At 43.4% G+C, this 123,447-nt stretch overlaps 5 protein-coding genes across 5 annotated transcripts; 3 read left to right on the top strand and 2 right to left on the bottom strand.

The window, feature by feature from the left end:
- Positions 1 to 52,893: 52,893 nt before the first annotated feature.
- On the top strand, positions 52,894 to 57,860 carry LOC118771746 (up-regulator of cell proliferation-like). The gene is made up of 2 exons (XM_036519752.1): positions 52,894 to 52,900; positions 53,164 to 57,860. The coding sequence occupies exons 1-2, from the start codon at positions 52,894 to 52,896 to the stop codon at positions 57,858 to 57,860; spliced, it is 4,704 nt and encodes a 1,567-aa protein (XP_036375645.1).
- A 6,919-nt stretch (positions 57,861 to 64,779) lies between these two features.
- On the top strand, positions 64,780 to 65,843 carry LOC118771745 (histone H2A-beta, sperm-like). Its single transcript, XM_036519751.1, has 2 exons — positions 64,780 to 65,038; positions 65,737 to 65,843. The coding sequence occupies exons 1-2, from the start codon at positions 64,780 to 64,782 to the stop codon at positions 65,841 to 65,843; spliced, it is 366 nt and encodes a 121-aa protein (XP_036375644.1).
- Positions 65,844 to 85,371: 19,528 nt separating this feature from the next.
- LOC118772174 (protein mono-ADP-ribosyltransferase PARP12-like) lies at positions 85,372 to 93,662 on the bottom strand. Its single transcript, XM_036520469.1, has 8 exons — positions 93,303 to 93,662; positions 92,311 to 92,446; positions 90,735 to 90,993; positions 89,964 to 90,059; positions 87,677 to 87,803; positions 86,945 to 87,113; positions 86,443 to 86,563; positions 85,372 to 86,333 (listed from the first exon to the last, which is right to left on the bottom strand). The coding sequence occupies exons 1-8, from the start codon at positions 93,632 to 93,634 to the stop codon at positions 86,233 to 86,235; spliced, it is 1,341 nt and encodes a 446-aa protein (XP_036376362.1). The 5' UTR covers positions 93,635 to 93,662; the 3' UTR covers positions 85,372 to 86,232.
- A 1,516-nt stretch (positions 93,663 to 95,178) lies between these two features.
- Positions 95,179 to 104,483, bottom strand: LOC118772083 (protein mono-ADP-ribosyltransferase PARP12-like). The gene is made up of 12 exons (XM_036520335.1): positions 104,107 to 104,483; positions 102,276 to 102,411; positions 101,560 to 101,818; positions 100,866 to 100,997; positions 100,599 to 100,731; positions 100,280 to 100,448; positions 99,641 to 99,761; positions 99,399 to 99,495; positions 97,545 to 97,629; positions 96,118 to 96,248; positions 95,880 to 96,031; positions 95,179 to 95,432 (listed from the first exon to the last, which is right to left on the bottom strand). Exons 1-12 carry the CDS (start codon positions 104,421 to 104,423, stop codon positions 95,179 to 95,181), a joined length of 1,986 nt encoding a protein of 661 aa, XP_036376228.1. The 5' UTR covers positions 104,424 to 104,483.
- Positions 104,484 to 112,170: 7,687 nt separating this feature from the next.
- On the top strand, positions 112,171 to 119,633 carry LOC118771744 (forkhead box protein O3B-like). The gene is made up of 4 exons (XM_036519750.1): positions 112,171 to 112,239; positions 118,387 to 118,921; positions 119,098 to 119,237; positions 119,472 to 119,633. The coding sequence occupies exons 1-4, from the start codon at positions 112,171 to 112,173 to the stop codon at positions 119,631 to 119,633; spliced, it is 906 nt and encodes a 301-aa protein (XP_036375643.1).
- The last annotated feature ends 3,814 nt before the right edge of the window (positions 119,634 to 123,447 follow it).

The raw sequence follows: 123,447 nt of genomic DNA, 5'->3' as shown, positions 1-123,447 counted from the left end.
CAGTCGGGATCCACCGGCCCGGACACATCCCGAGACGACGGCGCCGACCGTGTGTTGGAGGTGGAGCAGGCTGAGGAGGAGGAGGACGTGAGTGCACGGTTTTCACACAGTTTGTTGTGACGGTCAGCTGTGGGTTTGCTGCGTGGCTTCACGAGCTGTCTCTCTTGTGTTGGGCCAGATGGTCACGGCAGCTACCATCGCGTCGTGACCCTGGCCCTCGCGCGGCTGCGCCACCACGCCTTCGTTACCCAGCGACAGGCCAAAGAGATCATTTCTCTCTGGCAGAAAATGTCGGACCGGGACAAGGCGCCGGTGAACTTCCCCCCACGCCACCAGGACCGGCTCGTCCAGGGTCGGTTCAAGACGAGCCACCGGCGCGCTCACACGCCGGGAGTGGACAGCGTGAAGCGGTAAATCTCATCAAGCATATCTGTCTCTTTTCAAGACACTTTACACTTAATATAAGACACAGTCACCAAACAAGCAAAATTTCCTTGAGCTACAAGGACTTGTTTTTAGAAGGTGCATCTTCAATATCTTGTTTGGTGAAACTGTCTTGAAAGCATCTTACTTTGAGTGGTATATCAAATTAAGCAAGCCTTTTTCAACAAGTCCAAAGGTTTTTAAACTGCATGACACAAAAACACTTCCTAATACCAGTTAAAAATAGATCACAATTAGTTTTTTTCCACCTAATTTTAAGATCCCTTTCAAGAAATCTTAACAAGTGTATTTCCACTAGTTCCATTGGCAGATTTTTTCACTTATTACTGGCAAAAAAACACCTTGTATTAATTATTTTATTTCTTGTTTTTGAAGGGCTATTTTTTGCAGTGTGGGTTCTTGTTTTGTCAGTCACCCACCCTCACTAACACTCTCTCTCTCTCTCTCTCTTCTCTGCAGCGTCGTCCTGGGCCAGGGGGCGGGTGCGGCACAGTCTCCGAAGATCAGCAGGCTTGTGGAAGCCATTATGCTGGAGCTGTGTCGTGTGCATAGCCGCGAGACAACTATGATCGCGGGGGTCCGCATCCATCGCTGGGGTGCTGTCATGAGGGACTACCGGCAGATTCAGGACAACTTCATGTGCGAGCACACGCATCCAGCTGTATAATGTGATTCAGCGGACCCTTGCGCAATGGTAAGACCTGATCCTTTTTGTGCCGTGATGTGTCTGTGTGTGTGTGTGCATGTGTGTTCCTGATTACTAATGTCCACTTTTTTGTGTCTGCTTTTCTCAGGCACAACCAGAGGAGCAAGGCAATGATGAGGGAGACCATCGTGATGGCGGTTCCGGGGCCCAGCGCACCCCAGACGGCAGCAGAGCCCTTGCCTGCCCCGAGGACTCTGCCGCAGCAGCCCGAGCAGCCAGACCGGCCTCTCCAGCACCACCTGCCCAAGGACGCCTCTGATCTGGCTGCCACCATCAGAGGACCGCTGGCCCCGGAACTGTATGACCTCATCATCGCCACTGCCAGGCTATCCTCCACCTCCTCAGCCTCAGCCACCGCGGCCACCCCGTCCACCAGCGCCACCCCTTCCACCAGCGCGGGCGCAGGCGCCGGTGCCCCGTCCACAGCTGCCACTGCTCCAGCCGCAGCCGCCATCCCCTCTCCTGCTAGGACGGTTTCACGGACCACGGCGTGGAGGCACAGGCTACAGCAGGAGAGGGAACGTCGTGCCCAGGAGGAAGGACGGCACCTGAAGCCGCCCCGGAAGGTCCGGCATTTCCTCTGCAGCCTCTGTGGCCAGCCGAAGACAAAAGAATATGGCCACAGTCGCTACAGAGGGAAGAGCTTCTGTTCGCGGGGACGACGGGAGAACTCCATCATGGCGAGCACACGCATCCAGCTGTATAATGTGATTCAGCGGATCCTTGCACAATGGTAAGACCTGATCCTTTTTGTGCCATGATGTGTCTGTGTGTGTGTGTGCGCGTGTGTTCCTAATTACTAATGTCCACTTTTTTGTGTCTGCTTTCCTCTGGCACAACCAGAGGAGCAAGGCAATGATGAGGGAGACCATCGTGATGGCAGTTCCGGGGCCCAGCGCACCCCAGACGGCAGCAGAGCCCTTGCCTGCCCCGAGGACTCTGCCGCAGCAGCCCGAGCAGCCAGACCGGCCTCTCCAGCACCTATTCCGCGGACCACCGCATGGAGGCACATGCTCCATCAGGAGAAGGTACGTCCTGCCCAGGAGGAAGGATGGCACTTGAAGCTGTCTCGGAAGGTCTCCCACTTCACATGCAGGCTCTGTGGCCAACCAAAGACTAAGGAATATGGCCACAGCCGCTACAAGGGGAAGACCTTCTGCTCCCGGTCCGACGGCAGAACTGTGGAGTAGTGGCTGCCAGACACTAAGTTTTAAATACTGTATATAGTTAATAATATATACTAGTTATAGTATATATTATTCTTCTCTTTGTTTTCATTTAGTTCATTTGTGTGTGTGCTCGGACACTGGACGATGGGCACGCCTACTTCAAGGGCCAGTTCTTTTGCAGTGCCGAAGTGACCCCTGGAGGACGGACAGTTCGCCAAACACTGGAGGAACAGCATGGCCCGGAGGACGTGGGCAAGATCCCCAGGACTTTGGCATGGAACATAAAAAAGAGGTGGGAGAAAGAGGAGAGAAAGAGACAGTAGCACGTCAGCCCAAAAAAAGAAAAGGAAGCACCACAAACTAAGAAGGGCTACGGCCACAGCCAGTACTGTGGGGAGCACGTCTGTGCTCTCTACGTGTGCAAGTCTGTGGAGCAGTGGCTGGCCAAAAAGAGGACCGAGGGGAACTGAAAAGGCCATGTACATATTTGTAAATAGTTCATCCGTGTGTGAGTGTTTTTAAATTTATTTTACTCTGTTGTATTTTTATAATTCTTCAAGATTTCATACTTTATAATAAACATTTAAACGCGTAAAACCTTGTCTTGTTCAAATACTGACTCAGATCACCTTACAAAATAATTTTAAAAACACCACGCATGTTTCCTACAAATTCTCAGTCTTTAATTCAATCCGGACGCATTCATCAGGCCAAAACCATAAATACAAATGTACTTTTATGTGCCTTCAAAAAATTAGCTCTTGTCTCTTTAAACCCTTTTGTTGAAATGGTGTTGGCTGGTTGGCTGGTGTTGCCATCGCCCCCTCCACGGCCGCCACTGCTCCAGCCGTCTCCTGCTAGAGCAATTCCACGGACCATCGCATGGAGGCAGTCTCCAGCAGGAGAAGGAATGTCCTGCCCAGGAAGGACTGCACTTGAAGCCATTTTGGAAGGTCTCCCACTTCACGTGCAGGCTCTGTGGCAAACCCAAGACCAAAGAATATGGCCACAGCCGCTACAAGAGGGAGACCTTCTGCTCCTGGGCCGACGGCAGAACTGTGGAGCAGTGGCTAGTGTTACGGGCAGGCACGAGAGGTAAGCCAGGAGGCAAACTGTGCTAAAAGCATTGTTAGTCTACGGGGAAACCTCCCATGCCACACCCTAACATTCCTTGCACGCCTCCTTCAACTGCACTACAGTTGAATTATCCTGGGCTTGAAATGACAGCCAACAAAGATAAAGGTGCTTACCGGGTTGAGGCACCTCACTGCCCCCACAACGCGATCTCTCGTGCATCCCCGGCCAGCTCCAGCGTGCAATCCTCAACTTGGCCTGGGCCAGCTCAGTCCACGTTTCTTTTGTTCGCTCAGTGGTTGTGTTTTCTGAAAGCCAGCTGCAGTCCTCTCCTTTAGGGGCATGCACCATCAGCCCCTTTCATCGTTGGTCTCCAGGTTTTGGGGCTTTTCATGTCTCCTGTGGCACAGTGCGGCGCACAAGCAGCGCTGCCAACTCTCCCCCCCAGGCGGCCATGACCAAACATCTTCATGCCTCCCGGCATTCAGTGACTCTGCCCACTTCCCATGAGACCCCACCGAACATTTAAAGGGACAGGTGCACCTTTACAATGACTTTATCTCAAGCCCCAGGATAATTACTGTTATGAGGATCTCTTTCTGCAGTTGACCACTAAATGAATAAAGATCAATAAATATTTATTTTTATTTTAAACAAACTTACTCCTAGGCTTAAGGATGTCACCCTTAATATGCACACAGGATCCCGGTGACGACTGTGGCTGTAACCCAAGCCAAAATGACAAAAACTACAGATCCCATACACCAAATCACACACATCATTCATGCATTTTTTTGTATTTTTGGCCAGGAAGCCATCACGCACTTTCTACTGCTTCCTTTTTTTTTTAAACCATTTCTTTCTTTTAGGAAAGAAATCCCTAAAAGCACTAAGCACTACCCCAACACCTGCAAACAGGATTCCTCAGCATCCACAACGAGACAAAGCATCCGCAATCACATTGTCTTTCCCTGCGATGTGTTTAACCACTAGCCCATAAGGCTGAAGTATTAGGCTCCACCGGAAAACACAAGCGTTTGTCCTTTGATAATTTGCCAAGGAAGAGAGAGGATTGTGGTCAGAATATACCACAACATCCCCCGTGACACTTGACACATAAACCTCAAAATGCTAGACCGCCAGCACCAGAGCCAAGGCCTCCTTCTCGATATAAGCCTTCTGGTGCTGGTTCAATTTCTTGGAATAGTAGGCAACAGGCATCTCAACCTCATCTGTCCCAAACTGGAGGAGGACCACCCCCACACTAACATCACAGGCGTCCACCGCCAGGCAGAAAGGCTGTTGAAAATCAGGCACAGCCAACGCCAGCTAATAGCTTTGACACGATCCAGGGCAACCTGACATGCCTCACTCCAAACCCACTTAGTGCCTTTCTTCAGCAGGTCAGAGGTGCCGTAACACTAGCAAAGTTTGGAACAAATTTGCGATAAAACCCGCACATTCCGAGAATACGCATTAACTGCCGGTGATTCCGAGGCTCCGGGAAATCCAAGATGGCCTGCACCTTAGCAGTCCGAGGAAGCACCTGGCCTCGGCCCACTTGATGGCCCAGATACGTCACCTAGCCTTTCCCAAATTCACACTTGGGAAGATTCACCACCAGGCTAGTGTCAGCAAGGCGCTGAAACAAGGACTCAATTGCCCGCACATGGTCCGACCACGTACCGCTGTAAACCACAACGTCATCGATATGTGTGACAACATCAGGCAGGCCAGCTGTCACTAAATTCATTAGACGCTGGAATGTTGCAGGTGCATTTTTCATACCAAATGGCAAAACCCGACAACGGTGGAGAGCACCCTGAGTGGTAAAAGCTGAAACCTCCCTGGCATGAGGACCTAAAAGAACGTGCCAGTACCCTTTTAAAAGATCAAACTTGGACACAAACTGAGCCCCTCCTATCTGATCGATACAATCCTCAATGCGAGGTATAAGGTATGCATTGGTCTTAGTCACCGCATTTATCTTACTGTAATCAATACAAAGGCGATGAGCTCCACCCTCCTTGACTACTAATACCACCGGAGAGCTCCACTCACTTACCCCCTGCTCAATTGCCCCAATCTCCACCATGTATTCGAGCTCCTGCTGTACGCCGCCCGCTTCTATGGATTCAAACAGTAAGGATGCTGTTTAATGGGAGCAGGCGTCCCTGTGTCAATCTCATGGACCACCAGGTCTGTTGGCCCAGGGGTATCCTTAAATATCTGTGGGTAAGACTCCATCAGTCTCACCACGTCATCGGCCTGGGACCGTTCCAAATAATTCAACCTCTCCCGCAGCACTCTCCGAGCCAGAGTATTTTGGAGCTTTGCACTCACTGGCCCAGGAAGCGAGGACCCAAGCCCCTCACCCTCCCCATCAGGATCAGGTGGGGCCACAACACACACAGGAGTCATTGAAGCACAACCCTCATACTGCTTCAATAAGTTTACATGGCATAAACGTGACTTCACTCGCCGTCCAGGGGTACTAACCACATAGTTGCAGGGTCCCACCCGTTTCAGAATATGGTAAGGTCTTTCAAAACGTACACCCAGTTTCTCATCGCCCATCGGCAACAATACCAGCACTCGGTCTCAATAACTGTATTTGCCCGTATATTGTGCAAGGGCACAGCCTCAGGGAAACGAGTGCTTACATCCAAAATGGTTAGAAGGTACTCATTCCCCTTCTTTGTTTTAGGTAAGGGCCCTACACAATCCACCATCACACGGCAGAATGGTTCAGAAATAACATGTGGCAGCTGCAGGGGAAGCGGCGGAGGGTCATGGCGGTGTTTCCCTACCCGCTGACACACATCACACAACTGACAGAATCTCACCACATCTCCCCAAGCCACCAAAAATGGCGCCCAATCTTGGTCAGGGTTCGGCTGACACCACCATGGCCCGCCACCGGCGCCTCATGCGCCATCTGGGGCACACTCTCTCGATACGCCACTGGTAGCACCACCTGGTCCACTATATTCCAGTCCTCTGCAGGTTGCTGGGGAGGCCTCAACCGCCTCATCAGGACTCCGTCCTGCAAATGGTAACCTCCAATTGCCACTGCCTCTACAGCCTGAGCTTCTGCCAAGGTGAACGCTTCCTTCAAGCCAGGGTCTGCCCGCTGGGCTCCCACTAATGCTTCTCGACTTAGTTGAGGATTTTCCTGTACCTCCCCGAGTGTGGTAATGAAAGTTTCTGACAATCCTGTTAGCGGCTCAACCACATCCCGTGGAGGCAGCACCTGGTCGGCTTTAGCTTGAGCCCGAGTCACCACACAAGTCGTAAAAACTTCGGGGAACCTCTGCTCCACCTCTTTCGTGTCCGCCTCTTCACACGGGACACTTGACACAACTGGATTCGCCCCCACCTGGGCACCGGCAAGGTCATTACCCAACAATAAGGCAACGCCCTCAACAGGGAAGGATGGCACTACACCGACTAACTGAGCTGACAACCAAGTCAGACCGCAAGTACACATCACGCAAGGGGACCTTCCCAAATTCTCCTCCGAGGCCCGCCAGAAGGATTCCCGTACTAGGAGAAGTAGGGACAGGCAGATCAACAGTCCCCGCCAAAAGCAGCGACTGAGCCGCACCCTTGTCCCTCAGAATCCTAATTGGCACCTCCTTGCCACCTTCAGTCACTGACACACTACCTTGGGAAATAAAAGCATCAAACATTAGGAGAGGTTTTAGCAAGCACGACTTGCTCCTCCGACTCACACCCACGCAAGGGCGCAGTCGCTGGCGACACCAGTGCCGCTCCAGCAGATTCCCTGTCCCTAGGACTCCCCAGGCACTGAGACCTAATGTGCCCTGACCTCTTACGCCCATGGCAAATGATCTCCCTACTACCATAAGAGCTACTTCGGCCCCTGGTTGCAGGGTAGTTACAAGGCCTCTGGCCGGGCCGTTCTACCCAGGACCCAGCAAAAACTGACCGCCCGGCAGCAGGACCCCCCCCAACGGCCCCGTAGGATCACCCTGAGGCCTCCCGAGGTATAACCTCTCTGAGCTGCTCCAGTAAGACCAGCTCATGGAGGCCCACATAGTCATCCACCTTACAAGTCTCAGCCAGCGGGCAAAAAGAATTTCCTGCCGATGGCAGGCATCAAGATAGGATTCACCGGGCTTGCGTTTATAAGAACGAAATCCTTTCCTATAGGTTTCAGGCACACCACCATACGCAGCCAGCACAGCCTTCTTTAAAGCCCGATAGTCCAGCCCAACACGGCTATCTAGAGCAGCAAAAGCATGTTGTGCCTTTCCCACCAACACACTGCACCAGCAATGGCCATTTCCCAACTGGCTAATCTAGCTCTTTAGCCACCTTTTTGAAGGCCTCAAAAAAAAAAAAAGTCTACTTCCTCCTCATCGAATCTAGGCATAAACTTCACAGCCGACCCAATGTTGATTGATAGCTCAGGGTCCACACCTCTTTCCCCGAGACCCCCCTCTCATTAGCCAGCCTCAATTTCTCAAATTCAAACTGATGCTCTAAATGGAGCTTCTCTAGCTCATGACAACAGTCACGCTGCTCCTTCTCCAGCTGCATCTGGTGCTCAAATCTTGCCTCCTGCTCAGCCCACAGCTCCTCCAAATTTAATGCCTCCCTCAATCGGTCAGCTAACTCCTTCTTAGTTATGCCATCTGCAGAGGTGTAAAGAGTACTAAATTATTTTACTCAAGTAAACGTACTGTTACTATGGTCAAATTGTACTGAAGTTACTTGTGTAAAAATCCACTCAAATAAAAGTAAAAAGTAACTTATTTAAAATTTAGTTTGAGTAAAAGTTAGTTACTTTTTTTTAAACTGTGTGGTTGGCGAGGTGCAGATAGATAGTCCTCTAGGACCTTTCCCAGGCAATGCAGACAGGGCAAGAGCATGTATATAACATGTTATTTTTAATTTCATTCACCTTTATAAAATAAAGTGCATTAACAAATTAAATTAAAACATAAAATAAAACATTGCATAAATATTTGCATAATATTTTTAAATGGAATAAAAAAAATTATATAAAGTGCATTAATAAAAAATTAAATGAAATAAATAAACATCAAATAAATACAATTAAAACTGAAATAAAAAATAAACATGATATACAATAAAGTACACTAACAAATTAAAATCAATTGCCTCCTCAAGGACATTAATTTTTGTCATTGGATTTAAAACATGTGTGGCGACAGACTTAATGAGACCAGTCATTGAAGTGTCTAAAAGCCTGAGCGGGTCTCCTTGCTCAGCTTCAAAAGCCTTCAAAGCTGCTTGGACCTCTGATAGAACTGACCTTAAAAATGTTAGGTATAGTACATTCTGAGGGTCACTGTACATTATATAGAGTCTCCGCCACATAGCAATGCTCAGAAGACTTTGTAAGGCCAAAGTGCAGCTTCAACTCATCCCACTGGTTCAGGATGCGGTCAACTGTGGGCTCAATGGAGAGCCACCGTTTTGCACACACCTGAGTGATTTGCAGGGGCTTTTCTCCAACATTTATTGTCTCATAGAAGACACAGAAATTATATTATACGTCTCCCTCAAAGGTGCTCTACACTTCTTGGTATGGTGTCATGTGATGCATGACTGACAGCTAGCTGGAGAGAATGGCACACACATCTAATGAGCACAAGACTGGACAGACTGTACTCATCCCGAAGGACTTTGTAAACACCATTATTTATGCTAGTCATTACAGAGGCACGGTCTGTCCCAATGCCTATCAGATGTTCCTTTTTTAAACCACATTTGACCAGAAAATACATTAGTGCAGTTGCAATAGCCCTAGCATCACCACCCGTTAGCGCAACCAAACCAAGATATGTGGAGTTGACCTGATTTTTATTCTCAATTAAGTCACTAAATGCTGCTTTGCAGGTTTCCCCCAAATGATCTATGGTTAGCAACGAGCAGGGGCACCTGCAGGATTTCTTCTTAGGGTACGCAGAGAAACCTGACCATACACGTGCACATACACACACATTGAGAGAGAGAGCTGGGAGAGAGAATGAGAGATGAATGTTCATAAGGGCAAGTCCAGTGAGTAGCGGTGACAACAGACCAGACATTGATCACATAGCCTAATCACATGGCCTAACTGAAGAGCGTTTAGCCGGAGGAGAATATATGAAGTGGACTTGCACATGATATGTGAATATCAGTAAACACTCAGGGGTGGTCACTATGTCATGCCCAGTACTTCATAAAGTCAGTGTATCACAGTTTGATGTTTGTTTTATAGCTACTTTCCTCAGTGTGCCGAGAGCTAGCTGCAGGTGACTAGCAAGCTTTTAGCTTGCAAGCTAGCTTGCTAATTGATACACCTAGTTAGCAAGCTAATTTCTGCTTCGATAGAAATTGAAAAAAGCACAATTGCCAAATGTTAAGAAATGCTCATGCTATTACGATCATACAATCCAAAAATGGTCTATACTTTAATTCTGTCACACACAATTGTATCGTCCTTTACATGCAATATTTAGCATAAAAGCTGGCGCAAAACTGCGCTGACCTCCATCAGAGACATTTATAGGATGTTAGTTTGTCTTGGCGTAGGAGACCACGACATTTCCTGGCGGGTAGTTCATGGAGACTTTTCTTTTTTTTGACTTTGTAACGGAAGCAATTTAAACTGTAGCAAAGTAAAATACCTCAACATAAACATACTTAAGTAAAAGTAAAATTCCAGTTTTTAAAAAACGCTCAAAAAAGTACACAAAAAAATCTACTTTGTTCCAGTAACGAGAGTAATTGTAATTCGTTACTTCCACCCCTGGCCATCTGGTACTGCCAAATCCTCACACTCAGCCAACTGCTGCAGCTGGGGTTTCGTCATATATCGGAACTGTCTACGAGAAGGCAGTTCTGGCTGCTCTTCCACAACAGCCGACGCCAGACTCATTGTAGTCACCGAAGAGACAATCCGTCCACCACACTGCTCACAAACACAAGGGAGGTCGCTACCCCGTGTTTCAGGAGTGCTGCTTAGATAACCACACCACTAATACGTCTAGGCCTATGCCCCCCAGGACACAGACCGACCTGAGCTGGCCAGCACGATCACAGGTTGCATCCCAAATGCAGGAAACAAACCACGACACACAATACAAGTTACGCTACAATCACAGTTTCTGGTGTGTACTGCAGAAACTTGACACCCTTCACCGGGCGCAACACTCGAAGCGCAACTGCACCACAAAATAGCAGCACCAGTCGGCAACACAAATTCCCGCCAACAAGACGTTCCCAAACGCCACCACAAGTGCGCTACGCACCAGCCAAGTTAGCATTAAATCTACATAGAATTATTAAGGTATACCTAGCCTACCATACACTATGGCTGTCTATCATGAGACCCCTAAACTCTAACAAGCTGCAGCTATGCTCAACTGACTCCAGCTAGCTAGCTAACGAGGCGAAGCAGCCGCTCCCCTCAAACCAAGCAAACGTTCCTTTGACCGCAGGTGCATGTACGGCTCGGCTACTCCGAGTCCTGGGCCAGCACACCCGAAGTAACCTACCTAACCTAGCGATGTGCCCCCTTTAGCAGGCCAATAAGCCCCAGTACTGCTATCCCTACGCAGAGGAACCGTTTGCAAACTAAATGCTAGGTCTAACTCCTAACGCTATTTTTAAATACTAACAGAAAAGGAAGGGAAAGGGCTAACAATCACAGACTTTGAATGCTTAATTGTACACAAGTGTATCTAGGGATCAGAAGTTTCAATGCTTGTAATTAATTATGGAACAAACCAGCAATGGGATGTTATAGTAAATTTAGCTAGTATAATACTGCAAGCTACTACCCAGCTAATGCTCACTTTAATGCTAGCAGTGAGCAACAGTGCTAACTAGCGATTAGCAACAATGCTGACTAGCGAAATATGAAATGCACTCATAAAGCTGGTTTGATCCAGGACGAGCCCAATTGTTACGGGTGGGCTCGAGAGGTAAGCCAGGAGGCAAACTGTGCTAAAAGCATTCGTGGTCTAGGGGGAAACCTCCCATGCTGCACGCCTCCTTCAACTGTACCACAGTTGAATTATCCTGGGCTTGAAATGACAGCCAACAAAGATAAAGGTGCTTACCGGGTTGAGGCACCTCACTGCCCCCACAACGCGATCTCTCTTGCGTCCCCGGCCAGCTCAGTCCGCGTTTCTTTTGTTCGCTCAGTGGTTGTGTTGTTTTCTGAAAGCCAGCTGCAGTCCACTCCTTTAGGGGCATGCACCATCAGCCCCCTTCATCGTTGGTCTCCTGTGGCACAGTGCGGCGCACAAGCAGCGTTTCCAACTCTCCCCCAGGCGGCCATGACTTAAGGATGTGACCCTGAATATGCACACGGGATCCCGGCGATGACTGTGGCCGTAACACTAGCGGACATTAAGTTGTAAATATTGTATAGTTAAATTGTTCTTGTCTTTATTTTAATTATTTAAAAAAAAAAAAAAAAAACTTAATTTTTTTTTTCATCATTTTTTAAAATTTACTTGTGTGTGCGTGTTCTTAATAAACTCTTTTTCTTTCTTTTTTTTTTTAAAAAGAACACTTTCTCCTCCTTATTTATATTTTGTAAGCAACCAAACAGTGAATGATTTATTACATTTATTCCATATTACATTCAACCATTAGATAAAGTTTATTCTCCCTTAAAAATGAAATAATTGTAGAAAAATCATGGTGGTAATGGTAATTTTGTTGAAATATGCTAAGTATCCATGTGCTTGAGATGATGCCTTGAACAACACAGTTTGATTGACAGTGATCTTCGAAATTCTGTTTGAGAGGTCTATCATTCCTATTTCGACCACAAAAAATCAGTAAAAATAGCCCAAAGTCGTTTTGGGAGCTGAAATTTCACATGTCTAGCTCGGCTAAATGTACTGTGCTGACTGCCAGGTGGCAGAGGGCGACCGTCCCTGTCTGCGGCCTGCCGCCACAGGTGGCTCTACCTTGCAGAACCTTCAGCTTCCTCTCGCAGACCTGTTTCCTATGAGGGGTGGAAGTGACAAAAACTAACTTGAAAGTAAATTGGGAAGTAAAATTCATGTAATTTAAAACTATCAATAATAATTTAATGCAATTTCATTTGAAGTTACATTTAAATTAAAAGTAAATTAGAAAATAAAATTCCTAAATTTAAAACTATCAGTGATAATTAACTGCAATTTCATTTGAAGTTATATTTAAATTAAAAGTAAATTAGAAAATAAAATTCATACAATTTAAAACTATCAATGATAATTAAATGCAATTTCATTTGAAGCAAGATTTAATTTGAAACTGAAATTATATTTCATTTTGTTGGATGCGCTTCATTTCAGGTTCATGCAGTTCCATGCGCCACCATTTACTTCAAGTGCGTTTCATTTACTTTTGCAAAGAGTTTGAGCAGTTAGAGTTTAGTTTGCCGTTCAGCTGTCAATCACATGCCCAGCCCATCCACCGTGATCTGGATTGATTACCCATGACTTGTTCTTCAGAGTTTCGAGCACCATCCTGTATTTGGGATTTCTGAAATGCGATAAGTAGTCTACTAACGTCAAAGTCGTTGCATATTGTATTGTCCACCTTAACAATATTGATGTGGGCATTTTTTCTACGTTTGGTCTTTTCATGTGGATGAGTCGTGATAGCTAATGCTGGCTAACTAGGTTAGCATGTACAAGGCAACCAATATAACAGACATCCCAGGTCTCCCAGGAGCTCATTTATAGGTCATTATAGCACATTTATAGCAGCTCCCTGATGCCCGTGAATAGGCTATAATCTCCCGCAAATCGCGCAATCACGCAAATTTCTTATGCAAGTGTGAGAACAAAGCCCCTTTCACACATGTACTGGACGCCGGAATGTATCCGGCCCTTAGCCGGAGGAGCTGTTATGTGAGAAGGCAAATGTCCAAATCAGTCAGACCGGACATGTGACGGACTTCGTTCTGCCAGCTCCCTAGTACAAAGTCCGCCTCATGTCGGAGTGAGCCCATGTATGAATAGAGCAGGCAACATTCTGGAGAATCCACCGCGAGCCAGTGGGCGTGTTGATGACGTTTCTATTATGTGACTGGCGCGAAACCGGAAGAATACAAACATCTGCCTCGTACTCTTTTCCGCATGCCTGTACATAGCTTTCCACTGTGTCGTTGACATTGTGGATACGTCCAAATGCATGCTATTTTGAGTCCAATGATCATTAAAGAGATAGTTAGCTATGGCTATACTGCCAAAACATGTCTCTTATGATGATTAATAACGTTGGTTAGTACTTTATTATTTGGTTAGTAGCTAACTAAGCTGTAGCTAAGTAATAGTGATAGGTATAGTGAGATAGGTGAACTGGTGACCTAACATTACATAGTGAACAACAAAAACTTACCTTCCTGTTATAATAAATGTATAATTAATAATAAATTATGTGTACCGGTAGCACCACTTGGATGGCTATGTGTGATTTTTTTATAGGCTACCCAAAAGTACAATAGCAATTTTCGCCTTCTCCTCCTCTGTGCCACATTATGTACCCGTACCAATTCAATTCAATTGAATTCATTTTTATTTGTAGAGCACTTTTTACAACACAAGTTGTCACAAAGCAGCTTTACATTGTTCCCAGGCCTGAGATCCCCTGAGAGCAAGCCTAAGGCAACAGTGGCAAGGAAAAACCCCCTATCAGAAAGAAACCTTGAGCAGAACCAGGCTCAGAGGGGGGGCCGCATCTGCTTCTGACCGGCACTGGGTAGATAGAGTTAAAGACAAGTTATACAATGTACTTCAAGACATTTACGATTGATAGACAATAGTAGTTAACAGCAAAGCAATTATAAAAATGTCTCCTAGGATGTCCGGTTCTTGGAACGCAGTTGGCTTTGATGGGCAGGGCAGCGAGGTAGCAGGACTGGAAAACGGGATGAGATGCTTGGGCTACAGCTCTGGACTAGAGCCCGGAGCAGGGATAGGAAGCAAACAGAAAACAGTGGTTAGTGGATGATGAGAATGGCAGGGATGTAGAACAGAGAGGCAGGAGAGGAGGGGCAGTGAAAAAGGTGCCAGTGTTCAACAAGGAAAAAACCCCGGCAGGCTAACATTTTGGCAGCATACCTAGGGGACGGGAGGCAAGGGACCGGCAGAGTCATGAGGGCGACCCTAAGACAGTCAACACCAGATCTTGGCACAGAGTCCATGAAAGCAATGACCACTTAGTCCACCAGAGACTCTATGATCCACGCCAGCACCAGGCCATGTCCCTCAGCTGAAGAATTTACTATATAGATATGTTTTGAGCCTAGACTTAAAGGTGGAGAGAGTCTGTTCGTCGAATCGGGTAAGCTGTTCCACAGGAGGGGGGCTTGATAGGAAAAGGCTCTACCGCCTACAGTAGCTTTGCCCACTCTTGGAATGATGAGTATACCATATCTTACTCTGGAACGAGCGGAGGATTCGTTGTTAATGGAGACAAACTGATATCGTTGTGATAGATAAGACCTAAACCAAGATAGGGCCTGTCCACTTATGCCAACCAGGTTTTCGAGGCGGTCGAGGAGGATACGATGATTGATGGTATCAAAGGCTGCACTTAGGTCTAGTAGCACAAGAAGAGAGATACAGCCATTGTCACAGGAGAGTAGGAGGTCCTTGAGCGCTTTCAGGAGAGCGGTTTCCGTACTGTGGTGAGGCCTATATCCAGACTGAAAAACTTCCAAAATGTTGTTAGAGTGTAAAAAGTCACAGAGTTGCTTTGATACTGCTTTTTCCAGAATTTTTGAGAGGAATGGAAGTTTCGAGATGGGCCTATAGTTTAACAGGTCATTGGGATCAAGATTGGGCTTTTTCAGAATAGGCTTGATAACTGCTACTTTGAAGGGCTGAGAGATTTAATAGTGGTGTGCCAATTGCAGGCTGTTTTAGGAAGCCAGTTGGTATGGGGCCAAGTTGGCTGGTAGAGTTATTAGATGAATTGATAAAAGAAGAAAAGTCACTAAATTCAATGGGTATAAAAGAGTCAAAGCGTGAGGCGGGCCTAATAGACATACCTACATAATCTCGAATGGGACTGGCCAGGCAGGAGGCAGAAGTCGATGAGAATTTTTGTACTGTGTCTCTTATCTTTAGGATTTTACTATCAAAGAAGTTCATGAAATCATTGCTACTATAAATTGCTGGTATGGTAGGGTTAACTGATGCAGGACACTTGGTTAATCTGGCGATAGTGCTAAACAGGTACCTAGGATTGTCCTTATTTCTCTCAATAAGGGTAGAGAAATATTTGGATCTGGCAGCTGTGAGGGCATGCTTGTAGGTTAGGAGACTTTCCTTCCACGGCAGGAGAAAAACCTGTAATTTGGTGGAGCACCATTTTCTTTCGAGTTTTCGCGTAGCTTGTTTGAGAGCACGAGTATGGTCGTTATACCAAGGTGCTAGCTTCTTGTCTGTGATTTTCTTCCTTTTGAGGGGAGCAACAGCATCCAGAGTTTTATGCAAAGTAGAGTCAATACTGTCTGTGAGTAGGTTAATTTCAGTTGAGCTAGGGTAGGAACATAAACTAGAGGAGATTTCGTTGTGTAGGTAGTATGATGTAGGGAGCTCGTCGCTAAAGGCATTGGCTGTAAGAGAGCAAAACGTGCGCCTAGAAGAAGATCTAGGCTCCAAGTATGTGAAGCACGTTAGGATTGTGTGGTATAATTTCTACCTGGTTAATATCTGTTCCATGTGTGAGCACCAAATCTAGAGTATGGTTGCGGTAATGTGTGGGTTTATCCACAGCTTGATAGAGTCCAATGGGTTCTATGATGGACAAAAATGCTGTTCTGAGCTGGTCATGTTCATTATGCATTTGCACATTAAAGTCACCTACTACCACAGCCTTTTCTGTATTGACAACCAGGTCAGATAAAAAGTTGGCAAATTCCGATAAGAAATATAAGGTTTGTCAAACTTAATATTTATCAAATTATCAGCACAAATGCCCCTACCGGATGTTTTTAAGAAGTTTGGGACAGAGGGTCGTGGAACAGACACTGTCTCTATGGATTGACGTTAAGTAGTGGTTCCAGGGAAAAAGCAGACATCTGTGTAGGACAGAAAGTCTGCTGCCTGGCCTTGGCCCTGATAAGTCAAGGTTTAGAGGAATTCAGACTATGATCCATGTTTCTAGAGATGATAGCTGCACCCTCCCTCGAGGGGTGGATGCCATCTCGTTTTAAAAGACCAGGCCTCCCCCAGAACTTGTGCCAATTATCTATAAAACCCACATTGTTAGAGGGGCACAACTCAGACAACCAACGATTAAGTGACGTTAATCTGCTATAGATCTTGTCACCACGCTGCATGGGGATGGGGCCAGAGAAAATTACTGATTTCGACATCTGTTTAGCAATCCTGCACACTGATTTAATAGTTAGCTTTGTTACTTCCGATTGTCTCATGTGGACATCGTTAACGACGACTTGAATAAAAATTTTTGAGTATTTAGCTTTACTTTTACCTTTAGCCAGCACTTTCAAATTGGCTTCTATGTTGGAAGCTCTGGCTCCAGGAATGCAATTGACTATGGTCGTTGGTGTCTTGTTTCTAAGAATACAATCGCCAATAGTCAGGGCTCTTTTAACAGGCTTCTCAGCAGGTGTGTTACTGAGGGGGGAGAACCTGTTGGAAACGTGAACCGGGGGTTGGTGGTGCACCGGGGGCTTGCGTTTGCGTGTATTTTCCCGAACCGTAACCCACTCGCCTTGCTGCGAAGGCTCTGCCGGGGTTGAACTAGGGGAAAGGCTAATTGACGCATCCAGTACTGAAAAAGATTCGATAAACTTCTCACTTGCTTTAATCTTGTATATGCTGCGGATGCGTGCTTCTAATTCTGCTACCTTCTCCGTCAACCTAGCATTTAGCTCGCATTTAACACAGGTAAAATTGGTAGTAATGCCAGAGAAGGAATAACTAAACATGTTGCACACAGAGCAGGGGAGACAGCGAGAGGGAGGAGAGCAAAGGATGGGAGAGACAGAGCTGCGAGAAGCCATCGTACGTAACTAGCTGACTACTTACGTCTGTAGTCTTTGTGAGGGTGTTGGAATCAGCGAGTACTCCGGGTTGGGTCCTGGCTGGGTCCTAGCCGATCTGCGTCTTGCGGCTGGCGTTCGGGGAATGAGCAACAGGAAGTGCGGAGCAGGAAACAGGTGAGGACTAGTTATCTGTCCAGACTTTGCTACACTCTTGGTTGAAAGATGTAACGAAGGGCAAAAAGGTGGTATTCGCAATCTGGATTCAACAGATGTAGGTCTTCCATTTGGTGGAACAGGGAGTAGTACAGGCTGGTGGTACAACGCCACACATCAACCCAAAGTCATTCAATCCTACAAGAAACCAAAATGAGTTAAGCCTAGTTTATGCTCCCTTTTCATGCATAAATGGATAGATCCATTCTGTCTGTGATCTTGAAGTGAAGGGACGGAAATCAACGCAGAGATCGGACGGACGCTCCGTCCGTCTCCATATCTCTTTTTAACATAGAGCTTTTTACTTCATTTTTCTAGTTCGCCCACCGGATTGCTTGATATAGCGCTGAGAATAAGCATGTTTGACCTGGTAGCTGGCCGTGGTCCTGGGATGCCAACCGCGGACATCAAGTGCGAGTGATGTCCGTCGACACCCCTTATAAGTGGTAATATGAGCTTACAGTGAATAATATGAATTGTATTATTGCAGTGAGTAATATGAGCTACTAGTGAAATGGAGAAGAAAGTGGGATACTTTACAAAGCCAGAGCATATGATTTAGTGGGCAGATAAGCAGGGTATAAATCTCCAACAAACAGAAGTGGGGTGAGTGATGGCTGTCAATCAACCCTATGGGCTCTTCTCGAACTTTGTTTTCGAAAACATTTATTCAATGTGCTATGAAAAGTAAACCATTTTAAAGCATTGTACTATGCTTTCGGAAAACAGTTCAGAATTTAAATAAAGAGACTCACCTCTGATTATGCACAGAACAAGCAGACCATGCTTCGCAACGGCATCTTCAAACACTTTCAGCAGGGTGGAAGACTGCTTGTTTGATGCCACTCGCAGGAAGACCACCTTCCGACTAAATCCATCAACTCCACCAAACACCACAAAAATGCCACCTGAAATAGCAGGAGATGAAGATGAAATGTCCACCACAGACTTGTCACCACTACACTTGTGTGTAGGTGACATTAGAATATAATGTTAGGATTTAGCTTGCTAAGCTTAGCTAAACAGTTGCCAAAGGTTTTATAATGAGTCGGTTGTAATATTCCGTTAATAAATTGGAAATAGTAAAACCTACAAATGTAAAATTAGTCCAAAACGCATTGATACACAGATAACTCTCACTCCAACCACATCTTAGCCAGGCCAGCCATCATAATTCTTCTTCTATTGGAATTAGTCTGGTCAAGGAATTAGTCTGGTCTCTGTGGATTTGAGTTGGATTTCTTGGGGCAGTACCGACGAACGCAGAACTCTGTCATTGGCCATACAGATGAGAAGGTTGTAGACTCCATAACGACAACAGCATACGATTGGTTGCATCGATGACGCAAAACCCGTTGCATTACAAATAGGCCCACCGAGCCTACATACCTTACCAGTTTATGATTTACGTCAACGTGCCACAACGACTGTGGCCCAGGAACGGAGTACTGCCTCCTTGAGATCAAAGATGCACGTAGGGTCCCTTTAAGGACACCTTCTGGATCCACTCTGTTCATGCTCTTGCGAATGCAACATTGTTGAATTTTATGGCCCATGGAGAGCAAGTGCCCTGTCATCATCTTATTGCCAGTATTCGGGAACTGGCTCAGAACATTCTCCACCAGAGTATCTAGATCTGCATCACTTATGTCGGAGTACTTATGCTGCCCGTCCAATTGAAATTCTTTCAGACGGTGTCTTACAGTGTTTGGGTGAACACCAAGACATGCTTCTATTCTTACAGCTGAGTACCCACAATCTACAAACTGCGCAAGACTGTCATAAGATATATTCAAACGTGGCCTTCCAATAGCACCACACGATTCAGGCAGAAGACTTAACTGAACGAGGGGCTCCGGATCGTTAAAAGCAACCTCTCTTGTGGCCTCGGCCACCAGCTCCTCTAGCCTTGGGTTTATCAGTACCCCGCTGGATTGGGCATTACTGATAAAACTACAATGCCACTCCAACTGAATCGACAATATTTCATCGTTTATTTGGTTCTGAGCTAAATTCCTGCAAAAATGCAGTTTTTGTAGAAAGAATTCTTCTACTTCTCCAACTGTATGTGCTGCGGCCATTGGCGGTTAGAGAACGCTGACAGATATTCACAATACTTACTGTATGCCAGGAGCGCGGCCAGGAGTCCCAAATACAAGATGGTGCTCGAAACTCTGAAGAACAAGTCATGGGTAATCGATCCAGATCACAGTGGATGGGCGGGGCCATGTGATTGACAGCTGAACAGCAAACTAAACTCTAACTGCTCAAACTCTTTGCAAAAGTAAATGAAAGGCACTTGAAGTAAATGGTGGCGCATGTAACCGAATGAACCTGAAATGAAGCACATCCATCAAAATGAAATATAATTTCAGCTTCAAATTAAATTTTGCTTCAAATTAAATGGCATTTAATTATCATTGATAGTTTTAAATTGTATGAATTTTATTTTCTAATTTACGTTTAATTTAAATATAACTTCAAATTAAATTGCATTTAATTATCACTGATAGTTTTAAATTTAGGAATTTTATTTTCAACGTTATTTTTAATTTAAATGTAACTTCAAATGAAATTGCATTTAATTATCATTGTTAGTTTTAAATTGTATGAATTTTATTTTCTAATTTACTTTTAATTTAAATATAACTTCAAATTAAATTGCAGTTAATTATCACTGTGTGGTAGGAAAAACTGTATTAGCTTAGCAACACTGTGTATTAGCATGAGCTCACCGCCAAAAAATTGTATTAAGTGCAACGTGCTGGCCTGGGGATTACTGTAGGGCAGGTGTAATGGACTCAGAGAGCTTGGGCCACTGCCAACTTAAGTTTGGAAGGATTCCACCCGTTTTAAAAAATATAGCTTGGCTTAGCGTGAAGATAATGGAAGAAAAAAACAAGAGAAGCCTGAGACAAAATAAAGAATGGTTATGAGAGACAAATAAATAATAGTGTAAAAGTTTAATCAGACTGAAAAGGGGAAAAGAGGGAGGACCAAGAAAGGGGGGCTAACAGGTAAGCCCCGCAGTGGGAAGGTTTAGGAAAAAGGTATATAAGAAAAGATAGTTGAGGGGTATCCTCAGACCTGGGTCTCAAGGGTGAATGTGACTGCTTTGCTCCACGTGGACCAGCCTGGTTTACTGTATGTGATCTTTGATCTATATGCAATAAACCCATTTACATTAGACTTTGAGGTATAACTTGTATTAATTTTGGAGATTGTTATTTCTATATTTAAAATAGTATATTAAAGGCACAAGATCGGAAAGGAACCTCTGGCGGCGAGTGGTGGAGCTACCACAACTGATAGTTTTAAATTTAGGAATTTTATTTTCAACTTTATTTTTAATTTAAATGAACTTCAAATGAAATTGCATTTAATTATCATTGATAGTTTTAAATTGTATGAATTTTATTTTCTAATTTACTTTTATGTGGTAGAGAATGTGAGGCCTTATGTGAGGCCTAAAGCACTAGTATGCACTAAAGCACTGTTATTAATGAAAGGCATTATATTAAGTACTACAATAATAAGCATTACATGATATTGTTGTTTTACTACATAAGCACTATAATCAATACTATCATTAGGTGCTTATTAATTGAAGTGCCGCTATTGGAAAAGCATTAAGTACTGTTATTAATATGCTGTGATTCTGTATGATTATGGGTTTGGGTAAGGCCAGAGGTTATTCTAGGTTATAAGTATTTGAAAGCTATTGCAGGACAGTTGATGTCAGGATATGCAACCTTGAAGAAGGAACACTGCCTTCAGCATTGCCCTTCCTTGGACGTCACCCCAGAACCTTTGTGCGCTATGTTGTTGTTTCATAGTCATGCCATCCTCTTCTATTGGTTCATAGTCTACGCTTATTGTATCTTCTCTCCCTTCACTTCTATTGGTTCATAGTCTACGCTTATTGTATCTTCTCACCCTTCACTTTTATTGGTTCATTGTCTACGCTTATTGTATCTTCTCTCCCTTCACTTCTATTGGTTCATAGTCTACGCTTATTGTATCTTCTCTCCCTTCACGTCTATTGGTTCATAGTCTACGCTTATTGTATCTTCTCTCCCTTCTCTTCTCCTATTGGTTCATAGTCTACGCTTATTGTATCTTCTCTCCCTTCTCTTCTCCTATTGGTTCATAGTCTACGCTTATTGTATCTTTTTCCTCTGACTCATAGTCATGCCACCTTCGCTTATTGTATCTCCTCCCCTTGACATGCCCCTACAGCATGTCAGCCTGTTTTTGCCCCTTTTAACATATGCATCCCATTTTAGTTTTATATTTTCTTTTATGAGTTATACAGCTAGAAAATAACAGCTGATTGCCTGCATTGGCCTAGCTGACATCTACTGACAAATGCTTGCAAACTGTATGTGGATTTCCTGCAATTTGTCATAGTTGCCCATCATAGTAGTGCTGAGCTAATGGCCCCCCTTTGCAGGGTTTAGTTCTCCTGGCCCATCTCCTGGACCGTGTCCAGACGGGGCCTAGTTCTTACATTAACCCTTTGTTTTAAGGCCTAACCTTGTAGCTTATGACACATAGAAATCTGTGTGCCTTCTTACTGTCTGGCTAACGGAGTTATTTAACCCTTTTTATTATTTAAACGTGGGCCTGGAAATAATGGTGATATTCCAGGCATATATGCTTAAAAATAAAATGAACTCTGTATTATTCAATTATGTTTAAAAATCATATAGGTGTGGAGTGGAATTAATGGGAAATTTCAGAAGTGTTATGTTTAAGAATAATATACAATTTATGACTATGGTGTTTATGGGATTTTCTAGGCGGGGTAAATGTAACAGTTTAAAAATTAAATAATGGTGTATCAAATGGAAGATGGGGTGATCTTGAAGGGGGAGCCTGGGAGGAGTTGGAAGTTGGGGTCTGAGATAGGAGGAGTGAGAAAAGGCATAAAGGATGGATGCAGGATGAGGGGAGGGCAGAATGTTTGGGGATATGCTTGTGAATGCATTGTAACCTGTTGCTCCGCGGACCAACCCGGTTTGCTGTATATGACTGATCACCATATGCAATAAACCAAAAGCTAAATTACATCAGACTCTGTAAGAACTCTTATTTATTTTCCAGAAGGCACCGAAGTGTGGAGGAAGGCCCTTGGTCCCTCTGGCCCAAGGCCGGAGGATAGGCACCACATTTAATTTAAATATAACTTCAAATGAAATTGCATTTAATTATCACTGATAGTTTTAAATTTAGGAATTTTATTTTCTAATTTACTTTTAATTTAAATGTAACTTCAAATGAAATTGCATTAAATTATCATTGATAGTTTTAAATAACATGAATTTTACTTCCCAATTTACTTTTAATTTAGTTTTTGTTACTTCCACCCCTCATAGGAAACAGGTCTGCGAGAGGAAGCTGAAGGTTCTGCAAGGTAGAGCCGCCTGTGGCGGCAGGCCGCAGACAGGGACGGTCGCCCTCTGCCACCTGGCGGTCAGCACAGTACATTTAGCCAAGCTAGACGTGTGAAATTTCAGCTCCCAAAACGACTTTGGGCTATTTTTACTGATTTTTTGTGGTCGAAATAGGAATGATAGACCTCTCAAACAGAATTTCGAAGATCACTGTCAATCAAACTGTGTTGTTCAAGGCATCATCTCAAGCACATGGATACTTAGCATATTTCAACAAAATTACCATTACCACCATGATTTTTCTACAATTATTTCATTTTTAAGGGAGAATAAACTTTATCTAATGGTTGAATGTAATATGGAATAAATGTAATAAATCATTCACTGTTTGGTTGCTTACAAAATATAAATAAGGAGGAGAAAGTGTTCTTTTTTTTAAAAAAAAAAAAGAAAGAAAAAGAGTTTAAGAACACAAACACAAGTAAAATTTTAAAAATGATGAAAAAAGTTTTTTTTAAATAATTAAAATAAAGACAAGAACAATTTAACTATACAATATTTACAACTTAATGTCCGCTAGTGTTATGGCCACAGTCATCGCCAGGATCCCGTGTGCATATTCAGGGTCACATCCTTAAGTCATGGCCGCCTGGGGGAGAGTTGGAAACGCTGCTTGTGCACCGCACTGTGCCACAGGAGACCAACGATGAAGGGGGCTGATGTTGCATGCCCCTAAAGGAGAGGACTGCAGCTGGCTTTCAGAAAACAACACAACCACTGAGCAAACAAAAGAAACGCGGACTGGGCCAAGTTGAGGATTGCACGCTGGAGCTGGCCGGGGATGCACAAGAGATCGCATTGTGGGGGCAGTGAGGTGCCTCAACCCGATAAGCACCTTTATCTTTGTTGGCTGTCATTTCAAGCTCAGGATAATTCAACTGTGGTACAGTTGAAGGAGGCGTGCAAGGAATGTTAGGGTGTGGCATGGGAGGTTTCCCTGTAGACCAACAATGCTTTTAGCACAGTTTGCCTCCTAGCTTACCTCTTGTGTCCACCCATAACACTAGCCACTGCTCCACAGTTCTGCCGTCGGCCCGGGAGAAGAAGGTCTCCCTCTTGTAGCGGCTGTGGCCATATTCCTTGGTCTTGGGTTGGCCACAGAGCCTGCACGTGAAATGGGAGACCTTCCGAAATGGCTTCAAGTGCAGTCCTTCCTCCCGAGCAGGACGTTCCTTCTGCCTTCCTTCTTCCTTCACCTGCTGGAGCCTGTGCCTCCATGCGGTGGTCCGCGGAATAGGTCTAGCAGGAGAGGCGCTGGCGGCTGCGGATGGAGCAGTGGCGGCTGTGGAGGGGGCGCCCGCGCTGGTGGACAGGGTGGCTGTGGTGGCTGAGGCCGAGAAGGAGGATAAGCTGTCCTTGGCAGCGGCGATGATGAGGTCGTACACTTCCGGGGCCAGCGGCCCTTTGATGGTGGCAGCCAGACCAGAGGCGTCACGGGCAGGTGGTGCTGGAGAGGCTGGTCTAGCTGCTCGGGCTGCTGTGGCAGAGTCCTTGGGGCAGGCAGGGGTTCTGCTGCCATCTGGGGTGCGCTGGGCCCCGGGACCACCATTGCGATGGTCTCCCTCATCATTGCCTTGCTCCTCTGGTTGTGCCTGCGAAAACCAGACACAAAAAAGTGGACATTAGTAATCAGGAACACACACACATCATGGCACAAAAAGGATCGGGTCTTACCATTGGGTAAGGGTCCGCTGATTAACATCGTATAGCTGGATGCGGGTGCTCGCCATGAGGGTGAGGCAATTCAGGACGTTGTCCTGAATCCGACGGTAGTCCCTCATGTCGGCACCCCAGTGATGAATGCGGACCCCGCGATCGTAGTCGCCTCGCGACTGTGAGCGTGGCACAGTTCTAGCATGACGGCTTCCACAAGCCTGCTGGCCTTTGGAGACTGTGCCGCACCCGCCCCCTGGCCCAGGACGACATTGCAGAGAAGAGAGAGAGAGAGAGTGTGTGTATGTTAGTGAGGGTGGGTGACTGACAGGACAAGAACCCAAGCATGGAAGTGTACTTGCTGTGAATGCTTACCGCTTCACGCTATCCGCTCCTGGTGTGTGAGCGCGCCGGTGGCTCGTCTTGAAGCGGCCCTGGACGAGCTGGTCCTGGTGGCGTGGGGGGAAGGTCACCGCCGCCTTGTCCCGGTCTGACATCTTCTGCCAGAGAGCAACGATCCCTCTGGCTTGTCTCTGGGTGACAAAGGTGTGGTGGTGCAGCTGCACGAGGGCATGGGCCAGGGCCACGACGTGATGGTAGCCGCCGTGACCGTCTGGCCCGACTACGTCCTGCAAGAAAGCGCAACACAGAGACAGCTCGTGAAGCCACACAGCAAACCCACAGCTGACCATCACAACAGATGTGAAAACCGTGCTGTCACGTCCTCCTCCACCTCAGCCTGCTGCACCTCCATCCCGTGGTCAGTGCCGCCGTCTCGGGATGGAGGTGGGCGGGTGGATCCCGACTGGGACATCAAGGCCTCTGCGATGACGGCGGCGGCGGGCGCACCGCTGGGCTCCGCTGCCTGGAGGAGAGCAAAGTGGTGTTCTAGGAGATGGATCTCCTCCACCACCTCCTCCTCCTCAAAGCCCTCATCGCCATCTTCCCAGTCCTCCTCGGCCTCTTCGGTCCCATCCGGAGTGTCGGGATCACCCAGATCCCGCTGCAGCACAGTGCCCGTCTGGGACTACAGGTACTCCACCCGATGAGTTCCCCTACGCAGACAAACACACACGGGTGTTAAATCACAGATGCCGCAAAGCAGCAGCAACAAGGTGCTGTCGCTCAGGTAACTTACCTGTGTACTCCCTGGGCTGGGTGTAGGTGTCAACCGGCGTGAGCCCAAGGAATTCGTGGCTCAGCTGGTTGAAGCTGTGCTGTAGCTGGACACTGTAGCAACGCAGCGCCGAGCATTGTCCTCCCTCGACTGCCGCCCTGCCGCGGCTCTTGTTCCCCTGCACCAGGCCCTCCAGCAAGTACACCTGAAAGTGTACGTCGCTCGCAGATGTACCTAAAACAAAGAGCAGAGCCGCACAGTTAGTTTGAGAAGAACTAAACAAACATATATACAGAAAGCTTTTCTGCACGCACGCACGTGGAAAAAAGACTCGCCTGGAATAAAGCGGCACAGGTGCAGGTGGAACGACTCGAGGAAAGTGGAGCCTCTGGCGCACCTGTAGATGGGAAGTTTCACCCCGCCTTTGGTGAGCTCCCCCGTCTTGGAGTAGAGCTCCACTCCCGCGGGGTCCTGGATGCAGTCGAGGTGCCGGCGCTGCGTGCTCCAGATCTCTTCCATGCGGGCGCGGTCGATCAATGCGTCCCCCATGCTGTCCGTCACCTCCCAGAAGGCGTCCAGCACCTCCCGGAGAAGCCACTCCGTCTCGGCCACACCACGGGTGCGGCGCCGACAGTGATGGGCGAGCTCCTTGCCAGACAGCTTCACGTGGGCGTTCCTCCCCTCAAACTGCTTGGCCTCCCTCAGGTGGGCGACGTCCTCTGCGTCCCACTCGAAGATGGCAAAGGAGAGCCTCGCCATGAAGGGGCCGTAGAGCTGGTGGCTGTCAGTGGTGACACCTCTTGCGAAGCGACACATGAGGTGCCACACGTCGAGTCTGACCACCAGCTCGTGCCACTCGTGGAACATCTGCGATGTCTTGGCCTGTCCCACGGTGACACATCAGTCCCGGTCCACGTACAAAACCTTGGGAGGGACCTTCCCGGCTTCGCGGTACTGCCGCATCAGCCCAGCCGCCATGTCGGCAAGTCCGTCCCCCTTGGCCGACGTTGGTGACCCAGGCGGCCGTCCCGGTGGCACCTCCCGCAGTGCCGCGCCCGGTGCCCGAAGCTTGCGAAGCACGGAAAGGTACAGCATCGACTGCGCCATCCACTCCCTGGTGTGCTGCTCCACCAGAGAGGCACGGAGGCGAGACGCACAGTTGCCCAGAGTGTGCTCCTTTAGCAGCCTGATCACCGCTCTGTCGCAGGACAACCTGGGAGGGAAATCACAGTTGCTGTGTTGAAATGTATTAAAGTGACTTACTTGTACGTGAGAACAGCTGGGAATTGCTCGCGAAGGGCGATGTCCAGCTGTTCCAAGATGTCCCGCGACCAGCCCGCCAGCTTCTTGTGACAGGAGCCGCATTCAAGGTACTCAGTACCCATGAAGTACCAGCCGCTCCTGTCCAAGACCCTCCGGACGGTTTTGTAGAGTCCAGCGCCCACGAGCTTGCCCCCACAGGCAGGGCAGCGGAAGTGGTATGCCCACATCCTGTAGGGCAGCCAGAGGCAGAAGGGGCGCTGGAAGAAGGGGTGGGCTGCGGCGGGTGGCTGCGTGTAGAGGGGCCGGGCGCCTGGCGGATACCACCACAGGCGGAGTTCAGAGGTGAGGACAACCTGCCCGCTGGCTGTCCTCCTGAACAGTGCCCGGCCCATCCACTCGTGCTGCTCCTCGGGTAGCGTCAGCCTCCAGGCACATGGTAGCAGCTGAAACACACAGCGGGATCAGACCGTTAAGGCCCATTTATACCCTCCGGTAATAACGGAAACGGACGTTTTCATCCGGTTCGGGAAGTCGTTTCACCCATCAGTTTGTCCGTTGGTCAAGAGCTTAGCAATCCGGTGAGCTCCGGGCGAAACGGAGCAATACCACATAAATGTGTGGGGGCAGTAGAGAGTCAGAAGTGTACAATTTCGAAAGTCCACGAAGAAGAGTGGGGTCTACGTCACATCCTTCTTTGGTCTACGTGAACTGTCAACACTGGACATTTAAAAATGGCGGCTAATTTGGAGGAGAGGATTTGCGAGTTGGTGAGGGGCTATGTACATCTGTACGACTCCACCGTACCGGGTCACCGTGACAAACAGCGTTGTAAAAACAGCTGGGAGGAAATAGCGGCAGTTGTAGGACTCCCGGTCAAAACAGTTGTTAACAAATGGACCCTTGCCCGTGACCGTTACGTTCGGGCGCACAACAAGGCAGCGGCAAAGAGGAGTGGGGATGCCGCTGGAGGACCCGAACATCCTGTCCTCCAGCGTCTAGCCTGGCTGAAGGTGCATATGAGGCACCGAAATACTGCATCCAATTATGATGTAAGTGTATTATATTTATGTTTATTTTATATTTATTAGTATTTAATTATTTGATCATTTATTTGTGCTTTGTAAAACCATCAGTGTTAATGAGTTCGTTGTAGGTGCCATAGTCACTCACTTTGGTTATTCATGTCACATATGAATCAGTATTGGTTATATTATCTGTATTATTAGCCTAATAATAATAATAATAATAATAACAATTTTGTATCTTTACAGACTCAAGATCAAGCGGGGGGAGAGGAGCTGGAGGGAGAGGAAGAGAGGGAGGAGGACGACGACGACAATGAGGGTGTTTCCCCGCCTGCAGGGCCTGTGTCCACATCAGCACATGTGGAAAGTACCCCCTCTCAGAGTCCCCACCCTGGATCTTCAAAAAAGAGGAGGAAAAATTCTATGGACGAGGTGGATGCTGCATTGCTGGCAAGGCTGGAGGAGTTACGAAAACAGGAGCAACAAAATAAAAATGTCTTCAGCACCTTTACAGCCTATCTAAACACCGTGCTTCAAGAGCTTCCTCAAGCTGAAGCAAAGAAGCTGATGAAAGAGATCCAGCAGCTGATGTTTAATTATCAGTAAATTATCAGTAAGATGTAAAGTGTTTTTATTACTGTTTTTACTGTTTCACTGTTTTACTGTTTTTTTTTTACCAAAGAGTTATGAAGCAATAGGTTCTTGTGGATTTAACTGTGTGTGTGAATTTTGTATCATCCCTGCTACTGAGGCTTGGGATACGCGCTGGGCGCGCAAGCCTGAGTAGTGGGTGAGTGCTCATTCAGTTTTGATGCCTTGAGTGAGAGTAGAGTATACTGTAAATAGTCATGAGAACACAGAACACATTGAATGAGGTGTGTCCAAACTTTTGGCATGTAGTGTATACACTATGTATTTGTTCATATGCTTTTCAGTTATCAATTTAGGTGTGTGCGTGTGTGCTCTTCTTTCAAGAATTTGACCATTGTATTATATTTTAGTTATATTTGCCCTTGCACTGTTCACTGTTCCCAGTGCCTATGGAGCTTAACTGTACTGTTTTAGGAAAATAAATTATCACTTTGTAATTGCCATTTTCCGACTGCCGGTATTTATTTGAAAACTTATTTAATTGATGCTTTTGCATTTTCCATGTCAAACAGGTTACTCCAAAATGCACTAGAATACAGTAAATTGCATCTAAGAAATCCATGGGGGATTTCCGCCACAATACACATATAAAACATATACAACAAGGTAAAAAACTAACAATAAAAAGGGACCTAGTTTAAAAGTGTGCCACGTCTGACATGCCTGTCCTGCCACTCAATTCTTCCTTGGTCTGTTTGGAAATATTCCTTAAAAATCTCCCTAACAACCATGCCATCCTGCGTGGCTCTTGCAGCTGTGATGCGGCGGGTGGGGAGGAGGTTGGTGTCTCCCTGAATCACCTGTCTCCATTCTCCAGGAGCACCTTCCGTGTCGACCATTCCGGGTGGTATGTACCGCTGTTGTTCAGGGAGGGATTGGTCTCCTTTGGACAGGAAATTGTGCAGAGCCACACATACCTTTGTGACATCCTCTGCTGTTTCAATTGAGCACTCCATCGCCCTTCCGAGGATCCACCACCGGGCAGCAAGAATGCCAAAGGCGTTTTCGATGACTCTCCTGGCTCTCGAGTGCCGAAAATTGTAAACCTTTTCCTCCAGAGACAGTTGCTGAGATCCTATTAACAGAATATAATTAGGCTATTAGAAATTATATTTACAGAGGATAAACACATGTTGCAACAATGTAGCTAGTCAGAGCCTTTGGGTAAAAGGCAATAAGGCTCCATTATAATTAAATCTTAATGTCAAAAATGAATTAAAGATTTATTAGAAAGGCTACTCCACTCACCAGGGAATGGGCCCATTAGATTTATCTTTTGTGGAAACGCTTCATCGGCCACAAAAACCGGAGGTGTGAGAACATCTGTTCCAGGCAGAGGAGCATGTGGAGGCAGAGGGAGACGTCCCTGGATTAGCTGCTCTCCAAACTTTGTTCTTGCGAAAACCCCAGCATCACTCTCCTTGCCGAAGGCTCCGATGTCAATGAAAGTGAAGCGATGTGCATCACAGGCAGCCATCAAAATAAAACTAAAAAAGCCCTTGTAATTAAATAAACTACTGCCGCTGTTTGCCGGGGCTTTCACGCGGACATGTTTCCCGTCCAGGGCTACAATGCAGTTGGGGTAATCCCATAACCTCCAGAAATCTCCACGGATGGCTTCCCATCGCTCTCCATGTGGGAATCTGACGTGGTCCTGCAAAACTACCCAGAGAGCCCGGCACACCTCCTTGATGATGTTGGACACCGTCGCGGTGCCCAATTTGTAACTTGCCGCCAGGGCTTGTTGACTAATCCCAGCAGCCAGAAATCGGAGAGTGAGGGAGAGGCGCTCTGCCTCACAAACGGGAGCTCTATGTGACCCTACATGGGTGATTTCTGGTGTTAACTGGCGAAGCAAATAGTCAAAAGTTGCGGCGGACATACGGAAATAGGAGAAATGCCTTTCTTCATCCAGTTCCCGCATCGGCAACACGAGTGAGAAAAATTCACCGTTCACAAATCGGTCTTCATTCAGTGGCCTTACATGCCACCGCCTCGCAGACCTCTGATTCTTTCGTTTTCTCCTATTTCTCAATACTGTCAGTATGATAACCTCCTCTACTGAAGCCATTACTGTTGCCGGTAAGCAGCTGACCACTGTATGCAGCCAAAGATACTTAAGTTATCTTCCTTGAAACTCTCTGATGCAGCTGACAGAAGCGTTGACAAGGCAACGGCTGCCATGACAACGGCTCTGTAATTTACGACTCAACACTGCCCCCTAGAGGACACACTGACAAAACGCTGAAAACGGACAGAGGGTATGAACACCAGCTCCGGGAGCAACGTCTGGAAGGGAAAGACAAATTTCATCCGGATCTGGAGGGTATAAATGGGCCTTTAGTGTGCTGAACTGAATGTAAAACAGACACACGCACATAAACACACATTAACACAATCGCCATTCCGATCGTTACACATACATTACACGTGTGTTATACACGTGTGCACGGCATGATTGGGTTTTTGTAAAAATGCGTGCTTATGGGGAGAGTCGACCTCAATGGCAGCGGCCAGCAGCTCAGCGTCTGAAGGAGCAGCAGGGTCCGTGGATGCAGCGCCTGCTCGTACAGGGAACAACAAAGCACCGATTACGCGCCGACGCATTTATAAAAGCTGATATTCATCGCACAGACTTTTGCGTAGATACTGTAGTTACCCGGACGTGGGAGAATATGTGCCGGCTGGGCTTTGGGCGTCCTCTGCTCCTCATCCCGGGCCAGCACATACCTCTTCAGGTCGTGCATCTTGGACCCTGCTCCCACCTTCAGCTGCCTCACCCACTGCACATAGCTGTAAAGATAACAGAGCAAACACAAAATTAATCTCTCCGTCGCACACGCGCACACAAACGCACACACACGATACTTACGATCGACTCTCGGCATCCCTGGCCTCATACAGGGACTTCAAAGTGCGGTGGCCGTGCACTCCGATCCCCACCAGGCTGTCATCCAGGCCCCTCACGCTCTGGGAACCCTTGCGCATTCCTACGCCTGGCAATGGTTTCCGCCATCGCTGGGAAGAGCCTGGCGTAGGAGGCAAGGGCGTCCTTGTTCTGCATGAGGGGCGTCTGCATGCTGTCCCCGCCCTCTCTCTCCCCCTCGTGGGACACGCCGATGGAGGACGCGTAGCCCACGTCGTTCTCCAGCAGCCACCAGAAGGTGTGACCCCGGTACTGACTGAACTGCAGCTCGCTCTTGGCCAGCACCGCCTGGAGGTCTTTTGGGTCACCGCCCTTCTCTGCCACCCTAGCCCTCGCCTCCGCGCGAACCCTGTCAGCCCTCTTTATCTGCCAGGCAGCCCCCCCCCCCCCCCCCCCCCCCGGCGGTATTCAAGGGCCACCGCCTGTGCTGCGGCAGAGGGCTGAAGGGTTAACTCCTGGGACAAGGGCTCAAAGCGGAAAAGTGGCGCAGAATCCATTTTCTACAAGGAGAAGAAGACAAAAGAAATTAAAGCACACTGTATGGAAAGCATTTTGAAGACATACACACACAATGAAAGACAGTAATTACACTGATCACACTGCTAATACACATGAAACTTTTACACTCCCCGTGGAGCTGTTACAATAGCACAATAATGCACAGTTTGACAGTGGTTTACACACGTGGCCGTTCATTCACACACGTGTTTAACATAGCAGGGGTCCCATTTACACATCTAAAACATATTTAGGCCTTTTATTTCGATTCCACACTGTTGTAACAACATCTCAGGGGTCTGAAAAGGTTAACCAAACAGTCTGATCGCGGTTTAAATGCATTTTGAGAGGTCGCCAGGTGATTTTAGAGCACTGATTGAAATTAGCATTTAAATGCATCGGAATGAATGAGCTAATAGCGGGTAACCGTGCTAATGCTTCTAAAGCGTACTTAAACTTTGAATTTAGATGGCACATGGTAGTAATACAATCATCTCCCAGGTGCCAACATATGAACCAAATACACAGATCGTGTTTTAAAGGCATTTTACCACCGCGATCAATCTTCTACACTAGCGATTACCAGTAGTCAGGCTAGCGCGGTAGCACGCTAGGTCTGCTATAGGTCCGCTGTATTAAGGTGAAAAAGGGCTTTTCGTGTAAGTAATCTCGCAGGCAGGTACCGACACATAAACCAAATACTCCGATCGTGTTTTAAAGGCATTTTTCCGCCGCGATCGATCTTCTAAACTGGCGATTACCGGTAGTCAGGCTAGCGCGGTAGCACGCTAGGTCAGCTATATTAAGGCAGAAAAGGGCTTTTTCGTAGAAGGTAATGCTATTTTTTCGCCATAGCACATAGTGTCAAACATGAAAAAGTTGCTAAAGTTTATGCAGTTCGACTTACCGCTGGGTGTTCTCCGCAAAGTTCAAGTTCAGAATGAAGAGCGGCAGGCTAAGTGGTGCTTGTCGAATCAGAGGGCGGTCTTGAAATGGAACAGGCCAATGAGACGCTGCAGCTTTTTCCCATTGGCCTGTTCCACATAGAACGAAAGCCAATGAGAGCCCCGCTAGACCGGAAAGGAGGGACTAAGATAAATGGAACAAGGCATAGAGAAAATGGGTAAACTGGAGGTGCAAAATCTCCTCTGTATCATTCCAATTTTAATATATGTGCTGTTGTAGCAAGCACACAACAGGCCCTCAGACATCAGCTATATGCCGGCGGTTGTTGGCCATCAGCTCCCATTCATGGTTACTTGTAAATAGGTGTTGTTTTCAGCCCTTCTCAGCTGTATCGGAGCGATGCAGCAAACTTCATGTTACATTCCTCCCCCTCAGTACCTTTTTGCGCTCTAGTTCTCTTTCTTCATTCACTCTATTTCTCCATTTTCCACTTATTACAGTAATTGCGCAATATTAGTCACCGGGATACCTTAGGTAGCATCAGGCCAGGTAAAAATGCAAATTCAATTGGTCCGTAATCATCACTATTGGCAGATGTCAACATTAGACCCGCCCGCACAGATTTTTAGCCACGACTATTTTCGGATTGCACTTTCCAAACCTACATTACTGCCCGGAGCAGGACCCCAAATCCCCGACGAGCTGAAGAGAAGAAGTCGAAGATGCAGGGCCGGTACCAAACGGAGAGCAAGGAGGAGGAAATATAAACCATTTCTTCCCTCGATTGTCTTGGAGAATGTGAGGTACCTGGTGAATAAGATGGACAAGCTCTGGGCGCTGAGGAGGATACAGTGGGAATATCGGGAATGCAGTATTATGTGTTTCACCGAGACATGGCTGCAGGAACATATTCCGGACTCTAATGCCACCCTCCCCGGCTTTCAGATGGCACGGGCTGACAGAGATTGTAGACAGAGCGGTAAAAAGAAAGGAGGGGGGATTGCAGTGTTTGTGAACAATAGATGGTGTAATCCTGGACATGTTACTTGGAAGGAGTCTTTCTCTAACCTGGACATCGAACTGTCAGCCGTGAGTTTTCATCCATATTATCTGCCGATTAACTGTATGCAAACGTGAGGGATGCACACAGCTCCGCGGCCACCCCCCATCCCCCCCCCCCCCCAACCCACCCCGGCCCCTTGGCGGGTCAGATCACAATCTGGTACTTTTCACCCCTACCCCTACCTTTTCACACCTGTTATTCAGCAGCAACCTGTGACCACAAGGACTGTGAGGAAGTGGTGGTCACAGGAAGCAAATGAGACTCTTCAGGGGTGTTTTGAGGCCACAGACTGGGATGTACTCTGTGAGCCCCACGGAGATGACATTAACTCCATCACTGACTGTATAACAGAGTACATCAACTTCTGTGTGGATAACACCATCCCCACCAGGACAGTGCGATGCTTCCCCAATAATAAGCCCTGGATCACCAGCGACCTAAAGGAGCTGCTGAATAAGAAGAAGAGAGCCTTCAGGGATGGGGACAGGGAGTTACTGAGGAGCGTGCAGAGGGAGTGAGGCTGAAAGTGAGGCTGAGGGAGAGCAAGGAGGCATACAGGCAAAAGCTAGAGAGCAAACACCAGCAAAACAATGTGCGGGATGTGTGGTCAGGAATCAAGAAGATTACAGTCTTCAAGGTGAAGAGGGATCAGGCTGAGGGAAGCCTGGACAGAGCCAAGAGAGTTGAACATGTTCTTCAACAGGTTCAGCACAGGGTCCTCAGCTGCCTCCTCCCCTGCCCCCAGCCACACAGACCCCACACCCTGCTTCCCTCTCACACCTCCCCGATGATCAAGACCACGGACTCGCACTGTGCCTCTCCTCACCCCCCAACCCCACCATGGACTTCAACACAGCCCTATCAACACCTCCCCCCATGTCAAGAAACACTGAGCCCCCCTCTACCTCCCCCACCCACCTGTCTGTTTCCAGCAGTCAGGTAAAGAGAGCAGCTGGAGAGACTGCGCCAGAACAAGGCTGCAGGTCCGGGTGGTATCAGCCCCAGGGTCCTGAAGGCCTTCGCAGACCAGCTATGTGGGATTCTACAGCACCTCTTTAACCTTAGCCTGAGCCAGGAGAAGGTTCCAGTGCTGTGGAAGACATTCTGCCCTGTTCCGGTACCTAAGAAGTCTTCTCCATCTGCCCTCAATGACTATAGACTGGTTGCCCTAACATAGCACAAATCCTGGAGAGACTGACATTGGCCCATCTCAGACCTGAGGTGAGCACCCCCATTGCAGTTTGCCTACCGCCCTGAGGTTAGAGTTGAAGATGCCATCTTCCACCTGCCTGCTTCAGCAAGCCCACTCTCACCTGGACAAAGCAGGCAGCAGTGTGAGCATCATGTTCTTTGATTTCTCCAGTGCCTTTAACACGATCCAGCCTACACTGCTGCGTGAGAAGCTCCAAAAGATGCAGGTAGATGCCTCCACAACCTCCTGGATTATTGACTACCTGACGGGCAGACCACAGTTTGTGCAGCTGAGGGGATGCATGTCTGAGCAGATGGTTAGCAGCACAGGAGCACTGCAGGGAACTGTACTCTCACCTTTCCTCTTCACCCTGTATACCTCAGACTTCCAATACAACTTGGAATCCTTTCATCTGCAAGGGGTGTTCCTGCAAGGGGGCCTAGTGTGTAGCTGAGCACAGGGGACAGCCACAATCCTCTGGACCTCTTCAAGTTGTTCTTTTCAGAGGATACTGTGGAAACCCTCTGCAAGGAACCCAACAAGCAAGCTGCCAGGAACATAGCCAGAGGTGCAAAGTATAGATGGATGGATGTTGGAGTTGCTGAACTTTACAGGTACATTGGACTGATATTCTACATGGCCATGAGGACAGAGTGAATGATGCCAAGAGGAGAATCTCAGCGCATGACAGACTGTTCCGGGTCAAACCCCTCATGTACACAATTCAGAATGCCTTACAGGCATTCTGTCATCCCCGTAGGAGTCTTGCTGTGGATGAACGTATGGTGCTGTCAGACTTTCTGGTAGAAGGACCCAGGCACAGACTGGGATGACAAACCAGGCGTTTATTGAAGGATGTCCAAAATCATAGTAACAGAACAGTCCGAGTCAAAACCAGAGAATCCATGAGCAGAAAATCCAAAACACTAGGCAAGGGTCAAAATCCAACGAAACAGGCAGAGAGTCAAAAAAAAAAAACCCAGAGCAAGCAAACAACAAACAGGCGGGAAAACAAAACAGACTGAAACACTGTGACGAACTGGCAGAGAAACAGAGCAGATAGAGGGGTATAAATGCACAGACTGATGATGAGACAACAGGGAACAGGTGTGCAGGATGGGCTTCAGGTGGTGGGTGTGGCAGCAGGGCAGATTGGTGGGACAGGAGGTGGGGCAATGGCTGAAAACAAAAACAAAAGCACATGCACACAAGAACAACAAAACATGACACACCCACACTGACAGACTGGAAGACAAAAAATGACACAAGCAGGACATGGAAGGACTGACAGGTACCTTCCAAAGGACATACTGGCATGACAGCAGTGGGTACACTGTGGACTTTTCTGTATACACTGGAAACTTCCCCACAGGCCAGGGACTCTCTTATGACTTATGTCATGTCACTGATTGACAGAAGGTATTTGGGGTCTGGTTACCATGTGTACATGGACAATTTCTATACAACCCCAAAGCTTTTCAAGGACTTGTTAGGTGCTTGTGGAACATACAGAGAGTCCAGGAAGGACTGTCCGTGCAGTGCTGTCAATGCAAAGACAAAGAAGTCACCTAGAGTAATGTACCGCAGGATAAGGGACGGTCCTCATCTCTTTGTGAAGTGGATGGAAAACAAAACAAATTTTTAAAATTACAGATTGGAAGATTCAGGGGCTAATTAAAACAGAAACAGAAATTGAGTTTAAATGCTCCAGTAGAATACCTTGACGGTTATATAACTGTTGCAGACATAGTTGTAAATATATAACGCATTTCCTTATACCTTATTCCTTATAAAATGTAGAAGACTTGACAACTCAGTTTCACGTATCCTCCTTAAAGAACATAAAATGGCAGTGTTGACTTAGGTAGCTAGCCATGAGCTCATGAAATAAATGTTCTTTTACTTAGCAAAGATGTAAATATGCAAATGAAAATGATCTAAACAATCACACAAAATAATACAATAAATACTACATGTTAAATTACAATAACACTCCTCAGTACTGGTAAATTGTATGATTGAAGTTACATGGATTTAAAGGACTATACCATATCACTGCAGTTAAAATGAGGAACTGGTTGCATTCCCCTTAATGTCCACATGATGGCAGCCTCGTACAGAGCAAAGTTTTTCCTTTGAATGTATGTCAGGGATATGGAAGATTCTCTTAGTGGAAGGCTTTGTTGTATAAACTCACACATTAACACTATCACTCGTAATGACAGTGCAGTGTTAGAGACTGACAGAGAGGAATAAGCACTCTGCTCAGGGGATTAACGTCAGTATCTCACAGGGAATATGAATATGTTACTGCAGTTCCTTCCCTACTGCACTGCACTGTATCCTTACAGTAAAGCAGCCAGTCTGATTAATTACAATTCATAATGAAGTGCATTATACTGAATGAGCAGACGTCCCTTCTCTGGCTTCCTCTTATAACAGTATCACCTCTTAATTTCATTCATGAAAATAGGCACTTTGGATCAAAAAAGAAACACAATTCACAAAATGTTCATATTAGAGTAGAAAACAGCAGAAACCTGATGTCTAAATGGACAATGTTATCCAAAAATGTACCTCTCCTCCTTGTTATTAGTAGACTCATTTTGAAAGTTGTGGCAATGTTTATATCAGGATAATTAAAAAAAAAAATTCCCACAGCTGCAGCAATCCCCCCATGTGGTGCATGCATGCCTGATCACATTTCTTCATTTTTTTTTCTACCAGGTACACTGTTTAATTGCGTTTCTGTAACTTTTGTATTTCTAATTGTTAGAACGGTCCCAGTCGCGAGAATGCACATTGCTGTTACACAACGGTGCATGACGAGATCGGCTGTGCGTGGCTAAATGCATGTTTCTTCATTTTTTTCTACCAGGAGCGAGAATAAAGTGACTGTGGTACAAAAAACTGGCGTGTCATCGTTTTTAATTAAACACAACGCAGCAAAGAAAAATCAGTTACACTATAGAAAAGACTGCTTAGCGCCTTATGTTTTTTGAGATACTCTCCCTGATGCTGCCACGTGTGCGTCTATGAGACTGTCTCCTGCAGATCTGCAATGAAGGTTTTTGGCCTCTGCTTATTATTGTAGTGTTGAGTTCTGTCTGCCTAATTTGTGAACCCATTGTGATTTATTAACTGGCATTGATTTTATAGGTGAAGTAGAAGAGGGGGACAAGACGAAAATTTCTCCTACAATAAGCAAATTTACATCTACATATATGTGATTTCTGAAACTGGCCAGCAGAGGAATATATTTTTTTGCAACATAATTTTCAAGTGTGTATGCATGCGTATTTGTGCAAGCAGTAAGTGTATTTGTGTGTGTGTGTGTGTGTGATGCTTGCCCTGTTTTGGCAGATGTAAATATGTTTTGATCTGCAATAGAATGCTCAACATGACAGAATGTTCATTTCCACATTATGTCAAACACTAGTCTGGAATGTTAGTGTTTCCACATGTATTTATTAAGGGAATGTTATTTTGTCTGCAGCTTGGATCACATCCACTAACTAAGCACAAGCAATCCAATTGGTATGGCACAGTATATGTGTGCCAAATTTTATATGTTTAGAAATGTTACCCTGCATGGACAGGCATTTTTAAAATCAGATGAAACTATAATGTGACATAAAGGGTTTGAGAAAGGACAGCAGTTTATATTGTGTCACATGCATAATAATAACAGATAACAAAACATGTGGAATCACATGCAGTTGGAAGAGATCTGAGCTGAGGACTCCAGTGGTTCAGGGACAGGAACACTTTCACTATGATCTTCTGTTTTCACGCCAGTTTCTATTTCTGCTCACTTTATCATCAGCTATTTCTCTGGCCCCTTCATAGTGCACTGCACTGCAGGACAGACACTGAGAGAGGAGAAGCTCCACTGTGCGGGTCACTGCTGCTGTCTCTGGGACGTGATCTCTACTCATGTCTCTGTCTTGTACTGCTTCATTAGGTGGCACAATTTTTCCCTCACAGATGCCTGTGGGAGAGGATCTCTGCTTTTATCTCTGTCCTGCTGGAAGCAAACTCCCGCTGGAGGGCTAACTGCTGGCAGCTGCCTCCTCTCCTATGCCTCTTTCCGGAAATATTGAATCACCTCAGTCTGTCATCACTATATACAACATTCAGCACAACCCTTTTTTTGCAAAACTATAAAAGAATATGTTAAATCTTTAAAACTCCAAAACTCGGTTTAAAAGGCTGGTGATAAGTCTCTGATTATGGTAGAAATCTACAATTTCCGTGTTTTAGCAAAATATAAAACCAAGTGTCTTTATTACATAATTATGCCACTGTTTTAAATTAGTCCTCTCCACGGACAGTGTCTGGTGTCATTGGCTTCCCCCTCAGCACCTGCAGTAGGTCTGACTGAGGGAGATTTTGTATGGGTCTTTAACACTCTGTGGGAACACTAGGCCACTGTGGTAACTCTGACTGTGACTCAGTCTGGAGTTCCTTGAGCTATCCATGATTAGGAGCTTCTGCATACACACACATGCAGCTCTACCTTCCTCTCTATATATTCCTATTCTCTATAAAAAAGCACTCTACTCTACTTCTGCACTTAATATCAGTATCTTACTGACCTCTTGTAATACTTCTCGATAGCTACTTTGGTCTCTGGAACTCTACTGAAGACCATTCTTGCAAAAGATATTCCGTCTTTTGGTGTTTTGATGATGGTGGTGGAGAGCGCTGTCTAACACGTCGGTCCAAAATCTCCCATAGGTGTTCAATTGGGTTGAGATCTGGTGACTGCGAAGGCCATAGCATATGATTCACATCGTTTTCACACTCATCAACCCATTCAGTGACCCCTCGTGCCCTATGGATGGGGGCATTGTCATCCTGGAAGAGACCAGTCCCATTAGGATAGAATTGTTTCGTCATTGGATAAAGGTGATCACTCAAAACAACTTTGTATTGATTTTCTGTGACCCTTCCCTCTAAGGGGACAAGTGGACCCAAACCATGCCAGCAAAATGCCCCCCACAGCATAACAGAGCCACTGGACCCCCTCACTGTAGGGGTCAAGCATTCAGGCCTGTACCGTTCTCTTGGCTTATGCCACACATGCACTCACCCACTTGTCGAGAATATGGTGAAGGATGACTCATCTGACCGTATCACTTTTTTCCACATCTCTGTAGACCAGTGCCTAGGGTTTTTGCACCACTCTCAAATGCGCATTCATCTTTGTAATTAGGGGTTTATGCACTGCAACCCTACTATAATGTCCCTCTCCGTGTTTGTTGACGGACTGTTCTTGCTGACACAGTCTGATCACGTGCTGCATTGACATTCTCAGTCAACTGAGAAGAGTTCCTCTTCTGTTTTTCTTTACATATTGCACTAATGCACAAGCATCATGGTCGTTGAATGTGCGCTGGCGACCACAATTTCCGACCCTATTTACTGATGTCTTTCCCATAGATATAAATGCGGATGTCACTTTAGTGACTGTTCCTGTTGAAACACTAGCCAGTTGAGCAGTCTTTGTGACTGAAGCTCCTGCCATTTGTGCCCCAGCAATGAACCCTCTTTCAAAGTCATTGAGATCTTTTACCTCTTGCCATCAAAATCGAGATCAACTGGTCCTGCTCAGCATTTTTATACATGCCACAGAGCATGATTGGATGTTAATTGTTTAATTGTACCATGCAGTACACCTGTGTGAAAGCACCTGCATTTGTCATGTTTCTCCACTCATTTATTCAGGCTTTTCCTTTAATTTGTCACCCGTCTGTATATTTACATATAAAAGGTCTCCTGAGATATGCTGGTACCAGTTTAGACATGGTGCCAATTCCAGACATTCCATGGTGCCAATGAGCTGCTGTAACAACTCTGCAAAGAGTGGATAAGTTTACAGCCCAGGGTCACTGTCTCTCCTGGGAGAATGGTTGGTTTTCTAAGTCACAGTGTACTGTCCTGTAGTTTCTGTAAATTACAACAACATAGAAATAATTATCACATTAAACCATTTAAGTGGTTAAATACTACAAACACTCCCAGAGCACTGAAAGATATACTGCTGATGCAAAGTGTCTTCTCTATGCAAATGCTCTTTCTGGGTACAGCAGGCACTTGTAGCCAAGCAGTGCTGTGAACACAGGCTTGGTACTGTGTAATGTGATGGACAGGAGTCAGAACATATGGTGATGATTTTCAATTTTTGTATTTTTATATATACAGTGCCTTTAAAAGGTATCCAGCCCCCAATACTGTTTTCATAATTTATTGTCTTAAATTCCAATTTTAAAATGTATTAAAGTAATGTATGATTTTTTTCCAGCTGGTCTACACAATATTGTCCATCATGACCAATCAAAAAACTTCCAAAACCTTTCAAAAATTTAGAACTAAAACTCTGAGATTTAAAAAGTATTCATACCCTTTATGATTATAAGGCTAAACTTGCTGAGGTGCAAGATTTTGTCTTCTAAACTCATCCAATTTGTTGATCATCTCACCTGTGTAGGAAATTAATGGATCACCTGTTTTGATTTTTCATGAGCATAAATACCTTCCATCTCTATAAGGTCGAACGGTATGGTTGGATTTTCCATTGAACAAACCAAAATGAAGAGAAAAGAGCATTCAAAACAAGTGAGGGGTGTAATTGTGGAGAAGCAAAAATCTGGGGAAGGATACAAAAAAACATTTCAAAGGCACTGAACATACCTCAGAGCTCAGTTGCAGTCCATCATGCAGAAGTGGAAGAAATATGGAACTAAAACCATGCTGCCTAGGGAAGGCTGCCCCCCTAAACTTAGTCGCCGATTAAGAATGGCACTTGTCAGAAAGGCTACTGTCATGCCAACTGTCATTCTAGCCGAGCTACAGAAGTCAGTGGCTGCAAGTGAAAACAATGTCCTTGGGTCAACAATCTCCAGACTCCACGTTTCACAAAAAGGGCCTTTATTAATTTTTGACATTTCAGTTTTTGATTTTTTTTTATTCTTTAATGATTTGTAATTTTATTTGTTTTTTGGGCTGCACTGTTGCAGCGTTGAGTTTTTCACAAATTTAAAAAAAAATCTAATTAGTCATAATCTCAGGTTGCAGAAATCATTTGCATGAAAAAGGGTTTGGGGCTGAATACTTCTTCAAGGCACTGTATATACATTTACATTTATTTCTATGAAATTTTGGTGGGTGGGTAATTTCTGTTGAGTGTAAATATTTGAAAAGTTTTGAAAGGTTAATTAGATTCATTCAGGATAATTAGGTTTAGAGTTCTGTGAAGAAGATTGGGGACAAGGAAACAAGGCTCTTCAGTGGGTTCTTTGGTAATGTGAGAGGTGGATGGGTCATACAATACTGCTGAAAATAAATGGGCCCACACATATTGCAATTTACAATAATATCACATGTAGGTGCAAGCCTAGCAGAAATCATGTGTTGCCCATTGTTGGATTTTGGTGAAATTGATCTACTTGCAAGCTAACTAATAAAACTGTTACATAAAACTGTTACACAAAGAACTTCAGTCTGGACCATGGTTGAAGGAGAGGTGGAAATGTTTATTGACGATCTTCAATACAGCAAGGCTTCACAGGCAATGGTTGGCTCAGCAGAGTTTCAGACAGTCTTTCATGTACAGTCTCACACCTTACACCCCCAACCTCTCCTGGTCCAGTTCCCTTCTCTGCTGCCTGCTCTCTACTGTCTGCCTTCTGCCTTCTGCTGTCAGGGGCAGCTTTGCAGCAACCTAAGTAGTTAGAAGCACTCATACAAGCCTGGTAGGATGTTTAGGTTTGGCTTGACCTTGCCATGCCTGGACACTGGCGCTTAATTGGAAAAACAATGCTTCAAAAGGCACCCTTGGATTGATAATGAGAACACACTGACCCGGCTCCACTCTGACCCAGACCTCGACAGGGGAGGCAGAGTGGAGAGAGTCGGTCAAGGGGTACAACTGAATGGTACCACCAAGCAACATGCCGTCACATCATCCAAGGCACATCATCACGAGTGGGCCCAGAACTTTCAGTTATCATGAAATCAGGGGCCTCTCCGTTGGAAGGCCTGCAGCACATGCACACAGAGTACATGTGCTCGTGATTCATTCAATAGCAGCATCACATTGGAATGTGGATCAGATACCCTGACTATGTGATCACCTTAAAACTACATAGACACAGTCATATTATACACTGTGTATACTAATTATACCAGACTAACCATTATACTGCTTACCAGCTGCAATAAATGATCACTAAATAATCACCATTATTCTTCACCATCTAAACAGAATACAGCCAAATCAGCTTGTTCCCCAAAATTACCTAGTGGCATTACATTCACCTACAATTAAAGATAAATGCTTTAATAAGTCCCTATTATGACTATTAGCAGTGTAAAATCTGAGCAGAGTCAAAATGTCTGTCTCCTTTCTCCACATTGTTTCGCAAGAAAGAAGCTCTTGCTGTGTGAGATGTTAACAATAGACAAAGAGACGCAAGATGAAGACATGCTGGTTCAGTAGTACTGTAATGAAATAAAATGACTACATTTATCACTCAGAATTGAAACACACTCATAAACGTCATCCACTTGCTTTGTTTGAAGCATTTGTTGTGGTTGTGGTTTGCGCAGTGATTTTTTTAAGCATGACTGGTTCCCAATAACCATCATATGATTAGTATTGGAAATACCATAACAGTTCTATAAGAGAACAGAATGTCACAAATCCTTGTACCTCAACATTGCTTCCGGGAAAACACTCTGGATTTGGTATTTTGTGTGGTGGCAATAAGCTATGGTATTTATACTCAAATATATTTTTTTTGGTACGGTGCATTTGGCATAAACTGTTAAGGTCAACATTACTGTGTATTGGTTTCCTGTAAGCATCAAGTTGAGTTCAAAAGTATGGCATGGAAACTGTAAAAGGGAAGCATGTTTATTTTTCATTCCCAGTTTCAAAATTACAGTATACGGCAAAGACATCTGCTATAGGGGCTTGCTCATAGGAGATCTTACATGTGAATTAATGTGTGCTACGTGCAAGCTACTGTTTGCTACACGCAACCAGCTTTTTGCTATGTGCAAATAACTGTTTGACGTGATTACCCTGCCCCCAGTCCCTGTCCCCTTGATACAGGCTAGCTAGCAGTTGTGGTCTTGTGCTTGTAAGGGCCTTTCTTTGCAAGTGTGCTGCTCAGGTGAAAACAACTAGATAAGATCATGTGATCTGAATGATAATTACCTGCATGCCATATCTAGTCTTCCAGCACTGCAAATAATAATAACATGAATCTTATTCCATGCCCACTTTTTGCCAGGCCACAGATCACACTGTCCACCCCACTAACCCAAACTAAATACTATCACATGATGAATCATCAGACATTCTCACTAATTTTTCATCTGAAACAAACAAAATGCCATCTGGAAATGACCAAATAAGCTAAATAATAGCATCATACAACAGAGCCTCATACATAGAGCAGTGCCAGCAGCTTGAAAATATTACTAGGAAATGAAATGTCCCTTGAAAAAAGTGCAATTCCCCAGCTCTTAAACTCAAGTAATATCCTCAATCACTAATGACTTTGGAGGAGCTAATACAGACCCTTGTTTCAATGCAGGAACAAAAAGTGTCAGGACTAAATAGACTCCCCTGGGAGCTAACAGCTTAAATTTTGTACTGGATTGTTTTCAATTTGCCATACATTCAGGGGCATCTAACAGAAACCAAAACATTGCTGTGATAGCATTATTGTAAAAATGGGCTACAGTCCTCATATGTACAGATCAGGGTTTCCGTTCCGTAAAATTTATAAAAAATCAATGAATTAAAAACTTGCCGGTCAAAATGTCTGGTAATAATACTAATACAAAACGTAGCTGTAACGAAGGCTATCCGTAAACAGGACATTTGTGTTTTGACAGCGAAACAGCCTATTAACAGCCTACAGTACTTTTTTTCCCCAAAATGGTGTGCTCTTTTATTGCGCGATACTTGCTACTAGACCCACTACTATTCAGCTCTGAAGCAATTTATCAGTTGCCTTAGCCTATTCACAGCACGCAGCATTGCAAGCTGCAAAGACACATTGGACACGTTTGATTTCAAGTCGGCAGCAGAGGACTTTGCTGCTTTGAAAAAAGGAGAAAATAAAATGTTACCTGGTAGCCTATAGGCTACATTTGATGCCATGTAGGCCTAGCCTTTTTTTCAAACAGGCTACAGGTGTTACAGGTTACAGATGTTTCATAATAGCCTACATTTTAGTGGCTAATGTTTTAGGGTTTTAGAGGTTTTGCTCAATCCTCACTGCTCGTTTTACATTTACATTTATTCATTTAGCAGACGCTTTTATCCAAAGCGACTTACATAGGTTACAGTTCTTTACAATGTCATCCATTTATACAGCTGGATATTTACTGAGGCAATTGAGGGTTAAGTACCTTGCCCAAGGGTACAGCAACAGTGTCCCAGCGGGGATCGAACCGGCAACCTTTCGGCTACGAGTCCTGCTCCTTAACCACTATGCTACACTGCCGCCCCATTAATTAAGTTTTGCTTAATCGTTACTGTTCATTAAATAGCCAAACTGATTTGAGGTCATTGTCATTCTTTCATCAACCTAGGTGTATGTTATATTTGTGTTTGTAACATAGAATGTTATTGAAACGTAACCGGTAAGTTTCAAATTTGTCCAGTAAAATAAATTCTTTCCGGACACTGGACCGGCAAGAAAAAATTCTAGTGTAAACCCTGGTACAGATATAAACTAAACTAAAATTTCAGCAGATATGTGTAAAAAGTATGAATAACAGGGGAAGTAGTAGGGTCACACATTATTAAAGTTCTGCTCCCACTGAATCAAATGATGAGCAATCAGTTTTCGTTTGACTGTAAGTTATATAATATCAGATGAACTGTTCCTGATGAACTTATTTGCCCTAGCACATTTTCTCAGTCAATAACATGGGAAGTAGTAGGGTCACACATTATTAAAGTTCTGCTCCTATTGAATAAAATGATGAGCAATCAGGTTTCGTTTGACTGTAAATCATGTGATATCAAATACATTGTTCCTGATGAACTTTCTTTGCCCTGGCAGATTTTCTCAGCTAATAACAGGGGAAAGAGAGGGGCCACACATTATTAAAGTTCTGCTTCTAATATGTGTTGCTAGGTCAATACATTTGTCTTAATCTCATAACAGCAAGAATTCCCTTTCCACAAGTGTTTTTGAGAAATATATACTTATATGACACTGTTTTGATTGATAAAATTACACAGCTAAGCCATGACGATGAATATACAAATTTGATCGGTGGTGGCTGGTGAAGCTGAGGAGGATAGAGGTGTGGATGTTGCCTGTGGGGTCTGGTAAAGATGACTCTTAAATAGTTCTGGTGACCTCTGAGTGGATGTACTTAAAACAGCTTAGACGGACAGCCAAAAACAAAAAATGTAACTCATTATTTAATGATTTAGTGTTTTTTCAAATAAATGAGTTTTATAAATAATTGCAATAGTTTGTAAGGATATGGTTAACACAAGAGGTCAGTTGAAGATAATCAAATCACTGACCTCCTTGAGAACACTCCTGTACACCAGTACAAAAACTCTTCTGCTGAACTGAAGGGAGACCCCCAACACAGGATCCAAGAATAATCAGAATAAGTTTGTCCAAAGTACCGCACAATATATATATCTTATATTCCTTGACCATTGTCAAGTGAGAAAAATGCATAATGAGTATTGAAAATGATTAATATTTGATGACTGTATAACAGTACTGCTCTGTGAGCTCCCCCGTCCCTTAATGCAATCATTGTCTTCACTGTAACAAATGCTGCGAAAAAAGAAAATAAAAACATTAGTCCTTCACAGGTCTCTGTGCTGCACTGGCAGTCTCTGCTGGCATTTGCCCTGGCAAAGAGGTGGCGGGCTACATTGTGAAAGTGCTTAGTCCTAGTCTGACAGTAATAACCACACCATCTTCATTATCATCATTACTGAGTGACAAGGGGCTTCACCACCTCAATATTATCTGGATCAGTGGACACCCCTTCCAGAACCATGATGTGACCCAAGAAGCTTCCTTGGTAGAGGAACAGGTGGCACTTAGCAGAGGTTTGATACAGGTTGATGCAGCAGATGTGATCGAACACCAGGCTCAGGTTGGCGATGGCAGCGTCCAGGCTGGCTGCACTCACAATTTAGCTACACCACACAGCTGAGGTGGGAACTGACCTCCCTGGGACCATCTCCATCGGCCATTCAAACGTAGCCACACTGTTGCAAAGCCCGAAGGCATGACAGTGAATTCCCAGAGGCCCCTACCGATGCTGAAAGAGTCTTACTTCCAGACTTGCTAGCAGCCACTCTGTAGGTCAAGAAAGCTGAACTAGCGAGAACCAGTGACACTGTCCAGGGCATCATCCACGCACAGCAGGAGGTCAGAGTCCCTCTGTGTAACTGTGCTGAACTGGCGACAATCAATACAGAACAACAGTGACCCATCCTTCTTGCCCACGAGCACAGCAGGAGAGGCAAGCGGCCATCAGTAGCTGCCTTGTCACTTATCTTGACCTCTGCTTCTACTCACGTGTCCAGGCGTAGGCTCGACGGCTGCTGAGGGTTGGGAGCTGCGTTGCCTGTTCCGATGTCATGCTGCAATATGTTGGTGCAGGTGCAGCTCTTTGGGAGCTGATGGAGAGTTCCTGAGAGGGGGCTGTTGGACAGATAGATCTGTAGGTTGCAGTTGGCTGGGGAGACTGGCAGAGTGTTCCCAGTGTCAGGCTGGCTCGCGCTGACTCCATAGCGACTTGGAGCTGGTTGATGATGCAGTGCATTTTGTCGAGTGCAAGGTTGCCACTGCCTCCTGGAGACCTGTAGTCCATTACTGGGGAGATCGGGGTCTTTCAGGAGAGTAGCCTCTACTGCAGGGGTGATTTCAGCAGGGATAGAGAGGGCCACAGGGAAGAGAGAGAGAAAAAGAGAGAGACAGATAGAACCAGGGAGAAGGACAGACAGGAAGGAATGTCACTGCAGCAGGGAGATTGCCAAGTTGTACCAGCCTCCAAATCTATAATAAACAGTTGACAGATTCAGTCACAACCTGTTGGGACAAATATAATTTTACGTGACAGGTCATGGAAAAAGGAAGTTGGTAGGAATACTCTCTGCTCCGGATTTTACCTGAGATGATGCGTCTGGATGTATTGAATGTTGACCCTTATGAAAATGTAGAACCATTTAAGGGTTTACACTCACTTGTGCTTACTTGCGCCAGCATGAAAAAAAAGGGTCCTTTGATACAAACTATTTATATTTGACTTAATAAGTTAAATATGAATAATAAGTCAATACATGTTTTAAAAAAATCTCATGTCTTGATCAGGTGTTCCATTTCACCTCCTTGTAGATAGGTGATACAAGAGTTGTTGAAAAACATTTCATTAAAAAAAAACAAACACTTGCACTGGATCTACAAAGTCTATACTTTACTATACTTATACTACAATTTTTTTTTTTGTATCTCAAAGGCTGAAATCGAGTTCCTGTCCTTGCTGAAGGGAAACAGCCCTGTGACATGATGCTGCCACCACCATGCTTGACAGTAGGGACTGTGCTCTTAGGCTGATGGGCTGTGTTGACTCCTTACTCTGGCATGCACTAAGAAACAGGGAAACCTGCTGAGAAAACCTCATTGTAAAACGTGTGTAAAATTATGAAATCAACGTGCTTTAGTTTTTCTATTTTCAATTAATATTCTCATTTTACTGAGATGTTGTAGGTTACCATGCCTAAATGAAAGTGTAAAAAAGTCTGATTTAATGGGTTTTCATTTCAGGTATCAAGGCAATAAAAACAAGGGTGTGTAAACTTTCTAAATCCACTGCATATAACCTACATTATGGTGTATTACTCAGTTCTAATTGACTAGAAACCCATCCACTTATAAGAAGTATTATGTCATCAGATGGGCAAAACCATTTGTAATGGAATCAATAGTGTCAGCTTTCTTGTGGCTCACACTTCTTGTACAGCTGGTACAGTCCATACAGTTAAATAGAGTGAGGTTACTCCACCCAGATAAAACAGAGCAAGATGTTACGCTGTTGCAAGGTAAGACAATTACTGTAATTCATTTGTAGTTTGAATATTTTGTGTATTGTCCTTACTTTTGTATAGTACAGTATACAAAATTGATCAATAATCCATTCATTTTAATGTGATTGTTAGGAAACTCAAAAATTAAATGGTGAAGTATTTTCATTTTGAATAGTCTGTTTCATGTGATAGAGATATCTGGGCTCATGGAGGGGAGGTATGGCACTGATAATCTGCAAAATGCAATTTTGTTTGTTTATTTTAATTTTAATTTAATTTTAATTGTAATTATATTTGCATCTTCGTCTAAGCAGACAGTCATCCAGAGCAATTTACACAGCTTATAATTTTTACAAATTAGTTATTTATACTATAGGCACCGCCAGGCCCTGTTTAGGGTAAGTGTAGCCCCCTATATACAACCCAAAACATATGTGCCAAACATTTTGGCCAGTGTGTTGTGAACCAATAAGCCATGAATACCATTTTTAAGAAGCTCAGAATGTCCTGAATTTAACATACATATTATGATTATATATTACAGTTGCTGCATGTGATAACTGTCCACAAAAGATTGTATACTTTGAGGAATTTATCATTTTATTCATTTTTTAATGAGGTTTTTATTCTGTCATATTTCTTGAAATTTGTCACCAGAAGTAGACATATTAATGTTGCTAGCTTGACATGAGTCTTTTCAGAGCTGTTTTGGATGAGATATAGGTTTGGGTCATCAGTACATATGATTATGTACTGATACATGCTACATAGATTATGTAATGGGATATTTACAGATTGACAGAAATTGATAGTGATTTTTTAATAAAGCTGTTCCTTCTACAGTATTGTGGAGGGTGATGTGTATCAGTTTGAAGTCTCAGCCACTTACCACTTACAAAAACCATTATGTAGGTCAGCTGAATTCAAAGTGTCACTGTTCCCTTTGCAGGTATCTGTGTTTTATGTTGCTTTTGACAGTATTCAACTTGAAAAAAGTTTTACTTGTAAACATATAGAAGCTTTCTCTGTATCTATGGATAGGTATTTATATTTTTACGTTCTTACTATAATGAAAAATATTGCTTATGTCCTTAGACATTCTGCTGTCCTGGTCAGGATGGCACAAAACCAGAAAAGATACTATTCACATCCAGAAGAACCACAGGTAAGTCGGCACTTACAACTGACAAGCAATCCATCATTCCACACATTTATTTTGTGCATATGCTACCATACTTTTATGAATTCTGCATAAAAGTAACCCTTCATGTACCTATCCCATAGCATTTACATTAGGTTTACATTTTGTTTACAAAATGCTCTTCTGGAGATCAGCTTACATAGCTTATAATTTGAAATGTAAGCCTATATAGCTTGTATACAGCTTGATGTTTACTGAAGGCAATTCAGATGAAGTACCTTGACCAAACAGCTGTAGCCCACCTGGGAATCAGAACTGGCAGCAGTTTGCCCCTATCTCCTGTCCCATTCGAGCAGAGCCTGAGGTACATTTGCATTTTTTTTAAGTATTTTTTCCACTCACAGGAGTATAAACGCAGGCAATATTGTAGCATGCCTGGCCTCCGAATTTTATTTTGGCCCAGATGTGGAAGAAAGGGTCAGAGACAGGGGATTGTTGTTAGCCCGTTGTTACAGGCTAACTGTGGGTGGTATAGGTCACTGAAAACAATAATAACATTTGCCTATGGTTTTCTAATGGCGGAAGCAAATTATTGGAGCAAAAACAAATAGCACTGTTTACAGAATTGCACAGCAGACCTGTTCTCATGAAACATGTGGTGCCAACTGACAAAATATTATATACACACACACTATATGGACAAAAGTATTTGGCCACACCTGTTTTTCAGGGTTTGGGCTAGGCCCCTTATCTCCAGTGAAGGGCAATCTTAATGCTTCAGCATACCAAGACATTTTGGACAATGCTATGCTTCCAACTTTGTGGCAACAGTTTGGGGAAGGCCCTTTTCTATTCCAACATGACTGTGCCCCAGTGCACAAAGCAAGGACTATAAAGACATGGTTTGATGAGTTGGGTGTTGAGGAACTTGACTGGCCCGCACAGAGCCCTGACCTCAACCCAATCGAGCACCTTTGGAATGAACTGGAATGGAGATTGCGAGCCAGGCCTTCTTGTCCAACATCAGCGCCTGACCTCATAAATGCTCTACAGAATGAATGGGCACAAATTCCCACAGAAACACTCCAAAATCTTGTGGAAAGCCTTCCAAGAAGAGTGGAAGCTGTTATAGCTGCAAAAGGGGGACCAACTCCATATTAAAGTATATGTATTTGAATTGAATTGACATTTGAATCAATGTCATTACAGTCCCTGTTGGTGTAATGGTCAGGCGTCCGAATATTTTTGTCCATATCATGTGTGTATATATATAACTGTTACAACACTTTTAGTTTGATGTCCCTGCCTTCTAACCCTTAGCAACCATGTACCCCTTAAGATTGGGAAAAAAAAAAAACATAATTTATGTACTTCCCCACCCCCCAGTCCTTATTGGGTTCCTTACTGCAGGGTGGCAGAGGGACACTGAACTATAAAACTGTACCAAAGCGGTGCATGCCAGAACATTAGCTAAGAGCACTACAATATCTCCTGGACTCAAAGCAGAGGTAGAACATTTTATAATGTTCAAGACCAGGCTTAACACGGTGCTAGATGCGCCCAAGAGTGTAGATTGTAGACAAAAGGTTCAGCCTAGATGGGCTGAGTGGCCTGTTCTCATCATTAAAGTTTAATGTAAGCAATGGGACATGGACCTCAAATTGGTGTTTTTCTTCTGTATACACAAGAAATTGAAATTCAGATAAAACAAATTCAGACACAAATTCAAAACAGTTCAGTACTTTTATTGCTAATTTTTTGCAAACAAAATGATTCCCCCTTAGGTGACTGTAAATATTGGGACAATGTAAGTGAATAAAGGAAATGAAAAAGTCAGTATATAGTTGCAAATCCCTTGCTTTCAAGAAGTGAATCAAGCCTCTATTCCTGTGGCATCACCAGACTTTTTGTTTCACTTTTGATGCTTGGCTTTAGGCTTTCAGGCTTTAACTGCATGCTTTATATATATTGGGGCGGCAGTGTAGCATAGTGGTTAAGGAGCAGGACTCGTAACCTAAAGGTTGCCGGTTCAATCCCCGCTGGGGCACTGCTGCTGTACCCTTGGGCAAGGTACTTAACCCACAATTGCCACAATATCCAGCTGTATAAATGGATAACATTGTATTGAACTGTAACCTATGTAAGTCGCTTTGGATAAAAGCGTCTGCTAAATGAATAAATGTAAATATCTAAATAACTTCACAATACTCTTGGGTTCACATGGAAGGGGCTCAGCTTCATAAGGCAACATTCATATAAACATCTTCAAGTTGGAGTTAGCTGTTGCCCCACCATGACAGGTGCTCTAATTGTCAAGAGAGGACATAGCCAGACTTACACTAGCTTGATCCTTTTGCACTTCCTTTTTTGTGTGTTAGTTCTAATTTGTTTCTTCACTTGTAGCATTGGCAACACTGTATATCTTAAGACTACTTAGGATGTCCTCACAGTAGCTGCTTAGAGAATTCTAGTGACAAAGAATTTTTGATAGACATACAAGTTAGGAATCACGAAATGGTAATATTTAATTATCTAATGATAAAGTAATGCAATTTATTTATAGGAACCACACTTGAAGAACTTCTCTCTGATTTGGGACTGAAAGACCACATTAAAACGAAGCTGACACTGAGTAAAGTGCTTGAGATAGGAGATAGAAGTGCATTGGATGAACCAGCTCAGTCCCTGAAGGCACTTCCAGGATGTGTTTTGAACAGACTGATGATGGCGAATGTAACTGCCAGAAGTACACAGTACACCCCTTCAGACGAAGAGGCATCACTCAATGGAAGAGAGTGTAACAGTCTGGTGAAGGATCTGGATAATGCCATTAATCCTCTAGACATCATGACAGCTCTGTTTCTCTGTTGTGATTCTTTCCTTCAACTGGAATTGTTTGTAAAAATGTCCATGTGCCAATTTGCTGTGCCCCTCCTGCTTCCAAACTGTGATACAGAGAAATGCACATTAATGCTGTGGGCCATGAGAGACATCATTAAGAAGATCCGGCCCAACATCATGGCTGGCTCGTCATTCATAGAGAACAGCATTGTTCTTGCTGATCTCCCTATGGTGTCTTTTGTCAGGCTGGGCAATGTTAGTGTGTCTAAATCACAGTTTTTGAACAAGCTGCTGAGCAATCCTCAGCAGTACCATGACACTTTTGTTCATCATGACATGGAATGTGGAGACAGACCCAGAAGGCTCTCAGATGGTTTGGTGGAAATCAGTTGGTACCTACCATCTGGAAAAAAAAACATAGACATCTTCACAGAGCCTTTGGCTGTGGCTAACCTCAGAGGGGATGTCAGGTCCTTTGAGACTCAGTACAGGTTTCTGTGTCAGACGTCAGCAGCAGTTTTTGTTTTCTTTGAAGATTTTGAACTCAGTCCCAAATACTTCACTGTCGGTGACATGAAAGCTCAGCTATTTGTAATAATTTCTCAGGGAGAAACATTGCAGCATGATTCTGATGCACTGCAAAAAATGGCGGCAAAATGTAAGATCCAATCTAGTAATTTAATTGTGAAGACCACACAGAATGACACAAATTTTGTGAAGAATGTGCGTACCACAGTGAGACATGTTATTGAGAAAAGCCCGCATAAAATGAGAGTGGAGGAGATGTCTGGTGTTGCCCATGAGTTAGGCATTCTGGTGGATGAAGATCATGATGAATGCCAGAGAGCCAAGCAGAAAGCTGATGAAATCACATGCAAGATAAAGGACACAGTGAGGTTCAAGGAGACTCAGCTACCTTTACAAGGGGAGATCTGGAAAGAACTCTCTCAGTTAGAGAAGGAGAAGTCCAGACTAAGGCAGGCGGGAGATCAGGAGATCGAACATTACAAAAGTTCACTTGAGAAAAAAGAAAGGGAACTGAGAGAAAAGCAGCGGGGTTTTAATATGACAGAAGCCATGTCAAGCTTCATTACTGGAATGTCAGTTTCAGGCATAGAGCGATCCTATTTCCTGAAGTGGATGAGAATTAATTTGGATAACCTGTCACGTAAGAGCCTCTCTGGTTTGCGGGAGAAATATAAAGAGTATTGTAAAACTTCTGGAGAAAAAAAAGAGATGATTGTGGATCTTGATGAACAAATTTCAAACAGCTCCTTAGGAACTGAACACTTCCTTCGTGAAATGGGACAGCTGTATGAATCTGCATGTTCCATCTCTGACAATAGCCCAGGAAGAAAACAAATACAGGATCTGCCTAAGTTTGGTGCACAGATGCTCCTGGATGGTTTCCCTCTAGAGCTTGTTGATGGAGATGCATCAAATATCCCAATAAAATGGATATCTGAAGTACTGTCTAATCTCCACAGCCTTGTAAACTCCAACACTAAGATTCGTGTGGTCACTGTGCTGGGGGTCCAGAGCACTGGGAAGTCCACCCTGCTCAATACCATGTTTGGGGTGCAGTTTGCTGTCAGCAGTGGCAGGTGCACAAGGGGTGCCTTCATGTTGCTCATCAGAGTCAAGGACAAATTTAGAGAGCAGCTTGGCTGTGATTTTCTCATGGTCATTGACACAGAAGGGTTAAAGTCCCCAGAACTGGCCCAGCTGGCTGACAGTTATGAGCATGATAATGAACTGGCCACTCTGGTGGTGGGACTGAGTGACATCACAATCATCAACATCGCCATGGAGAACTCCACAGATATGAAGGACATCCTGCAGATTGTGGTTCATGCCTTCCTGCGCATGAAGGAGGTGGGGAAGAAACCCTGCTGTCAGTTCGTGCATCAGAATGTGGCTGACGTCTCTGCCCGTGACAATAACCTGAGAGGAAGGAAAGTTCTGTTGGAGCAGCTAGATGAGATGACCCAAGCAGCAGCCAGAATGGAGAAGAGGGGTGACAGCAAGTTTACAGATGTCATGAATTATGACCCAGAGAAGAACACATGGTACATCCCTGGCCTTTGGCATGGCAATCCACCTATGGCAGCAGTCAGTACGGGTTACAGTGAGGCTGTGAATGAGCTCAAGAGCAGCGTGATTGAGGCATTAAAAGAGCTCAAAGAGACCAGACCTGCACACACATTTCCTGAGTTCCTGAAGTGGACAAGGAGCTTGTGGACGGCAGTGAAATGTGAGAACTTTATCTTCAGCTTTCAGAACAGTCTAGTGGCTGAGGCTTACACCAAGCTGTGCAAAGAATTCAACAGGTGGGATTGGACTTTCCGGAAACACATGTATAACTGGGTGATAGAGGCTGTGACTAAAGTGTCAAACTTTGACACAGAAACCCTGACAGCTCAGTATGGATCCAACATGGATGAACTATTGACAAGTCTGAAAAATGAGGGAACTGCTGAGCTAGACAAATCTGAGAAACAGATTTTAAAGAACACAACTGAATATTTCAAGAAAAAGGACGGCCACGTGTACCTAGTAGAGAAGTACAAGCAGGAGTTCATGAACAGTGCTAAGAACCTGAGGAGAGAGATGCAAAATACAGTGGTAATGAAACTTGAGTCAGCAGTGGACAATAAAAAGGGGATGGCCAGTGTAGAGAGCATCAAGAAAAGATACAAAACCATCATGGAGCAGCAAGTGCTCCAGTTACTTGATTATCACAGGACAGAAGAGACTCAGATGTCAGATAAACAGTTGGAGATGGAATTTGAAAAGATGTGGAAGAAGACCATGGAGTCCCTATCTGTAAGTGGACTGCAGAGACAAAATGTTGTTAAAGAAATTCGCAGTCTACTAGAATCCAACCTGAAGACAAAAGCAGGCACAGTCCACGAAAGGCTGTCCAAAGTCACTCATTTGGAAGAATGTGGGAAAGAGCCCTTTATCATTAGTCATGTAGATAGAAATTATCTTGTGAGGCTTTTTAACAATTACATCAATCATGCACAGACAAAGAAAATGCAAGAAATGTCTGACAGCATCATTAATAAAAGCAGGAAATTAATTGCTAACAAGCTGGAAACAAGAACAGACTTCCAAAAAATATACATGTTGGAGCTGCTAGGAATGATAGATGAGCACCTGGAGAACCACAGGCATCTGCAACTCTCTGATGACTTTGAGGCCTCTCTGAAGATTCACATCTGTGGGCATGCAGCCAGGGAATTCCAGCAGATGCACAATGTTTTTATCAGTGACAATGACCCCCAAAAGTGCCTGGAGAAATTCAAAAATCAGTTCTGCAACGACTTCATGGATCTCTTCCATAAAAGAGAGCAATGTCAAAGGAAGGCACAGGAGTTCACTAGTAAATGTCTGAAACCAGCAGTCAGAGAATATATCACTAATGCCTTGGGAGTAGATCTAATGGATGAACTTATAAAAGGGACAAAATCCATTAATTTCAGCACTCGATCTTTCTACCAGTTCTCCATTCTGAAGGAGCTCCTTATTGAGGAGAATTTTGAAATGTTTGTTAGATACATCAGTAAATATGAAGACTTTGTTAAGGAATGGATATTTAATGAAATACTAGAGCACTTCTCTAGAGAAAGCAGCATTGCACAATTGGAGGCCAGATACCTAAAGCAGATCATTAGGAAGATTAAAGCAGCAGTTGACAGTGCCCAGAGGAAAGCAGGCAGTGGCAACTTGGATATCTGCATGTTCATCAGGGACATCTGCAATAATTTGAGTGAGTTGCTAGTCATTCCAAGAGATGCACTGGATGCAGTTACACTCCTAATCAAAGCCAAGTCCAAGCAGTTTCCTGATTGGCTGCTGTCCTCCATTGATGAAATGGAACAGTCCCTGAGTGCAGAGTATCACAGCAATAAGGATGTAAAAAAAAGGCTGGACACACTACCCTTCAAACCCCAGGATGAGCTCTTCAGGAGGGTGTTTGGCTGTGGGAAGCAGTGTCCATTTTGCATGGCTCCTTGTGAGGCTGGCGGGGAGGGTCACCTAGAGCACTTCACCTCGATTCACCGTCCTGAAGGGCTCGGAAGTTACAGATGGGAAATCTCTGAGATACTGAGCACAGACATATGCTCCTCTTGCGTTGCCAGTGAAGGAGTATTCTGCAGCAGTGAAACAAAGGGAGAATATCATTCATATAAGGACTATCAGAAATTTTACCCTGACTGGCGCATCCAGCCTGACACCAGCATCCAGGCAACAGCCTACTGGAAGTACGTCTTTGCCAAGTTCAACACACAGTTTGCAATGGAGTATAAAGCAGAGCCTGCTGACCTGCCACCGGACTGGAAATCTATAACCAAAGAAAAAGCGATGGAGAGTTTGGAGGAGAGATTCATGATGAAAACACAGAATCAATAGATGGCAGATGATGCTTTTAGTGGAAAATAATCTATTCAGTAGTCCAAGAGAGGAAAAGCAGACCTAAAATCAGACCTAAAATCACCCCCTAAAGTGTCCATATGGGAGGTGGGTGTCTTGGGTGTCTTTTCCCTAAATATGGTCAAGTCTCATTACCAAGATTCTGACCTGATGCTTAAATCAATTTTCTCCCCACAACAGACATTAACATCAAAAGATGCAATAAAACATGTGCTACAGTGGCAATAATATGTAACATCAACATTGTTTGTAATTATACACGCCCCTTTGAAGGGAGTAAAAATTATCATTATTTTTTAAACTATTTTAATAAGCTAATCACTTATATTTAATTTAGTAATATAATTTTACAGAAATATTGTTATGAAACATTGAATGAAATCAAGTGCAATCAGCTAATCAAGTGTTTTGAATAATAGCTTCACTGTTTTAAACAAAAATAATCATTTTCATTTTTAATAATAAACATAATGGTTTAATATGTATACTTCACTACTTCATTACTCAGTATTTGACTACTCGATTATTAGTACTTGATTAATGGTAGTTGTTCATTTTAAATTGGAAAAAAAAAATTAAATCTGGAAAAAAAGAGAAAAAGATCTTTACTGTATCCTGTAATAGTGAAGCACAACAGAACAGGCAGAAAGCCAATATATCCAGTGTATGTATGAGGAAAATGAAGGAGCAAAATTCTGGGAAAATGTCTTAAGCTATAGTTAATGTTATGTTATTTTATTGCTTTCAATAGTAAATCATTACTTCTTTTTTATGGTTTGTATGTGTATATATGTTTTGATTTGATTCACAAAATCAATTACTATATTTTGATTTTGAAGAATTCCTATATATGTTTATACTAAGTTTCTCTAAAAAATGCATATGTGATTAGACAAATTGTGTAGTTTTTCATGCTTCATTTCTTGCTTACCATATATATATATTTTTATCAGCATTAACACTTTATCATTACCTCCTGAGCCTTTTATTCTGAATAAAAGCAGTTCTCACCATACAAAAATCCCTAATTTGCTCATAAAATTGACACTTCTTGCAACAAGTTTCATGCAACAGCCATGTGTTTCACTGGATGAGCAGGTATTCCATTTATAATAATCATTTTTTTTAAATGTTAACTCACTACAATAGGTCTTTCATTCAGATTGTCTGAGTATATACAGTTAATTCATATTCAGCTACTGACAGGTGGATGGAACAAATATTCTGTTGACTCAAAAGAGAGGTATTCTGCTCATTGAGTTTTAAAGGTTTGTAAAGGTAGTCAAGTGGTAAAATAAAATGTCACCCTAAACTGTTTTAAGACTAGGTTAAGAAACACACTATTTTGTTTTATTTGAATTTTAGTTAGCTGGCTAGTCCAGATTTTGCAATGATTTGTAGTGAAGGACCTGGGGAATTATTGCAAACAAATGTAGCTAACAGAATGTTGAGTTTAACATACCTATGTGCCTCACAGACAATTGCAAAAGCACACTGAAAGATTACTGAGAAATATTTGTGTGAAATATTCAATGAGCCTTACAAGGTTAGAGAGACAGGAGACTGTACCTCACTTATTCTAGGCAGAGATACAGCCCTATAGTCTGTGACAAACACAGCAAGGCTGCTGCCTAGGCAACAAGGGAGTGGATGAGGAGACCTGGATACATGTACATGTAACTACCAGAATAAAGAAAAACACCAACATAAAGTGTCTTAATAGGGCATTGGGCCACCATGAGCCACCAGAACAGCTTCAGCACGCTTGGGCATGGATTCTGAAAGTGTCTGGAACTCTTTGGGAGGGATATGACATCATTCTTCCACAAAAAGAATGGTCTTTTGTTGATCGTGGTAGAAGATGCAGTCTCAGGTGCTGCTCCATAATCTACAACTGTTCCATTGGGGTGAGATCTGATGACTGAGTCAGCCATATCATATGATTTATAACGTTTTCATGCTCATCAAACCACTCAGTGCTGCACAGAGCTACTCAAAGTCACTGAGATTTTGTCTTCTAGCCATGGTAGCTAAAATAATGGGCAGCGGGGTTATACATGACCCTCTGTGTGATGTTAATTGGAAGTTAATTAATTTGGGAGTTACCTGTAGATGCCCAGTTTTCATTGATCCAGACAGGGAAAAACTAGGATATAAATTCTGAAATATACTCCAATACCCTAATATTCATATGCAAGCATGTATTCAATTGATATGGAATTTATTCACTCCTATGTTGTACTGCCCATTGAATGTATTCTTCGTCACCTATTGGTTTAGTCTTTCTCTCTCCCTTCCTGAATGTATTATAAAGGGGCCTCTCCTGCTGAGCTGGTACTGAGAGGTCAGAATCAGAATCAGACTTTATTGGCTAAGTATGCTTTTACACATACAAGGAATTTGAGTATGGTTCCAATGTCTCTCCTAGTGCATTCATACAATGTCCAGATGACAACAACAAATACCATCCAACAGCAGTGATGCAACAAACAACAGTAGTGCAGGACACATACATGGAATGGAGTAAGGATGGAATGAGTGAGGTATATAAAAATGAATACGAACAGATACTGTACAATAGGTTAACAGCTACTGCACAATAAGTTAAAGTGTACATGAGTGCAGGCTGTGGGTCTGTACAACAATTAGTTATAGACAATTATTGCACTGTGTTATATACAACTATTGCACAATCAGCTTGAGATATGGTGTACCTGAGTGCACGCTATGGATATGCTCAACTATAGCTGTGCAATTATTGCAATGTGAGCACACAGAACAGAGATGTGGTTGGAACGTCACTAATTTAACAGTTTAAGAGTGTGATGGCACGTGGGAAGAAGTTATTCTGGTGTCGGCTTGTTTTGGTGGGTAGTGATCTGAAGCACCTGCCAGAGGGAAGGAGTTTGAATATGCGATGGCCAGCATGTGAGGGGTCAGCAATGATATCACCCATTTCCTGGCTCTGATATTGAAAATATCTTGGAGTGTGGGTAGGTTATCTCTGATTAACTTTTTCTGCTGTCATGATGGTGCGATGTAGTCTGTTGATGTCTTGTTTGGTGGTAGAGCTGAACCAGACCGTTATAGAGGTGGTGATGAAAGACTCGATGATTGCAGTGGCAGGGGTGGCAGTGTAGCATAGTGGTTAAGGAGCAGGACTTGTAATCGAAAGGTTGCCGGTTCGATCCCCGCTGATCCACTGCTGCTGTACCCTTGGGCAAGGTACTTAACCCACAATTGCCTCAGTAAATATCCAGCTGTATAAATGGATGACATTGTAAAGAACTGTAACCTATGTAAGTCGCTTTGGATAAAAGCGTCTGCTAAATGAATAAATGTAAATGTAAATTGCAGTGTAGACCCTGACCAGCAATTCCTGTGGCAGGTTGAATTTTTTTAGCTGGCGCAGGAAGTATATCCTCTGCTGGAGACAGTGTTGGTCTCCCGCTTTAGGTCTTTGGAGATTATAGTTCCTAGAAATCTCCACAGCTTAGACAGCGCTGCCTAGAATGGTAAGGGGTCAGGGATGTGGAATTCCTCCTGAAGTCCACCGTCATCTCCACTGTCTTGAGAGTGTTCAGCTCTAAATTATTGTGGCTGCACCAGAGGGCCAGGTGTTCAACCTCCCATCTGTATGCAGACTCATCACCATCTCAGATGAGACCGATGACTGTTGTGTCATCCACAAACTTAAAGAGTTTGACTGAGAGGTCCCTGGAGGTGCAGTCATTAGTGCAAAGGGAGAAGAGCAGAGGGGACAGCACGCAACCCTGCAGGGCACTAGTGCTAATTGTCCAGGTAGTGGATGTGAATTTCCCCAGCCTCACGTGCTGCTTCCTGTCTGTGAGGAAGTTGGAAATCCACAAGGTGAGGGCAGACACAGTGAGTTGGGAAAGTCTGGAGTGGAGTACTGATGTGATGGTGTTGAACGCTGAGCTGAAGTCCACGAACAAGAATCTTGCATAAGTCCCTGGGCAGTCAAGGTGTTGGAGAATGTGGTGTATGTTGACTGCATCATCTATGGACCTGTTGGCCCAGTCAGCAAATGGTAGGGGGACCAGCAGGGGTCTGTGATCTCTTTCAAGTGGGCCAGCACCAACCTCTCACAAAGACGTGAATGCTACAGGCCTGTGGTCGTTAAGTCTTGTGATACAGGGTTTTTTAGGAACTGGTATAATTGTGGAGGGTTTGAAGCAGGAGGGAACTTCACATAGCTCCAATGACCTGTTGAAGAGCTTTGTGAAGACAGGAGCTAGTAGGTCAGGAGGGTGAAACTCCATCTGGGCCTGATGCTTTCCTGACCTTTTGTTTCTGAAAGAGTCTACACACGTCCTTTTCACAGAGTGTAAGTGTAGCCTGGGGAGGCAGAGGGGGTGGGGGTATTGATGTAAGGATAGGGTGAGAATTGGTACACGTTGGGGCTGGTGGGGGCATAATTGTTGGTGCCAGGTGTGAATTGGAGTCGGTGAAGTGTGTGGCCATTGTCTCTACGAACCAACAGTAGAACACGTTTAGTTCTTCAGCCAGCTGATGATTCTCCATGATGTGGGGGGATGATGTCCTGCAGGCCTTTTCACACTGACACTGGGTCATTAGCTTGAAAAACCTGTTTCCAGCTTTTCAGAATAGACTCTTTTGGCCGTCCTGATTTCCTTTGTCAGTGTGTTCCTTGCCTGGTTATACAGGGTCCTGTCCCCACTCCTGTAGGCCTCCTTCTGGGACCAACAAAACTGTTTGAATTGGGTGGTGAACCAAGGTTTGATGTTGTTGTATCTGATTTGAGTCCTTTTGGAATGCAAATGTCCTCACAGAAACTGATGTACAATGTCACAGTGGCGGTAAACTCATGCAAACCAGTGGCTGTCAGTTCAAAGACACTTCAATCAGTGCACTCAGAGCAGGCCTGTAAAGTGTTCTTGGCCTCGCTGGTCCATTTTTTGCCTTGTTCACTACAGGTTTAGTAGATTTTAGTTTAGGGATAAGATGAACCAGGCAGTGAGCAGAGAGTCCCAGAGCTGTGTGTGGGACAGAGCGACAGGCATCCTTGAATATTGTGTAACAGTGCTCCAGTGTGGTGCTGTCCCTGGTGGGACACTTAATGTGTTGTCTATATTTTGGCAGTTCTTGGTTGAGGTTTGTTGAAATCCCCCAACAAACAAGAACAGAGTCTGGGTGTTTTTGCTCCACACTGATTATCTGGTCAGCTAATCGCCCTTGTGCCTCACTCAGGCAGGCTTGTGGTGGAATGTAAACACCGACTAGTATTACGGCGGCAAACAGCATGACTTATTTAACACTGTGACATCGGTACACCAACCTTCATTAACATACAGGCAGATTCCGCCACCTCTCGATTCTCCCAACAGCTCCATCAATACAAATTGATATATATAATATTTACAAACAACACAAACTTATCTTTTAAAAGACAATAATATATGTTCATTTGGAGATGACAGGCTGATGTACTGTTACTTTTTCACAATAGGAAACACTGTAGAACAGCGGTCCCCAACCACCCGGCCGCGGAATGGTACCAGGCCACGGCACATTCTGTCAGTACTCCACCTCCCTAGCTGTGGCGTTTTTGTTTTTTTTTCTCTCTCCATGTGCTTTTGTTTGTTTCTTGTGTTCCAGCCCTGCCCCGCTCTCCGCCCTGTCTCCGCCCTCCTGATCAGTTCCACCTGCCTGCCCGCACCCCTGTTTACAGTCCCCTCATCAGCCCAGCCCTATTTCTACCCTGTTTGTTTCTGTCTTGTTTGCTAGTTCGTCTCAGTGTGTTTTTGCCTGTTTCATCCCCACCGTTTTCTCTCTATGTGATAGTTCCCGAATTTGACCCTGCCTGCGCCTCGACTTTGTTTTTTGCCTGCCGCTTTGTCCTGTTGCCCGATCACCTGCCTACCTGGTTCCTGACCCTGCCTGTTCCTGTTTTCTGCCCCTGATTCCGCCCTCGGACTGCCTTCCTGGTATCGACCCTGCCCGTTTTGATTTCGCTTGTGCCTTGCGTTTCAATAAACCCGCCTGGAACCTGAAGCTCCCGTGGCATGCGACTGAGTCCTTGTCTGAGTTGTTACAACTCATTTAAATTACTCTCTTGTTAGAGCTCTTGTTAAATTTTTTTAATCGGTAAAATAAAATAATGATTATATACAATTATACGTGCGAGTTCATCACTTACTACAGTCTGCTTGAGCTGTGTTGCCAACTTTGTACTAGCTAGCTAGCTGACATGAATAAAAAAAAAAACAAACGTCATTAAAATCAAGGATGAAAATCCTGAGATAGCCACAAAAGTACTGAAAACGTTGCTTCCATTTCCAACATCCTATCTCTGCGAAGTGGGGTTTTCTGCAATGACGGCAACAAAAACAAAATTTACGGAGTAGACTGGACATAAGGAACACACTTCGGGTTGCAATGTTTTTAATATGTGGTTTCCCGGACCGATGGCCGGTCCGGGAAAATATTGTCTATATGAAACCGGTCCGTGGTGCAAAAAAGGTTGGGGACCGCTGCTGTAGAACAGCGTTTCCCAAACCTCTCCTGGGGGATCCCTTGTCCTGCATGTGTTAGATCTCTCCCTGTTCCAACACAGCTGATTAAAATGATCAGTTTGTTTATTAAGCAGCTTCAGGAGTTCATAACGAATTGATCATTTGAATCAGCTGTGTTGGAGCACGGAGAGATCTAAAACATGCAGAACAAGGAGTCCTCCAGGAGAGTTTTGGGAAATGCTGCTGTAAAAGACGCCCATACAACAGGCTCGCTCGATCTAATCAGATTAAATACCAGACAAGCCTTAACCAATAAATGTGTGGCATATAGGTATAAGAAATGCCACAGGTGTCTTTATTTTTTATTTCGGAGTTGAGGAGAGAGCATAGAGACAGCAACAATGAGCAGAAGAGAGAAAACTGGTGGGAAAGCCAGGGCTAAGGCTCACTCATCCAGGTCAGGACTCCAGTTCAAGGTCGGTCATGTTCAAAGACTGCTGTACAAAGGAATCTACACCGAGCACGTTGGTGCTGATGCCCTGGTCTACTTGGCCATTGTGCTCGAGTACCTTACAGCTGAGATCCTTGAGCTGGCTGGAAATGCTTCTCGGGACAATAAGAAGACCCGTATCATTTTCTGTCACCTGCAGCTTGCACTGGGTAAGGACGAGGAGCTGAACAGAACTCCAGTGCTTGTGTCTTAAAGTGCGAACCTGCCCTGTGTTGTAGTGTACTGGGGTTATGGTTAAACCAGTAAGCATATGATTTCTCATCTACATCTGAATTGATGAGTCCAACCTCCACATCAGTGGCTAGTTCCCCACATGAGTAGCACGTGAATACAAATGTGGGGTCCTTCAATATCACTACGATGTTACCTGGCGTCCTTTGTGATTGTATTGTCAGGATTGTCCACTGAGCCTCTTGTTATGTTTTTGGTCATTATTTACCACTACTGTAGCAGCAGGGTTATTATGCAGCTGAACTGATTTACTAGCTCCTGAACATTGCAAGGAGGAGCATTGCGCAATTCAAGCTTTGAACCCGAAAAAGGGCTTTCCACTTTAGAAAAGGCTGTGAGAAGATTGGGAGAGAAGGTGGGACTAGGGATATGTTTGACTTTTAGGCGACAGAGACGATAAAGAAATGACCCGACAGCTACAGACAATGAAGTAAGGAGCGGGCCAATGAGGTCTCTGTATAAGCCTTTGGCTGCTATGTCTAATAATGATGCACCCCCTTACTATTATTCTGTCAAGGACGAGCTGTGTTGTCTCAATGGCTAGCATTAAGCAGACTGCCTGTAAATCTACCAGTAGCAAGGTCCCCAGGAAGCAGCTCGCATGTGCCTGCAACAGGCAGTGGGAAGAAGCCTCACTGCTACAGGCCTGTCACAGTGGCCCTGAGAGAAATCCGCCGCTACCAGAAGTCCACCAAGCTTCTGATTCACAGACTGCCCTTCTAGTGCCTGGTGAGAGAAATTGCCCAGGACTTCAAGACTGACCTGTATTTCCAGAGCAGAGACCATCATGCCCAAGGACATCCAGCTGGCCTGCCGCACCTGAGGAGAGCATGTATGAAACGGTCTTTATAAAACACTCAAAGGCTCTTTTAAGAGCCACTCCACTATTTTCCAGAACAGCAAATCTCCCCATATTCTCCTTCACACGTTCTCATCTGATGGCGACTATACTGAGAATCGTGTAGAAGATGACCACTTTGAGCTGTGCTTGTGTTTATAAACAGACCGGAGCTCTTTGTTCTCCAGCCCAAGACATATTTTCGTCAAGTGTATAAAAATATTAGTCACAATATGTTCTAGGAAATCAGCATGATGTGAGCGTTCATTTTCTTCACTTTGTTTATTTAGTGGCTACCGAATGGGTACCAGTATTCTTGTTCCAAAGCATAAATGCTGTCATTGCATAGTTTTATACTGACATCTAGTGGCAATTGTGAGTGATGTCACTCAATCAAGTTCAAGCGTACAGCTCACGTTGTTCCCTTGGGATATCAACCTAGCCACTTCAACGCAATGACTCAGCCAGGTGTTTCTTTCGTTATTTAAACTTTTTTTCAAATATAGTCCAAATACCATTTCTAAAAGGAGGTATGTGGAAATTATTTGAGTCTGTTCCCGGCAGCAAGCTAATCATAGCCTGTAGCATGACAATAGTAATTAATGTTCCATAGTTGATTGTGACATATTGTGACATATATATTGGTTTGCCATTTGTCCCCTCTATCTATCTTCTATCTATCCTTGCTGCTTGATTAAATCAGGTGTACTTAGCTAATCAAAAGTGCCACTGATGAGTTCACTCAGGTAGGTAGAGCAAGGATAGATAGATGATATGCAGGACAGTGGGTCTCCAGGAGTAGGACTGAGAAACACTGCCCTAATTGGCAACAATAAATAATGCCTTACCATCGTTTGGAAAATGAAGGCCAGCCAGTGTCATCCTCCGTTCTTGCAGGTCTGGCTGCTTCAGGTGTAGCTGCTTTGCATGTGCAGGAAACAGCGAGGATACCAGAATTTCCATTTCAGCAAAAAGGATTGGTATTTGTGTAATTTAATCAAACAAGGCAAAGTAAACTGATTATACTAAAGCTAATCACTGTTGCTACTATTCCTATATAACTGAACTTTGAGAGCTTGATTTTATTAGTGTAAATACTAGCCTCTAGTGAAATGTGAAATGGGACAAATATAGCAGTAAAGGCACAATAATTGCACCTTTAAACGTAGGATGCTGTAGTTTCCTCTAGGAATGTCACATTAAAGATGCATTCTTAAATATATTATATACTGTTTACTGCCTGTGTGTTTTTCTTTTCAGGTGCATTCAGAGAAATCATCAACAGAAAATGTATTGGTATGTTTTAAGGTTTTAGTTCCCTAGTTGTTGTAACACAATCACTTCCTCAGAGCACCACCACATTCATGAATATGAAATTTAATAAAGTATCTGAAAATTTCAGACATGCAGACACAAGGTCCTAAGTAGGAGCGCTCAATAGCTAATAGAATGGATGTGTTCCTGTTCCTTCATTTCTGTTACAAGAACAATACTATTTCTGTCCCTTGGAAATACCCATCTGATAATTTCAAGTGTGACCGTATTTAAACTGTAAAGAGTCAATGACTTACAATAGAAATGTTTTATAATGAGAAGACACAGAGCCACATAAGAGCACCTGACACCCTGGCCATCACTGGCATCCAAATCAGAACACAGACCTCAAACTAAAATGTATTTATGCTTGTGAGATACATACACAATGCCTAGACTCTGACTGATTTTCAAACTAAATTAAAAACTGTACATTTTTATTGTAATCTGTAAAACAGAGCCCTTTCAAGTTGTTTAATTATGGATATTTAGCAGGTATTTAAGGCCCCCACCTGTTAAGAGTTGCCAACAGATGGCTGCATTGGGGGGCTCATATTTTTCAGGAGCTGAAAGGTATCTTGCTAAAATTTGACAAGGAGATATTGGTCAGACAAAGAGGGTGTTTTATTTATCAGCAGCCTCATCAGAGATGTTGTCATTCCATTTCATGGAAGACCTTTAGCACTTTCTGATGTGCAAAGTTCTAATTTTAACTTTGCATTTCTTGGTAGAAGGAAAAATAATAGTAATAGTGTTGAAAGTAATAGCCATGATTTGATAACATTACAGCCAATCCTCAACACAGAAACAACTGAAACAATAATAACAATAATAGCCTTGAAATCCCCTTGTAGCTTCCAAAGATTAATTGATTTCTCCCCTACAGAATTTTTGTGGTGCCCTCTCCACAGGTAAAAATGAGGACCTCCAATTGCATCCTGTCAGGATGTTACCAACTCAGTGACACCCCCAAAAACCATGTCTGATGGCTTTTCTGCAAACATTTATGTTGCATTTCAGGATTTGTAGGACCATTTGCAGTGCATGAAGGTGTGTGTATGTTTGCACCTTCTCACAAGTGTTTCCCCGTAAGCTTGCTTTGAACAGCTTTTTTACCTGGCCAGAATATTGTTCCCCAGAATGGAATAAATACTCTTTTAATGTTTAATGTTCATGCCATATCAGATGGGAGTACTGCTGGCAGCACAAGGAGAACACACAAGATGAAGGATGCCCTCTTTTAAAAATGGACCCCCTCAATTTAGTATCTCACCTCCTTTCATTAGAATATGAGTTTGAAAATGAATGTGTCATACTTACACAACATAGCTGCATACAATTTAAAAAAAAGTTAAAAGGAAATTGAATTTAGCCATGTTTGACAGAAAAGCTAAGTAGCTCTAGAATGAAAAAGAAATGCAGTAGAAATAATGTTTCTTCTGTTCCTCTGTGACGGAGTGCCGTCACTACGGTTGAGTTTGCACTCTGACTGCCATACCAACGAGTCTGGCTCTTTGGCGTCGCGGTCAAAGTCGCATGGTTGGTACCCTTTCGACCCGGGTTTGAGGCTGGGTGGGGTGACTGCTCTTGCCCTTCGCTACAAATGGTGTCAGCAGTGGGATGGCTTGCTGCAAGGCCATCGGAAGTGTGCCCAGTGTGTGAGCCGTATGAGGGACCCCAGGTTCGGTTGACCCCGGTGTGTGAGGGACCCCAGAGAGGGGTGAAGCATGGTGTGAGGGACCCCAGAGATGGGTGAAGCACCAGCGAGTGGGGCACCCTGGGATGGGAGAAGTACAGCAGGAGAATGCATGAAGGACGCCCTGATGCGTGAAGCGCATGGGCGCGCTTCCCGAACGGGAGGGCAGTGTGATGGAGTGCCGTCACTACGGTTGAGTATGCACTCTGACTGCCATACCAACGAGCCTGGCTCTTTGGCGTCGCGGTCAAATTCGCATGGTTGGTACCCTGTAGACCCACGTTTGAGGCTGGGTGGGGTGACTGCTCTCGCCCTTCGCTACATTCTCATTCAGTAAAGAGTTCCTGTCTGTTACACAAAACTGTTGTGTTGCTAAATCTGAGACTCTCCCCACAAAAGAAACACAAGTCAGGCATGACATTCATCCTATCTGATGAGCTGTCATCACTGCATCACCAACTGTCAGTGGAAGCTCTGTGTGACATACAAGAAACAGAAGCAAATGGATTGGCTGAACGAGGTCAAGAGCTCCAGGGCTCCCTCTGTTAATCATCATGCTACAGCAAAAATGCAGACTCATTTACTGAAGCATTGTTCATTTTTCATATCCAAATTTTAAATGGACTTCATTCTCATATTGATCATGCTTCAAAGGCCTGAAAATTATAACAGACAGGGTGGTGGGAATAAAATCAAAGATGATAAATCCTTTCCCTCTCAAAAGGCATGTTGCTCAACTGCCCCCTGGTGGTAAGTTTTCTCACCTCCTCATAAACTGGTGCTAGCACTCTAGATATGGTTTCTGTCCTCTGTGATTCACTGTCTGCTGTTACTTTGTGGAGTTTATCTGTAATATGGGAATACACAGCATGTATCATTATTAATGTGGGGGTCCTGTCTGGAGAAATACTAACACTAACACTGGATCCACTGCGCCCCACTTGCTGTCACAGGTTGACTAGTCAAGAACTCAATGACAATGAGGACTGCTTTGATATCAGAATTTTAAAAGGAACAATAACATAATAAATATTATCCACTAATTTTTTTTTTCAATTCCAGAAATTTACCTTTCCCTCTGAGTTTTCTGTCAACAGTGTATTTAACTTTTTTGCATCGCTTATTTTGCATTGCCTATGTTACAATTATTAACACACTTATCAACTTCCTCTATGTAGCAGCAGGTGTCCGATTATCAATCTGTGAAGGACTCCACTTCCCACAACTCCTTGTTCAGACTTTCATTATAACTCTCCCCTGTCAAATCAGGAACTCACCATCGTAACTCCCCTGATTTTCAGGATATTCCTGCCTCTGTTTTCACGGCAACCACAATAAAACCCACAGATACCACAGCCTAAAAAGGAAAGGGGCTCTCCCCATCCCCACACTGCACTTTGTAATTGAGTCAGCTGCCTCCCTAACCCTTCCCCTCCTCTGCTCTCACATGACCGAGTTTATAAATGCGTCATCCAGCTCCAACTGTCCTAATTACGAAAGAGGCACAGGTGCACTTCGTTCCAGCTCACATCCTGGCTCCCACAGACATGTCAACTCCCAGCGCCTGGGCAGTTTCTTTGCTGCTGAATTCATGCTGTATGTTATGAGGGGCAGTTATACAGGGGTAACTATGCAGGTACTGTATGATATAGCATTCTGCAGGGTGGGATAGATATACAGGGGTAACTTTGCAAGTACTGTATGGTATAGCATTCTGCAGGGCGGGGGTAGATAGCCTGGGGATGTGCTATGAGGGGCAGTTGTACAGGGGTAACTATAGAGCGCAGGTACTATATGGTATAGCGTTCTGGAAGGTGGGGTAGATATCCTGGGGATAGGAACATGTGTATTTGCATGTTTTAACACAGAGGTCTGTCCTGCTCTCAATGGTTTTCTGTGTATAGTTTAAGTGTATGTGTTTGCATGTTTGAACATATATTCGTACATATCTCTTCTGCTTGCAGTGTCCGGATCCAAGCTGAAATCCTGCAGTATCCTGCCTACATGAGAACACAGCCACTAATACAGTCAAAAACGATCACTTTTAATGGAGCACTGATCATCATTTGACATCTGCACATTTAATCTGCTCTAAATTACCGAGCAAACTGGTGTAGAACCTATGTGGTTGGAGACACCTTGTGTGTCTTGCGATCAAAAGTTGGGCCAGTGGCTCATTCAATCTAGTTTGGGCCAATGGAAATAATGATGTAGATTTCCAGTGTTAATAGATAGCTGCAGTAATCCAATTAAAACATTTGCATATTGTTTTTTGTTTTGTGTGTCAGTGGGAGACAAGCCCAGGCTCCTCCCTGGGAGAGAGTCAATCACACAGCATCAGAGACAGGAAACCTTTTATGTCGAGGCTCAGGCAGGGACTCAGGCGCGGACCACGGGAGCTTCGGGTTCCAAGCGTCTTTAACGGAATCGTCAGGCAGATCGCTAATCAGAAAACAAGCAGGGTCGAAAACCGGGAGGCAGTCCGTGGACAGAGCGAGGATCGGGAAATCGGAGCAGGCAAGGTCGGGGAACGGGACAGGCAGGCAATCAGGCGAACGAGGCAAGGAGGCAGGCAAAAACAAGGTCAGGGTACGAGCAGGGTCGAAAAACGGGAAACAGGCAGACAGAAGCATAAAGCAAACGCCGGGGACGAAACAGGAGAAAAACACTGTGACGAACTAGCAACAGGACAGGGGAAAGCAGGGAACATATAGGGCAAGGCTGACGAGGGGATGGAAAGCAGGGGTGCAGGCAGTCAGGCGGGCGGAGACCGGGCGGGGAGCGGGGCAGGAAAAACACAAGGAAAACAAAAGCACGACAGCTAAGGAGGCGGAGCACTGACATTTTAGCTGTCCTGGAGCCAGCTGGCAGGAGGGCCCTACAGGATGTGGCAGCAGCAGAGAGGTGCCTCTCCACTTGCAGAGTTGGATAAACAGCTTTATGTGGCCATAGAATCAGTACGGAATCATTCACAATCATTGCTGCAGGGAACAAATAGCTAATCAGTGAGCAAAGATCAGTTTGCACAAAGCAGAGGCCCCTTATCAGCAGGCATGTTCATCCGAGTTTAATCAAGTTCTGAAGTAACAGGCCAAACAATCATCAGCACCTTAATGGGCTCCTCACAGGCTCATCTATGACAAAAAGGAAATGTGTTATAGCAAAGGATGAATTCATAGTCACGGAGAAGCACATCTGTGACACTAGGACCAAACTCAGACGGCAATTTAAGGTGCAACTGTCATCTACCTTCATGGCTAGAGATTAGGTATCCAGGTAAATATGCGGAACTATGTGGTGGATTGAGATACTCACAGCAGATGCTCCTGTTCATAGCCTGTAAGTCCAGCAGAGCCATGTGTCATAGTTTTGTCCAGAACTACACCTGCAGGGCCACCCTGCTCGGCAGGCAGCAGATCTAAACCCCACCCATACCATTATATTACATTATTGGTATTTAGCAAACGCCCTTATCCAGAGAACTTACATCAGTTACTGGTTTTTACAATGTTATCCATTTGTACAGATGGATATTTACTGAGGCAATTGTGGGCTAAGTACCTTGCCCATGGGTACAACAGCAGTGCCCCTGTAAAGAGTAATTTATGCACTTTCACTGCAGCGTAACATCACGCTCCGCGGCTCTGAAAAGTGGCTGGGGGGAAGGCGAGGGGAACTTATATGTAATATACACAAAGACCACTGGCTTCAGAGCATTTTGAAAGATGGCTGTGAGAGTGTAAATCACCAACAGGGAATACATCAAAACAACAATGAACAATGAAACACAGCAGAATAAGTGAAAAAGGGGTTAACCTGCACAGGTGACAAAGGCAATTTCATCCCTGGCCTCACATTTATTCTGTCTACAGGGTCATTACCATGGTTTGGAGTCTTGCCGGTGACATTTGACCATACCCACTGTGTATCCCCTTGGGCTGACTGAAAGGAGGTAAGGTGTAAGTAACAGAGGAGCTGTACAAAATGTCAACTTGGAAGCAAGATGTTGAGGAATTAACCTGTAAAAATACTTGTGCCTCAGTGCATGGGTGTATATACATATATTCTTATTTAATAATGTTTTCTTATATGAAGTTCTTTGACATATGCATGAATTCACTTGTTTTGAATTGGTCTTATGCATGAAGGCACTTTCAATTCGTCTTCAGTTTGACCCAGTAGAGTCCTTTGATAGCATAGCTTTTCATTCATAGTTTCAGCACTTGTACCCTGTGGACAGCAGCATGAACGAGTGAACTCCAGTTGTTCAGAATTATTTCTGCATATTGTAAGAACAAGAACCTTGGCAATATGTTGGAAAGCTCCTCGCTGGATAAATATACAGACATACAATCAAAGCATTTTAGGTAAGTAAACACTTTTTCCACTATATAGATACTATACATGCTGGTGCTCCAGTGTGACAGGCACTACATTTGTTGACCACAAATGTTGTTTATGTGATAGGAAGTACCCATTGTGGAAAATTGGATACTGAAGACACAAAGAATACCTTGGCTACCCTTAACCCTAACCCTAACTGTAGTTGTAATCCTAACCCTAGCCCTAACCCTAACCCTAAACCCAACTCTAACCCTAACCCCTAACCCTTAACCCTAATCCTAACCATAATCCTTGGCCTAACAGAAACCTTAACTCTAACACTTACTCTAATCCTAGCTTTAACCATGACCCTAACCCTAAGCCTGACCCTGTCTTGAACCCTAGTTCTAGCCCTCACCACAACCCTAATCCTAACCCTAGTTGTAGCCTGAGTAGATATAATCATATCTACTGACATATCTCATAGTCTCACTGAAGGCACCATGGCTGCACTAGGGCGTTTGGGAGATGGAGCTAATGGCATCTTGCTTACTGTGTCTCAGATCCTGTAGAACTGAACTGTAGAGTAGAACACTGGGCTACAATCCAACAGAACCTCGGTCTTAACCTTGCTCATGCATTTCTGTGTTCCAACAACAGCAAATAATTAGACCAGGGGAGAGGCATAATTGTGTTTGTCTTAGTGTCCACACAGGGGCCCCATTCATTACAGTTTGCAGAGATTTTAATACTAAATTTGAATTTATGATTGGACAGAGAAATGTGTGTATACATGAATAAAGTTTGGCAGGGGGCTGCAGTGTAGCACAGTGGTAAAGAGGACTCGTAACAGAAAAGTTGCTGGTTCAATTCCCCGCTGGGGCACTGCTGTTGTACCCTTGGGCGAGGTGTTTAACCCAGAATTACCCAGCTGTATAACATATAAAGTTGTATATATATAAAAAAATTGCAACCTATGTAAGTTGCTTTTGATAAGATCATCTGCTAATGTAATATAATGTAATGTAATAACTGTGTGGGAATACATGGATATGCCACCCAGTGAATGCCTTCAGTTTGAAGCAGTGTTATCTGTTGAATCAGAAGAAGGATGTATGGAGCTATGGAACAGATGGTCCATGGACAGTCTGATGGTTCACAAGGAGAGACCTTCAGGTTTAGTCCAGACACCTCATTTACAAACTACATGCACAGATTTCATTGTAAAATTGTAAATTGCGCATATGCAGAAATCCACCAAAGGTCTAGTTTATAAACCTTGAATTTTACGTGAGAATGCGTGTACCTCTATGCAAGCTCCACATGCACAAACTAACCCTTTCATCTGAACAGCTGTATTGCATGTGTGAAGCAAGTTTTCCAGTATTTGAAGGACTTCATTGTAGCAGCATGATGTCAGTGTTAATGAACACTGAAGCTGTGTCACTTGGAGTTTTTAAAAGCAATAGCAATGTGGGAAATACATGGGCAAATTCAATAGAAATCCATACTGCGGGTAGTGATGACTCAGAAGTTAATCTGGCTATGAAATCACAGCTGCGGATATAACATTCATATTAATAATTGATACAATTCAAATAAAATATTAACAGTGTCAGGGTTTCAGTGGCTGCTTCCCACAACGACCAGCAGGCGTTCTTGTAAGAGCCTGTCTGTTTTTTGCCTGCTGCTTCCCCAGCCTTCCACCAGATGTCCTGTCTTTCTATTTGTGCATTGTTTCATTTAGTTCATTTGTTTCACCTGTGTTTAGTTAGCTTGGTCATGTGTTTTGTGTGCTATATAATCCCTGCTTGTTCACTGGTTCATCACTCAGTCCTGAACTGCCATGTTGTGTGTATGTTCTCAGGCACTACGTCTGGTTTTCTTGAGCCTTTACTAAAACTTAATTTGTTTTTCTATTACTCATCAGTGTTGGTGTGTGGCCTCTGATTTGGATTCTTCTTGCTCCGCATAACGTACATATATTTGAAATGTTCCGCAGTGAAACAATAGGCCTATATTATTATTTTGTAATATAGTTTTCATTGCATTGTAGTTCAAATACAGTATCTGTAAGCAAAAGACATAAAATGTTCTGCAATTACACAACAATGTGTCTTATATCAATGTGTTGCTATTTCTACCAATATCAAATTATTTTCACAGGTGTAATGGGTAGACTAAATAATGGTGTGAATATGTATATATGTGTATTCCAGTCCCATAGCCACACTAGCACTTTATTATGTGGCTAAAAGTGCTTTACACCAGTGGTTTTCAAACTTTTTTCAGGCGGCCCACATTTTTGAAATGACAAACCAAGAAACAATTTTGCTTTATCAATACGTGTAGTAGGCCTGTTATTATCAGCAATAAGTTGTTATCGGGACAGGTTTCTTGATAAGAACAGTATAAATATCACCAGTATTGTCAGAAAAAAATGGCAATGTAATTTTACTCTACAGAATAGATCTACACTGTAGAGACACAGTGTGGTTTGGCAACTCAATTTAAATCTCCTAACATCCACCCATGGGTCCTACCTATGACTTTGAAAACCAATGCCGTACACCATGAGTGTGTAGTTAGAATTCATGTAGACTTCTATAGATCACAGATTGGTGTTATTGTGTAGATATGTTTTATGTTTCGAGGCAACACCAACAAGGTGCTAGAAAATGTGCACATTGTTTTTAATTTGTTTTAACATTGTTCTTTTTAATTGCCACATTGACGACGTAGCCACCATGTAGGTCGCATTGAAGATGTTTGTGCTTTATAAAGCCCTTTAGGATTTATAATAGAAAAATGCTACTGTGCGATTTATGCGATTAAGCGAACTAAGCGCCACCAGAGGGCCCCCACGAGCTTGAAATGTCCCACAAGAGAGCTTGAAGTGTTTTTTTTATTTATTTTTATTGTGATATATTATATTATGACAATGGTAATCATACAAAAACGCAATATTATGTTAACGGGCTGGCTAGCTAGTACTACTGGTTTAATCAATTCCCGCTGCCTCTGGCAGAACTGGTGTCACTTTCATGCACAGGCGCACTGTAACGGACGGTAACTGCATTTTGATGGAAGCACCCCCGTAGCCAGCTATGAGGTCGCCTTCACATATCTGTTGAACTGATCACTACCTGTGGGACAGCAGCGATTCCAAATGACATTGTATCATTTTGTATCAGATAAACGTTATCGAGCTAGCTAGTTAGCTAATGTAATCTAATGTTAGCTAGGTAGACTGTTATCAAACGCTAAATATAATACTGCATTGTATGGTTTACGAATTGACAAAATGATTCAGGAAGAGCCTGCCTAAAAGTTGTGTTAGAGAGTGGTAGCAGGCAGCGCGTAGCTCTGTTGACAAGCAAAAGTGAGGCAACTGTCACACGTCTCTGAAACTGCTAGCTAGCTTGTAACGTTAACCAAACTATAACAACCTCATCAGTAATCACAAGCGCAGCACTAGCCGGCACTCTGCTTCTTGTCAATGTAATTTCATTTTACGGCACTGGCTAGCCTCATAATTCGACAGCTTTAACGTTAACAAAATTAACGTTACCTGTGGACCAACAGTGTTACTATATGTTGCTGTATCAACTAACTTACAGTACTCAAGGTTAGCTAGCTAAGATTGGCAAACTAACGTCGGTCACCTCGGGCCGCTGTCTTTTTAACCCATTCATGTCCATAACAGAAACACCTTTGCTCACAAGAAGGGACTAGCCAACTGATTTTACAGGAATGATTCAAAATGCCTTAAAAGTGAGTTTATGGTAATACAGAAGAGATGTTTGTTTAGCCTACATTTTGGTACACAATAGCCTAATAGAATGATAAATTTTCCTGGGAAAAAAAAGTTTAAAAAAAGTACAAATGTACAACTATAATAACTAAAATAAACCTGCTCTACTTATGCTTCTGGATTTCAGTTAAAATTCTGCCTTGGCTACGGCCCATCATGCAAGCACAGTCAGTCAGACTAACATTAGGTTACAGTCCGTGCAAATGATTCAAGCATTGACAATAGTCAATAGTATTGGCGGTGCCCGGGAGGTGGGGGGCCCCCAAATCAAATTCTGCTTAGGACCCCATAAAGGCTTGGGCCAGCCCTGCATCCAGGACCTGCTTGGCCAAGTGGGGCTCCTCAAGTGACTCTGGAGCTTACCTAGGGAGAACAGCAGGGGTTGCTGGATTAAATGAGCCTGGGATTTATGACAAGAGTGAACTGCACATCACTTTGAACTGTGCAGTCTCACCTCCTCCACTGACAGGAGCAGTGGTTACTGGTTTGTCATCCCTACTGGCACTTGAGTCCCTGAGTCTGGTAATGTTTGCTGGCCCATGGAACATTGAATTCTGGACTGTGGACTGTGGTGGCCTGGAGTCTGTAGATGCCCAGTCTGTAGATGCCCAGCCCATTCTATATGGTGGTGGTCTGTCTGGATTAGTGTTGAATAATCCACAGCCAGCTGGAGACTTCAGTCAGCATCAGGCTTTATTACATGATATCATGGAGAGAAATACAGAGTGCTGTAGTTCTCCAAAAGTTAAACAAGTTCAGCACTTGTAACTCTTGAAAAAATAGGAAGGTTAAAATGGCTGGATACACTCATCGTACAGGCAGTTAATGCTTGGCAGTATATCAGGGATTTCATTATAGAAAAAACAGTGGAAAAGTACAGAAAGTTAGTAGGAATGTGCTTGCTTGAAATAAATTCAAGAACGCGGTGCATGTTGTGAATAAGAGCAGGTTTCCAGTACTGGACAACAGGGACATAATTTGTGAGAAGCAGATAACAATAGCATTGTTGCCATAGAAACAGAACAGGGAGGATTTCTCCCAGCGTAGCTAGCGTAGAGTTGTTTCTTTCACACTCAGGGTCAAGGCAATGTTTCAAAGTCCTTTTCTTAACTTTCTTCCACAATTAGGAATCTGTGAATAGTTGAGGGGGGCTGTTTTTATCAGGGGAAAAACTGTTAGCTTTTCAGAGGAGTCTGTCTGAGGGGATGGGCAGTGAAACACCATAAAGGAAATGCTCAGGTCAGTAATGGACCCAAGATCTCCAAAATGACTCAGATATCCTCAGATACCCTACTTGAACCTTTCTACAGCTCCAGTTAACCCCTGGCAGTGTTCAATAGTCCAAGAGAAACAGGGCTTTTGAGATCGGAATACTCACAGGAACTGACCCTCAGGGTTGAGTGGGTTTTGATCTCACCCTCCTCCATTTCCACAGGCTCTCGGCCCCTGTGGAAGAAAGCTCTATGGTGAAGTTTGTGTCAGAGGGCTCTGAATCAATATCCATGTCAGATTACTACCATAATGAGCTCACCTGTGTGTGATATCACCCCCAAATACAGCACCATTTCACAGTCTACCCTGCTTCTGTTAACAAACATTTTACGTACTGTTACTGTTAAACATGAATAAACATGCTTCCGTTTCTTTCTCCACGACTGAACCAATGAAGAGCATGTTTACTGAAACAGGGTTTGTCAGGGTAACAATCTAAGAATGATAATCTGAAACTAGGAAGGAAAGTTTGAGGAAACTAACTAAAACTAAATTGGTTTGAATAACCCTAGTATGGTAATAGCTAGTAGTTACAGGCTTTGCTTGAGAGACCGTCTATATCTGTGGCCAGTGTAGCAGGCCGATTGTGACATTAGCTGCATATTGTCAAGATTCTGAACATTCTATCTATGTAAATCAATGGGAATATTTTGGTGTAAAATCACAGATATCTAATTTATATATATATACAAATACAAGCAAAGCAACCCTATACTAGCAGAAGGTATCGGCCAAGTTCTGTAAAACTAGCTGAGAAGCTGTAGGACAGTGGTGTAGTCTACGTGATACGCAGGTCTAAACCGTATACCCGCTTAAAATGTGCAAGGATACGTATCAACATAGTTTTGTGGCAGAATTTTCACATGAGCTAATTGTTTTCGCAAACACTGGATTGGGAGACAGCAAACTGGGCCAACGTCGCTGAATATGAAGAAAAAAAACCTTTCATATCGCCCAATCAGACAGCTCTCTAACACTAACAGCAGGGGATGTGCGATATGTGTATTGAATTATATTTGCTGCCATGTCTAGTGTGTGCCTGAAGTTAGCTAGTGAGCAATGGTTTTCATAGCTCACATACTAAACTAAAGACGTAAGTAATCTCTGAGATAATGGCTGCTACCTATACTTCTCCCAATTCTTCTGTCTCGCCTGTTCTCAGCTCTCCTCCCTCTCGCTGTCTCCCCTGCATGGTGTGTAATATGTGTAGTTACTCCTTCTCCGCCAGTAGCGCTAATTTCACCTGTGCAAAATGTGAGTTAAATGCTAGGTTGACGGAGAAGATAGCAGAATTAGAAGCACGCATCCGCACCTTATACAATATTAAGGCAAGCGAGGAGTTTATTGAATCTTTCTCGGTACCGGATGCGTCAGATAGCCGCTCCCCTAGCTCAGTCCCGGCAGAGCCTTCGCAGCAAGGCGAATGGGTTACGGTTCGGGAAAATAGACGAAAACGCAAGCGTACGGTGCACCACCAACCACCTGTTCACGTTTCAAACAGGTTCTCCCCCCTCAGTAACACACCGACTGAGAAACCTGTTAAAAGAGCCCTGATAATTGGTGATTCCATTTTGAGAAACGTGAACGTAGAAACTCCAGCGACCATAGTTAATTGCATTCCCGGGGCCAGAGCTAACATAGAAGCTAATCTGAAAGTGCTGGCTAGAGGTAAAGGTAAAAGTAAATTCTCGAAAATTATTATTCATGTTGGCGTAAACGATGTCCGTATGAGACAATCAGAAATAACCAAGCTAACGATAAAATCGGTGTGTAAACTCACATATGTCGGACTCAGTAACTTTCTCTGGTCCCATCCCTATGCAGCGCGGTGACGAAATCTACAGCAGATTATCGTCACTAAATCGCTGGCTGTGTGAGTGGTGTCCCTCTAATAACGTAGGCTTCATAGACAATTAGTACACCTTTTGGGGGAGGCCTGGTCTTTTAAAAAGAGATGGCATCCACCCCCTAAATTTGGCTAATAGTCTAAATATCTCAAAACCTTGACTCATCAGGGCAAAGGCCAGGCAGCACACTTTCTTAAACAGACCTCTGCTTCTTCCCTTGAACCACCACTTAAATTTAGTTCCATAGAGACAGTGTCTGTCCCCTGATCTTTGGTCCCATACTGTTTAAAGAAATCTATTCAGGGCATTTGCCCTGAGAACTTGACAAAAGTGAAATCTGGTCAATCTGAAATTAATACCTGCAAACAAATGGTCCTTAGGATTGGGTTATTAAATATAAGGCCTTTAACACCCAAAGCAATGCTAATAAATGAATTGATTACTGACCATAAATTCAACATCCTATGTCTGACTGAAACTTGGCTTAAACCAAATTAATTTATTGCTTTAAATGAATCAACGCCTCCCAGTTACAGTAACTACCAGGTCCCTCGCTCAACTAGGAGAGGTGGTGGTGTTGCTGCTGTATTAATCTTTGTGCCACTTTTAAATCTGGCCATAACTTTAATTCATTTGAATTGTTAGTACTTAGCTTTGCACATCCTGACAAGACTGCATCTCAGGTGTTTACCCTAGTAATTGTTTCCAGGCCACCTGGCCCTTATACTGTTTTTTTTATCTGAATTTGCAGACTTTCTTTCCAGCCTGGTTGTCAACACAGAAAAGGTTGTGGTAGTGGGCGATTTCAATATTCATATGGACAATGAACAGGATCCCTTCAGAACAGCATTTTTGTCCATTATTGACTCCATTGGATTCCCTCAGTTTGTGGACAAACCCACACATTGCTGCAACCACATGCTGGATCTGGCCCTCACTTATGGCACTGAAATTAACAATGTAGTAACCTTGCCACACAATCCCGTACTGTCCGACCATTACCTGGTGACTTTTAACCTTCCTTTTGCTTGTTACATTAACTCAGAGTCCATATTTTCCCTCAGGCGCACCATCTCTTCTGCTACTACCAAAGCCTTTATTGATGAGCTCCCTGCATCGTGCAGTCTGAACAACGAAGAATATTTAAACTTATGCTCGAACCCTAGTTCAGCTAAAATAAATCAACTCACCAAAAATATTGAGTCCACACTGCGTAACACTCTAGATGCCGTTGCACCCTTCAAAAAGAGGAAAGTCCCTGACAAAAGACTAGCACCCTGGTATAATGACCAGACCCGTGCTATTAAACAAACTGCACGGAAACTTGAAAGGAAATGGCGCTCCACTAAATTACAGGTCTTTCTCCTGGCCTGGAAAGAAAGTCTTCTACACTACAAGCATGCACTCACAGCTGCCAGATCAGCGTATTTTTCTACCCTAATAGAGAAAAACAAGGACAATCCCAGGTATTTGTTCAGCTCCATCTCCAGACTAGTTAAGATCCCTGTGTCAGCCAACCCCTGCGTCCCAGCAATTCATAGTAGTGATGACTACATGAACTTTTTTGACAGCAAAATCATAAAGATACGTGACACAATTCAAAAAATTTCCTCTAATTCTGCCTCCAGCCTGGCCTGTCCAAACTCAGATAATGTAGAGATGTCCAATAGGCCAGCCACATGCTTTGACTCTTTCACACCCATTGAATTTAGCGGCTTCTCCTGCCTAATTAATTCACCTAAAAATGCTACCTGCCTACTAGACCCCAACAAGATTCTTAAAACAGCTGCTACCTGAAATTGGCACTCTGTTATTAAATCTTATCAATGCCTCCCTTACGCTCAGACATGTCTTTCAAGCTAGCAGTCATCAAGCCCATTTTGAAGAAGCCCACTCTAGACCCCAATGACCTGTTGAACTACACGCCCATCTCAAATCTCCCATTCGGCCCAAAGTCTGTCAGGAGCAAACTCACCAATATTACATTAAATCTTGATGGTGTCTCACTGGCCTCAAGTGCAACCATCAAAGACCTTGGTGTCACGATTGATCCTGAGCTCTCTTTTGACACCCATATAAAAAACACCTCCAGGACTGCTTTCTTTCATCTGAGAATATTGCCAAAATCAGGAAAATTCTATCAATACACGATGCTGAAAAGCTAATCCACGTTTGTTACATCAGATACTACTAATCTGTCAGGATATGGCATATGCCTCCTAAAGCCCCTTCAGCTGGTTCAAAATGCAGCTGCTCGTATTCTAACCAGAACAAAGCGCTTTGAGCACATCACCCCAGTATTAGCCTCTCTCCATTGGCTACCTATCAAATACCGCATTGATTTCAAAATACTTCTCCTTACATTTAAAGCTTTAAATGGGCTTGCCCCTCCCTATCTTAAGGACCTTCTCCGCCCATATACTCCAAAACGATCTCTACGTTCCTTTGGTGGACTAAGTGGTCATTGCTGTCACTATATCACGGCCTGGGCACTCTGTGTTCAGCTGATCTGGCTGTGGTCTGGTGTTGACTGCCTTAGGGTCACCCTCATGATTGTGCTGGCCCCTTGCCTCTCGTCCCCAAGGTATGCTGCCATAGTCCTTATCTGCCGGGACTTTTCCCTATTACGCACATGGATCCCTCTTCCCCCCTCTGTTCCCCCCTTTGCCTTTATGCCTTTTGTTTCCATTCCCACACTTAACATCCACTAATCACTGTTCTCTGTTTGTTTCCTATCCCTGCTCTGGGCTCCTGCCTAGAGCTGTAGCTCAAGCGTCACACCCCGACTTCCAGTCCTGCTACCTCACTGCCCTGCCCGTCAAGCCAACTGCGTGCTTATAACCGAACAGTCCTGCTACCTCGCTGCCCTGCCCATCAAGCCAACTACGTGCCAAGAACCGGACATTGTAGGATAGATTTTATAATTACTATGTTGTTAATTACTGCCGTCTATCTAACTCAAATGTCTTAAAGTACATTGTACAACTTTAAGACTCTCTCTAATTCTATCTGCCCAGTGCCAGACAGAAGCAGATGGGTTCCCCCTCTGAGCTGGGTTCTGCTCAAGGTTTCTTCCTGTTAATTGGGGAGTTTTTCCTTGCCACCATTGCCTTAGGCTTGCTCTCAGGGGGTCTCAAGCCTGGGATCAATGTAAAGCTGCTTTGTGACAACTTGTGCTGTAAAAAGCGCTATACAAATACAAATACATACCCAGTCCTTTGGAATGGCCTCAACAATGTGTGAATGCATGTGCAGTATGCGTTGGTGATTATGGTGGTGCTTATGGGGTTGTTGGGTGTTGTGCTGGAGTGTGCATGTGTGTGGAGGGAGGGGGTGGGGGGAATCATCACAGTATACCCACTACTGCAGACTAGACAATTGGAAGAACAGTAAATTACCCTTTTCAAGCCATCCTGATGAAGAGAACAGTAAGATGGCTTTTTAAGACAAATTCATTTGTAATTTATTAAACAATACTGACTGGTGAAAATTCACTCTACAGATATTTTTAAGAAGCACATAGTGCTGAGTTCTCTCCTCTTTCATCTGAAAAATCCCGTCAGAAATATCAAATGAATGCTGATACTCCGTACAGTTATTTATATGCAGGATTTCCAGGCGAAGACATTTCACTATATGACATAGAATTGATTAGGTTCTCCCAGGTGTTGAAATTTTAAGGTCTTATTCATCTTAGCAGAGGAGTGCTCTATCACCAACTAGCTAATAACTTTTTAATGTAGTTGCTGGAAATCATGATGTCACTCACCGAATCCACTCTGAATTACTCTCACAAATTCCATGTTACACAATATACATTTAATTTGATTATTTAACAGAAATGTTTTAAGTGTGCAGAGAAAATGGGAACTTATTACAGTCGTTCAGGGGCTGTTACCCCCGTTGTAAGTGAACTGCAAATGATGTTATGCATCAAAGCCAAAACCAATAAGTGATAATTAACATATGTGCATTTATTAAAACAAAAAAAAAGATTAAATCTTTTATGTTTGGAAGAGAGTGGAATCACTTCATTTCCATTATATTGTATATTGTACATTATATATAGAATTTTCACTTGCTCTTTTTCTTCTCACAGAAACTATGCTGATGATCAGCAAACAGGAAAAAGTTGCGAAATTACCAATGTAACAGGATGTTGACCAATTTCTCATTACACAATGAAAATGTAATTCATTCAAAAACTTCCTCAAGACTTCACTGGGTTCCACATGTATACCTCCACCTCCTTTCCATTCTTTCCAAGCCAAGCATCCTTCAGTTTCCAAAGACACACACAGAAAGTGAATTAATGACACCATTTTATTGCTGGTATCCAGGAGTCAGTTACAAAGCACAACAGAGTTCACTGCGTTTTCAGTGATAGAAAAAGACCTCTCATAACACATGCTTTATCATTACAGCGTGACCATCTTGGAAGACTCTTAACTAGGTAAGGCCTTACATAAGGACCCGTTAGAGGTCAAAGGTCACTGACTCAGTCCCCCCCCCCTTTGCACATGCTCCACTGGCCATATACCCAATGTGGGCACAGATTCCTCCAACAAACTGCACTGACATGCCACGCTGCATTGCTTAGTCATCAGGTTTGTTAAAAGACAGTAAGAATGGCTAAAATAAGATTCCATTTTGTGACCAGGAGGAGATGGAAGCATAAGGAGGGGAGCGCTGACAGGGGACCTGTGCAGACAGTACCAGGGGCCAGCAACATGTGACCTCACGACCACAAACCACTAATCCGGGATCAGCACTTTCCTGCACTCCTTCATTAAACAGAAGACAAACAAACCTATTGCTTCTTGTTACTCACGCTTCAGTCTAAAGAAAGGCAGCAAAAAGGATTATTTTACAATTAAATGATTAATACAGTTATGGTGTTTGTTACCATTACCTATACTGCTGTAAATATTTCAGTTTACATATAGTGAGGTATTTCATTTCTAATTATGTTCAGCATTCATGGTTTCATCCATTTAACTTAGTTGGCTGTTGTTAGCACTTACACCTGTAGTATTTATGAACTGAGGCTGTGTATGACTGTCACGTCTCCTTGACAGTGAACCAGGACTTGCCAGAAAAGAATGATCTTACAACTATAATTCTTCTGTAATATCACCATCTATACCATAATGTCTGTATTTGAGTCTTTTGAAATGTCCCAATGGTTTTTCAACGGCTTGTACTTGGCCAATACAAGTGTAAATGAGACTGCACAAATACCTGCCACTTATATGAGCTGAGAATGACGTTTCTGACAGAGAATGACTTAGCCTTTAGTGTTTGAAAAGCTAGGAGTCTGCCTGTTCTTTTCCACTGGCAGTGTTAATTAAAAATATTTAATGCATCAATGTTCAGCCCTTGTGAATGGAAGAGACTGACACACTTCTTTATAACCCAAACACTCCTACACTAAGTACTTTGTGCTTTGATTGTTCTTTTACAAGAATTAAAATAACTAGAGAACAATATCTGTATCTCAGAGAGCGCTGCTCTTCTCTCGGCGTTATCTTGGCAGGAAGCAAATACCGCTCACAGTGGTTTATAGGTTTAATTTCAGTCTCTAGACCTGGTTTGTGAGACTCTTTCAAGTTAGTCAAATGAAATGATTGTTTACTTGGTATACTGCTCTTACTGATGGTAACATGACAGGGTGCTTCTGAGAGAGTGTTTCACAGAAACAATACCGCATTAGAGCTGACATCATCAGGAAGAGCCAGGAAAAGGAGGAAGAGCCATGATGCTTTGGCAATGGAAAAAAAATCATTCTGAGTGACAGTATTAGAAGCAATGATCACACAATGATTTGAACTACGACTGAGATATTCCCTAATGACACACTTTACAGTTATATATAGTAAGGTATCATGGGTCTTTTTCTGCTCGACCGGTCATGTTTTGGAAAGGAAGTGAATTGGCTTGGCACAGCAAGGTTCCTCTGGACCTTGCAAGCCTCTGACAGCGGAGGCAGGACTTGCCCTGCCTTGCATTTACCGAGCGATTTTATTCTCCACCTCTGTGATGGACACGAATCTAGGCCGCCTCCTCACCCTCCTCTTCGTGTTGTGCTTCGGGTTCCGCTGATACATGTCTAAAAGTGCGGGGATGGCGAGAATGAGGTCAGTGAACAGTCTTCCCCTGATGGACTTACAGCACCTTTGACTATAGCGTAACTATACGAGGAAGACCCCGCCTGTTACCTTGGAAACTCAGGAAGTACTGGCGGTGGCCCTTCATCACCGTGACTTCTGCGCAGCTATCCATCAGGTAAGCGGCCTCCAGCTCCCTGGATGTGAGTGATGTCACTCTCTGCTTGTCATCCTAGGAAACACAGACATGTGAGGTGGTACTACAGTCCCTTAAAAAGCAGCTCTTTACTACAATCCATTAAAAAGCACTTCTTTACTATGGTCCCTTAAAAAGCAAATCTCTACTAAAGTCCCTTAAACAGCAGATCTTTACTACAATCTGTTAAAAAGCAGATATTTACAATGGAGCCTTAAATATCGGATCTTTACTACAGTCTCTTAAACAGCACATCTTTTCTGCGATCCATTAAACAGCACATCTTTATTGTGGTCAATTAAAAAGGAGCATTTTATTATGGCCAGTTTACAAGCCAGAGCTTTATTACAGTCTGGTTCTTTACCACGGTTAGGCATAACAGACTGTGCCAGTGGGTATGTGGCAGTCCTAACTCACCGGTCTGCCATACTCGATCCAGTTCTCGTGGTCGCCCTTGTAGTACCAGAGCCACTCGGTGGTGAGGATGTAGTGAGAGGGCTTGGTGACGGAGGACGCTGTGGAAAGGCGCCGGACTGGGTCGGAATCCCGGGTCATGGTCAGGAAGTCCACAGGTCTGGACCCAGGGCTGGAGTAGACACAGCTTACCGTAAGATGACTGCAAGTACCCTGCCCGGCATCTCTGAGGGAGTTCTCATTGTGGCATCACAGAAACATAACTACATTTCTGCTGTACTAGTAGTTTTCATTCATTATGTACCAGCCCTACTATTAATGTGGAAGACTGCATCACTTGTCCAGGGTGCATGTGTTGACTCTCCCTGTATGGGCATGAGAATAAAGCTTTGCTCCTCTGAATCAGAAAAACTGCTCCACCTGAATTATTGCTCCAACAATTAGTTTTCGATTGATTGAATTACAATAAGTTTAAAAGCATTCTTTATCATGCCATATCATTTTTCAAAGTTATTTTTTGCCTTGCCTTGCTGTACAGACCATATTCACACGACATATATTAATATAAAACAATCAATGCATGAAGTCTACATGACATCAGTTGCATCAGGAAAGACCACGGGAAAGGTAAATTGCGTAACACATTTTGATACACCTTCAAATGCCATTCAAAAAGAAGATCAGAACAAAGATCGCAAAGATCACAGAACAAAGAGTGTGAGCACAAAGGCAAACCTGTGTGTGTTTCGGGGGTCGCAGTAGGCCCTCTCAATCTCCTCCATGCGCCTCAAATCCTTCCAGCACTCCCCGTCGAACACCTCCCACTTATAGGGCAGGTTGAAGTGGATCCGAATGCACTGGTCTGGAAAGGCCAGATGCGTCATGGGTTAACCTCTACTGCGCTTTCTCATTCATACCTGATGTTAATGCGTCGCTAAATACTCCGTGCGTGGCACAGTCAGTAAGCAGTGTGACAGTACTATGGTCTTTGTGGCTATTCACATATGCCCACCAGCAGCCAATCAGAGAGAACAGCCAACTGAACCCGGAAACCACTTGATAAGTGATTAATGTGATGAAATGATGTTACAAGCAAGCTACTTGGGGAATAAAAACATTTTGCTTTCCACTGAACAACCATAACTCAATATGCATAACTGTATAACTAAATATTCTTGTAATTATATTATCAATTCATACAGAACTAGTTTTACTGCTGCTGCCAAGGTCTTCACATTATATTAGCAGATGCCCTTATCCAAAGCGACTTCCAGCACAATAGAAAAGAAGTGTATCCATTCAAGTTAAATGAGCAACAGTGTCAGCTCAGGCTAACAACACTCCCAGACCAGTGAGTGTGAGCATAACACCATTCAAGCCCTACCCCAAGTTAACTTGTACAATCTGATTAGGCAAAGGGAATCCAAGTATACCATCAGATATCAGCCACTACAACACAGAATCCAAAACACATCACAATACTACAGCGTTTCTCAATCCTACTCCTGGAGACCCACTGTCCTGCATATCTTCTATCTATCCTTGCTCTACCTACCTGAATGAACTCATCAGTGGCACTTTTGATTAGCTGAGCACACCTGATTTAATCAAGCAGCAAGGATAGATGCAGGATATGCAGGACAGTGGGCCTCCAGGAGTAGGATTGAGAAACACTGCAATACTAGACATTAAATACTACAGGCAGCAGATGTTAGGGGGAGGGTGGAACTGAGGTGGAACTAAGACGCAGTCTAATAAGGTGGGTCTTCAGTCTGCATTGGAAGATGGCCAGTGACACACTGTCCTAACCTCTGCAGGGAGTTCATTCCACCACTGAGGGACCAATGCAGACAGGGCTCGGGTCTGAGAGGAACGACCGATGGGACAGGCAGTTGCCCCCTAGCCATCTTTAATGGCAATACTCTCCATCAGTAACTGTTGTCTTATGTGAATTTGCCTACTGTGAACATTCTGGACAGTCCTCCAGACCACCTTCCCTCATGTTATTCCCTGCATCCTGTGAAGCCTTGTTCAATTTTACTGGTCTGAGAGGTTCTGCAGCATAACGTTGGCTTCAAAGCGGTAAGCAGAAAAGGAAGAAACTTCACTTGTTAAAAATATCAACTTGTTAAGGAATGTAAACTACTTCTTTTACAAATAATGAACAAATGAGTAAACTTAATAAATACTACAAATAATAATTTTTAAATCCTGCTTATATTAAACAGTACTGTATGTTCAGCAGTTTTACTGGCTGATCTATGCTTATTAGTGACTAACTGCACGTCAACCTGCAGGCCTGTAAACAGTTGAAAGGCAGAGCAGGATGAGCCATCGCTGGACTGTCAAATGAGGAGAGCCATACGATGGCACCCTCCCCCTTTGCCACAGGAGCAAATACAGCACCAGTCAAAAGTTTGGACACACTTTTCTGTCTTTACTTTTTATTACTTTCCACATTTTAGAATAATAATAAAAACATCAAAACTATGAAACAACCAAAATGGAATTATGCAGTGACCAAAAAAAGTGTTACAAACAAACCAAAACTATCTTATATTTTAGATTCTTCAAAATAGCCAAAAAATATTTTTTCAAATTAAAAACATTTTTTTTTTCATGCATAGGCTTCAATGTCACTATTTATATTTGTCTAAAACACAAATTTCAAGCTTTTAAGCATAACTCTTTAGATCAAAATGTCATTGAATGCACATTTCCCATTATCTTAATCAGGTGTTCAAACTTTTGACTGGTACTGTATGTGAGTAAAAGCCCAAACCAGGTGTGGTAACTGAGGCCGAGGTATCAAGCACAGCACCCTGCGAAGGCCAGCACATGCATACTGTGTGAACAGAGTTAGGGAGAGTGGATGGAGTCTGTGGCGTTAAACTCCCATTCACTCAGTGAGAGGGAAGCCTGAACAAAGTGTATGTACAGTTACATCTGCGGCTTATGGGACCTGTTTGGACACTGCAGCACTACAGTAGCCTCGACTCTCAGAGTGGCTGTGACGGCTCACCTTGAAACCTGCAGTTCCTCCGTATGAAATGCAGGCATATCTCACTCCTCTCTTCACTCTGCACTGTGGGCCTCACTATGGGCTCAGCAATGCCATCTGAAACAGGAACAGACGTGTGAAAAGGCTGTGTGACTTACAGAGCTTATAATAATCTTTAGTAGTTTAGCACTTTCTATACAGTCAAACAGAAGCCCACAGCATGAGTCAGACAAGCAGAACCTTTCAATATAAATAAATGAGGGAAAAAACAGAAAACAATAAAATGCAACTGACATAACCGCGTCATGTAAGACATAACTGTATTTTAACTAACTATATTAAATTATATTTATAATATTTTCTTTTTAGTTTCTATTTTATAGCGCTGTAGAGCTGGATATTTGCTTAAGCGAAAGTACCCTGCCCAATGACAGAAATGCAACACTTGGGTTTTGAACCTGAAACCTGCTTACTGGAGGTTGAACCCCCTGACTAAGAGGCCATGAGGCATTTTTCATTGCATTCATTGCATCATTATTGTCATTCAGCAGATGCTCTAATCCAGTGTGATTTACATAGGTTACAGTTTTTACCTGTTATCCATTTATCCAGCTGGATATTTACTGAGGCAGTTCTGGGTTAAGTACCATGTCCAAGGGTATAACTGCAGTGCCCCAGCGGGGAATCCTAACCTGCAACCTTTAAGTTACAAGTCCTGTTCCTTACCACTATGCTAAACTGCCACCCCAGTGTATAGCATTAGCATTTATCCCAGGCACCACTGTCCCTTACCTCTGCTGGAGTATGGCGGGGCGCTCAGCCAGTACACGTTCCGGTAGATGTAGGGCAGGTCGTGGATGATGTCGCCGCTCAAGCCACGCTCCTCCAGCATCCGGCGGCCGTACTCATCGATCATGTGCAGCCTCTTGCAGCGGTGGCCGAACTTGCAGTTGTCCTGGATGAAGTGCTGGCACATGTGCAGCTTAGTGCAGCCCGCTTTGAAAGTGCAGGCCCCGTACGGCCCCGCCCCCTTGTTGTAATGCGAGCAGACCTGCATCACAAACAGTAACCCAAGCCTGCTCTGTTAGCTCCGCCTCCCCCCTGCACACACTTGGCACAAAGTTAATATTAAAATGAGCATGCCTTTAAGAGGCTTATATCCGCTTCTACACAAGTTCCACATACTTAAATAATGACAATCAACAGCTCTGTTAAATGTTTCCAAGCCTCTCACCGAAGCATTTTACTTTACCTCTCCATTTATGGACCTCCCCAGGCACAAATACTTTCACCAACAGGACACTGCAGGGGTTTTATTTTTCATTTTTTTAGTTTTTTTTGGTTTTGATTTTTTTGTTCCTTTTTTCTTTTTCTTTTTTTTCTTTTTTTTTTTTAAACACGTCCACACTTGAAGCATGAAATCCCAACACCTCTCTCACGCAAAAAGGAGATCTCCATCCATTCTCCAACTGTGGGGATTCTTCATCCAGACCGCTGGCCAAAAATCTGCTCTCGCGTCACTGAAATTTTTTGTTGTTTTTGTTGTTGTTTATTGTTTTTATTTTTTTATTTTTTGTATGTGGACCACACAATGACTCACTCATACTTGAACAGGAAATGTTATTCGAGATGGTTATGATTATCAGCAAATACAGAAAATGCAATGTGAATTATGGACTTCCTTTCTGGTGGCATCTCACTGCTGTCTTGTTTCCCTGCAGCCTGCAGGTTCCCTGTCTCGGTGCACTTATTGTCAGCCTGTTGCTTTTTTGCATGATGATCCAAACAAACTTCAGCTTGTTCTTAATAGTTACTCCAAACCATGTGCAGGGCCCACTTTTGTCGCCTATCTGTCAACCAATCTTTTTTTTTTTCCTTTTTTATCCCTGAAACAACAAGTCTTCAGTTAAGCTATCGTTTTCTGAATGCATGTCATGGAAGGTTATGTGTAATTAATACCAAGTAAGGGTTGAGAGTGGGGTGAATGTTAGAATTAGCACGTCTGCCAAACATTTCTCACTGTGTGACAGTAGGTAACTATGATTCACAGCATTTCTCAGACTTCCAAACAAGAAAGGCACTCAAAATGTACCCATTGCAAAAACTGTGAAATTAGATGTTACATTGAGCAAGGGAGGCTAGTTCATATACTGAGAATTTAACAAAAAATGGCCATACCATGAAATATAGTTGATTGACTTTTTTGTACAACAGTGTGTGATTAACACAAGAGCAAAATTGCAAAAGTGTTTACTTTACCCTTACATAAAAGTCAGTCCTGGCACCTGGGCGGCAGGACAGTTGATTGATCTCACACTGATCTTTAGTCATGCTATGGGGTTACAGCTGTGGACCAAGACGTTCTCACCTCAGGGAGCAGGGTCGGGTCGTTCTGCAGCAGCAGCAGGAACAGGTCCTCCTCGTGGAGCTCATGGAGGGTGCACTCCCTCAGGAGCGGATAGTTGTGCTCCGATCTGACATTGTGAGAGAACTTGCACTGTTTCCTGAGAAAGACAGCACAAATAATCCACAAGAAGCAGTGACTGTTAAGCACCCTATCGTATTCCTGCTCCCCCCACCCAAAACGCCAATCAACCGTCACATGCAATGTTTGTAAGTGTGCACTGTGCCTGCGTTGCTGATTGACTAGCATGGACTGGTTGACTGTGGGTGTGGCATCGACACACTTGACCTAGTCGTATTTTGTCCTAAACCATTACCTTTTGAAATTTAATTTCCTCCGCATCTTAGTTTTATATTAGTTTTGCGTGTTCAGGGATGACTCTAAGCATAAAGTGTTGACAAAACCACAGATTTTCTTTTTCTCTGAGCACTACCCCGAGTGCCCTTTAAGACTAACACTTAACAAAGATCACTAACCGCATACGTAACACGCAGCTTCAATACACACAACATGGCTGACTTCACACTAACCACAGCCTGTCTTTGTCAGCACAACACAAAACGCTCTTATTTGCTTCTTAGACAACACAGAGAGTGAATAAAATGAGACATTCTTTAAGTATCAATAACAGTTTTGTCTAGGATATCGTCTATTTAGTTAGCTAATGTTACTTTTATGCAAGACCATGGCAGCTAACATGCTAGCATACCAGTCTTACGAAGGTTTTTATTATTGTAGCTAGTGAAGGTGTATAGTACTCGTTGTTTTAGTGGCGTAGACGATTGGGAACCATGTCAAAATAAAACACGTATCTAATCTGATTAAATGTTAAATTTTTACAGCTAGTTAAACCCCAGTGCGCACAACTAGCTTGCTAAATAAATGGCGCACCTCATCCGCTAGCTGGCTACCTTACAGTCATGCTTTTCCCTTTTCTCCGCTAGTTTTTCACTCACCTTCCTTTCCCATATCTGCAGTTTCCATAAACAAAATATTTGCAAAGGTGAAGCTCTTGACAGCCGGTGCATTCATGTTTTGTGTAGTTTTTGCAGATCCGAAGGGATGTTTTAGCAACAACAATGTAGTCGGAGCTCCATTCTTCCGACGTCCTGTCGTTTGTGTTCTTCACGACGGCAAATCGTGGACATTTTCTGACTATGTACCAGAAATCGTCCTCAGTAATCTCGAAACGCTGGAAAACTTTTCTGTGAAGTTGCAAAAGATCCATCGACCCTTTGTTGCAGCAGAGAATACTCGTAGCATAATGAATTACTCGGGCATAAGACATTTTGCCACCACGTCGCTAGCTCGGGTGGACAGAGAGGATGATGCAGGAGTCGCTGTGCTTACAGTTTGAGCCACAGGGTGGCTCTTTCAAGTTAGGATGCAGTATCTGACCACTGAGAACATGGATACGATTATTAAACTTAACATGGTTAATCCGACATTCATTTCTGCATGAACAAAGAAAATGCAAATGTTTTGGGATTGTTCATGTCCCAATTTAACAAGATAAAACAAGACAACAAGCAGAATTTTGACGGGTCCGCCTTCTTCTCACCCGGGAATAGCGACCAAACACGAATGTCTTTAAAATAAACTCCTCGTTGTACTGGCCTTCTGTCAAAAAAATTGCAGAGCATTTGCGAAGCCTACTATAATGTTGGTGCCTTTTTTCTAGGAGTTATGTGGAATTAAAAGAATACATTTTTGCTTGTTAAACCTTGATTGTGCCTTGATCAATGTTATGAAACATGAAAGGTTGTCTCGTCCCTTACAGACCTGCTAAAATGACATTTTAGCCAAGATCAAGGAAAAATGAAATGAAAAGGGAGGAGGGATTGCGGTAATACTTCATTTCCACATACCAAAAATCTGTTCTGTGCGAAATCATTGAATACGCGTAGCTGTTAAAATACGTCCCTTGTAGCTTGAGCTTGAAATGGTGCGAAAAATATTTTTAATGTCAAACCATTTAACATTTATACAGTGAAAGGCCTCAGGTGTGCATTTCCTGGGCTTGCTGTTTTGAATGTCAGTAACATTGGCAGTGAAAGAAGGTATGCGGTGAGTCACTCCATTTTAACTTTCACAACAGCCAGAATAGCTCATGATTCACCTTGAGTGTACCATAAAAAATTTACTATACAAGACAAGATGCACGTTTATTATTAATTAAAGAAACATTTATTTCTTCGGCAAGAAATCGTTAAAATATGGATATGTATCCAAAACAAGTGTGGGTCATGTTGCAAGTACGACCAGATGAGAAGAGTCCAGTTACATAGATGCACAAATGAATAGTACAATATATGAAAAAAAAGGTGCCATCATTATAACTAGGTCAGTCACACCCACCAAAATCAAATTTGTGGTAAAATATAACGCAAGTAACACCCCCTACATTTTTCATACAGAATAATCAAAATATCCTCATTAACCTAAAATACTTACTAAAATCCAATTTTCCTTAAATTTTCTTTCACTGTTTATTCGTCACAACAGGTTTTCGATTCCCTTTTCAAGAACAGACGTGTAATATCAAGTAACTAATGTTATAAAATTGAAAGTGCTAGTTTGCATTAAAACATCTACTAAAATAACAAGCTTAATAAGAAGCAAGTCAAGTACGGCAAGAATGACCAGGAATGATCATTACTAAAGCTTTTTTTAATCACTAATATTTTTCACGTACAAATTCCATCTTAAATATTACTAATCAAAGCTTGCAATATACAGCATTATGAACCATCTTTTCTTTTCTATCAGTACAGTACTTTTCATGTATTTTTGTGAGTAGTCACATTGCAATGTTTCAACACAATACTTTATCTAGCTGTATTCAATGATAAACTCAGGATAAATCTGGTGCTTCTCAAAGACGACAAAAATGGTAGGATTTGTCTTAGAGTCAACACAACTGTCATAGAAGCCCTGGTTGGTCCCTTTCTCAGGGGGACGTAGGTAGCTGGTTGCTCCTCTTGTGAACTCCCCAACCAGAACCAGCACCACAAACATGCTCTTGGTTTTGCTGTTGGACCTGGTGTATCTGTCAGAGTACGCAGCATCCCTGGCAAAGTAGCTTCCTGTGAAATATGAAAGCATAGTCCACATATCAGCATGCAGAGAGATGGGGTATTGGGATCGATTCAAATTCAATTCAGTCAACTCAAGTAATGAATTGAAATTCAGTTCATGAAGTGATTTTTTTTTTTATAGAAAATGATGGGGCAATTTTCAATTAATGAGTTGAATTTCAGTTCATTTCTTGAATTGCCTAAATTGACTAATTGACCTTTGCTTTACAGTGACCTCTGGGTCATCCTTACCTTTGCCTTACAGTCACCCCTGGGCCAGGCTTACCTTTGCCATACAGTGACCTCTAGGCCAGGCTTACCTTTGCTGTACAGTAACATCTAGGCCAGGCTTACCTTTGCTGTACAGTGACCCCTGGGCTAGGCTCACCTTTGCCGTACAGTGACCCATGGGCCAGGCTTATCTTTGCCCTATAGTGACCCCTGGACCAGGCTTACCTTTGCCGTACATGGTCCCGTGGACTCCACAGATCCTCCAGTCGAAGTTCTGCTCGCAGATGGCCGCGATGAGAGACTGCTCCGTGCCGTGGAACAGGAGCCGCTCGTCCACCGCCTTCCCGCCGTTCTTCTTCTGCATCTGCTCCTTCTGCCTGGAGACAAACACGCGCAGCACATGAGCCCGTGGGGACGGAGGGCTGGGGGGACGTTACCGTGCGATGAGCGACACTGTACACACCACTGGAAGACTCTCCACAGGGACGGGTTCTGCACTCTCTGGATGCTGTGGATGGTGCTTGCAGGCATGGTCTGCTTGAACAGCTGCTCCACCTGTCTGTATTCCATCGTGGAGCTGGACAGGGTAACGAGCTGTGGACAGAAAACAAAGAACGGCACGGGGTCAGTGTGTGTGAGTGTGAGTGACGGCGTGTGTGGCAGTCTGTGTGGCAGTCTGTGAGGTTGTGCACGTGCAAGAGTGTGCAGTAGTGTGTGTGGCGGTGTGGGTGTGAGTGTGTGTGGTGGTGTGTATGGAGGTGTGTGTGAGTGTGTGTAGCAGTGTGTGTGCAAGCGTGTGCAGTAGTGTGTGAGCGACCATGTGCGGCAGTGTGTGTGGGAGTGTGTGCAGCAGTGTGGGTGTGATTGTGCGCGGCAGTGTGTATGCAAACGTGTGCAGTAGTGTGTATGAGAGTGTGTGTGGGCGTGTGCAGTAGTGTGTATGAGAGTGGGTGCGGGCGTGTGCAGTAGTGTGTATGAGAGTGGGTGCTGGCGTGTGTAGTAGTGTGGGTGCGGGCATGTGCAGCAGTGTGGGTGTGAGAGTGTGTGGCGGTGTGTATGCAAGCGTGAGCAGTCATGTTTGTGCGATCATGTGCGGTAGTGTGGGTGCGGCCGTGTGCAGTAGCATGTATGTGCGAGCATGTGCCGTAGTGTGGGTGCAAGCATTGGCTGTAGTAGACCTGGCACTGTGGCACACTGGTTAGGGAACTTGATTTGCCACCTGTAGGCTGCAGGTGGTTACATAACTCTTGGGTGCAGTTATACCCTTGAGCAACTTACCCAACCTGAACCACCGGTCAAATATTCAACTTTACAAAAAGTACTGGCCTCGTATTGGAAACAAATCCTGCTAAATTTCAGTTCTCTTGGAGTCACTACACGAAGTGACAATTGTGCCAGCTTGGTAACAGTGAGAAGATTCACCAAGAAATATTTTATTTTGTGTAGGCATTTTTTGTTTGTCAATGGTAAGCAGCAACGCAAACAAACATTATTTTCTGAAATATTTATGCCACAGTCCTAAATGGTAAGGTAACATTTATTACTGGTGGCAGTAATAAACACTGTAATAAATAAATACTGTCATTTAGAAAAATTTTGTGCTTATAAATTTTCTGAATATTCTTTTCTGCTTCTTTGATGCTTGTTGTTACAAAAGTCCTGCACCTGTGAGTCTTTCACCAAATTTGGCATTTGGGTGTTATTTTTTTGGTTTGTTTATTCTGCGCAAATTATTTCCTTCTAAAATCATGAGGTCTTCTACAACAGTTAATACGGTAATCAGTAAAACCGCAGCCACAGAGAGCACACACACACACACACCCCAGGCAAGCTAGAGAGGAAGAGAGTGACAGAGCTATGTTGGGTGGAGTGTGCGGCGGTGCCTACCACCTTGTAAGTGAAATCAGGCAGGGCTGCCTTGTCCCAGTGCTGAGGAACACACACAGCCGTAGAGCTGGAAGTCTCCGGCGTCTCTCTGGCCGGGGACAAAACAAGCAAACACAGATACTGTCAGTAGGGCGGCACTACAGTGCCAAACAGCAATCCACTGCGCTGTAACAGATTCAGATCAGCAGAGCACTCCACATGCCAGCCTTCAGTAAAACCATCATGCTAAAACATCAGCCAAATAACTGCAGTTTTTAGTTTTTGTTTTTTTTTTTTTTGAATAGGCATGTAGTGAGTGCACACAGGGTAGCAGTGTAGCATAGCAGTAAAGAGCAGGACTCATAACCGAAAGGTTGCTGGTTCATTTCCCCTCTAGGGCACTGCTGCTGTGCCCTTGGGGAAGGTGCCAACCCAGAATTGCCTCAGTAAATATCCAGCTGTATAAAAGGGTAACGTGAAAACTGTATCGTATGCAAGTCATTCTGATAAGAGCATCTGCTAAATTACAATAATGTAATGTAATGAGAGTAGATTAAAAACATACAAATACAACATGGATAAAAAGAGACTAAACTGTACTGTGAAACTACAGAGTAAAACATAAGCTCTGTTCACGCAGGATCCTGAGTTTTTACCCTTTGAGTTTTACCACAGTTGATGTCTATGCCTATATGAATTTCTTTACAAAAAAATAGAATGTGGAAAATAGTAATCAAGAATTAAATCAAGAATTAAATTTGTGTCCATACTTTTGGCTGTTGCTGTATGTGGAACTTAAGGCCTTTGCACACCAAGTCCGTATTTTTCATCCGAAATTGTTCCACGTTTAAAAATAAATATGACCTCATGTTGTGTCAATCACGTTTACACACCAACTCCGAAACATTCGTCCGTCATTAAAGTTTACCGGAACAGGTTCAATTTTCTGCGATTTTCGCATCCATCAAAAGCCAAATACTATCAGCTCTTGCAGAAAAGTGTGATAAACAGACTGGTCACAGGATATTGCATGTTGCAGCGTTTTGAGGCTGTGCCCTGAATATCTGTGGATCTGGTCGAAAGGCTGATCACCTAGCGCGCACCTTTCCGATGGGAAATTGGTGGTCTTCTTTTTAATGTGTGGTTCCAGTATTGCTAGCAGCATATCAAACTGGACCACTGACATCCTGAAATAGACCTGGAAAAGATCGGGATAATTCCACAGCTCCTTTATCAGCAGGTGAAACCCTCCTTCCTCTTGACACATTCTCAGGATTGGATGGACCCAATGTTTTCTTTTTCTTTTTCTACTTTCAAGAAGTGAAAGGACCACAAAATCATCCTCGCTGCTTGATGACTCCATTTTGTCTCGTGCTGCGAATTTTCGCAATGAATAGAATAATAAAACGCATCGGACTCAGTGTGCAAGGTTTCTGTGCATAACGATTTAAAAGTGACGGATTAAAAAAAATGCATACGATAAATACAGACTTGATGTGCAAACGCCTTTAGTGTCCAACAAACAGATACCAAGGATTCTCTGACATTTGTGAATGGGTTTTTTAACAAAAGGTTGTGAACCCCAGTCAAGTGACTAAACTTATTTTTAAAAATAAGGGATATATCCACGTCTAGGTCTTATCACCCGTACAGATTGTATTATTGCAGGACATGAAACATTCTGGCTTTGGTGAGAATCTCTAACACCACCGATTCACAAGACATTTTAGGAGCTTCAGTTAAAAACTGAGAAATCCTGCAGTAATATTTTATCCATTGGAATAGTTCAAAAGTACAAGGTCAAGGATAGAGAGTATAGTGGATAATGATAATCATCATCACCATCATCATCATCACCATAACTACAAAGGAAATTACTTCTTCAACTTCTTCTCCACCTCCTGGGCTGAGAGAAATCGTGGCCTCCTCCGAATCTCTCTCTTGGTGTTATATTTGCAGTTCTGTTGAAACATGTCTGAAACAGACACAAAAGTCAGGTCAGGTCCACAGCATCACCTGCAGGAGATAAACTGGGCTCTTAAAAAGCCTCCCTGTTCAGTCCCAAGGACCCCCAAAAAACCCAGAATGGATGAAAAGACCCCTGGAGGTGGGTTACGCACCTTTAAAGTTGAGAACATAATGCTGATTGCCAGCACTGAACTGGACTTCTTTGTCCACATCTGCCAGATAGACGTTCTCTAGGCTTTGCGATGTGATGGAGGATGCAGTCTTTCCATTAGCCTATACAGAGCAAGAGTACAGTTAAATGCCTGCTTGCTTCCAAATAGCTCCTGCTAAACTGCTATGGTGGTTCTGCAGCAGTACTGGTATGTAAAGTAAATGCAAATTCAGTGGTTACTAGCCACTCCTAGTCAACAGAAAAAAAACATTTTGAGAAGAACTTCCTGAAACTGACAGACACGTATTACATTACATTACATTCATTTAGCAGACGCTCTTGTCCAGAGTGACTTCTAGCACAACAGAACATAAGTGTATCTATCCAAGTTGAATGAGCAACAGTGTTAGACCAGGCTAACAACTCTCCCAGAGCAGTGAATTTGAGCATAACACCATTCAAACTACCCTGAATATGAACCCTACCACAAGTTAACTTCTGCAGCCTGACTAGGCAATGGAAACCAAGTATACTACGATACAACAGTCACTAGATCACAGAATCCAAAGCACACCGCAATACTACATGTAAAATATTGAAGTGACGAATTACGGAGCTCATGCTGTGGCCCCTGACTGACCTCTTGACCATACTCGGACCACGTCCCATGCTCATCCTGCCAGTACCACAGCCACTCGGTGGTCAGGATGTAGTGGGGCGGCTTGGTGACGGCGGAGGCCGTGGAGAGGCGGCGGACTTTCCAAGCTCCAAATGTCATGGTGAGGAAGTCCACCGGGGGGCTCCCCTGGCTGCCAACATGCAATTATCAACGGGCAAGAAATACTTTAGACTCACACAGTATCCCCCACACCCACAGTCAAACATTGCACTGCAACCCAATATCGCTTGGTGACAGGATTGATCATTGGATTGTTAATGCCTTATGAATTAATGAGGACCTCTTGCTGTTTTTGGGGTTACAGTAGGCCTTTTCGATGTCCTCCATGTTGGGAAGGTCCTTCCAGGTGCTTCCATCACTGCTTAAAACCTGCCACCTATAAGGCAGGTGGTAGTGCACTCGGACGCACTTCTCTGTGGGGGACACAGGAACAAACATGGCCGAATAAGTCTTGAGTCTCTGCTACGGTACACAGTCACAGAAGAGGAGGATGAGGAGAGGGGAGAGAGAAAAAGGAGACACAGGAGGAGGAGGAAAAGGAGGAGACCTTTGAAGCTGCAGTGTCTGCGGATGAAGAAGAGGCAGATCTCGTTGCTGTCTGCCTCACTGATGGAGTTGCTAGACGGTTTTCGGGAACGCTCTTTCACTGCTGGTGCTGGTGGCGGTGCTGGAGGAGACCCTACAGAGTCAAAGAGAGACCGGGGACAAGGGGGAATAATGATGCCACACCCAGAAAGCAGGGACAGCGTGAGTCTCTAACGTACAGTTCTCTACGAGTTCTCTATCCTCTCTATGTGCACAGTCCAGCTGAATCTGGCTGCTGCAGGCCTCTGTAGCTCAATAGCCCCTTTGCCCTGCCTCCATGAATCCCCCACAGTTTACCTCAGCTTAGTTTGGCAGCTACTGGTTGCTGGCAAGTTGGCTGACTACCTGCTATGAGTTTGCTGACTTGGATTCTTATGTGGTGTGTCTTAGAGAAGCTTGACATATTGGGACAATGCTACATCACTGTCATTCTCTAACAACAGCCCTAACATTACAGCAAATAACGTTAATACATCGGTCATCATTCTATAAAACTACCCCCAAAATCTCTGAAAATACCCCTGTAACTCATTTCATGGGGGCAAAAAAAGTCCCCGTAAAAAAAAAAAAGTTGACTTTCTACCCTGTTTTATACACCCCACTCAAGACCGTTGATTGTCAAGGCCTTTCTGAAACGTGTTGATGGGCATTCTTACCCGCTGGTTTCTCAGCGTGGTGGGCGATGGCGAATCTGTTCTTGTAAATCTCGTGCAAGATACGCATGTTCTCCGGGCTGACGCCCCTGCCGGACAGGATCTTCATGGTGTTTGGGCCGAAGGTGTGGGACCGCTTGCAGGCAGCGCCAAACTTGCAGTCTCCTTGCAGGAAGTGCTGGCAGACATGCAGGTTGGTGCAGCCCTCCTTGTACCTGCACGAGCCGTGCTCTCCATTGCCCTTGTTGTAATGCGAGCAGATCTAAGGCCATTTTCAAAAGACAGAAAGTCAGACTTTCCACAGCTTTTTTTGGAAAGAAAGTCATACATAGGCATCAACTTCACCATATTGTCTAACAAACAAATTTCAAGCATTTAAGCACAAGTCTTTTGTTGTGTTGTACTCTACCTCACTTGTAAGTCACTTTGGATAAAAGCGTCTGCCAAATGAATAAATGTAAACATAGATCAAAATGTCTTTGAATGCATGTTTCCCAATATCTTAGTCAGGTGTGCCCAAACTTTTGTCTGCTACTGTACATCCAGGTTATATTCATCAGTCAATCAAGACTGACGGACACATACAGTTACAGAAAAACTCGGATTGTTTTATTAGCCATTCTTTTTGAAGAAGAGCAAGAGGAGGACAACTGATCCCATGTACACAGCCTATCACAAGAGAGGACTCTAATTCTGCTGCAGGGCAGGGAGGTTCCCACCTCAGGCAGCAGGTAGGAGTCATTCTGCAGCAGCAGACAAAACAATGCTGCCTCCCCCAGCTCCTGCAGACCCACTGCTCTCAGTACCCCTCTGTTGTAGGCAGAGTCCAAGTCATGGGAGTTTTTACACTTGTTCCTGCACAGAGAATTTAGCGTTGTAGTTAGTCAATCAATCAATCAAATGTTAATTGTTATAGGGCATTTTCACAATCCAGACTGTCGCAACGCGCTGTATAGATAGCATAGTGCAGAAAACCAGAAAATCTGGGCCAGTTGGGAAAAAACTGAAAAAATTGTTCCCTGACCCCTGGAGAAAGGCCTTAGAGAGACTCCAGGAAAACAACAGCAGAAATGCTAACATCGGCATAACACAGAGGGCGTCAGTTCATCTCAACACTTCAGAACAGTCAGAGCAGCTCCATTCCACAGCCAGTGAGGTGGACAGGGGATTGAAATGTTGGCCTCAGGAAGGTCTCAAGTGGCTTTGCATGTGTGATCCATTGCTTGTTATTTGTTATCACTAGTATGTAAGCAGTTAAATATAGCCCAAAAGAAACAACAAATTGATGAAGGCGCAGGCTGAAATGTGTGTGGATTTTACTGCTCTGTGCATAAAGAAAATAAATGAAACTTAATGGAATGAATGTACGAAAATGAGCACAATGTAAAGCATTTTTATGAAGAGCACTTTTCTTGTTCAGTGATGTCTGTTTCAATTACTATTACTATCTTAACCAATGCTGTCTATTTGAACTAATATTTCTACCTTAATCAAGACTCTCTTGATGCTGACCCAAACAACAAAGACATCCTGATAGGCTACATTAAAATGATACTGCAGGAGAAAAAGGTACAACAACATCAGACAGAATAGACAGTAACACACTATTTGTCCACAAAGCTAAAAAACAGTTCCATAATATAAGCACATATAATTAGTTGTGTTCACATTTTGCATACAAATATCCTCATTAGCAATGGATATACAAAATAACAACTTGCACAAACAGCCTCGTCAAAAATGTCACTTTATTTAACATACAGTAGACTGCCTCAGATTACTACTCCCCAAATTAGTGAAAGACATTTGGTTATTTTGTAATAGTGTGTTCGCATGTAATAGGCCTATAAATATGCTGAGCAGGCAGATAGATGAAGTGTGTGTCTAGATGAAGTGACTAAGCCAATCAGCTGATGACAGCCGTGAAGGACTCGAGGCTAGATTTGAGTTGCCTTCACAGAGGGCGCTGTGAGAGAGATATAAACAGATGCAAGGGTTCTAAACCATACACTATAAACAGATACATAATTCCAAGAAACAGCTGCTTGTTCCATAATAATAACACAATGTCCTCTTGATTTTTAAAAGTTGTTTTTTTTTGGGGGGGGGGGGGGGGGGCAGGATTCTCAAAGTGACAGTTTTGAAGTTGGGAATATAGTTGCAGGCGGTACAAGAAAACTGCTGGAATTCGTCGTAGGAGTCTTTTTTTATAATATAATACAAAATATCTATAGGCACCATTTACTACGTGACATGAGAAACACTTTAGTCTCGGCTGCTAGCCTCACCCTCTCCACTGTTTTTCAGCGTGCGTAACATGTAAATCATTAATTAATCTCTAATGTTCCTAGCCATGGCTGACCTGTCATAGACAAACATAGTGAGACATAATGTCGATATAAGTCTCAGTGTTAACTGCTTCGTGTTAGCTGCTAAATGTTAGCTGCTTATACAAAATGGACAGTAATAGCATAGGTACCCATTCGAGCCAGCCAGTCCCAAAAGTGAACGCTTGGAACAGTAAAAGTACGCTTGACTTCAAGCACTCACCTGTACTTGCAGTTACCACACACAAAATATCTGCACAGGTGTAGATCGCCGCAGTTGTTACAGTCATTCGGAAGTTTTTGACAGAGTCTAAGGGAAGTCTTTGCAACGATAACGCTGTCTGCGCCCAGAGCACGGCTCGCTGCCTTTTGTTTACCTTCAGTAATGACAAATTTACTGCGGTCACTCAGAACGTCGAAAAGCAATGAATCGACTACAGTGACGGTTTGGCGGATTTTCTGGTAAAGCTGCTTGTAGTCCAAACGTCCCTGATTTTCACAGAGGATCTTGGTGATAAAGTTGGAGACTGCAGTTGCCATTTTGCTGATGGTTCTGACGGATGCACTTCCTCGGTAGTTCTGGATTTTCTTCGTCTGAACTCTGAAGGATGAAGAAATGAAACTGAAACCTTGAGAAAATGTACGTCGTTTGGTTGAATTTTCACTTGATGTCGCTCTTTCTCCTCTTTTGGACATACCAGCTAAATTACTCGTGGGTTACTTTTAGTTGACCTATAAATAATAATAATAATAATAATAATAAATAAATAAATTACAAAAAATCGTTGTTTTTTTTCTTTGCTTTGTTACTTTTTGCTTTGCCGAAATATTACTACTGCCTTGTCTCATTGACTGATTTAATTGAATAGCCCAGAGAAAAAATTCACATTGCTTTGTCTCCTACCCTTGGTATGCTTCTTGGCACCATTACATCATTGTGGCAACACTGATAAGGAGCAGTAGATGTAGTAGTGAGTTTAGTCATACTTCGGGGCGATTTTGAACTGGAGGCAACTGTATGTGTTGCTAACAGTAGTTTGGTTAGAAACAAAGAACAGCAGGCTCATGGTTGAACCCCAGGTTTGTCTTCTGAGAAAACGCTCAATATCACACTGGGCGAAAAGCGTCTGTTTCCGGGGATATTTAATATCATATATTCATTGACATGACACGTTTACGGGCATATTCTATCAGATATGCTCCGGATTCGTTAGCCTCATTCGTTAGGTTCATGTCCGGACCATATCTTAACTCCGGAATGGGACAGTATCCACACGCAAAATATCCTAAGCCAAAATATTCACCGTATATTTATCATGTCCTACATATCTACATCAGAACACCACCATAATATGAACTGTGTACGTGGCAAATCCGTCTCCGTATACGAGATAATCACATCAGTATAGCCTCGGTCCTTGCTACCACGCCACCCCCCTGTAGCTACTTTCAGTTTTACCCTGGTGTCATCATTAATATTTACCTTTACAGATGCTTCCAAAGAAATTCAGCTATCAATTGAGGCTATCTAGACAAGTATGCTTCTGCGTGAAACTTACTGCCTGATGCTCAATTGCAACATAGCATAAAAACCATTCAAGTCTGACGTCTACTTAACATTATTTTCTTACCTCACGCAGTCGGATCGGCCAGCAAATGCCTATTAGGTTATGAAGCGTGACAGAATAGCGCAAGACAAAATACAATTTTGTATATTATCCTTGCTTTTTATTTTTCTGTGACAAAACTTCTCATTGTCCCTTTTCATAAAAGTTTATTGTAAAAGTGCAAAACATGATTCTCCATATCCAGTTAAGCTGTGTTCACACGTAGCGTCTTTTTTTGATGAAAAACGCCGGCCAGAATATTTTTTCAAATAAGAAAAAACGCCGGCAGCGTTGAGAGCGTCTTTTGTTGCCATAACAACAGTAGCATGTGCAGTAGCATGTTGTTAGCGGTCTAGCTGGCTATACATTGTTGCAGAGCTAACGTTAGGTAACAGGCTAGTTTTGCTAACGACAAGCAGTAAACACAAACACTTTCCAGAAATCCCTATGATCCGTCCAATTTGACTCCAAACGGCATCTTTATGATGAATGTTATGATACCGTTTAACTGTCATGTTGTGCAGTTCACTGTGCTCAGAAACTAGCACAATTAACTTCTCTACCGCTACCCTCTCCATCTCCGCCTGTGATTGGTCAGCTGTCAAAAAAGCGCTTGACGTAGGCGTTTTTTCTGAGAAGTTGTACTTTTTTCAACTGAAAAAAACGCCCTGAGCTGCAGAAATACGTCACCTCCACTTGAGATAAGGAAGTAGTTGAATCGAAACAATAGACGAAGCTTTTACTGTATATGAGACGAAGGCATCGAAAGTAGTTTTGTATTTTACAAAATTTACATTAAAACATCATAATACGTTTAACCTACGTATTTTGACGTTGCCCATGTTTTTTCCGCATACAGTTCAACTAGCCAACGTAACATTCCATACATTTTAGAGAGTAAACATATTAACAACACACTTGTTCATTCATTCGTTCATGCATTTATTCATCTATTTATTCCTTTCTTAACTTTAGAAATATAAACACCACTGAAGTAATAGAACAGCAACAACAGAACAACAATTGAAAAGGACAAGAAAACAGAACGGGTTTGAGGGATTAAAGGGAGTTAATTATTGTTCGAGGCCTCAGTCGTCTAACTAGCAGTCCCAGCTGCAGTATCCAGGGTGGTCATCTGAAGAGTAAAACCCCCAAAGGACTCCCTGCTGATCATTTCCCCGATAGCCAGCCCCACAGTCTTTGTAAAGCCTGCTACACTGTAGGCGACTGCACCTGGAAATGGTGTAGGGCTTCCTGTAGGTCTCTTTGTGCTTCACTGAAAGAGTGTTCCACTTCACTACACCTGTTCAGTTCAGTGTCAAAACACAATTATGACAGAGCATGAATTCACACAATTCAGACAACAAATGAACAAATCTCTAACTAGACTGATCTTCCTCTGTCAAAAGTCAATTTTTTGCACAACTACACTTACAACTTGACTACAACTACCAAGGAGTAGTCAAACTTTTCATGTTAGAGAGGGAAAAAAAGGAGAGTCAAACAATTATATAAAATAGAAAAATACATATTTACCTCTCAATGTGTACAAGTAAAAAGACTCTTCTTTTAAAAAAGACCTTTAGGTTGACACACCTTTGAAATGTAAAGTGCGCTGCATTGTGCGTGCCAATCCTAGCCCTGGAAATAAGTGAGTGAATTATTAAATGTGAAAACGACCTCCTGACACGACTTTTTAACGTTATGCAACGTGTTTTGCTAATTCCAGTGTTCTGCGTCAGCGTCAGGTTAATAGGCCTACTATAGGCTAGCGGCGCTAACGTTGGCAAGATATCAATATTTCTCGCCAGAAACGGACAGAAAAGTTTATTCAACGTAATGACATCAAAATTATACTCATGAACATATAAATCCATCGTGTTTATTCATCATTTCATGTGTAATTTCACCCCAAGCCCTATGCGTATCAGCATATTACCTGAGGTGACCTTAATAACTTACCTGATTTATTAACTTACCTGATTTAGCTGACGCGGCAGTATCTAATATTGTAATTAAAAGACCTACTGCATACCACTTTGTGGTTGATTGAGGGTCTTCCTCCACATTTTGATGCCTTCCAGAAAATAATAAGTCCTCACAGAGTCTGATGTAATCATGGTTGTTTGGTTTATTGCATATGGTGATCAATCACATACAGTAAAACGGGTTGGTCCGCGGAGCAACAGGTGTATATGCAGTGTGTATACATTCACAAACACTCCCCAATCACTCTGCCCTCCCCTCAGCCTGCATCCATCCGTTATGCCTTTTCTCACTCCTATCCCAGACCACAATTTACAACTCCTCCCAGGCTCCTCCTTCAAGATCATCCCATTTTCCATTTAATACACCATTATTTAATTTTTAAGCTGTTACATTTACCCCGCCTGGAAAGTCCCATAAACTCCATAGTCATTAATTGTATATTGTATATTGTATATATAGTATATTGTATATTTTTAAACATAACACTTCTGAAATTTCCCATTATTTCCACTCCACACCTATATGATTTTTAGAAAATAATACACAACATATATGCCTGGAATATAACCATTATTTGCAGGCCCACGTTTAAATAATAAAAAAGGTTAACTATGACAAACTGCAGTAAATCCACATACAGTTCACAAGCATTTTCCAGTACATGTCAGCCAAAGCAGGCAATCAGCTCTTATTTTCTAGCTGTATGACTCCTAAAAGAAAATATAAAACTAAAATGGGATGCATATGTTAAAAGGGGCAAAAACAGGCTGACATGCTGTAGGGGCATGTCAGGGGGAGAAGATACAATAAGTGAAGGTGGCATGACTATGAGTCAGAGGAAGAAGATACAATAAGCGTAGACCATAAACCAATAGGAGAAATGAAGGGAGAGAAGATACAATAAGTGTAGACCATGAACCAATAGGAGAAGTTGGCATGACTATGGAACAGCAACATAGTGCACAAAGGTTCTGGGGTGACTTCCAGGGAGGGCCAATGCTGAAGGCAGTGTTCCTTCTCCAAGTTCACCCACTGTCCTGCAATAGCCCCCAAGATTACCCCTCTAGCAGTGTCTTACAATGGCCTACATGCAATGTTTATGACCTAGGATAACCCCCCAGCATTACTTAAGCATAGAATCACATCATGTTACTTTTCAGTAGTAGTGCTTAATGCATACAATATTTTCCACTATACAAAGTATAATAGAATACATATTATTTAAGGCTAACATACTAGATTGTCTGGTTTCCTTATACACTTCCAGACCTCCACATGTACAGTAAAGATAAAATAAATAGCTGATTTAATATATCAATAACTTCAGTTAATATGTCAATAACTGTGGTTAAAATCAAAAGCTAACATCTGTTGGCAATGCTTATGATGTTTGCTGGCAATAACTTATTTCCACCATATAACAAGCTTAATCGTACCACGTCAAGCTCCGCTTTTCTCTGGGGGGGGGGAGGGGGGAGGGGGTGAAAGTGGCAATACTCATAATTTACATATGGGGTATACACTTTATCAAAAATTTTCCACCACAACTTCTACATTTACCGGGAAGCGGAGGTGACGTACTTCCTGTTCGAGAATGGAGCTCCACTCGCCCCATGGTCTGCAGCCAGACCCTTCTCGAAAAAAACGCTTTTTGAAAACACGGTCTACCCCATAGGATTATTATGTAAATCAGATGCAGACAGCCTTATGATATCAGAAAACAGCATGTCTTGACTGAGAATAACTCTGGATATTTACAATACGTCCCATATTGCAAATATGGACCAGTTATGCTCCGGATATGCTGCGTGTTATAAAAAGTATCCAGTCAAATTATCTCTTGATACAGGCCTATTTCGCCCAGTGTCAGTGTATGGCATAATGATCCACATGACATAGCATGGCATGAGCATAGTTTAATACTATTACTAATCATAAATTTGGTTAGTTACTAAGGTTAAATATAAAAACAGGCAGAATTTCATACTCCATATTTTATCTCTCACCCTTCGCTACAGCAGCCATGCAACACACTGGCCATTTACAGGAGGCCACTCAAAGCAAAATGGATGTAGTATATTAGAAGCTAGGAGAAATGGACAAGAAATGTTGGTGTTGCCATTAAAAGCCAGTGCACTGTGTATTCTTGCATAGGGTGCTATGGTAAAAAGGACAACACAGAGGTAGGGCTGTCTAAAGCCTGTCCAGCTTTCTCCTGTTCAGGACGTTGATCACAACTCTAAGGCATCCACAGAAATGTAATTGACAGGCTCCACAAAAAAGCAATGCACTTGAAATACAATATGCCAACGCTGAAATGCAACACATTGAGAGACTACACTTACAGGCACACAATAAAGAGATTATTGTAATTACTGTGATCAAGACAATAGTTCAATTAAGCTGTTTATATATCCTTGCCAAATGAGGCCTTCTCCAAATTTATGGGGTGTAAATTCAAAAGTGGTGTAATTCCCATTGAAAATGAAAGACATTTGATATGTAAGTGACTTGGGAAGTCATGCAGCCATATCACCCTTGTATGGTGTACATGTAATAATGTAAATGTAATAATTAATTTCACTACAAACTGGTATTCAAATACAGGCGGCAAAATAACAGATTACAAGTACTGTCGTTAGGCCTACTGTTGCTACTTGAGTAGTTTTCCGGGATTTTTAGGTTTTGGGGTATTTTAAATTGTCAGTACTTTTAGGTTCACTCGAGTAGACTGCATTTCGAATGAAAGATTTTTTTTTTTCGCTAATTTTCTATTTTTATGTTTTTAAAGTCCGTTATTCATTTACTCATTCATCTGTTATTCAGTCCGTTACGTTTTTGGTAGACACGTGGGGGGGGGGGGGATGTGACTTACTCGTCCAATGAGCGACGAGAGTCTATTGCCATGGTGTTACTATGTCGCTCATTGAACAAAATTCAGAGCCGGGGTGTTCTGACGACATATCCTATTTATCGCAGCGTCCTACTTTGGCGTAATGCGCGTGCGCGTCCGAAAAATGTCTCAACCACGTTACAACCATGACTGTCTATGGTTACAGCTCATCGAAACGTCCTACCTTGGCCTAATGTGCAGACGCGTACTTTCACTACATTCAAAGCATTTTTACAATGGAGAGCTGACGGGTTTTTGGGAGATGTTCACTTAATGTTACAAAAGTGTTACATGTTAGAAATCACTGAGCAGGATCTTGTAATTAATATTAGGTTAGTGATCAACCATACAACATGTAAAATCTTACCTTTTGTTGCGTCTTTTTAAAAGGAATGTCCACAAAATCCTGTCTTTCATGAACTTAATTTTAGTATGTGATGGTGCTTTATACTATTTGTAGGCCTACAGATGGCTTCACGTAGCATATAGCCTAGGCTATATGTAGCATAGAACCTCACAAGTAATGTTGGAGCGCCCTGTACTGGACTCATTAAGTTATTAGGGTACACAAAATAATGCATTATTTAAGTAGTTAATCCTCAAGAGATTCACTGGTTCAGGTAACATCAAGCTGATTTAAAAAAAAAATACATTAATTAAAATAAACAACAACTGTCAACTTCGTTTGTGAATTAAACAAGTGAGAAATGAATAAAAAACTATTAGGAAAAAATATTTATTTGTACAATGTGGTTAACAAGCTGCAAGCTATGTCCAGTCTTGCCTTGCTGACAGCTTCTTGATTTGTTTTTACTCTTTTGATGCTCCCTGTCTAGAGATAGTCTTCAGCAAACTGCAAAGCACATAACAAACTCATTGTTACTTTGTAATTTTGCATATTTCATATTAAATTATGAAGTTTGTTTCATCTACCAATTATGACCAAACTCTGTACATGTCCACACCACACCCACTACTGTACCCCAGGTCTGCAGAAGTGTGAGAAAATTCTAGAGTTCAGCACACACCAACACAGGATGGCACTCACAAGAAGGGAGCAACAACTGGGGAAAATTCAGGGGAACACATTCAACCCTGCTACACTGACACAGTATATTTCAACTGGTACGCGATTACAGAGCTAACTAAAATATACACACTGTGTTCTGATAGATTATTGATAAAATTAAAAAAACAAAAGCCGTGTTTCGTTCGAATATCACACCTGTAATGCAATAGAAGGGCAGCTATATTTAACAGATTCAGAGAGCATTCAGTGCTACAAAACTGTCGGACGTTCGGGTGCAGTTAGGACTCGGTGTAACAAAACATTTGACCAAACAAGAAGTGTTTTGCAATTATACGTTATTTTTTCTTTCTTTTTTTACTTACCGAATGAATGTCACTTCTTCCTCGTTGCCTCGGCTTCTCGATTCCACGATTTCAAACTTTCTCAGCTGCAAGGTAGGATGTTTGGATGAGTTGTAACGTGGTTGTGACGGTTTTTTCGGACGCGCATGCGCATTAGGCCAAAGTAGGACGCTTCGATAAATAGGATAGCTCGTCATAACACAGATCCGACGCATAAGCGAACTAAGCGCCTGCTTAGGGCCCCCAAGAGCGCTAGAAATGTCCCACAAGAGAGCTTGAAATATGTATTTATTTATTGTTTGTGATATGGTATGTCAATGGTAATCATACAAAAACGCAATATTATATTAACGGGCTGGCTAGCTAATACTAGCTGGTTTGATCAATTCCCGCTGCCTCTGTCAGAGCTGGTGTCACGCTCGTGCGCATGCGCACTGTAACGGACGGTAACTGCGTTTTCGTGCGCACCCCACTAGCCAGCTGTGAGGTTGCAGAGGTATGGACCTCGGTAATTTTTTCCTTCTCAGGCTGACGTTTTGCATTATGTGTGTGTGTGTGTGTGTTAATGTACATGCTTTTATTTTTGTGAACGAAAGTGTTTTGACATCGTTATAAATCCCCCATGCCGACGCATCTATTAGGCTAGGCCCTAGGCAGAACAGTCAACAAATCTGTTCTCTGTAGAATTCTCTGTAGGCCCTGTGGTCGTATCGATCTTATTTCAGCCAATTAGAACTTATTCTTCAGTGATAAGCGACGAGAGCCTACCAGCAGTGAGTAACATTTTAGTGTCTACTAACTAGTGTTCTCTTTTTTAAAAACCAAAATATGGTAAATCTAGGTAAATATTAACGCTACATATTTACCATGTTCACATATCTGTTGAACCGGTCCGTTCACTACCGGTGGGACAGCAGCGCTTCCGAATGACATTGTATCATTTTGTATCAGATAAACGTTATTGAGTTAGCTAGCTAATTAGATAGCGTTAGCTAATGTAATCTAATGTTAGCTAGCTAGACTGTTATCAAACGCTAAATACTGCATTGTATGGTTTACTAATTGACAAAAACGGATGTAAAAACGACTAAAAGTTTTAGAAAAACTGTGTTTGCTGAGGAAAGAATGGGAGATAGAGTGGTCGCAAGCAGCACGTTGCTCTGTTGCCAAGCAACAGTGAGGCAACTATGGCGTCAGATTTATGTCAAAAGTCGCGAGCGTATAAAACATTCTCGCGAGCACACGAAACATGCTGCGAGCGTATAAAACATGCTCGCGCACAAAGCAGCCACCACGCGCGAGAGTCTCTGCTTGGCGAGCGCTGGAGGGCATACGCGCTCGCGCGGGTTAACTCTGCTCGCGCGAATCAAGCCTCATAAGTTTTGACAATTTGGGGGCGGAAACCAATGGAGGCACTGGCCCTCTTATGATCGGTCACTTTCAACGCAATCACACCCACACGACCTCCTTGAACCTTGATTGACAGCTTCCGTTAACTGAACGACAGGCAGACGCTGGTTGGCCAGAGGCTTGTTATTTTACATTTACATTTATTCATTTAGCAGACGCTTTTATCCAAAGCGACGTACAAAAGTGCAAATAGTTGGCAAACAACAGGCACAAGGGCAAGATATGTACAGGTCATACAATGCAGATAGTGCTGAAGCTGAGCGCAAGGTCAGTGTAGCGAGACAGAACTAATCTGATCTGAGGTTACATATCAAATATAGTCACTGGGACAATAAAGTGCTGCAAAACGTGCTACAAATACAACGTAACTTGCTACAAGTACAAGCCAAGAATGTTAGATTTACAAGGTCAAATGGCAAGGGTGTCAGTCCAGGTAGAGTCTAAAGTTGTGTCTTCAGCCCACATCTGAAATTGCAAACTGAGTCCTGACAAGTTCGGAGTTGAAGACACAGTGGACGGAACAATGGCAGCGATACCTGAAGATTGATATGTAAGTGATACTGATAGATGGCTTCGTCTAACAACCCAGCAATTTACTTACTCTGAAATTTGGCTGGAACATAAAAGTAGCTAACATTGGCTAATTAACGTTAGCTGTGCTTCCCCTATCATTCAGCCGATTGCATGTAATAGACGTTAGAAGTAACGTTAACGTAAGTAAATCGCTGGGTTGTTAGACGAAGCCAGCTAGCAGTTGCACTTACATGTAAATCTTCAGGTGTCACCGCCATTGCTCCGTCCACTGTGTCTTCAACACCAAACTTGTTGTCAGGACTCAGTTGTTTGAAATAAGAAGCCTCTGGTCAAACACTGCCTGTAGTTCAGTTCACAGAAGCTGTTAATCAAGGTTCAAGGAGGTCGTGTGGGTGTGATTGCGTTGAAAGTGACCAATCATAAGAGGGCCAGTGCCTCCATTGGTTTCCGCCCCCACACTGTCAAAACTCAGGTCGATTCGCGCTCGCGACTTTTGACATAAATCTGACGGCATACAACTGTCACACGTCTCTGAAACTGCTAGCTAGCTTGTAACGTTAACCAAACTATAACAACCTCATCAGTAATCACAAGCGCAGCACTGGCTGGTACTCTGCTTCTTGTCAATGTGATTTCATCTTACAGCACTGGCTAGCCTCATAATTTGACAGCTTTTAAAATTAACGTTACCTGTGCAATGTGGTCCAACAGGGTTACTATATGTTGCTGTATCAACTAACTTACAGTACTCAAAGTTAGCTAGCTAAGATTGGCTAGCTAACGTCGGTCACCTCGGGCCGCTGTCTTTTTTAACCCATTCATGTCCATAACAAACATCTTTGCTCACAAGAAGGGACTAGCCCACTGATTTTACAGGAATGATTCAAAATGCCTTAAAAGTGAGTTGGTGGTTGGTTTAGCCTACATTTTTGGTACACAATAGCCTATTAGAATTACAAATTTTCCTGGGAAAAAAAGTACAAATGTACAGCTATAAAATAAGCCTGCTCTACTTATGCTTCTGGACCTCGGTTAAAATTTTGCCCTGGCTACGGCCTATCATGCAAGCACAGTCAGTTAGACTAACATTAGTTTACAGTCCGTGTGATTGATCAAGCATTGACAATAGTCAATAGTATTGGCAGCGCTAAGGCAGTGCGGGGCCCCCAAATCTAATTCTGCTTAGGGTCCCATAAAGGCTTGGGCCGGCCCTGACAAAATTGATAGTTCTGCGGCAGAAATGTGGACGACAGCTAGTTAACTCATGTAAGAGATAGCCTGTTAGCTAAGCCACACATACCAGTTTTTCAGAATGACCATTAAGTCCGTTAGTAAGCTAAGACTAACGTTAGTAACACTATCACATTGTCTAGGTATTCACAAAAGATCAATATTTCAGTGAACATTTCATTTATGGTGCAGATTCTCATGTCTCACCTCGTACTAGCAAACTTATTATATTGGGCATAGCCTATTTCACACTTAACAGTGTGTTCAATGACGATGCGAAAAACTAGTACAGTCAACTCCAGAAATATTGGCACCCCTCAAGAAAGTGAGCAAAAACATTAATATAATACAGATAATACACATAATGATTATAATTTTCCTCAAACACATGGGGTCTCCCACACAGTGGCGGAACTAGAGTTTTATACAGGCAGTGGCCAAGGCTACTTTAGGGGGTCCATAGACCATGACAGAAAATGAGTGTGTAACCCTAACCTGGCATCTAAGAAGCATGAATGAATCCTATGATTGCTGATTAGAGGTAGGAGTGATAATTCACTTAACCCGGAGTTCTTTAAAGTGGCAGATAGTGTGGTCCACTAGGGTTACTTCACTAGAATTCTTTAATGTACTATGAATAGCTAGTGTCTCTACCTCAGAACTGCAGCTCAATTTCTTACACACACACACACACACACAGTATACTGTACTCACATACTGGAGAGACTTGGGTCACTCTGTTTTCACGAATATATAATCTGGGTCTGTAAGTGTTGACCATGCAAAATATTTTCAGAAAATAAAGCTCAAGCACCAAGGAGATAAGATAGCTTTTGTGTGTGATATAGTTTGCATAGTTTATTTATGGAAGTAAATTTACAAAAAATAAAAACACTGAAATTTGACATACCAGGTATGACCAACTTGTACAGACCTCTCTGATCCACCCAAGTCAAACAATATGTTTTTTTTTCTTTCTGACTTAAAACACAAGATATACCTGCACAAAATATCAAACTTAAACAATGTTCCCTGCAATTACTGCAAGGTTGTTTTTATTCAAAAACATAATTTCTCAACAACAACCCCTATTTAACATATAGTAAGTGCAAGTGCAAGTAGTGGTGCCCACCAATATTACAAACTTAGTCCAATCTCAATCTTAATTACAAATCCCCATTATCATAACTGTACCTTAAAATCAACTACCAGCCTAAGTTACTAGTTAGATCATGGCTAGCCCTACTCTGCAGAAAGCACCTATAATTTCTTACACCTTTATGACAGCAAACAGGCTATCTGCAAATTGTGGTAATCTTTTGAGTAACGTTAATAGATTTATAATAACAATTGTTAGTTTTGAGTTCAAGTACGAAAATCTAACTGAGTTAATGGATTTCAAACTGCTAAATGTTAACTTGCTGAACACTGACAGCTGTACTAGTTACCCCACATTAGCTAAACACTCGTATACTGTAACATACGACACTGCAGTGTATATGCATGGCGTGTATTACTAGCACAGATGTAAACATAATGTTGGGCTAAATTGGGAACCGATCTCTTTTATCTGATTAACTGTCTGTTATGGAGCCAAATTGTCAATATGCATCTACACGCCGGCTCAACTTTCATAAAAGTTGTTCAGGAAACCTAAACCCGATGCTAAACCTTACTTCAAAATAGTGCTTTTGCCGCAGGTCTGACTGCCACCTTAAAATTTTATTCGCTGTTACTGGCAGTTTGATGCTGATCGACATCTCATTTCACCTCTTGTTGAAAGAAATGTTTATTTTGACATCCGGCAGCGCCTTTTCCAAATTGAGGACAAGGAAGAGAGAATATTTCCACAGCTCACGAGTAAAATGAGATGTCAATCAGAATCACACTGCCAGTGATAGCGAATGAAATTTTAGGGTTGCACCTGGGGTGGCCAATCAGATATCAGGGGTGTTCAGTGCCACCCCGGACACCCCTCTGGCTCCGCCACTGTTTACCATACCACAATTACAAAACAAGTAATATACATCAAATTAAAGACCTCTTTCTCTTCTTTTCAGTGATGATAAGCAGAACATTGTATCTTATCTATTTCTGAGACAACATACAAGAAAGTGGGGCTATATTTTGCCTCACCAGCCCATTTGGCTCAGGTCTCTTTGCATAGGCACATTGTCAAAACTGTTTATTTACCATACTCTCATTAAAAAAACAAGTAATATACATCAAATTAAAGATCTCATTCTCTTCCTTAAAGTGATGATCAGCACATAATTCTGTATGATCCATTTCTTAGACAACATACAAGAAATTAGGGCTACATTTTATCTCACCAACCCATTTGGCCCAGGCCTCCTTGCATAGCCATACTGTCAAAGCTGTTTATTTACCATACTTTCATTAAAAAACAAGTAATATACATCAAATTAAAATCTAAAGTTTTTCTTTTCAGTGATGATAAGCACTTCATTGTATCTTATCCATGTCTTGGAAAACATTTAAAAATGAAGGTCTACATTTTGCCTCACCAGCCCGTTTTGCACAGGCCTCCTAGCGTAGCCACATCAAAAGCTGATTGGCAAAAAGCTGTCAAAGCTGATTGACCACACTCCCATTAAAAAGCAATTATACAAACCAAATTAAAGCACTTGGTCTGCTGATTTCAGGGAGCCTAAATACATGTTTGGCTTTATAGCTTTTGTGAAGCAGCTGGGTGAAATACGCCTGTTTTTCATGTTTGTAAAGGCCTGCAAAACTGCAGTAACCTTTGACCTGTGTGTATCCCCCCAATTGAACTTCACAAAAACAAACTGCAGATGAAAACAATCCTCTCAGCTGTGTCTTTTCACCAAAATTGGGCTATTTATTACAGTTTTGGAGTTATCTGCAGTTCAATTATGGCATTTTTCACTGGTGTACCCTCTGTGTTTACTAGGGAGTTGTGTAGTATGGTGCCTTCCAAATGTCATTATAATAATACAAGTTGTACCTCAATACTCATTCTGGCCTTCTCCTATCATTGCATGTGCTTGGGAGTGAATATATGCAAGAGTTTGTTTAATTTACCCAAAAATAACCATAAAGGTCAGATGACAGGTTAGGGATCTACTGTAAAAAAAAGGCTGCAAGGAGTTCCAGGAGAACGCTGGTTCCCCGCTCTCTTCCCAGAGTTCTCTTTTCTTTGTGAAGGGCAGGGTGCCCTGGAATGGGTTGCCCCCGAGAGAGGGGCCCGAGCCTTGGAAAGCATTTACCACAGAAAGGTGCTGAAAAACTAGATGAAATTTACATAGCAGGCTTGGTAGCACACAGTGACCTAGATGAAAGGGCTATTGAAGCTTTGAGAGAATTTAATGAAGACAGTGCACTGCAAGTTTTACTCCAGTTTAAAGAGAGTGATAACATTGGTAATAATAGGACAATACAGAATGAATGGTAAAGGCAAACATTTACCTTGTGTTTGTACCCTCAGAAAAGGCTGAGATCATGCACCTGGCCTTTGCCACGACCCGAGTCCAGTGCAGGGAAACCCGAGTCCACGGATGCGGATGTCAACCCAGAGGAAGAAGATGATGAAGAGGAATCTACCAGCTCGGTGGCCATTAATGCCAGCGGTACGCTGAGCAACACCAGCATCACAGGAGAAGATCAGAACAGCCCCAACGGTGTAGCTGAAGGAATAAACACAATCTCAGCTGGCCAGGAGAACGCTGGTTCCCTGCTCTCTTCCCAGTCCCCAGCCACAACTGGCAGCAGAATGAGCAGTAATGGCCTGGGGTCCCAGCAGCTGAGGAAGTCCTCCTCATGCAGGACTGCTTGGGGAAACCTCTCGTATGCAGACCTTATAACAAAAGCCATAGAGAGTATGCCTGATAAAAGACTGACGTTGTCCCAAATCTTTGACTGGATGGTTGGATGTGTACCGTACTTCAAAGATAAAGAGGACAGCAACAGCTCAGCAGCTCGACTTGAATCACGCATCAAAACAAAAACAAGAAACATATGCGGTTGGGTAGTTCAGGCACCCACGCTGCCGTTTCCGTGGCTTTGCGTGGCTCAAGCTCAGGCTTTTGCAAAGTGAAAAAAGTGTTGAAAATGATGGCTGGTGCGCCGGCTGAGGTGGGATCCCCACCCCTCGCCGGGAGCGGGGCACACCACCGGTCCATCTCGCCCGCTCTGTCAGGGTGTTGGAGCGTGAGCGTGTGCGATAGGAAAGATGGTGAACTATGCCTGGGCAGGACGAAGCCAGAGGAAACTCTGGTGGAGGAAACTTTGGTGGAGGTCCGTAGTGGTCCTGACGTGCAAATCGGTCGTCTGACCTGGGTATAGGGGCGAAAGACTAATCGAATCTAGTAGCTGGTTCCCTCCGAAGTTTCCCTCAGGATAGCTGGCGCTCGAAGTCTCGCAGTTTTATCTGGTAAAGCGAATGATTGGAGGTCTTGGGGCCGAAACGATCTCAACCTATTCTCAAACTTTAAATGGGTAAGAAGCCCAGCTTGCTGGCTTGGAGCTGGGCGTGGAATGCGAGCCGCCTAGTGGGCCACTTTTGGTAAGCAGAACTGGCGCTGCGGGATGAACCGCCAACTTAAGGCATCGGAAAAGGTGTTCGTCGATACGGACAGCAGGACGGTGGCCATGGGATCGGCAGCAGCGGCGACTCTGGACGTGCGCCAGGCCCTTCTCGGGGATCTCCCCAGCTGCGGCACACGCCAGCATTAGGAAGTCCATCATACCAGTACAGCACTTTCTTAGACTGAAGGTCTTCACAAAGGGATTAGTCTAACGGATCACATTTTGACTTTGGTGTGACTGTAGTAAGACCTGCAAGGTTGAACCGTTGAACCTGACATCACTGACCCCATGAAATAGACCTTTCAATCATGAAAACAATGGATCATACTCAGGCTAACTGCTAACTTGCAGGCTAACCAACTCCTCTACAAAAATTCAGCGAAATAAACAAACTTTATCAATGAACACCATCCAACACACACATTGGTTCAGAGAAGAGACATTTGCATGAATGCAGAAGTTTATAAAAAAAAACAGGAGAGGAGGGAGGAGCATCTGATCCATAAACATTTTCTCAGAGGACCATTTGTAAAGTAACATAAGGGGAAAAAAATTGCAGCGAAAAACATGGATTGTCAGGACAGTAAAGGTCAGCAGGCTTTCACTAAAGAGCTGCACTTTCATGGCAGATATATGTTAACTGTTACTGCATAATAGAAGGGAACTACACAGTACATTATTTTTAGGTCACTAAAAAACATTGTGCAACACAGATTACCGCAGTGTCCCACTGAGTTTTCACCCCTTTGTATGAAATCTAAAGCCTTCTTTTGTCAGTAATGAGGTGGGAACCACTTTTCCTCTTTCTTTTCTTTTTTCTTCTTCAGTCAGAGTCGGAATTCTTCTCCTCCTTCACAAGCAGCTTTTTCCCTCTCTTGGGCTCCACTCCATCATGTTCCTTCTCTCGTTTGCTGTTTTTCGAGTGCAGCTTCTGCCGATACTTGGTCCAGGTCAGCTGCCGGCACCAGGTCTTTCAGCTCCTGGCTCTCGTTGACCTTCTTCAACATCTCATACCTCTCCTTTCCACGGATCTGCAGAGTGAAGATCTCTTCCTCGTCGCAGTGGCGCGCAGCAGGGCACCAGGGGGAGGGGGGCTGTCCACCAGCATCTGCACAGGGCATGTCTTGGCCAGCTGGCAGCATAGCTTGTTCAGTTCAGGAGATTATGTGCAAGTCACTGATTTAGCAGTGCTAGACTGCTGGAAATGCAGCTGGAAGCCCAAAACCCCTGGGTAGTCAGTGGTGGTGGGGACAGTTGAGGAAGGGGGGGCGCCACTGTCCAAGGCTGAGACAGAGGGTTGAGGTGCTGGGGTTGCAGGCACATCAAACAGCTGTTCGTCAAACTCCTCCTGGAGATGGCCCTGTAGCAGGTAATTTTCCAGACTATTCCAGTTCTCATCACCACCTGGAACAGACACCGAGTTCCACAGGTCCTGAAAAGTCTCCTGGCTATCAAAGGCAATCTCCTGGCTATCAAAGGCAAGGTGCCCAGCCTCCTCCTGCTCATTCATCTTGCTTGCCTCCTTGCTCATCTCTCTTGCTCACAGTGGCACACAAGCCAGACAGGCAACACAAAGCTCTTCTTCAGAAGAAATATCTATCCGCAATGTACTCACACTCTCACACTATGTCAGAGATCTGAATTTCTTTTTTAGGCAAGAACACTGACTCCTTTTTCTGTCCGATGAATGACCATGCGTCGAGGATTCCCCTAAAAACATGGAAAACAGACATAATATTTCAAGCTGCTTTACTAAAACTATAGGGCCAAATAATATGTGTTTATGCTCCCTGAAATCAGCAAGAGATCAAGAGCTTTAATTTGGTGTATCACCTTCCATTGTTGCTTTTAATTTGGCAGTAGGACAGGCCTGTAAATTGAGGCCTCTTTTAAGCTTGTTTACACCATGACCTCTGACCCATTTTAGTTGTTTTTGCTGTTTTCAAGCAAAGCCTTTCAGATATTAAAATCCACAGCATATGCAATGAGAAGAAGAAGACAGAATGAGTGTTTTGAGGTACAATTTGTCTTATTATAATGACATTTTGATGGCGGCATACTACACAACTCCCTAGTAAACACAGTGGGCCCAGTAGTGAAAAATGCCATCATTGGACTGCAGATAACTCCAAAACTGTAATGAATAGCACACTCTGGTCACTTTTGGTGAAAAGACACAGCTGAGAGGATTGTTTTCTTGTGAAGTTTGTTTTTGTGAAGTTAAATATGGGGGATACACACAGGTCAAAGGTTATTGCAGTTTTGCAGCACTGCAGGAACATGGAAAACAGACATGTTAATTCAAGCTGGTTTACTAAAACTATAGGGCCAAATAACATGTTTATGCTCCCTGAAATCAGTAGATCAGGAGCTTTAATTTGGTGTATCGCTTTCCATTTTTGCTTTTAATTTGGCATTTGGCATTTGGACAGGCCTGCAAATTGAACACGTGCCGGGCCCTTCTCGCGGATCTCCCCAGCTGCGGTGCGTGCTGGCCCTGTTCACGCGGTGCCGGTGCATCGCCTCGGCCGGCGCCTAGCAGCTGGCTTAGAACTGGTGCGGACCAGGGGAATCCGACTGTTTAATTAAAACAAAGCATCGAAGGCCCGCGGCGGGTGTTGACGCGATGTGATTTCTGCCCAGTGCTCTGAATGTCAAAGTGAAGAAATTCAATGAAGCGCGGGTAAACGGCGGGAGTAACTATGACTCTCTTAAGGTAGCCAAATGCCTCGTCATCTAATTAGTGACGCGCATGAATGGATGAACGAGATTCCCACTGTCCCTACCTACTATCTAGCGAAACCACAGCCAAGGGAACGGGCTTGGCAGAATCAGGGGGGAAAGAACATTTTATTTCATTTTAATTCATAAAAAAATCTCTGTTTACTATTGTCAAAGGTGTTTATTTACCATACCACGATTAAAAAACAAGAAATATACATCAAATGAAAGATCTCATTCTCTTCTTTAAAGTGATGATCAGCACATAATTCTGTCTGATCCATTTCTTAAACAACATGCAAGAAAGTGGGGCAACATTTTCCCTCACTAGCCCTAAGCATTTACCTTAAGCTGAGTCTGTCAACATCTGTGTGAAAATTCCCAGCCTAAGTGAATTCTGACATCAGCTAAAATCATTGCCTCAGGCCTCCTAGCATAGCCACATTGCCAAAGCTGTTTACCATCAGTGGCGGAACTAGAGTTTTACATATGGCCAGGGGGTGGCCAAGGCTACTTTAGGGGGTCCATAGACCATGACAGAAAATGAGTGTGTAACCCTAACCTGACATATAAGAAGGATGAATGAATCATATGATTGCTGATTACAGGTAGAAGTGATAATACACTTAACCCGGAGTTCTTCAATGTGGCAGATAGTGTGGTCCACTAGGGTTACTTCACTAGAATTCTTTAACATACTATGAATAGCCAGTGTCTCTGCCTCGGAACTGCAGCTCAATTTCTTACACACACACACACACACACACACACACAGTGTACTGTACTCACATACTGGAGAGACTTGGGTCACTCTGTTTTCACGAATATATAATCTGGGTCTGTAAGTGTTGACCATGCAAAATATTTTCAGAAAATAAAGCTCAAGCACCAAGGAGATAAGATCTTTTGTGTGTGATATAGTTTGCATAGTTTATTTATGGAAGTAAATTTACAAAATTTACAAAAAAAAAAAAAAACACACACACTGAAAATTCACATACCAGGTATGACCAACTTGTACAGACCTCTCTGATCCACTCAAGTCAAACAATGTTTTTTTCTGTCTGACTTAAAACACAAGATATACCTGCACAAAATATTATCAAGCAGAAATGGACTTGGAAAAATTTTTTTTGGTGCCCACCAATATTACAAACTTAAACAAAGTTCCCTGCAATTACTGCAAGGTTGTTTTTATTCAAAAACATATAATTTTTCAACAACAACCCCTATTTAACAT

The sequence above is a fragment of the Megalops cyprinoides genome, chromosome 25 (genome assembly GCF_013368585.1).
Source record: "Megalops cyprinoides isolate fMegCyp1 chromosome 25, fMegCyp1.pri, whole genome shotgun sequence".
Classification (NCBI taxonomy): domain Eukaryota; kingdom Metazoa; phylum Chordata; class Actinopteri; order Elopiformes; family Megalopidae; genus Megalops; species Megalops cyprinoides.
The sequence above is the reverse complement of the archived record's forward strand: the minus strand, read 5'-3'. Positions and strand labels throughout refer to the sequence as shown.

Excerpts from the sequence above, each read along its gene's own strand:
- LOC118771745 (XM_036519751.1), top strand. The coding sequence starts at position 64,780 with ATGAGCAGAAGAGAGAAAACTGGTGGGAAAGCCAGGGCTAAGGCTCAC. Across the intron at positions 65,039-65,736 it reads TCACCTGCAGCTTGCACTGG|GCAGTGGGAAGAAGCCTCAC; the intron begins GTAAGGACGAGG and ends TGCCTGCAACAG.
- LOC118772174 (XM_036520469.1), bottom strand. The coding sequence starts at position 93,634 with ATGTCTTATGCCCGAGTAATTCATTATGCTACGAGTATTCTCTGCTGC. Across the intron at positions 90,994-92,310 it reads ACCCGACCCTGCTCCCTGAG|GTCTGCTCGCATTACAACAA; the intron begins GTGAGAACGTCT and ends TTTGTGATGCAG. Across the intron at positions 87,804-89,963 it reads GAGGAACTGCAGGTTTCAAG|ACCAGTGCATTCGGATCCAC; the intron begins GTGAGCCGTCAC and ends TGGCCTTTCCAG.
- LOC118772083 (XM_036520335.1), bottom strand. The coding sequence starts at position 104,423 with ATGGCAACTGCAGTCTCCAACTTTATCACCAAGATCCTCTGTGAAAAT. Across the intron at positions 101,819-102,275 it reads ACTCCTACCTGCTGCCTGAG|ATCTGCTCGCATTACAACAA; the intron begins GTGGGAACCTCC and ends AAATGGCCTTAG. Across the intron at positions 96,249-97,544 it reads TGCCTGATTTCACTTACAAG|CTCGTTACCCTGTCCAGCTC; the intron begins GTGGTAGGCACC and ends TTCTGTCCACAG.
- LOC118771744 (XM_036519750.1), top strand. The coding sequence starts at position 112,171 with ATGCGCACTGTAACGGACGGTAACTGCGTTTTCGTGCGCACCCCACTA. Across the intron at positions 118,922-119,097 it reads AAAAACAAGAAACATATGCG|GGTGTTGGAGCGTGAGCGTG; the intron begins GTTGGGTAGTTC and ends CCGCTCTGTCAG. Across the intron at positions 119,238-119,471 it reads AAATCGGTCGTCTGACCTGG|AACTGGCGCTGCGGGATGAA; the intron begins GTATAGGGGCGA and ends TTTGGTAAGCAG.